At 43.5% G+C, this 144,179-nt stretch overlaps 1 non-coding gene across 1 annotated transcript; it reads right to left on the bottom strand.

Annotated features, from left to right (window-relative positions):
• Positions 1–99,438: 99,438 nt before the first annotated feature.
• Positions 99,439–99,587, bottom strand: LOC124032494. Its single transcript, XR_006838306.1, has one exon. It is a non-coding gene; the product is annotated as a 5.8S ribosomal RNA (ribosomal RNA).
• Positions 99,588–144,179: the final 44,592 nt, after the last annotated feature.

The raw sequence follows: 144,179 nt of genomic DNA, 5'->3' as shown, positions 1-144,179 counted from the left end.
TCCCCAGTCCACCTGGCCGTGCTGCTGCTCCTGTTTCAACTGTTCTGCCTTGTTATTATTGGACCATGCTGGTCATTTATGAACATTTGAACATCTTGGCCATGTTCTGTTATAATCTCCACCCTGCACAGCCAGAAGAGGACTGGCCACCCCACATAGCCTAGTTCCTCTCTAGGTTTCTTCCTAGGTTTGGCCTTTCTAGGGAGTTTTTCCGAGACACCGTGCTTCAACACCTGCATTGCTTGCTGTTTGGGGTTTTAGGCTAGGTTTCTGTATAGCACTTTGAGATATCAGCTGATGTACGAAGGGCTATGTAAATAAATTTGATTTTGATTTGATTATTTGAATCATCAAGAAGCGGGTGTACAAACAAAAACCTACAAATTCATACAAACTCCAAGCATTGATTATGCAAGAATGGGCTGCCATCAGTCAGGATGTGGCTAATAATTGACAGCATGCCGGGGCGATTGCAGAGGTCTTGAAAAAGAAGGGTCAACACTGCAAATATTGACTCTTTGTACCCTTTGACACTTATGAAATGCTTGTTATTATACTTCAGTATTCCATAGTAACATCTGACAAAAATATCTAAAGACACTGAAGCAGCAAACTTTGTGGAAATTAATATTTGAGTCATTCTCAAAACTTTTGGCCACAAAACTTTTTTCAACTGTATATACAGTTGAAGTTGGAAGTTTACATACACTTAGGTTGGAGTCATTAAAACTAATTTTTCATCCACTCCACACATTTCTTGTTAACAAACTATAGTTTTGGCAAGTCGGTTCGGACATCTACTTTGTGCATGATACAAGTAATTTTTCCAACAACTGTTTACAGACATATTTTTTTCACTTATAATTCACTGTGTCACAATTCCAGCTGGTCAGAAAGTCTGGTCCATCCGTGTGAACAATTTCCAAATAACTGAAGGTACCACGTTAATATGTACAAATAACAGTATGCAAGTATAAACACCATGGGACCACGCAGCCGTCATACCGCTCAGGAAGGAGACACGTTCTGTCCCCTGGAGATGAACGTACTTTGGTGCGAAAAGTGCAAATCAATCCCATAACAGCAGCAAAGGACCATGTGAATATGCTGTTGTTGTTTTCCCCAGTGTATTTATCCCAGTGTTTCCTGTCTCTCTGTGCCAGTTCGTCTGGAATGTTTCCATGTCAAGCAGCGTTTTCCCGTTCTTCTGCTTTTTGCATTCTCCTTTTTCTAGTCCTCCTGGTTTTGACCCTTGCCTGTTTCTGGACTTTTTACCCACCTTCCTGACCATTCTGCCTGCGTTGACCATGAGCCTGTCTGCCACTCTGTACCTCCTGGACTCTGATCTGGTTTTGACCTTTTGCCTGTCCATGACCATTCTCTTGCCTACCCCTTTGGATTAATAAACATTGTAAGACTCCAAACATCTGCCTCCTGTGTCTGCATTTGGGTCTCTTGTGCCTTGATAGTATCTATATGCACAGTAAAATGAGTCCTATATCGACATAACCTGAAAGGCCGCTCAGCAAGGAAGAAGAAGCCACTGCTCCACTGCTCCAAAAAAAGGCTACGGTATTCAACTGCACATGGGGAAGATCGTACTTTTTGGAGAAATGTCCTCAAATGCCTCAAGTTGCTGCTATTAAACTTTTCTTTCCTTGTCAATAGTGCTTTTTGTCTGTGCTTTTAGCTGGGGCATTTTGTCGAGTGCACTGTGACAATGGCATTGTGAGAAACGTTCAGCTCCATCTCCTCTCCGCCACCCCTTTCCTTAGTCACTCTTTGTCAGCCTGTATACATTGACTAATTTTCAGAGAGGACTGGCTGAGATCACGGCATTGGGGCTCTGTACTGAAAATACCCTGGTGTCTGGTGACGTCCCTCCAGTAACAACCGATTGTTGTTTCACAGAGTCTGTCTGGCCTTGACAAGGCTGTGTTCACCACTCCTGCGCTGTGAGCGGGCTCAGGTTTGAGCACAGTCTCACATACAGTGCCGTGAAAAAGTATTTGCCCCCTTTCTCATTTTCTCTATTTTTTCATATTTTGGACACTGAATATTATCAAATCAAATGTTATTTGTCACATGCGCAGAATACAACAGGTGGAGTGAAATAAGAGTCAAGAAAGAAATGTAAATAAATCAATAAAGTAAATAAATAACACTAACGAAGCTATATACAGGGGTTACCAGTACCGAGTCAATGTGTGGGGGTACAGGTTAGTCAAGTTAATTGAGGTAATATATACATGTAGGTAGGGGTAAAGTGACTATGCATAGATAATAAACAGCGAGTAGCAGCAGAGTAAAAAATAAAAATGCAAATAGTCTGGGTCACCATTTGATTAGCTGTTAAGCAGTCTTGTGGCTTGGTTAAGAAGTCTTTTGGACCTAGACTTGGCGCTCCTGTACCGCTTCTCGTGCGGTAGCAGAGAGAACAGTCTATGACTAGGGTAGCTGAAGTCTTTAGCAATTTTTCGGGTCTTCCTCTGACACTGCCTGGTATAGAGGTCCTGGATGGCAAGAAGCTTTGCCCCAATAATGTACTGGGACATATGCACTACCCCCTGTAGCACCTTGTGGTCGGAGGCCGAGCAGTTGCCATACCAAGCGGGGATGCAACCAGTTAGGATGCTCTCGATGATGCAGCTATATAACATTTTAAGGATCTGAGGACCCATTCCAAATATTTTCAGTCTCCTGAGGGTAATAGGCATTGTCATATCCTCCTCACGACTGTCTTGGTGTGTTTGGACCATGATAATATGTTGGTGATGTGGACACCAAGGAACTTGAAGCTTTCAACCTGCTCCACTCCAGCCCCATTGATGAGAATGGGGGCATGCTCGGCCCTCATTTTCCTGTAGTCCACGATCATCTCCTTTGTCTTGATCACACTGCCAGGTCTCTGACCTCCTCCCTATAGGCTGTCTCACCGTTGTCGGTGATCAGGCCTACTACCACCGTTGTGTTGTCAGCAAACTTAATGATGGTGTTGGAGTCGTGCTTAGTCATGCAGTCATGGGTGAACAGGGAGTACAGGAGGGGACTTAGCACATGCCCCTGAGGGGTCCCCGTGTTGAGAATCCTCGTGGCAGATGTGTTGTTGCCTACCCTTACCACCTGGGGCGGCCCATCAGGAAGTCCAGGATCCAGTTGCAGAGTGAGGTGTTTAGTCCGAGGTTCCTTCGCTTAGTTATGAGCTTGGAGGGCACTATGGTGTTAAATGCTGAGCTATAGTCAATGAACAGCATTCTCAGATAGGTGTTCATTTTGTCCAGGTGGGAAAGGGCAGTGTGAATCTGTTGGGGCGGTAATGCAAACTGGAGTTGGTCTAGGGTTTCAGGTATGATGGTGTTGTGAGCCATGACCCCACCTTTCAAAGCAATTCATGGCTACAGACATGAGTAGTACGGGTCGGTACTCATTTATGCAGATTATCTTGGTGTTCCTGGGCACAAGAACTATGGTGTTCTGCTTGAAACATGGCGGTATTAAAGACTCGGCCAGGGACAGGTTGAAGACACATTTGGTTAGCGCATGCTCGGTGTGCACGTTATGGTAATCCGTCTGGCCCTGCAGCCTTGTCAATGCTGACCTATTTAAAGGTCCTACTCACATCGGCTAGGGTGAGCATGATCACACAGTCATCTGGAACAGCTGGTGCTCTCATGCATGCTTCAGTATTGGTTGCCTCGAAGCGCGCATAGACACAATTTATCTCATCTGGGAGGCTTGTGCCACTGGGCAGGTCGCGGCTAGGCTTCCCTTTGTAGTCCGTAAGAGTTTGCAAGCCCTGCCACACCCGACGAGTGTCAGAGCCGATGTAGTAGGAAATCAGATTTTCAACCAAAATATAATATTAGATAAAGGGTACCTGAGTGAACAAATATACAACATTTTGATACTTATTTCATTTATTTAATAAACAAAGTTATGCAACACCCAATGTCACTGTGTAGAAAAAGTAATTGTACCCTTACACTCAGTAACTGGTTGTGCCACCTTTATCAGCAATGACTGCAACCAAATGCTTCCTGTAGCCATTGTTGATCAGTATTGCTCGTTTCAGGTCTTGTCACAACATCTCAATAGGGTTTAGATATGGACCTCGACTCGGCCATTCCAAAACTAGAAACAACTAGAAAGTATTTGGTTGCAGTCATTGAAGCTAAAGATGGCACAACCAGTTATTGAGTGTAAGGGGGCAATAACTTTTTCACATGAGGATTGGGTGTTGAATAACTTTGATGCATTATTTATTTATTAAATAAGTGAAAGTATCAGATGTTTGTGTTTATTTGTTCACTCATGTTCCCTTTATCTAATATTAGGTTTTGGTTGAAGATCCGATAACATTCAGTGTGAAAAATATGTAAAACTAAAGAAAATCAGAAAAGGGTCAAATACTTTTTCACCACACAGTAGCAACACACTGTCATCCAACTGAAACCAAAATAGGCCGTCCACGGGGATAATGTCACTGTTTATAATCTCCCCTAAAGAAAGAAAAGCCCCATGCCCTGCCACGTGCATGTAACTAGCAATAACAAGCAGTGACACTCACTCAGACCCAGCGTGAAACTAGATTATAGCAGCTTTTAATCTGCTCGATTGCTGGGGAGAGAATGTCACAATCCAGCACACCAATGCAAATTTGGCATGTAATTAAAGCACAGGTAGGGCAATGCTGTGAGGAACATGTTCAGTTAAACAAAGTTCAACAGCAAGCGTTGTTCGAACTTCTTTGCTGTCACACTATATATAGAGATTTTGCAAATTTGGTATGAAATTAAAGAGCAGGTGATGATGTGGGAAACATGTTCAGTTAAACAGAGTCTTATAGTTGAAGATGTTTTCTGTCACACACAGTGTTTTACAACACCAGCTTTTTTCTTTTAGCAGTAAAGACTTTTACTAGTAAGATTTTCCAAGGTTGGTTAGTCAAGGTGATGGGTTGAACAAACAGTTCAAAGAAAACACACATCTGTAAAAATTCTGCACAATGTACAGAAGTTACCAATTAATTTTGGTTCAATTTAACAAACAACAGCTCAAACAACAACTGGGTTGTTGAATAAAATAAGCACTTTGGGAGTTATTGTGTGCTGAGTAGTGTGTGTCTGTGTTTGCTACTGTGCGTGGGTGGGTGCGTGCGTGTCTCAGCCTTCAGATCATTATTAGTCAAGGAGAATGTGTCCACGGAGTTGGAGGAAATGCACGCTGAGAATCTTGTCCAGAACACCCTATGCTGAGCTCCTGCTGAACTCCACCGTGCGCTGACAGGTCATCACCGTCGTCGTCACCATGGCCTGCTACCAGCTGTGTGACATGAATGCCATAAGTGCCAGCTCTCTCTTCTCTGAGACAGACACACACACACACAGACAGACAGACAGACAGACAGACAGACAGACAGACAGACAGACAGACAGACAGACAGACAGACAGACAGACAGACAGACAGACAGACAGACAGACAGACAGACAGACAGACAGACAGACAGACAGACAGACAGACAGACAGACAGACAGACAGACAGACAGACAGACAGACAGACAGACAGACAGACAGACAGACAGACAGACAGACAGACAGACAGACAGACAGACAGACAGACAGACAGACAGACAGACAGACAGACAGACAGGACAGACAGACAGGACAGACAGTGGGATACCGGTTAGTCAAGGTAATTGAGGTATTACGTACATGTAGGTAGTGTTAAAGTGACTATGCATAGATAATAAACAGAGAGTAGCAGCAGCGTGGAAATAGGGGTCTGGGTAGCCCTATGATTAGTTGTTCAGGAGTCTTATGGCTTAGTGGAAGAAGCTGTTAAGAAGCCTTTTGGACCAAGACTTGGCGCTCCGGTACCGCGTGCCGTATAGTAGCAGAGAGAACAGTCTATGACTAGGGTGGCTGGAGTCTTTGACCATTTTTAGGGCCTCCCTCTGACACAGTCTGGTATAGAGGTCCTGGATGGCAGGAAGCTTGGCTCCAGTGATCTACTGGGCCGTACGCACTACCCTCAGTAGTGCCTTGCGGTCGGAGGCCAAGAAGTTTCCAGGCAGTGACGATGCTCTCGATGGTGCAGCTGTAGAACCTTTTGAGGATCTGAGGACCCATGCCGAATCTTTTCAGTCTCCCGAGGGGGAATATATGTTTTGTCGTGCCCTCTTCACGACTGTCTTAGTGTGTTTGGACAATGATAGTTTGTTAGTGATGTGGACACCAAGGAACTTGATGCTCTCAATCTGCTCCACTACAGCCCCATCAATGAGAATGGGAGCGTGCTCGGTCCTCCTTTTCCTGTAGTCCACAATCATCTCCTTTTTCTTGATCATGTTGAGGGAGAGGTTGTCGTCCTGGTACCACACTTCCAGGTCTCTGACCTCCTCCCTATAGTGATCAGACCTACCACTGTTGTGTCATCGACAAATGTGATGATGGTGTTGGAGTCGTGCCTGGCCATGCAGACATGAGTGAACAGGAAGTACGGAAGGGGACTGAGCACGCACCCTTGAGGGGCCCCCGTGTTGAGGATCAGCATGGCGGATGTGTTGTTACCTTCCCTTACCACCTGGGGGCAGCCTGTCAGGAAGTCCAGGATCCAGTTGCAGAGGGAGGTGTTTAGTCCCAGGGTCCTTTGGCTTAGTGATTAGCTTTGAGGGCACTATTATGTTGAACGGTGAGCTGTAGTCAATGAATAGCATTCTCACATAGGTGTTCCTTTTGTCCAGGGGGGAAAGGGCAGTGTGGAGTGCAATGGAGATTGGCATTATCTGTGGATCTGTTTTGGCGGTATGCAAATTGGGGTGGGTCTAGGGTTTCTGAGATAATGGTGTTGATGTGAGCCATGACCATTCTTTCAAAGCACTTCATGGCTACAGACGTGAGTGCTATGGGTTGGTAGTCATTTAGGCAGGTTACCTTAGTGTTCTTGGTCACAGGGACTATGGTGGTCTGACTAAAACTGGTTGGTATTTCAGACTCAGACCTCCTCCCTATATGCTGTCTCATTGTTGTCAGTGTTCATTAGCAAACTTAATGATGGCGTTGGACTCGCAGATGCTTGGCCACGCAGATATGGGTGAACAGGTAGTACAGGAGGGAACTAAGCATGCAACCCTGAGGAGCCCCTGTGTTGCGAATCAGCGTGGCAGATGTGTTGTTGCCTACCATTAATACGTTGCATGGACTCACCAGTGTGTGCGATAATAGTGTTTAACATGATTTTTGATTGACTACCTCATCTCTGTACCCCACACATAATTATCTGTAAGGTCCCCCAGTAGAGCAGTGAATTTCAAACATGGATTCAACTGCAAAGACCAAGAAGGGTTTCCAATGACTCACAAAGAAGGGCACCTATTGGTAGATGTAAAAACTAAAAAATAGACATTGAATATTCATTTGAGTATGGTTAAGTTATTAATTACACTTTAGATGGTGTGTCAATACACCTAGTCACTACAAAGATATAGGCATACTTCCTAATTCAGTTGCCGGAGAGGAAGGAAACAGCTCAGGGATATCACTATCAGGCCAATGGTGACTGTGACGTAGAAGTCCGTCACTGGCCGCGGGCAGCATTTGGTTCTTTAACGCACACACATATTCATCACTCCTCCCTGCGCCATTATAAGATAAGTTAACAATGTGGGTCGACACACAAATTAACTTCTGTCTTGGTGCATGCATTTCACACTTGTCAATGTTCATATTTGAGAGATACAATAATTATTATACTTATCAATGGTGTGGATGAGCGCATTGTTTGTTTGTTCTGTTCCTCTCATCCCATCTCTGTAGCTTCCAGGTATGCTGGAAAAGGACCAGAGCTAAGGGAATTGGGTTGGCTTTAAAGTGCCTGTCCCAAATGGCTCATTAATGCATATGGGCATATTGAAAGATATTGTCAGTAGTGATGTAATGTTGTAAATGTTATGTTGTGATATTGTTTAAAACCGTGTTGCAATGTATATCCTTTAGTATGTTTAGTTCATGGAAAATGTAGGTTTGTATTGTTAATTGATTAATTAATTAGGGTTAATTGTTCTAAGGAGAGGGGCTAGCCCTACAAAAGGAGCCTCTCTTTCAGTCATGGAGGGGCATTTTTGGATTGAACTGTGGATGGGGCAGCATTGTTTTTAAGCTGTCCCATAAGGTAGATGTTGATGGCAGTACTGTTGTTTTTTGTTCCGGAATCACTTGTAAATAAACACCTTTGCACAGAAGAACTTTTGCGGCTCCGCCATCTTTTTATTTTGATAGAGGTTAGGTTATCGAGTTTAGCCTTCTGGCCTACTCTACGTGACATATGGTGGCAGTGGTGGGATGGCGTACCGCAAATCAGTGAATTCCAACAAGAGAGGTAAAGGAATGCGTACAGGATTGCGTTCTCAGCAACAGCATCAACTGTCAGAAAAGGTACCTGAAGTTGAACCGGGGTGGAATACCATGGAATCGTCTGGTGAAGAAGAGGTCAAGTATGAGAAACTAGGAGCCCGACCGCGGGGCCAAAGACAATCAGAACTGGGTGAGCTGCTGACTGAAGGAGCAGTTGGGGGACCAGAACCACACCCAACCATGGCAACCCTTTTTCAGCAACTTTTCACCTGCCTTGAGAGGAGGGACGAAGACCTCAAGCAGGAGTTATGTGGCCTACGCCAATCTATCCTCACAGCTCCCCACCAGGGGGAACTCGTCAGTGAGAGCCCAAGATTGGGTCTTCCAACACCAGGACGACAAAGGCTCGATGCAGCAGGGACTTCAACTCCACAGCAGGCACCCCAAGCAGTAATGAGGCCAGCACCAGGAGACCAGTCCAGCAGTGTTAACGTCCATCTTCCAGCATTCCTGAGGAAGGAGCCAAAGATGCCCTCATACCAGCAGGGGGAGGACATTGAAAACTACCTGCTGAGGTTTGAGCGCATGGCTAAGACGTGGCAGTGGCCAGAGGGAGAGTGGGCCTGCAGGCTTGTCCCATTGCTCATGGGCAAGGCCTTAGAGGCTTACACAGCAATGGATGAGGGGCTGTCCAATGTCTACAAGGGCTTGAAGGAAGCGCTGCTGGTGAAGTTTGACATCTCACCGGAAACCTACCGTCAAAGCTTCAGGGCTGCATCAACGCCATCGGGTGAGTCGCCGACAGAGACGTACCACCGCCTCAAGGGTCTCTACCGACGATGGGTTCGACCGGGGGAGAATACACAGGACGAAATCGGGGAGGTCATCATCCTCGAGCAACTTCTACAAGCTCTACCACACGACATTCGAACCTGGGTCCGAGAGCACGAGCCCAAGGACGGGCTTATGGCGGCCAAGCTTGCACTGCAGTATCTTAATGCACGTAAAGGGGGCCCACCACAACCTGCAGCACCCGCTCCAAGGAGTCTCAGAGACACAAGGGACATCAGAAACACCAGAGATGGTGGAGGTAACTCTGGGGGTTATGTGTCTGGGAGGGAGGTAAGGGATCATGCAGTTCGCTCTGATGGGAGGGGTCTGACCTGTTTACTGCCGGCAGCAGGGGCACAAAGCTTCAATGTGTCCGCTACGTAAATCCAAGCTCTCAGGTTACTGTTATGTACCCAGAGAGGGGGATGGTGTTCAGAATAGACAGACTCGGGAAGGGTCATGCTTGGTACCTGTAAAAGTGAATGGTAAAAGTCTTACTGCAATGATTGACACCGGCAGTTCCCTGTCATTGATCAGAAAAGGTAATGTACCTGTTAATGACATTGATTATGGTCATCAGACACTGATCCAATGTGTCCATGGTGACCAGTCACAGCAGCCCACAGCTGAGCTCACAGTTGAGATTCAGGGTCAGAAATACCTCCTCAAAGTTGGGGTAATGGAGGAGCTACCTTTTGAGATGATTTTGGGGAGGGATGTGCCTGTACTCTCTGATCTGTTGGGAAGTGTGGGGGGTCAGCTATATGAGCAGTCAGTTTGCCAGTCTGATGTTCAGATGGCATGTTCAGTAGTCACTCGTGCCCAGGCCAAAGCTGGTTTACAACCTCTGCCTGACTTGTGTGATAGTCTGTGTGAGGGGGGAACCAAAGGGCCCAGAAAGTCACGCCGCCAGCGGCGTCTTGAGAAGTATGTGGGAACCCTTGTACCTGTTGCTGATGTGTCTGGGTTAGAGGTGCAATGGGATATTCCACAAAATTTTGCTACACTGCAGAAGTCTGACGCAACCTTGAAATGTCTGTTTGACAAGGCCTTAGCTGGGGACGGTCAATCTTCATGTGGGGGGATTTACACAGTAGACAACCACATACTCTACCTTGGGTCAGAGGCAGATAGCAGGAAGTTGGTGGTGCCATCTACTTGTAGACCACTTGTTCTCAACCTTTCACATACAGTTCCATGGGCAGGCCATCTAGGGCAACATAAGACCTATCTTAGGCTAGGCTCCCGTTTCTTTTGGCCCTCCATGTATACTGATGTACAAAAATACTGCAAATCATGCCCCACGTGCCAGAAAACCAGTGCTGTTCGTAGGTCTGAACGGGCTCCTCTATGTTCACTGCCAGTTATCTCTACCCCATTCAAGAGAATTGCAATGGACATTGTTGGACCCTTGGAGAAGTGTAGTGCAGGTTACAAGTATATATTGGTGATCTGTGACTATGCCACCCGGTTCCCAGAAGCCTTCCCACTCCGTTCCATAACCACTCCAAAAATAATCAGTGCTGTTGTTCAGCTCTTCTCTCGTGTAGGAATCCCAGATGAAATCCTGACGGACCAAGGGACAAACTTCACCTCGCGACTGATGGTTCAACTCCACCGACAGCTGGCATTAAAGGCTTGAGGACTACTCCCTACCATCCCCAAACGGATGGGCTCGTAGAGAGATTCAATCAAACGCTCAAGAACATGCTGAGGAAGTTTGTGGCTGACACTGGTAAAGACTGGGATAAGTGGTTACCCTTTCTGCGTTTTGCTTACAGGGAGGTGCCTCAGGCATCGACAGGTTTCTCGCCATTCGAACTCCTCTATGGATGGCCAGTGCAAGGACCACTGGACCTGCTGAAGAAGTGCTGGGAAGGTTCCCCAGTAGCTACCTCAGGACAGGGGATTGTCCAGTGTGTCCTCCAGATGCGAGACAGGTTGGAACAGTACCGAGAGGAAGCTAGAGCAAACCTTCAGCAAGCCCAGAAGGCCCAGAAGAGAGGCTATGACCAGCACGTTCGCCACAGAGAGTTTGAGCCAGGACAGAAAGTCCTACTCCTCCTTCCCTCGTCTACCAGCAAACTCCTTGCGCAATGGCAAGGACCGTACCTAATCGGGAGGAAGATGGGCCCAGTGACCTACGAGGTGCTGCACCCGGACAAGGGTAAGAAGAAGCAAACCTACCATGTGAACCTTCTCAAGGCCTGGGAGGAGAGAGAGGAACTCTCCAAAGGAAAGTCCTTTTTGGTCCGCAGAGTAGAAGAGGATGAGTCGGATGGGGTCACAGAGGCATGGAAAGAACGAGCAGAAGTCATACTGGCTCACCTGGAAGAAGACAAGCAAGATGAGCTGAAGCAGCTGTTTGGCAAGTATCCGGCCCTCTTCAGTCAGAGACCAGGAAGAACCAAAGTCCTAGAACACGCCAGCATCCTTACCGTGTGCCTGAGAGGCTGGTGGTAGCCCTCAAGGAAGAGGTCCACACCATGATAGAGATGGATGTTGTCGAGCCATCTTCAAGTGAATGGAGCAGCCCTATTGTCATTGTCCCAAAGAAGGATGGCTCTTTGCGCGTCTGCATGGACTTCCGTAAGGTGAATGCCATCTCCCAGTTTGATGCCTATCCCATGCCCCACATTGACGACTTACTGTAGAGAATAGGTAGAGCTCATTACATCACCACATTGGATCTCTGCAAAGGGTACTGGCAGGTGCCCCTGGATGAACAATCCAAGGCCTACACTGCATTCCGGACGCCAATGGGCCAGTTCCAGTTCAAGGTCATGCCGTTTGGCCTTCATGGGGCCCCTGCGACTTTCCAGAGGCTGATGGACAAGGTCCTCCAGGACTGTGACGATTACTGTGCTGCTTACTTGGACGACGTGGTGATCTACAGCCACTCCTGGGAGGAGCACATACAGCATCTTAGCAGAATCCTGGGGAAGATCCATGAAGCAGGCCTCACGCTTAACCTCCTGAAGTGTGAGTGGGCGAAACAGGAGACAAAGTACCTGGGTTACCAGCTGGGTAAGGGTGAAGTTCGGCCTCAGGTGGAGAAAGTGGAGTCCATCAGGAATAGCCCTCAACCCAGAAACAAGACACAGGTGAAGTCCTTCCTAGGTCTGGCAGGGTGGTACCGGAGATTCATTCCACAGTTTTCGACCATCGCTGTCCCTCTGACCAACCTCACTTCGAAGGGGGCCAGCAACCCTGTGAAGTGGACTGAGAAGTGTGAGGAAGCCTTCATGACACTGAAAAACCGACTGTGCTCATTCCCTGTTTTCCAGACCCCTGATTTTCAGAAGAGATTTCTCGTGCAGGTGGACGCATCGGCTGTAGGAATTGGAGCTGTACTGGCCCAAGGGGAGCCAAGAGAAGAGCTTCCTGTGCTGTACCTGAGTCGGAAGCTGTTGCCCAGGGAAACCAGGTATTCTACAATCGAAAAGGAGTGCCTGGCTATAAAGTGGGCCCTGGATAGCCTCCGTTACTACCTTCTTGGGAGGGAATTTGACCTGCACACGGACCACAGAGCACTGACCTGGATCCAGACCATGAAGGACCGGAATTGTCGTGTGACCAGGTGGTATCTGGAGCTCCAGCCCTTCAGGTTCTGTGTCGGTCACAAGGCAGGAAAAGAGAACGTTACTGCGGACTACCTATCAAGGCTCCCGAACATGGTCGCTTCAGGAGAGGAGGAAGGTAATGTGACGTAGAAGTCAGTCACTGGCCGCGGGCAGCATTTGGTTCTTTAATGCACACACATATTCATCACTCCTCCCTGCGCCATTATAAGATAAGTTAACAATGTGGGTCGACACACAAATTAACTTCTGTCTTGGTGCATGCATTTCACACTTGTCAATGTTCATATTTGAGAGATACAGTAATTATTATACTTATCAATGTTGTGGATGAGCGCATTGTTTGTTTGTTCTGTTCCTCTCATCCCATCTCTGTAGCTTCCGGGTATGCTGGAAAAGGACCCGAGCTAAGGGAATTGGGTTGGCTTTATAGTGCCTGTCCCAAATGGCTCATTAATGCATATGGGCATATTGAAAGATATTGTCAGTAGTGATGTAATGTTGTAAATGTTATGTTGTGATATTGTTTAAAACCGTGTTGCAATGTATATCCTTTAGTATGTTTAGTTCATGGAAAATGTAGGTTTGTATTGTTAATTGATTAATTAATTAGGGTTAATTGTTCTAAGGAGAGGGGCTAGCCCTACAAAAGGAGCCTCTCTTTCAGTCATGGAGGGGCATTTTTGGATTGAACTGTGGATGGGGCAGCATAGTTTTTAAGCTGTCCCATAAGGTAGATGTTGATGGCAGTACTGTTGTTTTTTGTTCCGGAATCACTTGTAAATAAACACCTTTGCACAGAAGAACTTTTGCGGCTCCGCCATCTTTTTATTTTGATAGAGGTTAGGTTATCGAGTTTAGCCTTCTGGCCTACTCTGCGTGACAGTGACTTTTAAACAGTTACAGAGTTTAATGTCTGTGATAGGAGAAAACTGAGGATGGATGAACGACATTGTAGTTTCTCCACAATACTAACCTAATTAACAGAGTGAAAAGAATAAAGCCTTTACTTATTACAAATATTCAAAGAACTGAAGTAATACTGCAAACAATGTGGCAAAGCAATTAACTTTTTGTCCTGAAGACAAACTTATGTTTGGCGCAAATCCAATACAACACATTACTGAGTATCCCTATCCATATTTTTAAGCATAGTGGTGGCTGCATCATGTTATGAGTATGCTTGTACTTGATATGGACTGGTGAGTTTTTCAGGATAAAAAAAGAGATGGAATGGAGCTAAGCACAGGCAAAATCCTAGAGGAAAACCTGTTTCATTCTGCTTTCCACTAGACACTGGGAGATGAATTCACCTTTCAGCAGGACTATTGCTTACCAAGTAGAAAGTGAATGTTCCTGAGTGGCCGAGTTACAATTTTGATTTAAATCGACATAAAAATATATTGTTTTGTAAGTATTGACTCAGGGGTGTGACTGCTTATGTAAATGTTATGTATCTGTATTCAATGTCACGACTTCCACCGAAGGTGGCTCCTGTTCGGGCGGTACTCGGCGGTCGTCGTCGCCGGCCTACTAGCTGCCACCGATCCATTTTTTTCCTTTTTGTTTGTGTCTGTTTGTATTGTTTACACCTGTGTCTTATTAGTTGATTTCAGTGGGTATATTTACCTCCGCTGCCTGCTAGTCTTTGTGGGGATTGTTCTCTGTGGTTATGTAATTAGGGGTGCGTGTCTGCATCACATGGTTTCTTTTCTCACGGTAGTTGTGCCGTTTGGTATTGAGTTTAGGAGTAGCTGTTTCTCCTCCATGTGTAGTGCTTTATTCCCTGTGTATGTGGCGACCTCGTTTGGGCGTGTTTCAGTCCCATGTTGTAGTTGAGTTGGGACTGCTCAATAAACTATTTTGCCACTGGGATTTCCTTGCTCTCCTGCTCCTGATTCCTGCACCTCCCTCCGTTAGGAGGCACGTAACATTGCATTTTCAAGAAATATATTTTCAGAATTTTCATTCTGCCCCTGAACAAGGCAGTTAGCCCACTGTTCCTAGGCCGTCATTGAAAATAAGAATTTGTTCTTAACTGACTGGCCTAGTTAAATAAAGGTATAATAACATTTTTTTTTAAATCAAAAAACATTTGGTCATTATAGGGAATTGTGTGAAGGTGGGTAAAAATATATATTTAATCCATTTTGAATTCAGGCTGTAACACAACAAAATGTGGAATAAGTCAAGAGGTAGGAATACTTTCTGAAGGTAGTGCGTATTCCATGTGTTCTGCACATTCATTTACCACTCCTCGGGAAACGTCTTATCTCCCAAAAATGTACTTTTCAGGAATTGAAATACATTTTTATTCATATCTATTGCCATACAGTAATGGATCCTTTTCCCAAGGAACTTCCAGCATTATGAATGTGCTACCAGTGGCTTTGCTGGGTGATAGAAATACGACAGAGAATAAATTATATGCTAATGATAGTGTATGAGGGCTCACAATGAAAAGGCTAGATTAGGATCAATCCAAGGACACAGTTGACCAAGAACCAAAAGGACCTTAGTGCTTCATTAAATCACTAATCGACCTTTACACTGTAATTGGCATTAAATTGGCCTTTCTTTCCGGCCCGTTAAACAGACAGGAGATTGGGCTTGCCATTTAAAGGACAGGGATGTATCCTTAGAGATACAATATTTAAGTGTTCTATTTAATTCTGTGGATGTATACTGTGACTCTGGACCTTGTTTAAACAGCAGCAGCTAGTGTCAAAAGTAATTTTATTCACTTTAAAATATAAATATGCCATTGCCACCAGTCACTTTTGTCGGAATGTGGTGAACATAGCTGGAAATAACTGTTCTTCCAAAAAAAGAGGATAGCACCATGCCTAAAAATTTGATTTGGATTTACGTTATTGGGGGTGCTGCTCAGTCCTTTTTGTATGGCAAATATTATTTGTCCGACAAATGATTGTTTTGTAGAATAAATAATAATTTCCATCCTGCATTTGAGCAAGATTTAAAAACAGAATGGTGCATATCTGGGTTGATTCCCCTTGCTCCTGACCTTGGTGGTTGGATTGGTATGAATTCCAGTCTTTTTGTAACTAGGCAAGTCAGTTAAGAAGATATTCTTATTTACAATGACGGCCTACATCATCTAAACCCGGACGACGCTGGGCCAATTGTGAAACACCCTATGAGACTCCCAATCATGGCTGGTTTAACGAGTGCGCTGAGAGTCGGGAAGCGTGTTGATAAATAAACATACCATAATTGCTGGACTATTAAGCGCACCTGAATATAAACCGCGCCCACTGAATAAAAAAAAAAATTTTTTACATAAATAAGCCGCACATGTCTATAAGCCGCAGGTGCCTACCTGTACATTGAAACAAAAAGAACTTTACACAGCCTTTAAACGAAACACGGCTTGTAACAAAAATAAAATAGCCTTTAACGAAACACGGCTTGTAACAAAAATTAAAACAGTAGCCTACCAAGAAAGTCATTGGTCACTATCTTCCTCCTCCTGTGCACTGAAACCACTGAAGTCATCTCCTTCGGTGTCGGAGTTGAATAGCCTCAGAATTGCTTCATCCGATGTTGGATCGTTTTCATTGTCGCTTTCATCACTTTCATCCGGAGGCAAATACCCCGCTGAGCTCATGCTGCCCTTTCAACACGCAGCAGTCCAGCCTTTCGAAACCCGTTGATGATAGTGGATTTTTTGACAATGCTCCACGCTGTCAGGACCCACTGGCCTGTGGCCCGTTTTAGTGAAGGATTTCTCCCCACTTGTCATCCAAGCCTCCCACTGAACAAGGAGCGCCACCTTAAATGCACGATTTACACTGATGTTGAGTGGCTGCAAATACTTTGCTTTTCTTCCCTCTGAAAGCTTTTGTTGTCTTTCTGCACTGAATCTGTTCCTCACGCTGCTGTTTCCAACATCTTATCATTGACTCATTAAGGACAAGCTCCCATGCAGCAGCTCTATTTCCTTTTCCAACAGCTAGATTTATCGCCTTCAACTTGAAAGCTGCATCATATGCAATTCTCCGTGTCTTTACCATGATGAGGGTGACAAAATTACTACTGTAATCAGAATGATGGGAAGTTTGAGCGCGCTCGATTTACGTCACATTATGTGACAGTGCTCAGTTTTTTGGCGGCATGAATCTTGTGAAAGCGGGAAAAATCCATAAATTAGCCACGTCATTAGCCACGTCATTGTATAAACCGCGAGGTTCAAAGTGTGGGAATAAAGTAGCGGCTTATAGTCCGGAAATTACGGTAATACAAAACAAGAAACCACGAACAACGCACAAACATAACACAGAAACAATGACGCCTCGGGAAGTAACCAAAGGGAGTGACATATAGGGCAGGTAATCAAGGAAGTGATTGAATCCAGGTGAGTCTGATGACGCGCAGGTGTGAGTAATGATGGTGACAGGTGTGCACCACAACGAGCAGCCTGGTAACCTAGAGGCCGGAGAGGGAGCACACGTGACAGTACCAGCCCCAGGACGCCGACCAAAATGACGATCCCGGGGTACAATTGCGGACCGGTCAACTCTTATAGAGGCGCAGGAAACCCGTAAATCTGTCTGAGATCAAATCAAATCAAATTTATTTATATAGCCCTTCGTACATCAGCTGATATCTCAAAGTGCTGTACAGAAACCCAGCCTAAAACCCCAAACAGCAAACAATGCAGGTGTAAAAGCACGGTGGCTAGGAAAAACTCCCTAGAAAGGCCAAAACCTAGGAAGAAACCTAGAGAGGAACCGGGCTATGTGGGGTGGCCAGTCCTCTTCTGGCTGTGCCGGGTAGAGATTATAACAGAACATGACCAAGATGTTCAAATGTTCATAAATGACCAGCATGGTCAAATAATAATAAGGCAGAACAGTTGAAACTGGAGCAGCAGCACAGTCAGGTGGACTGGGGACAGCAAGGAGCCATCATGTCAGGTAGTCCTGGGGCACGGTCCTAGGGCTCAGGTCCTCCGAGAGAGAGAAAGAAAGAGAGAATTAGAGCATATGTGGGGTGGCCAGTCCTCTTCTGGCTGTGCCGGGTGGAGATTATAACAGAACGTAGCCAAGATGTTCAAATGTTCATAAATGACCAGCATGGTTGAATAATAGTAAGGCAGAACAGTTGAAACTGGAGCAGGAGCATGGCCAGGTGGACTGGGGACAGCAAGGAGTCCTCATGTCAGGTAGTCCTGGGACATGGTCCTAGGGCCCAGGCCAGTTGAAACTGGAGCAGCAGCATGGCCAGGTGGACTGGGGACAGCAAGGAGTCATCATGTCAGGAACATGGCAACCTAGTGTGTATAACTGGCGGTACCCCCTACCCGGCACGTTCGGCTCCAGCCGCAGGACGCCAACCCAAGGGACGATCCGTGGGATCAGGAGCGGACCGGTCAGGAGCGAACCTGTCGCTGGCTAGGAGGCGTGGACCTGATAGACCGGCTGAGGCAGGGGAGTCTGGCGATCCGGTTGAGGCATGTGAGACTGACGTGCCAGTGGAAGCAGGGAAGCCTGGCGATCCAGCTGAGTCAGGGGAGCCTGTCGATCCAGCTGAGGCAGGGAAGCCTGTATCGGCTCCCGGACACAACGTCATTCCCACCTAACCAAAAAAAAACACTCCCTGATGCTTCCCTTAGGTGAGGCGTCATTCTTTAACGAGTGCACTGGGAGTTGGGAAGCAAGTTCAGGGAGTGAGTGTTTTAATAAATAAACGTAACATAATACAAAACAAGGAACAACGCACAGACATGACACAGAAACAATGATGCCTGGGGAAGCAACCAAAGGGAGTGACATACAGTGGCTGGGTCTTTTAATTAAATAAATTCATAAAAAATCCTACAATGTGATTTTCTGGATTTTGTCTGTCATAGTTGAAGTGTACCTATGATGAAAATTACAGGCCTCTCATCTTTTTAAGTGGGAGAACTTGCACAATTGGTGGCTGACGAAATACTTTTTTGCCCCACAGTATATAGGGCAGGTAATCAATGAAGGGATGGAGTCCAGGTTAGGTTGTGATACAGCCGGTTGTCTTCTCTGCCTATTCCAACTACTTGCTACTGAACTGCTTTAATTCTGAAATTCAGAAAGGCATTCATCCGTATATCCATTTCAATTTGATATCCGGTTTGTTCTCAATGGGTTGCTTCAATTGGTGGACAATTGAGATGGACAATTTTTTAGGGTATCATTTATTCATAAGTATTTATTGATATGGGTGGTGCACAGAAAGAGATATGAGCACATGCAGGCCAAAGCATTGATGTGGCCAAAAAAGTCCACACTTTTCATTTGTGTTATCTGTTGACAGATCTGGTACTCTACCAATGGGATCAGTCGGGACTCAGGTTTGCAGAGATCGTGATCCCATACATTGTCCAGAGCACAGGAGGTATTATAACTCTAGCTGCCATTGTCGGTGAGCACAACCTCTCAGACAATCTTAAAAACAACTAAAAGCTAACTTTAACACTCACCACCTTGTTTAGCAAAATTCTGAGAGTTGCCAGCTTCATTGCAGGTGAGTGAATAGGCTACACCTGTGAAGAACCAGTAATTATAACAGGTATTGAGCTCAGAGTCATATCGTGCCACTCTCTGAAGTCACTGGAAAGCAAACCACTTATTCTTCTCATCTAAAAACATGCATTTTCCTCTTTCTGGGTACTGAGACTAGGCTGTAGATATACCATTCAAGCTTTCACAAACTTCAAAAGCATCTCCACAATATGTTATCAGCTTAGAGAAGTCTTTTGTGGAAATTGATTACTAATCTCTTGTCACGACTCCGACCGAAGGTGGCTCCCCTTCCCGTTCGGGGGGGGGGGGGGCACTCGGCGACGCCTACTAGCTGCCACTGATTCTTTTCTCCCCCGGCTTATGTGTTTATTGATTACACCTGTTTTGAGTTTGTAATTAGTTGGGCTTTATTAGTCAGCCGGCCCGTCAATTTCTTTATGTGGGATTGATTATGGCAACCCTGGTGTTTGATACAGACGAACGTGTTGTATAGTGCTGGACTGTTTCCGTTCCCCGTGTCTGGGGCATTTTGTTTTGAGCACCCAGTGTTTAGTGGGGTGGCCGTGGTTCACCGTGCGTGCATTAAAAGAGCACTATATTGAACTCTGTTTTCCTGCGCCTGACTTCACACTCACGACACCCAGTACCTTACATCTCCTCTATAAACATTTTCCTGGTGAATTCTCCATGTAAAGAAAATTTACCAGGAATTCGAAACGAGGTGTGCAAGTTAAAACCACTCTGCCGCATCGGTTGCCCTGTGGGAGTGAACACTTATGTAGTCCTCAACACTGTGGCAAGTGTGATTACTGCTGGGATAACAATCACCTGAGGATACCTCTTTTTGCGTCACTCTCTTGGGGTTTTATGTGTGAGCCCAGAAGCTGAGTGTAACACTGCAAACCATGAGCGCGTCTTTGATGCATGATGCTGAAGTAATGGAAAACACAAAAGTGATAAAATAGTGTCTCTAAGGAAGCAATTTAAACCATCCTAGATGTCATAATAACTAGTTTTGCAAACAGCAAGCTGGTGGAGAAAGCCATTCTCCTTTTCCTGTTGCTTCTTCTTGTAGCCTGATTGGTGCACTAAGTGTCAGGACCCGGTTACAAACCCAGGTCTCCGGAGTGAGAAACAGTCACTTAACCAACTGAGCCACGAATAGTCGGCAGAACCCAGAAGATGAGGCAGACACAGCAGTACTTGAGACGGTGTATTTAATGAAGTAAAAAGCGAAGTTCTTCAGGAAAACATGAAACTCCACAACCGCAAAAGGAATTCCACAAGAACAAAGGTAATCCTCCAAGACAAAAAGGTAAATCCACAAGGTGGAAGGTAAAGCACAAAAAGCCTCAAAAGATACTCAAAAACAAACAAACAAGAACAAAAAACAGAATTCCACAAGAGCGTCCACCGGGATCAACAAGAGTTCACAGAGTACTAGGGCTGGGTGCTAACATGCAAAGAACTGAGGAAAACAAAGGGTTTAAATACAATCAGGGGAAACGAGGCACAGGTGCAAATAATAATGGGGATCAAGGGAAAAAAGGTCAAAAGGCACAATGGGGGCATCTAGTGACCAAAACCCGGAACAACCCTGGCCAAATCCTGACACTAAGGACCTACAGTGGCTGTGATTTAGCATCACTCCCCCTTTGAAGGACTGTAAAACACATCTTTTGATCTGCTCCAAATAAGCAGGATGAGAGGAAGCTACTAGCTGCCAGGTAGCTAGCTGCCTTCAAAACACAGTTGCGACCCAGGGTACTCAGCTCCTCAGAAGGGGGCCTCTCACCTAGGAGCCCCTCACCCCATCACTAGCCGTCAATCACAGCCACTGCTCCACCTACACCTCCAGCCAGCGCTGCTGACATCTGGTCACTAAATACAACGACAGCATCAGGGTGATAAAGCATATTATAAATTGGGTGGTTTGAGCCCTGAAGGCTTGGTTGGCTGACAGCCGTGGTATATCAGAAACATTTATTTTTACGGTTCTAATTATGTTGGTAACCAGTTTATAATAGCAATAAGGCACCTTGGGGGTTTGTGGTATATGACCAATCTACCACGGCTAAGGGCTGTATCCAGGCACTCCGCATTGCAAAAAAAACAGCCCTTAGCTGTGGTACATTGGCCATACACCACACCCCCTCAGGCCTTATTGCTTATACATAGCATGTTGGGGGATTGAATTTAGTTTCCATTGATTAAAGCTAGAATCCTTAATTGCTAAATCCATTTTTATACTACTTAATGTATGATATGAACACATTGATTCTTGCCTCGTGAGTTTAGTTTAACTGTCGTACCCCATTAGAATCCAAAATATAAGCTTTCTTTACTCCAATGTTTGTAAACAAAATACATGTAAACAAACACCATATAGCAAAACATGGTTAAAACTATCATTTTTATATAATGGATGGTCAGTCCTTGTACCCATAGTTCTTTCTTTAAATTTGAGAGTGGTTACATGTTTCCAGGTCCATCTTTCAGCTTTGTACCAAAACAGAGGCGGCATGACTGCTTTGTTATTGTTTCAAATGCGGACTCTAGCTTTAGGGACATAGAATGAGTCAGAGTGGGAAACCTGAACCGGAAAGATTTGTTTTAATAGAGTCCCATGTACCATCGATCTCTTTCACGTCAACAGAACAGTAGGGCAAACTGTGGGTGCACAACATGAAGAGCCCTATTACATGTAGATATCTATATCGAGACAAACAGCTGCTACAGATGTCAGATCTTATATATAAATATAAATAAATAAATCTTAATTTGAGACAGTTTGCTACAGCAGGAAAATAATCCTGCAGCAACTGGAAATGTGAATCATTATGTGGATTATAATGAATTAATTGATACATTTTTTTGCCATGGAAAATCAAGTCTGAAATTTCAAAGTGGAAATCAAAAACTTCAGAAGCCTTTTTCAACCTCAAATACACTACACGTTTTACATTTCCTGCATTGCAGGAACCATATATACCTTATACAGCAGTATCAGGAAACAGCCATGGGACAGTTTTTCCAAACCGTCAATTTCATTGAAAATTCACCTTGGAAGTTGTTCAATACATTCTAACATTTGTAGCTTCTTTAAGAAAATACCTGCAGTTCATTAGGAGATACATTTGAGTAAATAAAAAATAAAAAGTCTGTTACATTTATTTTACATTATGAAGCTTAACATATTTACCCAGAACAGTTGAGCCAGTCATGTTGTTTTTTGTAAATAGCACAATGGGATAAAGCAGGAGCAGGTTAATCTTGCATTTTAACTGGGGAAAAGTAGACTGGCTACACCAAGAAAGTACCAGAGAAAAGTAGCTACACATCAGTCAGAGCACAATATGCTGATTGAACGCGTGGTTGTGAATTCTCATCCAGTGGAGAAGTGCAACTGAAACACAAAATTAGTCTGATGTTGAACATTTTAGATCTGTGTTTACAAAAACGTAGAAAGATATTTCATATGCCTTTTATATTTTTTTCCTGTGTGAAAAATGCTGAATTCTACAATAACGCGACCCCTAGGTTTAATTTGCTAGTTATTTAAATAAGTGTCTGAATTAATAAGGTGACGGGGCATCATACTGTGTTTGCTTTCTGTTGGGTTTTATCATTCTGGTAATAGACGCCCAATTGTATTTTGCCCCCTTCTGTACTAAACCGGTAATATCGTAAATCCCGAAATGAGAAAAGGATGGTATGAAGATCTGGATAACGGTCAACCTTAATTGAAGGAAAGTTCCCCGGCAGTAGGGTGATCAAATTAAGATCCTACATCTGGAATGGGTTCAGGTGGTGTATGTCTATTTGTCAATAACAGCTGGTGTGCGATGTCTAATATTATGGAAGTCTTGAGGTATTGCTCACCTGAGGTAGAGTACCTCATGATAAGCTGTAGAACACACTATCTACCAAGAGTTTTAATCAATATTTTTCATAGCCATCTATTTCCCACCACAAACTGATGCTGGCACTAAGACCACACTCAACGAGCTGCATAAGCAAACAAGAAAATACTCACCCAGAAGTGGCACTCCTAGTAGCAAGGAATTTTAATGCAGGCAAACTTAAATCTGTTTTATCTTATTTCTACCAGCATGTCAAATGTGCAACTACAGGAAAAAAACTCTAGACCACCTTTACTCCACACACAGAGACGCAGACAAAGCTTTCCCTAGCCCTCCATTTGAAAAATCTGACCATAATTCTATCCACCTGATTCTTGCTTACAAGCAAAAACTAAAGCAGGAAATACCAGTGACTCGCTCAATACGAAGTGGGCAGAGGATGCGGATGCTACGCTACAGGAAAGTTTTGTTACAACAGACCGGAATATGTTCCGGGATTCATCCAATGGCATTGAGGAGTATACCATCTCAGTCACCGGTTTCATCAATAACTGCATCGACGATGTCATCTCCACAGTGACCGTACGCACATATCCCAACCAGAAGCCATGGATTACAGGCAACATCCGCACCGAGCGGGACACAATCCAGACTCTTATAAGAAATTCCACTATGCCTTCAGACAAACCATCAAATATATGACTAAGATTGAATCCTGCTACACTGGCTCTGACGCTCGTCGGATGTGTCAGATGTGTCAGGCCTGCAAACTTTTACAGATTACAAAAGGAATCCCAGACGCGAGCTGTCCAGTGACACGAGCCAACCAGACAAGCTACATTTATTTTATGCTCGTTTCGAGGCAAGCGTGAAAGCACCAGCTGTTCTGGACTTCTGTGTGATCACGCTCTCCGTAGCCGATGTGAGCAAGACCTTTAAACAAGTCCACCTTCACAAGGCAGAGGGGCCAGATGGATTAGCAAGACATGTACTCAGAGCATGCGCGGACCAACTGGCAAGTGTCTTTACTGACATTTTCAACATCCCCCCAACCGAGTCTGTAATACCTACATGTTTCAAGCAGACCACCATAGTCTCAGTGCCCAAGAAAGCAAAGGTAACTGGACTAAATGACTACTGCCCAGTAGCATTCACGTCGGTAACCATGAAATGCTTTGTAAGGCTAGTCATGGCTCACATCAACACCATCATCCCGGAAACCCTAGACCCACTCCAAATAGCATACCGCCGCAACACTTCCACAGATAATGCAATCTCAATTGCACTCCACACTGCCCTTTCCCACCTGGACAAAAGGAACACCTACGTGAGAATGCTGTTCATTGACTATAGCTCATTGACTTTAGTTCTAGGACCCTGGGAAAAATACCTCCCTCTGCAACTGGATCCTAGAATTTCTGACAGGCCGCCCCAGGTGGTAAGGGTAGGCAACAACACATCTGCCACACTGATCCTCAACACCGTCAGTAGAGGATGAATGGTTGCTCTTTAAAAGTGCTTTCTTACCATCTTAAATAAGCATGTCCCATTAAAAAATGTAGAACTAAGAACAGATATAGCCCTTGGTTATCCACAGACTTGACTACCCTTGACCAGCACAAAAACATCCTATCGCATTAGCATTGAATAGCCCCCGTGAAAGACAACTTTTAAGGGAAGTCAGGAACGCTAAGGCTAGCTTTTTCAAACAGAAACTTGCATCCTGTAGCACTAATTCCAACTCATTTTGGGACACTGTAAAGTCCACGGAGAATAGGAGCACCTCCTCCCAGCTGCCCACTGCACCGAGGCTAGGATACACTGTCACCAAAGATAAATCTACGATAATCGATCATTTCAGTAAACATTTTCTTCGGCTGGCCATGCTTTCCACCTGGCTACCCCTGCCAACAGCTCAGCACCCCCTTTTACACCACATTACAACATGCAGATGAGACTGTTTTCTCTGTGCTGGTTTCTGTTAATTAGTTTGGGGGAGGAGAGTATACCTAGGCCTGCACACACTCACGCATAACGGTTTTCTAGGTGTGGTGAAGGAGAGTCGGACCAAAACGCAGCGTGTAGATTATGATTCATGTTTAATGAAAAAACACGCGTAAACACGAATCAATACAAAAAAAACAATGTAACGAAAACCGAAACAGCCTAAACTGGTGCAAACTAACAGCAGATAGTTACAAGGACACTAAGGACAATCACCCATGTCAAACTCAAAGAATATGGCTGCCTAAATATGGTTCCCAATCAGAGACAACGATAAATACCTGCCTCTGATTGAGAACCACTCCAGACAGCCATAGACTTTGCTTGATCACCCCACTAGCTACAATCCCAATATATACACACCACAATACAAAAACCCCATGCCACACCCTGGCCTGACCCAATCCATAAAGATAAACACAAAATACTTTGACCAGGGCGTGACAGAACCCCCCCCCCCCTAAGGTGCGGACTCCCGAACGCACCTCAAAACAATAGGGAGGGTCTGGGTGGGCGTCTGTCCATGGTGGCGGCTCCGGCGCGGGACGTGGACCCCACTCAGTCAATGTCTCAGTCCCTTCTCCTCGCGTCCCCGGATAGTCCACCCTCGCAGTCCTCACCCAGAACCCCACTGGACTGAGGAGCAGATCGGGACTGAAGGACAGCTCGGGACTGAGGCAGCTCGGGGTGAGGGGAAGCTCGGGAGTGAGGGAAAGCTCGGGAGTGAGGGAAAGCTCGGGAGTGAGGGAAAGCTCGGGAGTGAGAGAAAGCTCGGGAGTGAGAGAAAGCTCGGGAGTGAGAGAAAGCTCGGGAGTGAGAGGAAGCTCGGGAGTGAGAGGAAGCTCAGGAGTGAGAGGAAGCTCAGGCAGGTTGATGGATCTAACAGATCCTGGCTGGCTGGTGGTTCCGGAAGATCCTGGCTGACTGGCGGATCCTGGCCGACTGGCGGATCCTGGCCGACTGGCAAATCCTGGCCGACTGGCAAATCCTGGCCGATTGGCACCTCTGGCAGACTGGCAGCTCCTTGCAGACTGGCAAATCCTTGCAGACTGGCAGCTCCTTGCAGACTGGCAGCTCTGGCTGCTTCATGCAGACTGACAGCTCTGACTGCTCCATGCAGGCTGGCAGCACCTTGCAGACTGGCAGCTCCTTGCAGACTGACAGCTCTGGCTGCTCCATGCAGACTGGCAGCTCTGGCTGCTCCATGTAGACTGGCAGCTCTGGCTGCTCCATGTAGACTGGCAGCTCTGGCTGCTCCATGTAGACTGGCAGCTCTGGCTGCTCCATGTAGACTGCCAGCTCTGGCTGCTCCATGCAGGCTGACAGCTCTGGCTGCGCTGAACAGACAGGAGACTCCAGCAGCGCTGTAGAGGAAGAAGGCTCTAGCTGCTCTGAACAGGCGGGAGACTCCGGTAGCGCAGGAGAGGAGAAAGGCTCTGGCTGCGCTGAACAGGCAGGAGACTCCGGCAGCGCTGGAGAGGAGGAAGGCTCTGATAGCGCTAGACAGGCGGGAGACTCCGACAGCGCTGGAGAGGCGAGGCGCACTGTAGGCACAGGATGGGCTAGACCGTGAAGGCGTACTGGAGATCTTGAGAGCAGTGCTGGCACAGGACGTGCATGGCTAGGGATGTGCACAGGAGGCCTGGTGCATGAGGCTTGGCACCAACTTCACCAGCCGACTAACACGCACCTCAGGACGATTATGGAGTACTAACTCAGGTGCCATCAAATCCCCGACACGTTCCGTCGGGCGAATTCCATGCAAAAAGCACCAACACAGCAACTCCCTCATTTCTCTCTCCTCCAATTTCCCCATTAACTCCTTCACAGTCTCTGCTTCGCTCACCTCCAACACCGGCTCTGGTTCTGGTCTCCTCCTTGGCTCCTCACGATAAACAGGGAGAGTTGGCTCAGGTCTGACTCCTGACTCTGCCACACTCTCCCTGAGCCTCCCCCCCCCCAAGACATTTTTGGGGCTGACTCTCAGGCTTCCTTCCGAGTCGCCGTGCTGCCTCCTCATACCGGCACCTCTCCGCTCTTTCCGCCTCCAGTTCTTCCTTGGGGCGGCGATATTCTCCAGACTGAGCCCAGGGTCCTTTACCATCCAGGATTTCCTCCCATGTCCAGAAATCCTTATTGCGCATCTCCTCTTTGGGCTGCTCCTGCCTGTTGACACGCTGCTTGGTCCGTTTACGGTGGGTGATTCCGTAACGGTTTTCTAGGTGTGGTGAAGGAGAGTCGGACCAAACCGCAGAGTGTAGATTACGATTCATGTTTAATGAAAAAACACACGTAAACACGAATCAATACAAAAAAACAAACGTAACAAAAACCAAAACAGCTTAAACTGGTGCAAACTAACAGCAGCTAGTTACAAGGACACTAAGGACAATCACCCACGACAAACTCAAAGAATATGGATGTTTAAATATGGTTCCTAATCAGAGACAATGATAAACACCTGCCTCTGATTGAGAACCACTCCAGACAGCCATAGACTTTGCTATACAATGTATAGGAAATGCTTCAGTCTGGTTTTAGACCCCATCATAGCACTGAGACGGCACTTGTGAAGGTGGTAAATGACATTTTGATGGCATCGGACCGAGGCTCTGCATCTGTCCTCGTGCTCCTAGACCTTAGTGCTGCTTTTGATACCATCGATCACCACATTCTTTTGGAGAGATTGGAAACCCAAATTGGTCTACACGGACATGTTCTGGCCTGGTTTAGGTCTTATCTGTCGGAAAGATATCAGTTTGTCTCTGTGAATGGTTTGTCCTCTGACAAATCAACTGTACATTTCGGTGTTCCTCAAGGTTCTGTTTTAGGACCACTATTGTTTTCACTATATATTTTACCTCTTGGGGATGTTATTCGAAAACATAATGTAAACTTTCACTGCTATGCGGATGACACACAGCTGTACATTTCAATGAAACACGGTGAAGCACCAAAATTGCCCTCGCTAGAAGCATGTGTTTCAGACATAAGGAAGTGGATGGCTGCAAACTTTCTACTATTAAACTCGGACAAAACAGAGATGCTTGTTCTAGGTCCCAAGAAACAAAGAGATCTTCTGTTGAATCTGACAATTAATCTTAATGGTTGTACAGTCGTCTCAAATAAAACTGTGAAGGACCTCGGCGTTACTCTGGACCCTGATCTCTCTTTTGAAGAACATATCAAGACCATTTCGAGGACAGCTTTTTTCCATCTACGTAACATTGCAAAAATCAGAAACTTTCTGTCCAAAAATGATGCAGAAAAATTAATCCATGCTTTTGTCACTTCTAGGTTAGACTACTGCAATGCTCTATTTTCCGGCTACCCGGATAAAGCACTAAATAAACTTCAGTTAGTGCTAAATACGGCTGCTAGAATCCTGACTAGAACCAAAAAATTTGATCATATTACTCCAGTGCTAGCCTCTCTACACTGGCTTCCTGTCAAAGCAAGGGCTGATTTCAAGGTTTTACTGCTAACCTACAAAGCATTACATGGGCTTGCTCCTACCTACCTCTCTGATTTGGTCCTGCCGTACATACCTATACGTACGCTACGGTCACAAGACGCAGGCCTCCTAATTGTCCCTAGAATTTCTAAGCAAACAGCTGGAGGCAGGGCTTTCTCCTATAGAGCTCCATTTTTATGGAACGGTCTGCCTACCCATGTCAGAGACGCAAACTCGGTCTCAACCTTTAAGTCTTTACTGAAGACTCATCTCTTCAGTGGGTCATATGATTGAGTGTAGTCTGGCCCAGGAGTGGGAAGGTGAACGGAAAGGCTCTGGAGCAACGAACCGCCCTTGCTGTCTCTGCCTGGCCGGTTCCCCTTTTTCCACTGGGATTCTCTGCCTCTAACCCTGTTACGGGGCTGAGTCACTGGCTTGCTGGGGCTCTCTCGTGCCGTCCCTGGGGGGGTGCGTCACCTGGGTGGGTTGATTCACTGTTGTGGTCGGCCTGTCTGGGTTTCCCCCCCCCCTTTGGGTTGTACCGTGTCGGAGATCTTTGTGGGCTATACTCGGCCTTGTCTCAGGATGGTAAGTTGGTGGTTGTAGATTTCCCTCTAGTGGTGTGGGGGCTGTGCTTTGGCAAAGTGGGTGGGGTTATATCCTTCCTGTTTGGCCCTGTCCGGGGTGTCCTCGGATGGGGCCACAGTGTCTCCTGACCCCTCCTGTCTCAGCCTCCAGTATTTATGCTGCAGTAGTTTATGTGTCGGGGGGCTAGGGTCAGTTTGTTTATCTGGAGTACTTCTCCTGTCCTATTCGGTGTCCTGTGTAAATCTAAGTGTGCGTTCTCTAATTCTCTCCTTCTCTCCTTCTTTCTCTCTCTCGGAGGACCTGAGCCCTAGAACCATGCCCCAGGACTACCTGACATGATGACTCCTTGCTGTCCCCAGTCCACCTGGCCATGCTGCTGCTCCAGTTTCAACTGGCCTGGGCCCTAGGACCATGTCCCAGGACTACCTGACATGAGGACTCCTTGCTGTCCCCAGTCCACCTGGCCATGCTCCTGCTCCAGTTTCAACTGTTCTGCCTTACTATTATTCAACCATGCTGGTCATTTATGAACATTTGAACATCTTGGCCACGTTCTGTTATAATCTCCACCCGGCACAGCCAGAAGAGGACTGGCCACCCCACATATGCTCTCTCTAATTCTCTCTTTCTTTCTCTCTCTCGGAGGACCTGAGCCCTAGGACCGTGCCCCAGGACTACCTGACATGATGGCTCCTTGCTGTCCCCAGTCCACCTGACTGTGCTGCTGCTCCAGTTTCAACTGTTCTGCCTTATTATTATTTGACCATGCTGGTCATTTATGAACATTTGAACATCTTGGTCATTTTCTGTTATAATCTCTACCCGGCACAGCCAGAAGAGGACTGGCCACCCCACATAGCCCGGTTCCTCTCTAGGTTTCTTCCTAGGTTTTGGCCTTTCTAGGGAGTTTTTTCCTAGCCACCGTGCTTTTACACCTGCATTGTTTGCTGTTTGGGGTTTTAGGCTGGGTTTCTGTACAGCACTTTGAGATATCAGCTGATGTACGAAGGGCTATATAAATAAATTTGATTTGATTTGATTTGATTTAGATCACCCCACTAGCTACAATCCCAATATATACACACCAAAACCCCAAGACAGAACACACCACAATACAAAAACCCAATACATAAAGATAAACACAAAATACTTTGACTAGGGCGTGACACATACACAGTGACTGGGGACGGGATCTCACTTCTCAGCCTTTCTGCTCAAGGGAAATTAAGATATGATTGTGGATGGGAAAGGCAGGGAGGAGGGCATGACACAAGGGGTGTTGTTGTGCTGTAAACAGTGACTATTATGTGATTTGCACTAGTGATGCGCAAGGGGTGATTCATAACACAGAGTCCCCGAGGTTAAATCCGTGGGGCAGGCTGGTTTTGTGTTTTTAAAAATTGTGTGGACAAAAGGCAGGTGGATGGTAGATGGGCGGGTTGAATTAAGAGAAAACAATACCTAAAAAAATCTATACATTTATATTTCTTGTGCAATTCATAACTATAGGCTACATTGAGGTTTTTCTTTCATAATTTTTATCTGGCAGTGTGTAAGACTACGCTTTAGGGCCTAACTGTATGTCCGCCGACTGAAACCTAAGATGGTGGATAAATTATGAAAGTTCACTCAGGCGTGTACCATTTTTAAAAATGTGTCAGTTCTGGTCGACTTAAAGCGTTGGGTCTCCCATATAATCCACGTTTCCATCCACAGTTTTTTTGCTGAGTATAATCATACCCTATAAAAAAATAACGAAAACTGTGATGGAAAGAGGACGTTTCGGTACAATTTTATAAATGTCAAATTAACAATACAAAAAGATAATGGTGCGATATTTTTGTGTTGCGCAAATATTGATATAATAACTATCACTATACTACCAAGTCAATTTAGAGTCACACGATATGTGTGTGTGGTCCTCCCACTACAATTTGGGAAACCATGCCGATTTAGGCGGATTAAATAAATTATGATGAACTTCATATGGTGGTGAAAGTGCACAGTGATGAGCTTGAGGCTGCTTTCCAATAAATATTGCTGACATTTGTTTTGTTTTGTCTTAGTATGGTCAGGGCGTGAGTTGGGGTTGGCAGTCTATGTTGGTTTCTTAATCAGAGGCAGGTGTCGTTAGTTGTCTCTGATTGAGAATCATCCTTTGGTAGCCTTTTTCCACCTGTGTTGCGTGAGTGTTTATTTTCTGTCTTTGTGTATGTCGCCAGACAGGACTGTTTTGGTTTTCGTTCGTTCACTTTATTGTTTTTTGTATTTCAGTGTTCAGTTGGATTCATTAAATATTACATCATGAACACTTACCACACTGCAAATTGGTCCTCCGATCCTTATCGCTACTCCTCCTCGAAGAGGAGGACGAGATCTGTTACAGTGATAATATCTGCAAAATACTAAATGTATATGGAACCAATAAAATTTGCTAGCTAGCTGGCTACAACAGTGTAGTCACTAGTAGCAACAATCTCAAACCAACCTATGGCCATAGCAAAACATGTAACAGTTTGTCATGTAACTCGTCACCGGCCTGAATCTAATCCAATCTGGAGCCTTTCAGTCTACATCTGTTAAGCATAGAATCAGCTTCCAAACGAGATTACGTTATTTCTCGAGCTATAAATAAATGAGGGATGATGACAATCGTTGATCCTGTTTTTCTGTTAGGCAAAGTGCACAGTTTGGTGCCAGACTAATCCCCAAGGTCATGAATGGATACCTACCAGAAGGAGCAAAGGTGGGTCCAGCAATGTGATTGCAATGGTTTTAGCGACCTCCACAAATCTTTTCATTCACTGTTGACTTGCTATTTCCACAACTTGTCAGGCAAGACCTGACAAGTACTCTAGTGACACCTCCTCAGTTGTTTCAAAGGCTCCCTTGACTCCTGTGAAAAGGACTCACCATCATGAGGCCTCTGATAGTTAGTCATTACTCCTTTAAAAGTTAATTCACACCTGGCAGGCTGCTGCAACATTCTGTGGCATGTTATGTATTTGTAAGCCATTTTTTAATGTTTCTGCGAGATAGCACTAGTTTGACCGCAAGAGGGAATCTTTGAGAAGCATTTAATAGTCTTCCAGATTGGCATTACTAGAGAATTTAAAACCTTTTTTGTAATACATAATATATGGGATTGATCTTAAAACCTCTCTGGGATAGGGGGCAGTATTTTCACGTCCGGATGAAAACCGTGCCCAAAGTAAACTGCCTGCTACCCAGGCCCAGAAACTAGGATATGCATATTATTAGATGTAGAAAAAACTCTGAAGTCTCTAAAACTGTTTGAATAATGTCTGTGAGTATAACAGAACTGATTTGGCAGGCGAGCACAATCCATCCAGGGATTTTTTTTTAGTTCAATCTGTTTTCCATTAGATTTCTATGGCAAGCCCGTTTTAATATAAATATGCTTGCAGTTCCTATGGCTTCCACTAGATGTCAACAGTCGTTAAAAATTGGTTGATGTTTTTCCTTTGAGGAATGAAGAAGTAGCCCTTTCTATTTCTGGGTGTATAGCCAAGTGGACTGTTTTGTTTGGGGCGTGTGACCTGGAGCTCGCTCCACTTTCATTTTATCCGCTATTGAACACAGTTTAAACCGTCTTAAATTTTATTGATTATATACGTTTTAAAATACCTAAAGTTGGATTAGGAAAGTTGTTTGAAATGTTTGGACCAAGATTACAGGTCATTTATTAGATTATGTTATGTTATGGTGTTCTTCGGCTTTTACCTCCAAACATAACGATGGTCTTTATGGACAAACAGTTCTATTTTTGTTTCATCAGACCAGAGGACATTTCTCCAAAAAGTACGATCTTTGTCCCCATGTGTAGTTGCAAATTGTTTAATTATTACTCAATTTAATGAATCATGTAACAATTAACTCATTAGGAATTTGGGGCACCATGGGAAAAGTTTGTTTAATGAGTTACCGTTTCCAAAATTAACTCAAGAATATATAGATATCATACCAGTCATCAAATATGAATTTCCTCATATCAGTCTCATTCTGAATTTCATAGACGTAATCTTCACAATCTCGGGTCTCACACAAATATATTTTATTATTTATTTACTAACAAGCAAAGCGATAACACAAGATACACACGGTATAGGTTTTTGATTATAAACTTAATACAATGACAAATCCCTAGCAGACTACTACAATATGACACTGGTCAAACAAGATGCAGATCTAAACAGAGAGAGAGCAAGAGAGAAAGAGAATCAACACTTGGATACATTTGTAAACTATGTTTAGTTTAGCCCTAATAGCTTGCCCCGAACTGCTGCTCTTATGGGTAAGAAGCAATGTATGTATTTACGTGTTGAAGGTCTTCATCGGGTGGCCTTCTTGGGCCGGGTTCCGCTTGGTGATAAGGGTTCGATGGAGGTCTCGTTCTTTGGATGTCCTTCTCCTTCTTTCTCGGGTGTAAGTCTCTGATTGTCCACATGATGTCACATTGCCCTTATTAGTTGTCAGTTTACTTGCACTCATCCTGAGGATGGCTAATCAGCTGTGTCGACGATTCCAATGTGGTGATGAAAGCCATGTAGACAAACAATGATTTGAAGAGAATAACCGGATGGTCTTGCTTAAATTCACCTTCTTAGATACAGCTACTCAACTGTTGCATTGGTTCCTTTGCCTTCTTCCACCTCGTGTTTTGCATTTCGGGGTTGTGACTAATCATAGACCTCCGCTGCAGCTCGTAGGCATCCTAGTCTATGTTCATTCTTAACTCAAATGTTTTATATCCTCGGGTAGAAAGGGGGCATTTACCTTCAAGTTTCAATGGTTTCATTATAACGTCTTCATTGAACTTTTAATGACATCTCAAAATAGACAATCTTTCACATTCCATTTCTCATCATTACCAACATTCGGAGTATGAAATATATATATATTGTCCCGGTAAACTCTTCATAAGGCACAAAGACATTCCGATCACCCAAACTAGGCCCCATAGGGACTCGTCTGCTGCTTATGGTTTACGATCGAGTGAGGTGTCATAAAAGCCCCACATCCTTCCCTCTTCCCCCTCTGCAGGAGAGAGAGAGAGAGCATTGTAGAGCTGATCCACTGTAATACGATCCTTTGGATCCTCACAGGAGAGTCATGACAACACTTCCACTCAACACATCCACAATGAGGTGATTACTCTTTAATACAGTACAGCACAAATGTCCAGTAATAGCAACACCTTTTTTTTGTGTGTCAGATATCACTAACTTCCATTGGTCATAAAACAGTGACTGTGTATGTGTTCACATAAACATGTATGGAGCCAGCACATGGAGACTTGCAAGATGATGTGATGAAGTTCAAACTGACTGACAGGCTTGAAACTAATGTCTCTAAATGTAGAGAGACCTGGCACTCGGCATTAAAATGTTACTGTACACAATTTGGACTTTTTAAAATTATTGAATTGAATGGTATCAGTCAGTATGGGGAGGGAGAACCTCTGATTTTCTGAACCAGGATCAGGGAACTCTTATTGTATACCGGACACCACACAGAAAGGTATGACCACTGTGACATGTTTGCCAAGGTGGCACCATATCTGTATCGGCTGGGAATGACAATGAAAGTGCACATTGTTATATTAGCAGAATATAAAGGGTTGTTTATTCTACATGGACCTGTTACTACATTTTAGAATTTTGAAAGTTATCAAAAAACTTTTTAGAATATCTAAATAAATTCAGCAATTGCGTACTCATATTGCTGTGTACTCTACTGACCTATTCAAAATTATCTGTTTCTCTGGTTTGACTATTTATAGGTATGTGTTTGGGTAAAATGATCAGTTTCTCTGGTTTGACTATTTATAGGTATGTGTTTGGGTAAAATGATCAGTTTCTCTGGTTTGACTATTTATAGGTATGTGTTTGGGTAAAATGAACATTTTGTTTTATTAAGCACCCCCAGATTATCACCGATCCTCCACAACATTTCATAATGGTTGCGAGACCTGGAGAGGCCTACAAGCCACAGTGTCTCGTACACACATTGACATTTCTGTGATGATTTGGGGGTGCTTCAGCAAGGCTGGAATTGGGCAGATTTGTCTTTGTGAAGTACGCATGAATCAAGCCACGTACAAGGTTGCTCTGACAATGTTCCCCGACTCTGAGGATTGTTTTTTTCCAGCAGAACAATGCTCCATGCCACACAGCCAAGTCAATCAAGGTGTGGATGGAGGACCACCAGATCAAGACCCTGTCATGGCCAGCCTAATCTCCAGGCATGAACCCCATTGAAACCTCTGGAATGTGATCAAGATGGATGGTCACAAGCCATCAAACAAAGCCAAGCTGCTTGAATTTTTGCGACAGGAGTGGTATCAAGTCACCCAACATCAATGTGAAAGACGGAGAGCATGCCAAGATGCATGAAAGCTGGGATTGAAAATCAGGGTTATTCCACCAAATATTGATTTCTGAACTCTTCCTAAGTTAAAACATTAGTATTGTGTTGTTTAAAATGAATATGAATTTGTTTTCTTTGAATTATTCGACGTCTGACAACACAGAATATTTTTTGTTATTCTGACCAGTTGTCATTTTCTGCAAATAAATTCTCTAAATTACAATAATGTTATTTGGAATTTGGGAGAAATGTTGTCAGTAGTTTAAAGAATAAAACAAAATGTTCATTTTATCCAAACACATACCTATAAATAGTAAAACCAGAGAAACTGATCATTTTGCAGTGGTCTCTTAATGTTTCCCATAGCTGTATATATAGATCTGTTGTGACATATATTGCATTATTTTATGGCTGGTTATGACACCTACATCAGAGTGTCAAAACCCACAATGCCTACCACTGTAGTTATTTTATGACACCTACACAAGCTACCACACAAGTCAAAACATTCCATTACACCATAACTTACTTGTCAACAGTCTGTTTGTGTCACAGTTCATGAATCCTCTCTCTCTCTCTCTCTCTCTCTCTCTCTCTCTCTCTCTCTCTCTCTCTCTCTCTCTCTCTCTCTCTCTCTCTCTCTCTCTCTTCATTTCCCGCAGTATCACGAGAATGGATCAACAAGAGGAGAACATCTCCAGCACAGGTCGGGCAGTACAAGCCATTGCGACGCAGGTATCCCAGCTGACCCAACAATTACAACATCTGAGGGGTTCCGCTGCGCCACCTACACCGGCAGTTCAACCCGCCCCGCCAGAGCCGGATTCCCAGCTAGAGCCACGGCTACCGACACCAGAGGGTTATTCAGGTGATCCTGACTATTGCAGAGCTTTTCTTACGAGATGTTCCATGCATTTCTCGTTGCAGCCACGGACCTTCAACCGTGAACAGTCTAAGGTAGCATTCGTACTCACACTGCTATCAGGCAAAGCGGCTCTTTGGGGAACGGCGGTGTGGGCGAACCAGGACCCATGCTGCACCTCTTTCCAGACACTCTCCGAGGAGATGAGAAGGGTCTTCGATCGGGCCGTGGCGGGTAGGGAGGCGGCCAGACTACTCGCTGACCTTCGCCAAGGAGACCGTTCCGTATCGGAATACTCCATCCAATTCCGCACTCTGGCCGCAGAGTGTCAGTGGAACGAGGAGGCGCAGTGGGACATGTTCCTGCATGGGCTGGAGGACCGGATCCAGAAGGAGATTTATGTTCTGGACCTTCCCAGTAGTTTAAATGGACTAGTGGAACTAGCCTTGAGGGTCGACGCTCGTCTGAGTCGTATTGGCCGCTGAGCATGCCCTAACAGACCGTATAACGACACGGAGGGCTGGCATGCCAGCGGCGGGAACACGGCCAGTTCAGCCTCCGCTCACGAACCCATGCAGCTGGGGAGAGCTCGCCTCTCCCGGGAAGAGAGGGAGAGGCGGAGATCCCAAGGACTCTGTCTCTACTGTGATAGAGCGGGCCACTTTATCCACTCCTGCCCGGTAAAAGATCAGGCCCGGTAGTAAGCATGAGGCTACTATCGGGTGGTGTCACCACAGAGAAGACCTCATCATCTACTCTCCTCCCGGTAAGACTAAGATGGGCCACCCACACGCACGACACCCAAACCCGAGCAGAGGGTAATTTCATGGACATCAAGCTCGCTCACAAACTCCAGATTCCTATCAACTCACTCACGCACAAGATATCCGTCAACGCTCTCAATGGTCAAGAACTCCCCAACATTTCTCACACCACTGAACCTATCACACTCATCACTTCTGGCAATCACACTGAGACACTATCATTTCTACTCATGGACTCACCCCTTGCACCATTAGTTCTCGGCCACCCTTGGCTCACCCAACACAACCCCAGAGTTGACTGGATTCATAACTCTATATCCATGTGGAGTAACAAGTGTCTTGAGTCCTGTTTAGTGTCTGCTTGTTCGTCTGTGTCTGATTCTGTGTTTCTAGAGGAGGCAGTGGATTTGTCTAACGTGCCCGTTGAATACCTTGACCTGAAGGAGGTGTTCAGTAAGTCCCGTGCTGCTTCTCTTCCTCCGCATCGTCCCTATGACTGTGCAATAGAATTATTGCCAGGTGAGTCTCCGCCTAAAGGCAAGTTATATTCACTCTCTGTTCCGGAGAGGGAGGCTATGGAGAGATACATCTCTGATTCTCTGGCATCTGGATTCATTCGTCCTTCCTCTTCTCCAGCGGGGGCGGGGTTCTTCTTTGTGGGGAAGAAGGACGGATCTCTGCGTCCTTGCGTTGATTACCGTGGGTTGAATAACATCACAGTGAAGAATACCTATCCCTTACCGTTGATGTCCTCAGCCTTTGAAAGGTTACAGGGAGCATCCGTGTTCACTAAGTTGGATTTACGTAATGCATATCATTTGGTTCGCATAAGGGGGGGGGGGGGGTGAATGGAAGACAGCGTTTAACACCCCCAGAGGGCACTTCAAATATTTGGTCATGCCTTTTGGGCTATCCAACTCCCCAGCGGTTTTCCAGGCACTCGTCAATGACGTGCTGAGAGATATGATTGATCAGTTCATATATGTTTACCTGGATGACATACTGATTTTTTTTCTTCTTCTCTCCAGGAACACGTTCAGCACGTCAGACGAGTGCTTCAGAGGTTGTTGGAGAATGGACTTTTTGTCAAGGCGGAGAAATGCATTTTTCATGCACAATCCGTTCCATTCCTAGGTTACATCGTCTCGACTGAAGGTATTCGCATGGATCCTGACAAGGTTAAGGCTGTGGTGGATTGGCCAAGCCCAGATTCCCGTAAGGCCCTACAGAGGTTTCTGGGATTCGCCAATTTCTACCGGCATTTCGTTCGCAACTTTAGTCAGATAGTCTTAACCTCCCCCAGAGTGACGTTCAGGTGGTCCGATACAGCCGAGGCTGCATTCGCCAAACTCAAGAGCCGCTTTGTTTCGGCTCCCATCCTCATAGCTCCCGATCCCTCGTGTCAGTTCGTGGTGGAGGTGGACGCTTCAGAGGTGGGAGTAGGTGCGGTACTTTCCCAACGTTCCTCTTCTGATGACAAGATGCACCCTTGCGCGTTCCTTTCCCATCGGTTATCACCTGCGGAACGCAACTACGACATTGGCAACAGAGAGTTGTTGGCAGTGAAGTTAGCACTGGAGGAGTGGCGCCATTGGTTAGAGGGGTCGGGGGTACCTTTTATAGTTTGGACCGATCACAAAAATTTGGAATATATCAGAACCGCCAAGCGACTCAACTCCAGGCAGGCGCGGTGGGCACTCTTTTTCGGATGTTTTGACTTCTCTCTCTCGTATCGCCCGGGTTCCAAAAATGTCAAACCCGATTCCCTTTCTCGGATTTTTGACCATTCCGAACGCCCATCCACTCCAGAGTGCATCCTACCCGGGACCCTAGTGGTCTCCACACTCACATGGGAGGTTGAATCGAGGTTCAAAATGGCCTTAGAAGGGGTAACGCCTCCGCCCGGTTGCCCGCCTAATCGGTTGTTTGTGCCGGAGGGGTGTCGGTCCGATGTTATTCGGTGGGGGCATTGCTCCAACGTAGCGTGTCATCCAGGAGTCAGCCGCACTAGCTTTTCAGTTAAGCAACGCTTTTGGTGGCCACTAATGGCTCGTGACATTCACAGTTTCGTCTTGGCTTGCTCGGTTTGTGCCACTGGGAAGACTTCTAATCGACCCCCAGATGGGTTACTCCAACCGCTGTCAGTCCCTTCGAGACCCTGGTCCCACATTGCGCTAGATTTTGTTACCGGCCTTCCACCCTCCCAGGGCAAGACGGTTGTTTTGACCGTGGTGGACCGGTTCTCGAAGGCAGCTCATTTTATTCCATTGCCTAAATTACCATCTGCCAAGGAGACAGCGGTAACTGTCGTGGATCACGTCTTTCGCTTACATGGCCTGCCGATGGACGTAGTTTTTGACAGGGGGCCCCAATTTGTGTCCAAGTTTTGGCAAGAGTTTTGTAGGTTACTGGGAGCGAGTGTCAGCCTGTCTTCAGGGTTTCATCCCCAGAGCAACGGTCAAACGGAGAGGGCCAACCAAGATTTGGAGAGAGTGTTGTGATGTTTGGTTTCTAAGAATCCCTCTTCCTGGAGTCAACAACTCTCTATGGTTGAGTACGCTCACAATTCGTTGCCAGTGGCAGCCACGGGTCTCTCTCCGTTTGAGTGTAGTTTAGGTTACCAGCCACCTATCTTTCCCAGTACGGAGTCCGAGGTCACTGTTCCCTCCGCTCACGCTTTCATCCAGAGGTGCCGTCACGCATGGAGCAGAGCCCGTGAGACTCTTCTCCGGGTGGGGGCGCGCACCAAGGCTAAGGCCGATCGCCACCGGTTGAAGCCTCCGGTATACGTCGTTGGCCAAAGAGTGTGGCTTTCTACTAAGAACATTCCACTCCGATCCGTTTCGAACAAGCTTCCCCCAAAATTTATCGGCCCGTTCAAAGTCACCAGGATCATTAGTCCGGTGGCGGTCCGGCTCAAGCTTCCTCCGGCATATAGGAGAATTCATCCTACCTTTCATGTGTCTAAAATAAAACCTGTGTTTTAGGCACGCATTAACCCACCGGTCCCGGTTCCCCCGCCGCCACGACTTGTTGATGGGGAACCCACCTTTTCTGTCAATTGTATTTTGGACTCTAGAAGGGGACGCGGATTCCAGTACCTGGTGGACTGGGAGGGTTACGGCCCGGAGGAGAGAAGTTGGGTACCTGCTAGGGACATTCTGGATCACTCCCTTATCGATGATTTCAATCGACAGGTAAATTCGCCTGGGAACGCCAAGAGGCGTTCCTGGGGGGGGTATTGTCACGGTTCATGAATCCACTGCCTCTCTCTCTCTCTCTCTCTCTCTCTCTCTCTCTCTCTCTCTCTCTCTCTCTCTCTCTCTCTCTCTCTCTCTCTCTCTCTCTCTCTCTCTCTCTCTCTCTCTCTCTCCCGTGTTTGTGTTTCTTGTTGTCCGATCGTTCTTACTTCCCTGAGGTTGTGTTTTTACTTCCCTGAGGTTGTGTCGTGTGTCCGTGCTCATCTCTCGCCGCCCTTGTGTGGATTATCTGCTGTGCTCCTTCCTACCCATCCGGACACACTCCCCTGGATTTCTCAGCACGCTATCACCGGAAGATGCGCCCTAGTCCCTGGGTCGGATTCCGTCTGAGTACAGTCTGTCTGTCCTGTTGCTGCTGTAAATTGTATTCATTAAACCATCGTTGCTTGCATCTTGCATCCGCCTCTGTATTGTCACAGTTTGCGTTATATAACATTTTCTGATTAATTGTGCACACATGGACGCCAGACAAGCACCTACCACGATGGTCTGTTTCTGATGACTGGGATGAATGCAGGAGCAGGACACCCTATTTTTGACTGATGACTAATATACGGGCATGTACGTGATAGGCCTATCTGACTTATATGATTATGATGGTCATAAAGGGTATTTTCTACAAGTTATTTAAAATATGATGAAAACAACTACAAAGGGAAAAAACACATTTGAATAAATGTGGGTTTTGCCACTATGCAATATATGTCACAACAGGTGTAAATGGGTCATGACAGTCATGACAGTGTTATGGCCCTATTATGAGAGGTTATGAAATTATAACATGGTTCTGAGGGTGTCAAGTAAAGTGTTATGCAATTTCACAAGTCGTTATGTGTAAAGTTTTCTCCCCCACAAAAATAATTTACATTGGGATAATACAGTAGATACAAATCTAATTCTATTTTCCTCCATAGAAGATTTGTATTTGTATTTGTACATCTGGTTGAATATTTGGTACATTTGGTGGATACATTAGATACGAATAAAAATGAAAGCGCTGGGTTTATGTAAATCTCTCTTGGTATAAATTTACAGATTATCTCATTGCTCGTCCATTAAATTTAAAAAAACACTTACACTTGACTTTATCTCCATTCTGCCGTATGATGAATAGTTGTGGCAAGGAGTTACACTACATGATGCAACATTAAACACTCACAAGGAGATTTGTAAATGGTTTCTGTCTTTCTATCACAGTGGATGAGATAGCGAATGACGGTAACGACTGTATGTTGTTTTCCCAGTCATGATGATCATAAAATATGCCAGTTGTTAGCTAGTTCCATATGTCATCCAATCAGCATAAAGCTCAACCCCTTCATGATTTACTCTTCAAAGTGTAAGGACCATTTCTAAATTCAAATTCAAATCAAATGTTATTTGTCACAAGCTTCGTAAACAACAGGTGTAGACTAACAGTGAAATGCTTCCCTACAGGCTTATCCTAACAATGCAAAGAGAAAGAAAATAGAGAAATAATAGAAAAGTAAAACATGTAATAATAAAAGTAGTAATAAATACACAATGAGTAACGATAACTTGGCTGTATACACGGGTACCAGTACCGAGTCAATGTGCAAAAGTACGAGGTAATTGAGGTAGATACTCTAGGCTCTGTAGCCACTTCTAGCTCACTAGCAATTCTCCTAAAAATGTACGGGAAACCAGTCTACTAAAGTGCTGACTGAGATACATTTGAGTGCAAACAATTCCAAGTTGAACAACTACACAGTGAAAACAGTTTGATGAAGCTTCTGTGTTGTGTAAGAGGTCCACTGCAAAATGGCTTTAAGGAGAAGAAAATAATTGACAGCTGAGTGTGTTTTTCTTATGCAAAAATAACACTGGGAACCCTTTCATCTTGGCCTGTCAATCCACTGTGAGGTTTGTGAAGCATCAGCCACTCTCTTTTAATATGAGATCAACGCATTGTTCATTTTAATAATATTTTTTCTAGTTTAAATTTTAATTTCACACTCATACATTAATACTGTGGAAAATGTCCATCTCCGTGTCCTCCAGTAGATTGGGTTAAGATTTATTCTCAAGCCTCGCTTATTTCATTATCTATACTTTATATCCTACTGTATCAGGCTATTACTATGCGTGATATCTCTTCTATACTGTGTATGTGACAAATAAAATGATTTGATATGAGCGAGAGGATAGAGGAACCAACTCATTATTTACTGTACTCTCTAAAAGAGCAGTAACTGGACTTGGCGTGGAAGTTGATGTGATGATATTTGTCTTCACACGCTCCATGCCCACTTCTGCATCACTGCTTTGATGTACTGGGCTTTAGAAAACCCCGCTGACTTTTTTGCTTCTAATTGTACTTGCAGGGTATGTTTGTGTGTGTGTTTGTGTGTGTGTGTTTGTGTCTTATCCACTGATTTATTTATATCCTGATGCCACTGTCATATCCCAGCAGGCCACAACAGCGAGTCATTGTCACTGTTAAATAAGGCTGGAATACAGTCTTAAAGGGGCAATCTGCAGTTACTACATCACTTTTCGGACTTGTGAATGAGTTATATGTACCCCTTGATTCTTGAAGAATAGAACTTATAATTGACTCATGAGCTCAGTTCAACTGTCGTACCCCATCAGAACTCAAAATATAAGTGTTTGCATCCAAAGTTCTGTCTTTGAATTTGAGAGGTTTGAATTTTGAAAGAGTTTCTTTAGCCCCATCCCTCAGCTTTTTACCAGAACAGGGGAGACGCTTTATTGTTTTGATTGTCGCTTAATTTTTAAAAACTTTATTTAACTAAGCAAGTCAGTTAAGAACAAATTGTAATTTACAATGACGGCCTATCCTTTCCAAATCCTAACCCCAACAACGCTGGGCCAATTGTGCATTGCATTATGGGACTCCCAATCACAGCCGGTTGTGATACAGCCTGGAATCGAACCAGGGTCTGTAGTGACACCTCTAGCACTGAGATGCAATGCCGCTGCGCCACTGTTTTTCCTGTGTTTTGTATCAGCTGATGACAGTGATAAAGTGTACTGTAAACATTCTGTCAGTGTTATTTCTTGACAGTTGCTGGTTGAAAATATAATCTACACAGGACTTTCCAATCAATAGGTTGGTTTTCATGGGTGGGAGTTTCGGCTTTCCATGGTGACATCTCCACACTGTAAATTGATTAATGGACCCATAGCAAAGAGACTTCCAAGCTTCTCTGCCTATAACAGCTAGTTTCCATTCTCCCTAGACTAAAGGATGATAAATTTGAATTTATTCAAACGTCAATTTCCATTAATACACAGCTAAGCATAATTAACACCCCGTCTAGGTTGCTGTTGTTGCAACTATATTGGACATTCATCAAATGTAAAGCATAAAGTTGAGGGTTTTCATTGTTAACTGCATTTCACACACACACACACACACACACACACACACACACACACACACACACACACACACACACACACACACACACACACACACACACACACACACACACACACACACACACACACACACACACACACACACACACACACACACACACACACACACACACACACACACACACACACACACACACACACACACACACACACACACAGATGTACGGACAGATCCATTGTCATGCAGTGTGCCATTGTCTTTTTGCTGTTTGTCTCTGTTGTTGGGGAAACACCTGAAGATTGCCATGTCAGAGCGGTGATTTCACGTAGAGTGTGCGCTGGCACATCACATAAGGGTTAATATTGCTCCACATGGCCTGCTGAGCCTGAAAAGCAAAACAAATGAGTCATTGCTCAGATATGTGTTAATAATAACTGACCGTCTATGAGGGCCTGGGCAGTTTGAATGGATACTGGTTTATTTAAAAAAATATTCTGCTAGGACTAGAAGGTTATGCCAGTTGACGCTGAGAGAAAACTGATCAGGTCCATGAAGCTGTTATGTATATAAATGTACTGTGCATGTCTTCCAAAGGATTTGTTATTGGGAAATGCCTATATGGCAAAATGGTAAAGAGATTAAATTATTAGAGGCCAGTAATTCTGTGTCCTCACATTACTCTAGTGTAGATGACTATTGCCCTGAAGTGTCTAAAATCAGACAGTGGGCCTTAGAGACGGTGTCAGCCACCCTTTTCCACACAAGCACACACGTCCCCTTGAATGTCCAAAGGCCCATGTCTGAGTGCTGTGACACAACCATCAGTGGTGTGCGCACACACACACACACACACACACACACACACACACACACACACACACACACACACACACACACACACACACACACACACACACACACACACACACACACACACACACACACACACACACACACACACACACACACACACACACACACACACACACACACACACACACACACACACACACACACACACACAATTTGGGGAGCTGGACAACGGTGGCCCTCTCCCGGCGGCTGGTGTCTCCGGGGGAGTTGGGATATGCAAGAAACACATTTCCATTACACTCTTGTACAAGTGTGTGACAGGACAAATATAATAACCCCCAAATGATTAATTAGCATCACACACAAAGACACATGGTCCACGTGCAGAGACTGAAAGGATTTGTATAATATCTGTATATTACATTTCTACCTGTGATTACAAAAGTACAATGATTCATGTTTTGCTTCAGCTTGAGATTAAGAATCAGTGGTAGACTTTGTAAGTGCATGAAGAGGTCAACTGCACAAAGTCATATGCCTGTTTGTTGAAACTATACTTTCAGTTTCTGTTGATGCTATGTTCCAGTCTTACGTCTGCTAGCACATGATAGCAATAGCAGGAAGAAGTATTGGGAAACTAACTGAAAATAGCAATAAGCTGAACTCTGCCTAGCAGAGACATCTTTGTATTAGCAACTATTAATTATGAGTTTATATATATTAAAGTTAAGGGACATCACCCTGGGTGGGGTGATCCTCAGTAGGGATAAAAAGGGAAAACACCATCTTTTGTACTGAGTGTGTCACTTGCAAATTACTGTAAGTGTATACTCTGGGTTGCAATCCGGCTTGCAATCCTTATTAAACAAACTAACCTCTGCTCAAAGAAGTTTCCTGTGGTAACTTGTATAAAACATAGGGCAGAATTCCCTTACAATTCTTGGTGATGAGGATGGGATAGATAACAGCAGTCTTCAACTGATTCCAGAGGGACGAGAGGTCAAACATGCACAGGGGTGACCCAGGGAATTCTCACTCCACATAAGAGGTTGGAGCAGATGAAACCTGCCTGAAATCACTGGAGCAAGGGAGACTGTCTACTCTATCCCAAACAAATGTAGGTAAGACCTGGATTCTTTGATCATGGGTTAATGAGCTTAGTTTTAAGAAAATAGAATTGTTCGAGTTTCTAAGAACTAGTCGAGCCTAGTAAAATAGAATTAGTCTAGCCTAATTCTGAGCGTCTTGAAGATGAACATTTATTAAAAGATGGTGTCGTTAATGTTAAATTGGAAACTGTAACGTTGAGTGTTACCCGATAAGAAAACTTATTGTGAGATAGTGGTTTGAAAGTGTAAAAGGCTGTTATAGTACTCATCAGACATATACTGGGAAAGTGATAAAAGTGCATTTGGGAGAAGATATACTTTGCAGTTCTTTCCCTTTTGGGGGAAAACGAGCTCGAGATTATTATTACAACGATCAGGTTGAATTAAGATCAGGTTTTTCTTTCCATTTGTGAGCATATGTAAATCGATTGCTTGTTTGTACTGTAAATAATTATCTGTTATACTGATCAATATTGTTTTTCTCTATTTTACAGAGGGGAAAAAAAGAAAACCGGTGGTTCCTGAGGACACCGGACCGAACCGATCCATGATGAGACTATAGGGAGAGTGGGCAACAAGTGAGATCCCACTGTGGCACAAGGAAGATGGTTTTCCACTAGGAGGGACATTGAGCATGAAGAAAGTGGAAGAAATACAACGGAGACTTGAGAACTATAAAAGACAAAATTAAAAGGGAAAGCCAAAAGTGAACTGGGGGTATTTAGAAAATGGGAAGTGCACGGAGCTGTGTGTATGAACTGTGCGGGATGGGAGTACAAAGAGCCAGATGAGGTCTGGGAACACATAAATCTTGCCGAAAGACAATTCTCAGATATAAAAGAAAAGGAGAAGACAAAGAAAGACACCAAACTACAGATGGCCCAGCTGGTTTTCTAATCCCCACATCCACAACATATGCAACCAGAGGGCCGCCAAGAGCGAAAGGATCAGGTCACCCGCGGAGTGGTGGTGGAGAACGAGCCCGGGGAAGAGGCCATGGAAGAGGAAACTCAAAGACTTTCATCTGCTATACCTACAATCAACCTGGCCATACTTCCCGCTTCTGTCCCCAGAAAGGCTCCTTTGTATTCGGCCAACCTGGTCATTCTCAGAGAGCCCAAACGCCCAGAACCAACAGATCGTGGACCCTGGCTGACTGCCCCTCCACACACAGCGCCGCACAACCCAGGGTTCTGACGAGGTGAAGGAGAAGAGGAAGTTGAGACAAAGACAGAAGATAGTGCTAATCTAGTGCCACAGTTGGTGAAACTGTTCTCCTCTTTCATCAGTCGCCCATGGTGCAAGTTCAGATAGAAGGTAAGTTGATTGAATTTCTATGCGATACGGGGGCAAAAATATAGTTTATTAATGCAAAATCATACCTAGACCCTCTGTCTGAAGCTCCTGTCATTTCGGTTGGGGCATCGGGAGTGCCCATGACTGACCACATAACTAAACCACTTATGACGAAGTTGGGAGACATGACTTTACCGCACACTTTCCTGGCCTCTCCACATTGTCCTAAATATTTGTTGGCCAGAAACCTACTATGCACATTTGGGATTGAGGTTCACTGTGATACTAGTGGAGTGAACATTTCTACTCCTCTGAGTTGTGAACAATTGGTACAGGTCCATTTGGATTCTTTAGATTTGTTATACTCTGACAACTTAGTTGACGGGAGATGACCAAAGATATTGTGAATTTGGCTAAACATTGGTGGGTAACTCGGGGGGGAAGTTAAAGAACCCGATGATTTGCATTGTACCGCATATTATTCAAAACACTGCTGAGATGAGGGGTTTGAAATAGACGGGGGTATTGATAAGCCTGATGATTTACAACTCCTTAATATGTATTTAGAGTACATAAAGATTTTGTGGGGATTACTGTGACACTTAGGGTGACTCAGAAAGGATTTTTCAGAGGAAATGGGGCTGTTCCGCATTTATCTGTAGCTAAACTTGACACTTTGGAATGGAAGGACTTAGGACTAGCTTTAGCCGCTGTTGAGCAGGATGATGATTGGGTAATGGATCATGATGGGAATAGAGTGTCGCCATCATTACAAATTGTTGTCATGACGTTGCCCTCTTTGGGTATAGCAAGCCCCATCCCCTTCTCCCTGCCTCCTTCAACTAGGCTGCTGTGTTCAGAGAGAGGTCGTAAATTCCTGAGAAGACCCTGCCACATGGCCACATAGTATAAGAGGCAGAGTAAATTTTCAATGAGCACAAAGGAATTTCTTCCACCTCACAGAACTTGAGGTACGAACAACTTTCATGTTCTGGAGAAAGTATAAAAGATCGGTGAAGAATCCAGCTAAGAACTGGTCCCTTTGTCACAACTTGGGGAATCTCATGGGAGACGGTGTGGCCACATTACCATAACACTGTTTATATAATAGCCTCAGATATGAGGTTTACCTCAGATATGAGGTTTACATCTAATTGTTGTATAAGATGAATGAATGAGTATGATACTGTTTGTAAAATTGTTTAATGAAGGAAAATACAATTCCCGTTTGATTTGAACTAAATCAGAGGACTGCCCCTGAGCCCAGTTAGGGTCAGGCCTCCTGGGACAGCCCCTTTTCTGCAATTCCGAATAAAACCCAACTTTGAGAAATTATCACCAGACCATGTTTTTCTCCATTAGGAGAGGACAAAGGTTGTAGACCATTGCTGAATCTTTTAACCATACCACATGGTTAAATTTTTGACTATTGATGCTGACAGAATAAGAACAAGTCGTTGATATTAATTACTAGTCTGCATCTAGGAATTCGGTATCATTGAATGCAAAGAACGACAACCGCTGAAACATCCATTCTATAACAAATGTCACTCTGAACTCTCCCCTCTAACCGAGAGAGAGAGAGAAACTCTCCAACAGAAACAAACTTTTCACCAGCGATCAAGACGACACACTGAGCATAAATATATATATTGATTGCAATTGTACCCAAATAAGTGAGCGTACATGTGCAAAGGATTAGCATTTAAATTGTTATAATTATCACTCTGTAGTGACTTCTTAGTCGACCCCCGCTTCCCTTTTGTCTAACAAGCCGCCATGCCGGTTTAGCCCACTAGGGCACATTCTCCTATCATTTCTTGTAACCACATTTACCTTGTTTGTTTATGCATTTCTGTGAATTACGTAGTTAGAAATAAATGAATGATTGAAGACAATTGATGTATGGATGACGTTTGGAATAAGACTAACGTGAGGTAAAGTAAATAATTCATTAATCAGAAGACTATGGATCAGATATGAAAATATCTGAAATGTTATATTAGGAAATTATAACCTTGTAATCTGAATAATTTTCTTTGGTGCCCCAACTTCCTAGTTAATTACAGTTACACGATTAATCAGTTGATCGCGTAATACTAATTACAGAGAATCTTTGATAAAAAACTATAAGTCTTCAATTTAATGATAGTAAAGACACAATATTTTTGAAATAATGTGTTTATTTTATGTAACCCCTGTAGTGAGAACCACAACTCCAATAGAGCCAGTATTGGAAATAGAGGACGTTTTTTCTCTTAGGTACTACTTTTAGACCATTGCGAGCACAGTATCCCTTGAGCAAACAAGCCCAAGAGGGTATTGCTCTAGTACATGCGGCTTTGGTTAAGAGGGGAGCAATTGTTCCATGTCCTGATACACCCTGTAACCCACCCATTCTTCCTGTAAGAAAAGGGAATGAAGATTGGAGATTTGTACAAGACCTGCGGGGTGGTAATCCCCCAAGGTTTTGTTTTGCCACCCGCCTCATTTTCGGCAGCTTTATCTGAAGATTTAGAGGGTTTTGTGATGCCCCAGGGTATCACTCTGATTCAGTATGTGGATGATCTGTTGCTCTGCTCTCCATCGAAGGCTGCATGTGAGGTTGATATTGTCGCATTATTGAACTTCCTGGCTGAAAATGGTCACAAGGTGTCTAAATCAAAATTGTGGTGTATTAGACAATCCGTAAAGTATTTGGGTCACAATGTCACTCCTGAAGGGAGAAAATTGGGTACTGAGAGAGTAGAACCTGTATTGGCCAGTGCCTAAACCTCTTACCAAACAACACATTATGTTATTACTGGGGATGGCTGGCTACTGCAGAGCCTGGATGCCTGACTATGGTGAAACAGTCGCTCCCCTTCAAGCATCACCAAATGACCACACAGGATCCTATTATTTGGAGTGAGGATGATGAATCAGCCATAGTTGCTCTAAACCAAAGGATGACTATTTAACCATGTCTGGATTTGCCATACCATTCCAAACTTTTTAATTTGATTGTGGGTGAGAAATGAAAAGAAAAATGAATTAATGAAAGAAATGAACCTGTCCTTGGTGCAATGCTTGCCTCTGAAGTACGTGAGAGGAAGGACCTCTGACGGCACTGGCCCCACATGAGGTAAGCACATGAGGTATTGTGGTCCTTCTGTAGCTCAGTTGGTAGAGCATGGCGCTTGTAATGCCAGGGTAGTGGGTTCGATTCCTGGGACCACCCATACGTAGAATGTATGCACACATGACTGTAAGTTGCTTTGGATAAAAGCGTCTGCTAAATGTCATATATATATATATAGGTTGACAACAGAATAACGATGATGGGCTGTGAGGAGAAATGGTAAGGTATTGTCAAGCACTTAACAGGGTTTTGAAGACTATATTCCCTCAGGTAAAGGTGCCCTAACTTTCCCGAAGGAGGGACCTCTGCATGACGTGCAACCAGGTAACTGGGTGGTGATAAAGGACATGAAAAGAAAGAACTGGCACCAACCACGGTGGAACGGACCATTCCAGGTGTTTCTGGTGACATCCACCGCTCTCAAAGTAGCTGAAAGAGGAACCTGGACACACGCATCTCACTGCAGGAAGATCGCTGACCCAACATAAACATGAACTGGGATACACTGACCTTGCTGGTATTTTGAACTTTCACCATAGCTAAGAAATATAATAAAAGAATAAAGGTTTCATAGACTCTGTTAAAGTACCTGATGAATTACACAGTGGCTGTGTGATACGGGGCAGCTTTGTTCCAAAGGGGAAGGGGGGAGACTGTTGGGTAACGGTCAACCTATTCCAGATGAAAATAGCCCTACAGAACATCCTGGGGAAGCTCATCAGATCTAAAAAGGCACAACGAACTCTGACTTTAGTGTTGTCTGACATACAGGAAATACGAATGAAAATGCCATCAACATTGTTGGAAGGATATATGACTATGGTTGAGTGCCATGCTATTCAGCGACAATGGACCTCTAATGAACTCTTTACATATATGAGAGAAATATTGCTTTAAGCTGTTGATCCTACCCCCTACTTTTTCGAACATTCTGTTAAAAATCGCGCAATATTTGAGCGCCCTGCTACTCATGCCAGGAATATAGTATATGCATATGATTAGTATGTGTGGATAGAAAACACTCAGACGTTTCTAAAACTGGTTAAATAACGTCTGTGACTATAACAGAACGTGAGTTTCATCGAAAAGCGCAGGAAAATCTGATCACTGAAAACTGGAAAATATATCAATGCGCCACTTGAATGTATTGTTGAATGGAAACCACATTACCTGGAGCCGAGGTTGCAATACCTACAGCTTGCACATGATGTCAACAGTCTTGTCATTTGCCTAGGATTTGTTTCTTGGTCAAACGAACAAGAGACAGCCCATTTATTCCGGTCTCCAACAGGGTATTTTGGTTGAGATTTATCCGGACATTATTTCAAGACGTAGAGCTATAGAATATACATCGCCCAGTGATCAATTTGATCGATTATTAACGTTTACTAATACCTAAATTTGCATTATGAAAGTATTTCGAAGTGTTTTGTGAAAGTTTATCGTCAACTTTTTTTATTTAAAAAAATGACGTTGCGTTATAAAATGCTGTTTTTTTCCTTGATCACACAGTCTTCATATGGACCGATTTAATCGAAAAAAGACCCAATAGTGATGTTTATGGGACATCTAGGAGTGCCAACAAAGAAGATTGTCAAAGGTAATGAATGTTTTATATTTTATTTCTGCGTTTTCTGTAGCGCCGATGTTACGAATCCCTTTTGGCCCGACAGTCTAGGGGGGATGGTAATGAGATCCGTAACATAGCTCATGCAAATTATTATTGTGACAAAGTAAAAGTGTGAATGAAATAACCACGACAACAGAAATCTACCGTCAAACTCTAGGTTTATTTATAAACACGCGGTAATGGGGAGAACAGGAAAAGGGGCTGAGCTGGACCCAAGGAAAGAAACAATAAGTATTCAAAAACACCCCTAAGCTAGACTAGCCTACTTTAACAACAGCTAACTAACTAACCAAAAATACAGTGGGTGGTCCGCCCAGTTCTATTTATTTAACAAAGTTCACCTACGGGTAGTGTATGCCCATGGGCGACTTGTCTTGGTTTCCCCCTTTTCCCACCAGCAATCAAACACAAACACCATAAACAAAAACAATTCTCACAGGTGATGACAAAGTGCTATGAGGTGCTTAAACAAAAGAGAGGTTAAGACATAAAGCGAGAGTGAAACACAGAGACCTACAGACATGGCATTTACAGAGAGATTGAGCTGAGCTGAGCTGATGAACAAACAAATGATGGGGTTTTTAAACCATGGGGAAGGAACTGTGATAGGTCAGGAAATAGGAGGAGGTGTGTCTTCTGATTGATGATTGATTGTTGACTGATTGGGGAGTGATGATTTTCACCTGTGAGGGGAGAAGGAGAGAAAAGAAACACACACACAGGATACACACACACACAGGATAACTGTATCCGTAACAGCTGACTATGCTAATTATTTTGTTTACGTCCCCTGCGGGTCTTTAGGGGTGTTGCATGCTATCAGATAATAGCTTCTCATGCTTTCGCCGAAAAGCATTTAAAAAATCTGACTTGTTGGCTGGATTCACAACGAGTGTAGCTTTAATTCAGTACCCTGCATGTGTGTTTTAATGAACGTTTGAGTTTTAACGAGTGCTATTAGCATTTAGCGTAGCGCATTTGCATTTCCAGATGTCTAGATGGGATGCCTGCGTGTCGGGTGGAGGTAAGAGGTTAATAATGCTGTGTGTTATGATTAAACTAACGTGTAAAATTTGTTTTTCTACCATTACCACAACCATCATCGTTTGAGTACAGGAAGATTTAGGAAGACTGAGTACAGGAAGTACAGGAAGACTTTTCTGCACCTTTGGACAGTACATTAAATAATTTCAAACTGATATAACAACCATCAACATCAAAGCCTCCTCTCTGTGTGTACTTAAAGACACCCCCATTGGGATGCTACACCTTTTGCCATTTGGGGAAAGGTTTAGATCAGGAAATTACCCTTTAGAATAATGACGAATGGATTCAGTTTACGGTACAGGACAAGAAGGAAAGATCGGTTATAAGCTATTTAGTCATTGTTAGCCACTGCTAGCGGCCTTTACCTTCTGCACAGATACCAGCCTTATTTTTTTTGCCAGCCTACCAGTAATGGACTGTCTCTCCACTACAACGCCGGATTCCTGCCGTAATCCCTGGACCATTACTCCTGATCTTCACAGCTAGCTAGAACCCACCGAGTTACCCAGTACCGAAGCTATCCCTGAGGCCCACCTCCCGGCCTACTCAGTTGTTCACCCGGACTCTGCCCAAACACGGCTAGAACACACTACTCCACCGGATCCTTGATGTAAGCTCTGGACCTTGGCACCGGATCACCACTACTACCGAGTGGCTATTACGCCCCTGCCCCAAACCAAGCACCAGTTAGCCGTGAGCCAGGCGCATATCCCGGCTCTATGTGTAATTAATCGACCCTCTCCACCCCGTCATCGCCATTTTACCTGTTGTTCATTTAGCTGATTAGCTGTTGTTGTCTCACCCGTTATAGTCTTAGTTAGCTCTCCCAATCAACACCTATGATTACTTTATGCCTCGCTGTATGTCTCTCTCATATGTCAATATGCCTTGTATACTGTTGTTTAGGTTAGTTATCATTGTTTTAGTTAACAATGGAGCCCCTAGTTCCACTCATCATACCTCTAATACCTTCTTTGTCCCAACTCCCACACATGCGGTGACCTCACCCATTATAACCAGCTTATCCAGAGATACAAGTTCTCTTATCATCACTCAGTACCTGGGTTTACCTCCACTGTACCCACACCCCACCATACCCGTCTGCACATTATGCCCTGAATCTATTCTACCACGCCCAGAAATCTGCTCCTTTTATTCTTTGTCACCAACGCTCTAGGAGACCAGTTTTGATAGCCTTTAGCCGTACACTCATCCTACTCCTCCTCTGTTTCTCGGGTGATGTGGAGGTAAACCCAGGCCCTGCGTGTCCCCAGGCACCCTCATTTGTTGACTTTTGTGATCGAAAAAAGCCTTGGTTTCATGCATGTCAACATCAGAAGCCACCTCCCTAAGTTTGTTTTACTCACTGCTTTAGCACACTCCGCCAACACTGATGTCCTTACCATGTCTGAATCCTGGCTTAGTAAGGCCACCAACAATTCTGAGATTTCCATACCCAACTACAACATTTTCCGTGAAGATAGAACTGCCAAAAAGGGAGGAGTTGCAATCTACAGCAGTTCTGTCATACTTTCCAGGTCTATACCCAAACAGTTTGAACTACTGATTTTAAAAATGAACCTCTCCAGAAATAAGTCTCTCACTGTTGCCGCCTGCTATCGACTCCCCTCCGCTCCCAGCTGTGCCCTGGACACCATTTGTGAATTGATCACCCCCCATCTAGCTTCAGAGTTCATTCTGTTAGGTGACCTAAACTGGGATATGCTTAAAATCCCGGCAGTCCTACAATCTAAGCTAGATGCCCTCAATCTCACACAAATCATCAAGGAACCCACCAGGTACAACCCTAAATCCGTAAACATGGGAACCCTCATAAACATTATCCTGACCAATTTGCCCTCCAAATACACCTCCCCTGTTTTCAATCAGGATCTCAGCGATCACTGCTTCATTGCCTGTATCCGCTATGGGTCCACGGTCAAACGACCACCCCTCATCACTGTCAAACGCTCCCTAATACACTTTTGCGAGTGTCGTGGTGAATCTTAACAAAATGTAACACTTACAAGAAGTTGTGAATTCAATATAGACTTTTAATACAAACATATCAGAAGCCTAGATGGTCCGCGGAACACACCCTTGTCCAGAGCACTGGCTCTGATTTATACACATACAACATATGAGTCCATCCCACATGCAAATGAAGTTTACTTCCCTCAGCCCATCTGCCACCATTATATCCCAATCTGTGTATCCTGCTTGTTCAGCTTGCTAACGCCCATATCCGCTTTCAGTTAAGTTATAATGGTGACAGGACCTCTTGATGTCCCAAAAATAATACATGCCTATCTTATGCTATGTGCCCCCTTACGTTCAGCCTGGTGTGTTCTTTGGTATGTCTGTCCTTATTAGGATTCGTAGACTATGTGTCTCTTCTGACATTCCTTCAGAATCTTCATGGCCTATGTCTATAGTCCATCAGTTGGTCATTTGGCTGACCCCCTCCTTTGTATGTCCCTCTGACCTTGGTTTGTCCAGCTGTCCTATGCTCTCATGGCCTTACTCTGGCCTCCTGTCCTATACAATAGACAATTCATTTTACCAGAATGGCAAATGCACTCTAAGTGTATCTTTCTCTTGTGTTACAGTATTATGTTCCTCCCTATATGTACATCTTTCTCCCACACGAGCAGGCCTCTAATGGACCTGGCCCGGGTATCCTGGAAGGATATTGACCTCATCCCGTCAGTTGAGGATGCCTGGTCATTCTTTAAAAGTAATTTCCTCACCATCTTAGATAAGCATGACCGTTCAAAAATTGCAGAACTAAGAACAGATAAAGCTCTTGCTTCACTCCAGACCTGACTGCCCTTGACCAGCACAAAAACATCCTGTGGCGGACTGCAATAGCATCGAGTAATCCCCACGATATGCAACTGTTCAGGGAAGTCAGGAACCAATACACACAGTCAGTTAGGAACGCAAAGGCTAGCTTTTTCAAGCAGAAATTTGCATCCTGTAGCTCTAACTCCAAAAGTTTTGGGACACTGTAAAGTCCATGGAGAACAAGAGCAGCTGCCCCCTGCACTGAGGCTAGGTAACACGGTCACCACTGATAAATCCATGATAATCAAACATTTCAATTAGCATTTCTCAACGGCTGGCCATGCCTTCCTCCTGGCAACTCCAACCCCGGCCAACAGCTCCCACCCCCACCCCCGCAGCTAAGCCAAGCCTCCCCAGCTTCTCCTTCACCCAAATCCAGACAGCAGATGTTCTGAAAGAGCTGCAAAACCTGGATCCGTACAAATCAGCTGGGCTAGACAATCTGGACCCTCTCTTTCTAAAACTATCCGACATTGCAACCCCTATTACCAGTCTGTTCAACCTCTTTCGTATCGTCAGAGATCCCTAAAGATTTGAAAGCTGCCACGGTCTGCTCCAGCCGCGAACTCAGACTCTCTTCAAAGGGGGTGAAGCCCTAGACCCAAACTGTTACAGACCTATATCCATCCTGCCCTGCCTATCTAAAGTCTTCGTAAGCCAAGTTAATAAACAGATTACTGACCATTTCGAATCCCACCGTACCTTCTCTGCTGTGCAATCCGGTTTCTGAGCCGGTCACGGGTGCACCTCAGCCTCGCTCAAGGTACTAAACAATATCATAACCGCCATCAATAAAAGACAGTACTGTGCAGCGTCTTCATTGACCTGGCCAAGGCTTTCGACTCTGTCAATCACCGTATTATTATTGGCAGACTCAATAGCCTTGGTTTTTCTAATGACTGCCTCGCCTGGTTAACCAACAACTTTGCAGACAGAGTTCAGTGTGTCAAATCGGAGGGCCTGTTGTCCGGACCTCTGTCAGTCTCCATGGGGGTACCACAGGGTTCAATTCTCGGGCCGACAGTTTTCTCTGTGTCTATCAATGATGTCGCTCTTGTTGCGGGCGATTCCCTGATCCACCTCTACGCAGGCGACACCATTCTGTATTCTTCTGGCCCTTCCTTGGACACTGTGCTAAATAACTTCCAAACGACCTTCAATGCCATACAACACTCCTTCCGTGGCCTCCAGCGGCTCTTAAACGCTAGTAAATGCATGCTTTTCAACCGTTTGCTGCCCGCTCCCGCCCGCCCGACTAGCATCACCACCCTGGACGGTTCCGACCTAGAATATGTGGACAACTATAAATACTTAGGTGTCTGGTTAGACTGTAAACTCTCCTTCCAGACTCATATTAAACATATTTGAATCCAAAATCAAATCTAGAATCGGCTTTCTATTTCGCATTAACCTCTTAGCGTCCCCTGAAACGTCTGCGTCCCACCCAGCCATCAGGAAATGCAAATGCGCTACGCCAAATGCTAATAGCACTCGTTAAAACTCAAACGTTAATTAAAACACACATGCAGGGTACTGAATTAAAGCTACACTCCTTGTGAATCTAGCCAACAAGTCAGATTTTTAAAATGCTTTTTGGCGAAAGCATGAGAAGCTATTATCTGATAGCATGCAACACCCCAAAATACCTGAAGGGGACCTAAAACAAAAGAATTAGCATAGCCGGCGCTACACAAAACGCAGAAATAAAATATAAAAAATTCATTACCTTTGACGAGCTTCTTTGTTGGCACTCCTATATGTCCCATAAACATCACTATTGGGTCTTTTTTTTCTGATTAAATCTGTCCATATATACCCAAAATATCCATCTATGAAAACTGTGTGATCCAGAAAAAAACAGTTTCAAAACACGTCATTTTTTTAAATTAAAAAGTTGCCTACAAACTTTCACAAAACACTTCAAAATGCTTTTGTAATCCAACTTTAGGTATTAGTAAACGTTAATAATCTATCAAATTTATCACGGGGCGATGTGTATTCAATAGCTCAACTTCTTCAAATCATGGTCTGAAATCCCTCTTCCAAAACATCCTGTTGTACACCGGATGGTATGGGGTCTATCTTCTTCGTTTGACCAAGAAACAACCTCCAGGCAATTGCCAAGACTGGCGACATCGTGTGGAAGCTGTAGGACTTGTAATCTCGGAGCCATCTATTTTGCTGTGCCATAGACAATACATGCAAGTGGCGCATTGATGTTTTTTCCACTTTTTTGGTGATCAGTTTTCCTTGGGCTTTTTGACGAAACACACGTTCTTTTATAGTCACAGCCGTGATTTAACCAGTTTTAGAAACGTGAGAGTGTTTTCTATCCACACATACTAATCATATGCATATACTATATTCCTGGCATGAGTAGCAGGGAAATGTTGAAATGTTGCGCGATTTTTAACAGAATTTTCGAAAAAGTTGGCCTAACCACACACGCAAGAATACATACAAAATCTGCTTTTTAACAAATATACGTCCGCTCACACAAATATATGTACACATACAAAGACACACCACCATACACACAAACAGTTTAAAGCACATTTCCTATGGGTGGTAAAGTGCTACCAGATGGATTATCTTAAAATATATAACTTGAAAAAGAACAATACAAACAAAATAAAAAGATGACAAAATCATTTTCCAAAAAGCCTGGACTTGATCTGCCCACGTGGGCTTTCATTAGTTGCCTTAGTATTGTCAATGCTGAACTATCTCATCCACAAAACAAAACCACAAGAAAGGCATGGGTAAAGCTCCTCTCTCTCCTTCCACCCCTGAAGTGGGGCTTTAAAATACCCAGTGACCGTTGAACAACCTTGCAGAATCCCACTGCATGGGATAGGCTACATGGTGGTGCTATGAATACTTTCAGGCTCAGATGCTCGCCCCTGCTGTGGATGGGAAAACGCTGGGCTTTGGCTAAGCTTTTGGCAGAGGGTTTCAATATCCGGTCGCACACTCTGATCTCGACCCCTAGAGCAGAACACCTGGATGGAGAGAGGGAGAATACGTTTTTCTTCATAATTTATGAAGTGTGTGTGGGTGTGCTATGCATAATGTAATGTAGGTCTATTTTGGAATAAATTATTTTGGGACTTCCGGGTTGACTAAAGGTAATTAAAAAATGTATGGACCTACAGTCAATGCACATAAACTGTATGCTGTTACTCACCACAACAGACCTGTTTGGAATGAATCATGAATGAATGTATAGCCTTTAAGAGATAATTGAAAACTCTGCACAGCTCTATGAAGACATGCAAGTGGTGTGATACAGCCTCCAAGGTTTCTAGCTGAAAATAAACCAGGATAGTCATATATTCCTTGAACAGTACAACGTTTATTATCCACTTTTCCACAGCTATTGCCATAGAACACAATATTAACGCACTCATTAACCAGGAAAAATGTATTCATCGGGAAAAAAACCTGTTGTCTATACCTTGTTCTAATTCTAGAATGCCAATGGTATGCCTGATTTTCTAAAATGACTTACAAGAAATCAAAACTGAAATACAACTTTAATAATAATAAAAACACCACCAATCTGAATGGACACTTTTCTCATAGGAGGGCAAAAGGGCAGGTGCAGAGACACCTCTCAGCATTAGCCCAAGATGTAACCGAGAGACGGAAAAACAGCTTCTATCTCAAAGCCATCAGACTGTTAAATACCCATCACTAGCACAGAGGCTGCTGCCTACATACAGACTTGAAATCATTGGTCACTTTAATAAATGGAACACTCGTCACTCTAATAATGTCACTTTAATAATGTTTACATATCTTGCATTACTCATCTCTGTATTCTATTCTATACTATCTATTGCATCTTAGCATATGCCGCTCTGAAATTGCTCTTCCATATATTTATATACTCTTATTCCATTCCTTTACTTAGATGTGTGTGTATTAAGTATTTCTTGTGAAATGGTTATATATGACTTTTTAGATATTTCTGCACTGACGGAACTATAAGCACAAGCATTTCACTACACTCGCAATACCATCCGCTAAACACGTGTATGTGACCAATAACATTTGATTTGATGTACTCTTAAGGACACTAACGACACAGTTACTCCTTAAGGTCCATATGTTATTTTCAGAGGTAGACTGGATCTGGCAGCCATAACAGCCAAATACTCAATCTAAATGTGAATAGTTTCTAAGTTGCGGTATTGTTCTAGAAACATAAATCACTTTACTTTCATATCACAAATGCAAAATACACACTTACTGTACCACTCTTTTAAAACCGGCTTTGTCACAGTTGCAGCCGACAATATTTTTCAAGGACAACACATTTCTGGCAGCCTTCCTCCATTACACACAGGTGTTCGGAGCATGCCCGCTAGCCAATTAGCACAGATGGTCGCTCCTTCTTCCGTCTGTCATCTGTAGACATGCGCTGTAAAGTTGAGATATGGCCGTGTGGGAACACTAAACCTAACCCTATAAAGGTGTATATCCATTTAACGTTTTGTTTTTTGATAATTGTTTCTTATGAAAAAGAGTACAGAGTGTGATGTGTGCTTAGTTCTGTCCTATACTCCCTGTTCACCCATGACTGCACACGACTCCAACACCATCAGTAAGTTTGCCGACCACACAACGGTGATGAGACAGCCTATAGGGAGGAGGACAGAGACCTGGCAGTGTGGTGCCATGACACCAACCTCTTTCTCAACGTCAGCAAGACAAAGGAGTTGATGGTGGACTACAGGAAATGGAGGGCCGAGCACACCCCCATCCACATCAATGGGGCTGTAGTGGAGCGGGTCAAGAGCTTCATGTTCTTAGGTGTCCACATCAATAAGGAATCACAATTGTCCACACACCAACACAGTTGTGAAGAGGGCACAACAACGCCTCTTCCCCCTCAACAACGCCTTTCCCCCCGTTGCAAGGCTGCTGGGGAGGCAGGTAGCCTAGTGGTTAGAGCATTGGGCCAGTAACCGAAAGGTTGCTAGATTGAATCCCGAGCTGACAAGGTAACAATATGTCATTCTGCCCCTGAACAAGGCAGTTAACTCACTGTTCCTAGACCATCATGGTCAATAAGAATTTGTTCTAATTAAATACAAAAATGTAAAGGACCCTGAAAAGATTCAGGGTGGGCCCTCAGTCTCAGAAAGTTTTACTGCTGCAACATTGACAGCATCTTGACTGGCTGCATTACCTCTTGGTATGGCAAATGTTTAGCTACAGAGGGCGTACAGCCCAGTATATCGCTGCCTGCTATCCAGGACCTCTATACCAGGCTGTGTCATAGGAAGGCCCTAAAAATTGTCGAAGTCTCCCAAGTCATAGACTGTTCTCTCTGCTACCACACGGCAAGCGGTACTAATTCAACAAGTCTAGAACCAACATGACTGCTTATTATCTAGCCTGTTGCCTAGTCACTTTATCCCTATATGTACTATACATATCTACCTCAACTACCACGCAACCCTGCACATTGTCTCAGTACTGGAACCATGTGTATATAGTAAAGTTATTGTTACTCATTGTGTTATTATTTATATATTTTTTGTCTTTGCATTGTTGGGAAGGGTCCATAAGTAAGCATTTCTCTGTTAGTCTAAACCTGTTGTTTACAAAACATACGACAAATAGAAATTGTACTTTATTTTGAGCATTGTGGCTCTTAAAACACCCTGTACAGAAGACTCCTTCATCTGATACACATGAAACTGAGAGTCCTGAACTGTGCACGTGCCTGGCACTATATAAAAATACAAAATATTAATGCTCTCCAACAGATACATGTTGAGAAATAATAGCAACAAAGGCACTGGAAAACCATTTAAGTTGGCTTTAGGCGCACTAGAGGGCATTAGATAGCATGCTCCCAAGTGGCACAGCGGTCTAATGTACTGCATGTACTGTTAGAGGCGTCACTATAGAGCCTAGTTCGATCACAACTGTCCGTGATTGGGAGTCTCATAGGGCGACGCACAATAAGCCCAGTGTCATCCAGGTTAGGGTTTGGCTGGGGTAGGCTGTCATTGTAAATAACAATTTGTTCTTAATAACTGACTTGCCTGGTTAAATAAAATATACATTTGTACGGAAGAGATGGTTTTAACTAATGTCAACTTTGCTTATGGAAAACCGTATCAAGTGAGTTGAAGGTTTTACGCATAGTCTGGGATCCTTGGGACGTTCCTACCCCATTGAAGTTGAAATGTAAAATGGTTAAGGTAAGGGGTCAGGTAAGGGTTATGGTTAAGGATAGGGTAAGGGTAGAGGTTAAGGTTAGGATTGAAGATTGGGACACACCAAGGAGTCCGGATAGCACTAACCTTTTAAGCATTCTCAGTTGATGGGTCTCGAGCACTGCGCGAGTGGAAATTTAAAATGTAATTTATGCAACTCCCTCGCATGCTTCAGTTATGTGGAAAGTCGGCAATGAAATTGACATTAAATGTGGAGAATGTTACATTTGCATCTGTTGGCCATCAATTAATCAATTATTAATGAATGTGCTATTGTGGGCTACTGTAGCCTACCATTTGATATAATACATATGTTGAAATTACGATGACCCTGGAATCATTGCAAATCAATTTGTTTCGCTTGTATAGCCTATCTGGAGTTGCCAAATGTATTCAAATCAATTCAAATTGTATTTGTCACATGCGCCAAATACAACAAGTGTAGACCTTACAGTGAAATGGATCTGGATAAGAGCGTCTGCTAAATGACTTAAATGTAAATGATGTAATGTAAATGCTTACATACAAGCCCTTTACCAACACTGCAGGTTTAAGAAAAATACCTAAAAAATAAAAATAGTGAAAAGTAACAATTAATTAAAGAGCAGCAGTAAAATAACAATAACAAGGTTATATAGAGGCATGGATGGTTGGAGGTTTTGCATTTTGTACTGTAGTTCATTCAATGTAATTGGAGAATCCAGTGGGTTCTGATGGTCTTTAGTAGTAGATTCTAAGATTTGTATTTGATCATGTATATGTTTTTGCTGTTTGTTCTTTGTTATAGGGCCAAAAAGATTGGAGAAGTGGTTTACCCATACATCTCTGTTTTGGATAGATAATTATTTATGTTTGTCACGCCCTGATCTTAGAGATCCTTTACATTCTCTATTTGGTCGGTCAGGGTGTGACTAGGGTGGGAAATCTATGTTTATATTTCTTTGTTGGCCGAGTAAGGTTCCCAATCATAGGCAGCTCTCTATCGTTGTCTCTGATTGTGGATCATAGGCAGCCCTTTTCCCCACCTTCTGTTGTGGGATCTTGTCTTTGTGTGTTGTATGTATTACACTCCTAGCTTTACATTCATTGAGTTGTTTATTGTTTTTGGTGGAACATTTTAAATGAAAGAAAATGTCTACCACGCTGCACCTTGGTCTTCATTTAACGATGGACGTTACAGTGTTGTTGGTTGTTTAGTGTTTTCCAATTTTCCCAGAAGTGGTTAGAGTCTATGGATTCTTCAATTACTTTCAGCTGATTTCTGATGTGTTTGTCCTTCTTTTTTCGTAGTGTATTTCTGGATTGTTTTAGTGACTCACCGTAGTGAAAGCGTATGCTCAGGTTTTCTGGGTCTCTAGGTTTTGGTTGGATAGATTTCTCAATTTCTTTCTTAGGTTTCTGCGTTCTTCATTGTTGTTCATTTTCTTTGGTTTTCTGTTTGAATTTGTTTTATTTGATAGGGAAGCTGAGAGGTAGAAATATAGTGTTTAGGTTTTCTACTGTCAAGTTTACACCTTCACTATTACAGTGGAGCGTTTTGTCCAGGCAGTTGTCTTAAAGGGATTGAATTTGTTTTTTGTAGGTTTCCACTACTTTCCTCCCGTCTATAACATTTCTTAATATTATTTAGTTCCTTTGGCTTTGATGCCTCATGATTGAGTATTGCTCTGTTCAAGTAGACTGTGATATTGCTGTGATCTGGTTTGACTGTGAATTTTGCTGTGTCAGTGGGCTGACTGTGAACGCTCAGAGAGAATCTACGTTGTTGTTGAGTGATAAAGTAGTCTACAGTACTACTGCCAAGAGATGAGTTATAGGTGTACCTACAATAGGAGTCCCCTTGAAGCCTACCATTGACTATGTACATACCCAGCGTGCAACAGAGCTGCAGGAGTTGTTTTTTTGTTGGTTATGTTGTCATAGTTGTGCCTAAGGGGGCATATGGGGGATGGAATGCTGCCACCTCCAGATAGGTCTTTCTCCCCCTGTGTGCTGAGGGTGTCAGGTTCTTCTCCAGTTCTGGCATTTAGGTCACCACAGACAAGTACATGTCCCTGGGCCTGGAAATGATTGATTTCCCCCTCCAGGATGGAGAAGCTGTCTTCATTAAAGTATGGGATTTCTAGTGGGGGGATATAGGTAGCACACAGGAGGACATTGTTCTCTGTTAAAAGATTATTTCCTTTAGAATTTCTAGCCAAATGTTCCAGTTTTGATTAATTTAATAGAGTGAGTTAGGTCTGCTCTATACCAAATTAGCATTCTCCTTGAATCCCTCCCTCTCTCTCTCTAGGTCCCTCTCTCGGCCGGTCTCTCTGTCTTTCTCTCTAGGTCACATTCTCTCTCTCTTGGTCTCGGTCTCTCTTGGTCTCAGCTTCAGTCTCTCTCCCTTTCTCTCTCTCATTGGAGTGCATGCTGGGAGTGAGTCGGGAAGCAGGAATGATTGTGGGAGCGACTGGAATTCTTTTCACTCTATTGGGTTTCAATGTCTATAAATATATATACACTACCGGTCAAAAGTTTTAGAACACCAACTCATTCAAGGGTTTTTCTTTATCTTTACTATGTTCTACATTGTAGAATAATAGTGAAGACATCGAGCCTATGACATAACACATATGGAATCATGAAGTAACCAAAAAAAAGTGTTAAACAAATCAAAATATATTTGAGATTCTTCAAATAGCCACCGTTTGCCTTGATGACAGCTTTGAACACTCTTGGAATTCTTTCAACCAGCTTCACTTTTCCAACAGTCTTGGAGTTCCCACATATGCTGAGCACATGTTGGCTGCTTTTCCTTCACTCTGCGGTCAGACCCATGCCAAACCATCTCAATTGGTTGAGGTCGGGGGATTGTCGAGTCCAGGTCATCTGATGCAGCAATCCAGCACTCTCCTTCTTGGTCAAATAGCCCTTACACAGCCTGGAGGTTGGTTGAGGCCACAGGAGATGGAGGTCATACTCATACTTCTGTCCCTTCTTTGGACACCGTGTTAACAACCCTCCAGGCGAGCTGCAATGCCATACAACTCTCCTTCCGTGGCCTCCAATTGCTCTTAAATACAAGTAAAACTAAATGCATGCTCTTCAACCGATCGCTGCCTACACCCGCCTGTCCAACATCACTACTCTGGACAGTTCTGACTTAGACAACTACAAATACCTAGGTGTCTGGTTAGACTGTAAACTCTCCTTCCAGACTCACATCAAACATCTCCAATCCAAAGTTAAATCTAGAATTGGCTTCCTATTTCGCAACAAAGCATCCTTCACTCATGCTGCCAAACATACCCTTGTAAAACTGACCATCCTACCGATCCTCGACTTTGGCGATGTCATTTACAAGATAGCCTCCAATACCCCACTCAATAAATTGGATGCAGTCTATCACAGTGCCATCCGTTTTGTCACCAAAGCCCCATATACTACCCACCACAACGACCTGTATGCTCTCGTTGGCTGGCCCTCGCTTCATACTCGTCGCCAAACCCACTGGCTCCAGGTCATCTACAAGACCCTGCTAGGTAAAGTCCACCCTTATCTCAGCTCGCTGGTCACCATAGCAGAACCAACCTGTAGGCTGATATATCTCTCTGGTCACCCCCAAAAACAATTCTTCCTTTGGCCGCCTCTCCTTCCAGTTCTCTGCTGCCAATGACTGGAATGAAATACAAAGATCTCTGAAACTGGAAACACTTATCTCCTTCTCTAGCTTTAAGCACCAGCCGTCAGAGCAGCTCACATATTACTGCACCTGTACATAGCCCATCTATAATTTAGCCCAAACAACTACCTTTCCCCCTGCTGTATTTATTTATTTTGCTTCTTTGCACTCCATTATATCCATCTCTACCTTGTACATTATTCCACTGCAAATCTACCATTCCAGTGTTTTACTTGCTACATTCTATTTACTTCACCACCATGGCCTTTTTTTGCCTTTACCTCCCTTATCTCACCTCATTTTCTCACATTGTATATAGACTTATTTTTTCTAATGTATTATTGACTGTATGTTTGTTTTACTCCATGTGTAACTCTGTGTTGTTGTCTGTGTTGAACTGCTTTGCTTTATCTTGGCCAGGTCGCAATTGTAAATGAGAACTTGTTCTCAACTTGCCTACCTGGTTAAATAAAAAAAATCCACATTTTTCTTTGAGAAAAAGAAAAAGAATGGACAAAGAAGAAGTATTCATTGCCTCAAATTAGCTGCTGGAGAGAAGCTCACTAGCCCTAGTGAAATTAGAAAGAGGGCAGCAGAGTTCTATGCTGACCTCTACAAGTGTTTTATTTTTTACCTTTATTTAACTAGGCAAGTCAGTTAAGAACAAATTCTTATTTTCAATGACAGCCTAGGAACAGTGGGTTAACTGCCTGTTCAGGGGCAGAACGACCCCTTGTCAGCTCAGGGGTTTGAACTTGCAACCTTCCGGTTACTAGTCCAATGCTCTAACCACTAGGCTACCCTGCCACCCCAGGGTGAGTGTGAGTACAAAGAGGATAAAACAGTAACACAACAGTTCTTTAATGGGCTCCCACAGGAGGCAGCAGAAGCTCAGGTTGAGCTAGAACAACCATTGTCTTTGCAGGAGCTATACACTGCATTGAAAGGCATGGGAAATGGAAGGGCACCGGGCATTGATGGGCTTCCATGTTTACTTTTAAAAGTATTTTGGGGCTATGTTGGGAGAGGATTTGCTAGCAGTAGTTAATGATAGTTTGACTGGAGGTATTACTACCGATAAGCTGCAGGAGGGCTGTCCTCACCCTACTGCCAAAAAAGGGTCACCCTAGGGAGGTGAAGAACTGGAGGCCGGTGGCCTTATTGTGCATTGATTGTAAGATCCTGTTCAAGGCATTGTCCAACAGGCTGAGGGAGGTGATGGGGCAAATCATACACACAGACCAGTGCTACTGTGTTCCCTGCAGGCAGATAGGGGATAACATTTCCCTGATTCTGGATTTTTTTTGGATGTCTCTAGGGCGATTGGGTTGGATGCTGGTCTAATTTCAATTGATCAGGAAAAGGCATTTGACCGAGTTGAACATCAATACTTATAGTGCACTTTGAGGCATTTGGTTTCAGCTCTGGTTTTATATCCATGATATAAGCACCCCTTTTAAAGTGTGTAGAGGTATTAGGCAGGGGTGTACGTTGTCGGGAATGTTATATGCCATCGCTATAGAGCCACTACTAAATAATATTAGACGTCGCATTGAAGGGGTGTACCTTTCAGAGGATATTCTTCTGCAAAGGTAAATTGGGAAAAAGTTGTGCTTTACATATTGGGGAATGGTCTGGAGGGATCATGGCTTTGCCAGGGTGGCTGGAATGGTGTAAGGAACGTTTTAAGTATATTGGAGGGAACCAAGAGGATGAGGGGACTATGGAAAAAAATTGGAATGAGGTGGATGAAATGACGTTGGTTGTTATCTCGTATGTCATATAGGGGGCACACTATTATTGTTAACAATGTGGTTGCTTCTGCACCGTGGCATCGGTTGGCATGTTTAGAGCCACTGTCTGGCCTTATGGCTAAAATACAGGAAATTATTGTAGATTTATTTTGGGATAAATATCATTGGGTTCCACAAAGTGCTCTGTATTTGTCAAAAGAGGAGGGGAGGGGAGACAAGGTCTTGTACATCTGGCTAGCAGTGGTGCTGCTTTCCGGTTCCAGTTTATTCAATAGTTGCTTTATGGACCAGAAAATGTGGTTTGGAGATTGGTGGCAGGTCTTGTATTACAGCAGGTAGGGGGATTATGTTTAAAGAAGGTTTTATTTTTGGTTGATAGTAGCTGGATTTCCAGGGAGGGAGCACCTCCATTTTACAGAGGCCATCTTAGGGTTTGGAGTATAATGAAGGTGTCAAGAAACACTACAACGGAGTCAGTGCATTGACTGCTGGAGGAACCTCTGGTGTATGGGGCAAGTCTGGATTGTACAACTGCAGCTGTTCCACATTTCGCCAAGATTCTGGTGAATGGCAAAATCATCACCCTAAAACAGCTAATGGACATGGCTGGGTCCACCTTAATGGATGGAGGACAGGTGGCTGAACATCTGGGGGTGAGATCGGAAAGGATTGTCAGACAACTGTTGGGAAGCTGCAGGAAGACTATCAGCAGAAGAGTGGATTATGCTCAACAGTCACAAGAAAAAGGTACAAGATGAAAATGTCCAATTTCAAAGACTAGGGATTACACCCAATATCTCAGAGTAATAAAGAAAGACATTATTACTGGATTTGAGAGGATTGGAAGAGGTGGGTTTGGATGAGGTGAATGTAAAGGACCTATATGTGTGTCAAGGTTTTGAATAAAGATTAATTGAAAAATAGAAAAGACACTCCTTGGAGTGTGGATCTGGGCCTTGATGATAAAGTAAAGCCAGCATGGAGAGCACTGAACAAGCCACCGTTACAAAAGAGTACTGGTGATATGCAATGGAGGGTTTTGCATGGCATCAATGCAGTTAATGCTTTTATATCTGTCATTAGCTCAGATGTTGAAGATGGATGTATAAAAATAAAGTTTTATATAAAAACTCCAAAAACTCTCTCGGTCTCTGTCTCTTGGTCTCTCTCGTTCTCAATGCAATTTCAATTTCAATTTAAGGGTTTTATTGGCATGGCAAACGTATGTTAACATTTTTAAAGTCTCTCTCTCTCTGTTTCTCTTGGACTCTGTCTCAGTGTCTCTCCTCTCTCTGTCTCTCTCCTTCTGTCTCTCTCTCTAGGGGAGCCTTTCGACAAGCATCATCCCATTGGAATAGCAACACCAGCTGGGATGCTTAATCCATGTGTCTTCTCCCTTCCATCCGTCTCAGAAAGGCGAGTAGACTCGGAGCAGTGGGAATGGATGTGGGATCTGGGAATCACCTTACCATCCACCTACAGTGACTGCCACATGATTGGTCCTGATATAATCCATGGCATAGCACATCAAATGAGCGCTTTTGTCACTTAAGAGATGGCAAAGGGTGGCGAAGAAAACATCCATAAGGTATGACCTCGAGACTGCTTTGTGTGAAAACGAGGAGTCACAATTTCCGTGAAGAATCCACTTCACCATAGAAACCATAGATGCCATGGCCCAGATATTTCAAAGTTGGACAAAAATAAAAAAAAGTATGACATGGGTTGCTGTCAGAGGCACACTAATATATATTTTTTACCATGATGCATTGCAATGGAAGTTAATTCCTTTTAAGGGACTTAATTCTCACCAGAACTAGAACATTCCATTAATTTGACGAATGTCTTGCTTTCAGCTAAGCCAGTCAGGTGCAGGCTATCGCTCAATACATAGTTCCTAACTTTGGTAAGAATAAAAGTAACCTTTTTTTTGTTTGTATTTCTTTCTAGTTGTCCTGCAGAAAATAATAATTCCACAGGTGGTAACCCCCCATTAATTTGATTTGTAGTGTTAGATTGTAACGCCAGAAAAGTGGGTTCTATTCCCGGGACCACCGGTACGTGAAATGTATGCACGCATGACTGTGAGTTGCTTTGGATAAAAGCATCTGCTAAATGGAATATATTATTGTCTTCCCAATCCTCATTTCAATTTCATAATGGCAGTACAGTGACAATGAGTGAAAGTGAAAATTAATGGGCTTCTCTCATCTTACATTCGGAAACAAGCGTTATCACATACATTAAAAACAACCTGGGCAATTTCTGCAGTGTCATGTTCGGAACAATTGTGTCTGGTCAGGTCTGATTTTGACTGAATCCCTAATGTCTGTCTAGGAAATTATGATTAAGGAACATTCCAGCAAAATTGGCAATGTCAGAACACCCAGCAGATGTTTTGCATCACATTCTGGGTGACTGGCAAACCTCATTATGCACAGACTCCCCTTGGAACGACCACATTTGAATATTCATAATGGACCACACACAAACACTTTGAATGAGTAATTGCATGTGTGCTAGTTTATTTCTGCCCAGTGTTTTATGGCAATGATATTCTCACCCAGTTATGCATCTTGCAACACACCAGTTGAACTCTGTTGACATGTTTAACCCCAGAGAGTTGGAGAATCTCATTAAGAACAAAAGCAAAACATATTCAATTTGCTTTGTAGTACCTTGATACAACTCTTCATTGACAACAGAGAGCGGAATAGAGAATGTGAGGTTGAATACAGATGAAGTGAAGACATTCAGAAGTGTGTTTTGTCCTCATGAGTTTTACCATAGCACTAGAATCATACAGGATGTCTTGAAGGGTTGTTAATTGTGTAATCATGGTAATATAGTCCAATGTCAACATACAGTACACAGCAATAATAGCATAAACTTAATGCACAGATGCAAGCAATTGCTATGTTGCAAGCACAAAGTGACAATGATAATAATTGCTTTCACATGTATTGATGGTTGCGATGTATAGCTAGACCCACTGGCTCCAGGTCATCTACAGGTCCATGCTAGGTAAAGCTCTGCCTTATCTCAGTTCACTGGTCACGATGGCAACACCCATCCGTAGCACGCGCTCCAGCAGGTGTATCTCACTGATCATCCCTAAAGCCAACACCTCATTTGGCCGCCTTTCGTTCCAGTTCTCTGCTGCCTGTGACTGGAACGAATTGCAAAAATCACTGAAGTTGGAGACTTTTATCTCCCTCACCAACTTCAAACATCTGCTATCTGAGCAGCTAACCGATCGCTGCAGCTGTACATAGTCTATCGGCAAATAGCCCACCCATTATTACCTACCTCATCCCCATACTGTTTTTATTTATTTACTTTTCTGCTCTTTTGCACACCAATATCTCTACCTGTACATGACCATCTGATCATTTATCACTCCAGTGTTAATCTGCAAAATTGTAATTATTCGCCTACCTCATGCCTTTTGCACACAATGTATATAGACTCCCCTTTTTTTCCTACTGTATTATTGACTTGTTAATTGTTTACTCCATGTGTAACTCTGTGTTGTCTGTTCACACTGCTATGCTTTATTTTGGCCAGGTCGCAGTTGCAAATGAGAACTTGTTCTCAACTAGCCTACCTGGTTGAATAAAGGTGAAATAAAAAAATAAAAAAATAAAAAATACTGGCTGTCATAGTAAGGAATGATGATGATGCCCCAGATAATGCAATGAAGTCAGTTATTTGCCATTCAAGATCTGAGAGTTTACAGAGTTATTCAGTGGTTATTTAAAGTTTTACCGACAAGGGAAATTAGGGGATATGGAAGAGATGAAAGGAAGAGTGGAGTAGGAGAGGGATGAGTGGATAGAGAGAGAGAGAGTTTATGATTGTGCAAGTTGACATATACAGAGCACATTCCATCAGGTGCTTCAGTGAGGTGCTGTTGGATGTTCATAAGAACTGCAAAACAATTTATTGCTTTAACCAGTTGAAGCTAGGGGGGCGCTATCTCATTATTGGATTAAAAAACGTGCCCGTTTAAGCGCAATATTTTGTCACAAAAAGATGCTCGACTATGCATATAATTGCCAGCTTTGGAAAGAAAACACTGTGACGTTTTCAAAGCTGCAAAGATATTATCTTTGGGTGCCCCAGAACTGACCTTACAGGCGAAACCAAGATTCAAATCAAACCCAAATCAAATCAAATCTAATTTTATTTGTCACATACACATGGTTAGCAGATGTTAATGCGAGTTTAGCGAAATGCTTGTGCTTCTAGTTCCGACAATGCAGTGATAACCAACAAGTAATCTAACTAACAATTCCAAAACTACTGTCTTATACACAGTGTAAGGGGATAAAGAATATGTACATAAGGATATATGAATGAGTGATGGTACAGGGCAGCATACAGTAGATGGTATCGAGTACAGTATATACATATGAGATGAGTATGTAGACAAAGTAAACAAAGTGGCATAGTTAAAGTGGCTAGTGATACATGTATTACATAAGGATGCAGGCGATGATATAGAGTACAGTATATACGTATGCATATGAGATGAATAATGTAGGGTAAGTAACATTATATAAGGTAGCATTGTTTAAAGTGGCTAGTGATATATTTACATCATTTCCCATCAATTCCCATTATTAAAGTGGCTGGAGTTTGGTCAGTGTCAATGACAGTGTGTTGGCAGCAGCCACTCAATGTTAGTGGTGGCTGTTTAACAGTCTGATGGCCTTGAGATAGAAGCTGTTTTTCAGTCTCTCGGTCCCAGCTTTGATGCACCTGTACTGACCTCGCCTTCTGGATGATAGCGGGGTGAACAGGCAGTTCAACTTCAAAGCTGCAACTTTATCCAGGAAATGAGCAGGATTTTTGAGGCTCTGTTTCCCATTCACTTCTTATATGGCTGTGAATATGTTGTGAACGAGCTTATGTGCTCTGCCTTTCCTCCAAGATGTCTGCAGCATTGTGACGTATTTGTAGGCATATCATTGGAAGATTGGCCATAGGAGACTACATTTGCCAGGGTCCCGTCCGGTGTCCTTTGTCCACGTTGGTGCGTAACTCTCAGCGGCAAAACTTTTACCATGCGATACAGACAGCGAGGTATCCTTCCTACCAGATTCGACATGGCTCAGCGCAAGAAGTTAAGTAAATCAATAAACTCAACAAGAAATACAAATAGACAGTTCTGTAACACAATGTAAGAGCAAGCAGGGTATAATACATTATGACTTTATTCATTATTGCATGTGCCTTCACTGCTTTTATACTTTGTTATATACCTTTTGTTGGCAATGACAGAGGTCAAACGTTTTCTGTAAGTCTTCACAAGGTTTTCACACACTGTTGCTGGTATTTTGGCCCATTCCTCCATGCAGATCTCCTTTAGAGCAGTGATGTTTTGGAGCTGTTGCTGGGCAACACGGACTTTCAACTCTCTCCAAAGATTTTCTATGGGGATGAGATCTGGAGACTGGCTAGGCCACTCCAGGACCTTGAAATGCTTCTTACGAAGCCACTCCTTTGTTGCCCGGGCGGTGTGTTTGGGATCATTGTCATGCTGAAAGACCCAGCCACGTTTCATCTTCAATGCCCTTGCTGATGGTAGGTTTTGTTACTTTGGTCCCAGCTCTCTGCAGGTCATTCACTAGCTCCCCCCGCATGGTTCTGGGATTTTTTCTCACCGTTCTTGTGATCATTTTGACCCCACGGGGTGAGATCTTGCGTAGAGCCCCAGATCGAGGGAGATTATCAGTGGTCTTGTATGTCTTCCATTTCCTAATAATTGCTCCCACAGTTGATTTCTTCAAACCAAGCTGCTTACCTATTGCAGATTGTCTTCCCAGCCTGGTGCAGGTCTACAATTTTGTTTCTGGTGTCCTTTGACAGGTCTTTGGTCTTGGCCATAGTGGAGTTTGGAGTGTGACTGTTTGAGGTTGTGGACAGGTGTCTTTTATACTGATAACAAGTTCAAACAGGTGCCATTAATACAGGTAACGAGTGGAGGACAGAGGAGCCTCTTAAAGAAGAAGTTACAGGTCTGTGAGAGCCAGAAATCTTGTTTGTTTGTAGGTGACCAAATACTTATTTTCCACCATAATTTGCAAATAAATTCATTAAAAATCCTACAATGTGTTTTTCTGGATTCTTTTTCTAATTTTGTCTTTCGAAGTGTACCTATGATGAAAATTACAGGCCTATCTCATCTTTTTAAGTGGGAAAACTTGCACAATTGGTGGCTGACTAAATACTTTTTTGCCCCACTGTATTTCTCTGAATTCAGAAGGAGCTGTTATTGAAGCCATAGTTGGAGTGACTCATACATTGTCCCCGTCACCATACAGTAATAATAAGAGAAAAGATGAAGACACATCACAGGCTGACTTTAGAAGAATCCACGTCACAGTCTGACTTTAGAAGAATCCACGTCACAGGCTGACTTTAGAAGAATCCACGTCACAGGCTGACTTTAGAAGAATCCACGTCACAGGCTGACTTTAGAAGAATCCACGTCACAGGCTGACTTTAGAAGAATCCACGTCACAGGCTGACTTTAAAAGAATCCACGTCACAGGCTGACTTTAGAAGAATCCACGTCACAGGCTGACATTAGAAGAATGAATGTCACAGGCTCACTTTTGTCACTTTGAAGCTTTGTGTGTCTGCATAATTCTGTGTGCGGAGACGGGAGTAGCTTGTGTTTCAGTGGGTGGAAAAACTGTATGTTTGTGAAAGAAAGGTGTTATCAAATTTGTTTGGCCACTGCTTGCACTCACAATAATAATTAGGCTACTTGAGTGAAGAGATTGCATTTAGAGAGCTCCCAGCTCCTTGTTCACATGTGGTTGAACTCTTGGTAATGACTAGCCTATGTGGTTAATGAACTGGCGGGACAGTCAGTTAGTGGATTGACTGCCTTATCGATTACACTTTGTACAAAGAAAACGAAATGTCTCTCTCTCTCTCTCTCTCTCTGTGCATGCTGGGAATTGTTTGAGTGAAGGAGTGCGTGTGTTGTGGAGAGTTAGATATTCACAACTTTCTTTCGGTTTGCTATTTCTTGGTCGCATTTTTTTGGTTTTCTTCTGTGCATGATTAAGGTTATTATTTTTGTTGTGGTAGAATTAAGTATTTGGTTTTTAGTATCGAAATTACCCAGATTTTTGCGGGGATGCCGTCCCTGTCACTTCAGGCACGGCTTTAGGTGTGTTACTGAAGCTGCTGTCACGGTGGAGGAATTTCTGGTTGCCGTAGGAGAGAAGGTAGGCTATGAGAATATTGCTTATGCATCCCGGATGAATAAAGCTGTGGTGGTATTTCTTCAAGAAGAGTGTCTGGTTGATCGTATGGTTGAGCATGGCGTACTTCTTAAAGGAATGTTTATTCAAGTTACGGCACTTTTTTCCCCGTCAACAAGGGTAACGATTTCAAATGTACCACCGTTTATTCCAAATGAGCTATTGGAGCGCGAGTTATTGCGTTTTGGGAAGTTCGCCAGTTCAATTAAGGTTGTCCCGTTGGGTTGAAAACACCTGGCGTTGAAACAGGTAATGTCATTTCGGCGACAGGTGTTTATGTTTTTGGACTCACCGGAGCAGACTTTAGAGTTATCGTTTAAAATCAAGTATGACAATAGAATGTATATGGCTTATGCTAGTACGGGTAGTCAACAGTGTTTTGAGTGTGGGGATGTTGGTCATAAGCGACATGCTTGCCTGAAAAGGGAGAAAGCAGAGGGAGGGGCACAGGTGGTCATCATAACGCCTGGGCCCGCTGATGTAGGGAGAGGTGAGCCGACAGCGGTAGAGCAGCCAAAAGCATCTGTTGCTGAGGAACAAGTTATCCGTGTTGAGGGCACGGAGTTGCAACTTGTATTAGAGGGAAATGTTATGCCACAGAAAAGTATTGTTGTAGAAGGTAAGGATGTATCTGAAGAGCCAGTTCCTCAGACTGGTGAGCAGGTGCCCAGTATGAGTGCTGGGGTAAAGGAGGGGGTTCATGTGGAGCTAGGCTCCCAGGGAGTGGAGGAGATGCCCACTACGAGTGCTGGGGTTCATGTAGAGCTAGGCTTCCAGGTAGTGGAGGAGATGCCCACTACTAGTAATGAGGTACAGGAGGGTTTTCATGTGGAGCTAAGCTCCCAGGTAGTGGAGGAGATGCCCACTACGAGTGCTGGGGTTCATGTGGAGCTAGGCTCCCAGTTAGTGGAGGAGATGCCCACTATGAGTAGTGATGTTCAGGTGGGGCTAGTCTCCCAGGTAGTGGATGAGATGCAAGTGGGGAGTGTTGAAAGGGATGTGGTAGAGGGGAGTCAGTTATCTGTGGTCTCAGCTGAGGATCAGGAGAATGATATGGATATCTCTTTAGATATGACAGCTGTTGGTGATGACTCAGTTTATGATCAAGAGGAGGTAAATTTGTTTCTGGATCAGACTTTTGAGAAATCTGTCAAATTGGCAGATTATTTTGATGTTGATAAGTTTGTGAGGTCAGCTGTGATGTTACAGAAGACGGTGGGGTTAGACCAATTGAGTGAGAAGAAGCGGTTTTGCTTGAGGAAATGTATTACTGCTGTTGATAATGATGATGATCATGCTTCATAGGGTGTCTTTTTTCTCATTGGTTTCTCTGTGGTTTCTTCTGCTTTTCTTTTCCCTTTTCTATATGGAAGTACTAAGGGTAGGTTCTCTTAATATTAATGGGGGAAGGGACAGGAATAAGAAGGCTTGGGTATTAGAAGTAATAAAACAGAAAAGGCTTAATGTAGTTTTCCTACAGGAGACACATAGTGATGAGGAAAATGAGGTTGACTGGGGTATGTGGTGGGAGGGGCAGCATGTACTCAGTCATGGTACTCATTTCAGTGCTGGGGTGGCAATCTTGTTTTCCTCAGGCTTAGGGGTGACTGTGGTATCTACAACAGAGATTGTCAAGGGTCGGGTTTTATGTTAGTTTTTTTTGTTTTTTGAATGTTTATGCTCCTAATGAGGGTACAGAGTGTATTGCTGTTTTTGATCAAATAAAGGAAACCTTAAGACAGTGTGACCAAGAGGGGTGTATGGTTTTAGGGGTGACTGGAATTGTACAGTGGATTTTACTGTTGATCGCACCGCTGAAGAACCGCACCTGCGGTCAGCCACTTGCCTGTCTGGCCTATTCACTGAGTTTGAGCTTTCTGATGTGTGGAGAGTAAGGAATGCAAAAGTTAGGCAGTACACATGGCTAAAAATTTATGAAGGTCGTGTCAGTACAGCAAGGTTAGACAGGTTGTATGTATCTGAGCAATACTGTAGTAGGGTTGGAAAGTGTGCCATTACTCCTGTGGGATTCTCTGATCATCATATTGTTACTGTTGACATTCACTTGTCCTGTCCACGAAGGTCATCACCTTACTGGTATTTTAATGTTAAATTGTTCCATGATGTCATGTTTTGTGAACGGTTTTTGTTGCTTTGGGGAAAATGGAGGGTTATAAAGGGGAATTTTGAGTCCTTGAGACAATGGTGGGAGGTTGGGAAGGCCCAAATACAGTATACTGCTCTGTCTCAAATTGAAGTTAAAGAGACTATCAAGGCCCTTGAACAGGACATGAAGTCTATTGAATTGAAGCTGCTCACTCAGAACGACCCTGGACTAGTCATGAACTTACAGGACAAGAGACATCAACTGAGGTCGTTTCTACATGAAAGAGTGAAGGGTGCCTTGATTAGGTCTCGTTTCGCTTCCCTCAAGGATATGGATGCTCCTAGTGCTTATTTTTTTAACCTCGGACAGTCGTCATTTCAACGTAAACAGATGGTCTGCCTTCGTCTTCCTGATGGGAAGGTGACCACGAATGATATTGAAATGCGTCAACATGCCATGGATTTCTACTCATCCCTTGATAAGGCGGAGGATTGTGACTCTCTGTGTACTGAACAGTTGTTACATGGTCTTCCTCAATTGGGACCTGAGCAGAGTCGCATTGGACGCTGACATTACACTGCAGGAGCTGTCCACAGCAGTTTGCAGCTCTCAACAGGCCGAGCCCCTGGCATTGATGGTTTACCATCTGAGTTTTATAAGCACCTTTGGGGGTCTATTGGGGAGGATTTTATTAAGTGCTGTGTGAATCTTTTCATGAGGGTTCTCTTCCTGTATCCTGTCAATGTGCGGTGCTTTCACTGTTGCCAAAAAAGGGGGATTTGGCTCTCATATAAAAAATTGGAGACCTGTTGCTTTGCTGTGCGCAGAATACAAAATTGTTAAATGTCTCTCAAACAGGTTGAAAGAGTGTCTGGGATTGTTGATCCACAAGGACCAGTCCTACTGTGTACCTGACCGCTATATTGTTGACAACTTGTTTCTGATAAGAGATGTTTTAGACATTTGTAAACTGTCTGATGTAAATGTGGGTTTACTTTGGTTTGATCAGGAGAAGGCTTTTGATTTTGTGGACCACCCGCACTTGTTTAAAACAATGAAAGCCTTTGGGTTTGGGGATGTTTTTCTGTCTTGGGTGAATTTACTGTATGCTGGAGCCTCGTGTATGGTGAAGGTGGGGGGTGGTTTGAGTTGCCCCATCCCTGTCCAAAGGGGCATCAGGGAGGGATGCCCAATATCAGGGCAGTTATATAGTCTGGCGATTGAACCAATGCTTTGTTTTTTAAGAGCGAAGCTTACTGGTTTCTCTGTGCCAGGTGTAATGAAGGGTCCCACGATAGCACTGTCTGCGTATGCAGATGACGTGATAGTTTTTATTACAGGGGGTGAGGATGTTAAGATTCTCTCAAACACTTTAAAGGTGTATGAGGGGGCCTCCTCAGCTAGAGTCAATTGGGGAAAGAGTGAAGCGCTGTGGGCAGGTCAGCTTCAGATGGGGTCCACTCCAAGGTTACCAGGGGAGCTTCAGTGGGGCAGAGATGGGATGAAGACTTTGGTTTTTTTTCTAGGCTCCGATGTCTTTCAGAAAAAGAACTGGGAGGGTGTAGCGGAGAAAGTGTGTGCCAGACTGTCAAGATGGAAATGGTGTTGCCCCAGCTGTCTTATAAGGGACGGGTCCTGGTAACTAATAATCTTGCTGCTTCTACCCTGTGGCACAGACTAATGATTTTACAGCCACCAAAGGGTCTGATAAAAGAGCTTCAGAGGACCCTTGTCAATTTATTCTGGTCTGGACAACACTGGAATAAAGCTGCAGCCCTGTACCTGCCACTGCACGAGGGTGGGCAAGGCCTGGTGGACATTTCCTCTAGGATCACGGCTTTCCGGCTCCAAGCAGACCAGAGATTGTTGTACAGAGACTGTTCTAGCTGGGTTGAAACAGCCTACATATTGATGAGGAGAGTGGGTGGTTTGGGCTTAGACAGGCATCTTTTCCTCTTAAAGCTGGAGGGGGGTGATTTGACTGGCCTGACTCCATTTTATGAGTCTGTTATGCAGGCTTGGAGAGTCTTCGTCAAGTCCCGTAAGGCCTGCACGCCACCAGGGATGTGGCTTCTTGAAGAGCCTCTTTTTCACAACACTGCCATCCAGTCCCGTGTTCTGGGTTCAGCTAGCCTACGTTCCTGCCTGTTAGGCGTGGGGTGTACCAAGCTGGGTCATCTGATGCGGAACAGGAGCAGATCGTTGGAGGAGCTGGGAGAAAGAGCGGGGATCCGATCATCTCGCCTACTGAGGAAGGTCATCGATGAGGTCTGCGACTCCTTGCCATTCCTTAATCTGCAGTATGTAACTAACACTTCCAATTCTGATCGGTGGAAGGAGGGTCTGGATTATCTGTTCCCTGCACTGATTGTTAGTGCTGCGATGGGGGCATTTGAAGAGGACGTGGGGATGCTGCTTTCCTTCGATACCCCGGAGCTGGGGGAGTTCAAGGAGGTGGGAAAGAAGGCCATGTACAGAATATGTGTAAAGGTGTCCCATGCCTCTTCCCTGGAAGGGGTAAAATCGACGAGGTGGGCGGATGTTCTTGGTCCAGGTGCCTCTCCAAAAGGCTGTTGGCGATCATTATACAAACTGCCTATTGATAAGAGGACAGCTGACCTCCAATGGAGGATAATACATGGAGCTTTAGCCACCAACATGCATCTGATACACCTGGATCCTACTGTTGGGGAGGGGTGTCCATTCTGTGCTGAGTCTGAATCTCTGGCACATCTGTTTTTACTGTGTCCCAGATTGGTTGGGATGATTGAACTGATCACTGATTGGTTCTCAACGTTGGGAGAGGTTTTCACTTCCCAACTGTATATATTTGGGCCAAAGTACAGGTTCAGTCAAAAGGGTGTAGTTGTGTTGCTTAATTTTGTTTTAGGGGCAGCAAAATTAGCGATATGGAAGACCCGAAAGAACAGCATTCGGGGACAGAGGTCTGTGGATGTGTTGGGAATGTTGGCAGCGAGACTAAGGGTTGAGTTGGCCTATTATAAACTTGTCAACAATATCGATCTGTTTTTGAGTATATGGGGTATTCAGAGGCAGGCTGTTGTGTTTAGTTACTGTGGAGGAGGAATTGGAGTTGTGTTTTTAATTGATGTGTAACTGTGGTTTTGTATAAGTATTTATTGTGTGGTGGGCCCCCAGACCCAATAAAGAGTATTTAAATCTCTCTCTCTCGTCGGAGTGCATGCTGGGAGTGAGTTGTCAAGCAGGAGTGATTGTGAGAGTGAATGGAATTTATTTTCACTCTATTGGGTTTTGGTATGTATATATATATATATATATATATTGATTAGTTTAGTTGTTTTAAGGGTATCTTGTTTAACTATCACTAAGCACGTATAGGGGTGGTGGGATCTTTGAGGTTGGTTTTTCACGAGGGCACAACCAGCGGGTGGGGCTGGTTGCAATGGCCACTCGCGGAAGTGTAGAGTTTGAAAAACTTAGTCGGAGGCATGGAGTAAAGATTCCTGCTGAGGCCGGGTGTTCAGTGGAATAATGTAGCTTGGCTGTGGGTGCTATCATTGGGTATGATAGCATCAAATCAGCCTCAAGGATGAATAGCGCTGTAGTGATATTCTTAGATTCAATTGAAAAGGTGAATAAGATAGTTGCGAGGGGTGTTGTGTTGCGGGAGACACAGACGCCGGTATTTCCGCTTATGAATCCGGCAAAGAAAGTTATACTTTCTAACGTGCCACCATTTGTTAGAGATGAAGTGTTGGAGCGAGAGTTATCTCGCTATGGTCAAATCGTATCTACAATAAAGAAGGTTCTTTTTGGATGCAAATCTCTGTTGTTGAAACATGTCGTGTCTCATAGGAGACAAGTGCATATGATTTTAAAAAAGGACGGAGATGAACTGAATTTAGCGTTCAGTTTTAAGATTGAAGGATTTGATTATGTCTTCTATGCATCTACTGAATCAATGGAATGCTTTGGCTGTGGAAGAGAGGGGCATTTGGTGCGTAGTTGTCCCGAGAATGAGCGCGCTGAGCCTGGTAGTAGCTCTAGTGCTGGTGCAACTAACGTACCACCGCGAAGGGATGAACATGCTAAGGGTGCAGGGGAAGGGAGAAGGTGGACAGATGTGATTGGAAAAGTAGGAGAGGAAGGCATTGTGGATACGGGGGCAATTGTGGTAGACCAGAACAAAGAGGGAGGGGAAACAGTAGGAGAGATTGCAACTGCCGTCGCTGAGGTGGTGCTGGAAAATGAAATCTGAGGTCAAGAGGAGATTGAAATAACGGAAAAGGAAGTGGATGTTTTCAAAATACCTAGGAGTAAAAGGAAGAATTTAAGGGGTGGTGAAGGGTCTAATGCTGAGAAAGGTAGAGATTGATGAATCAGTTGAAGATGAACAAGTTGTAGAGATGGTGGAGTATTCTTCTGGGGAGGATAGCGAGAGTGATTCATCTGACGCGTCACAACAATATAGTGAGATAAATGGGGTGGAATGGGGGTATGGGATCGAGAAGATACGTCAATTTCTGAAGTTGACAAAAGGGAAGAAATATATGCAGGATTACAATGTAACTGATTTTTTCCCTGAACGTGAATTGTTTATTTAATCAGCAAAGTTTCTGATGTCAAAAATTACAGGGGGAAGTTTGAAAAGCCCTGAAATTGCTAGACTCAAGAAAGTGGTCACGAGAGTGATAAGTGATGTAAATTCTAAAGAAAATGAAAGAGTTCAGTTGCAGTTTTAACTCTGTAAAGAGATGTGGTGGCTGTATCTTCCTCTGTATATTTTTTTCATCCATGAGCAGTTTTAAGATTTCTTCTTTAAACGTAAATGGGGCAAGAGATGGTAAAAAAAGAGGCATGGTGTATGAGTTAATTAGGGGAAAGGGAAGTGACATACATTTTCTACAAGAAACGCATAGTAATTTGGAAAATGAAGTTGTGGCAACAGGAGTTGGGGGGACAGTGGTGTGTAGTCATAAAAACTCAAAACGTGGGGGTGTGGTTATCTTGTTCTCAAAAGGGTTTTTGCCTTTGTCATATGAGGTTGAAGAGGTAGTTATTAAAAGTTAAAGCAAGGTATGAAAACATCACTATGTGTCTGATAAATGTATATGCCCCAGTGGTGACAGTTGAGAGGGTATGTTTTTTAGAGACATTATCAAATACCATTGAGAAATGTAACAAAGAAGATTATTTATTTATTGCTGGGGATTTTAACTGCACAGTTAGCGATTTAGATAGAAATCACCAAGAACCTCATATAGCCTCAAGGACTTTTTAAAAACGCCTCATTATAACACATGAACTGTGTGATATTTGGCGGAGTCAACATGGCGGAACAAGGCAGTACACCTGGGCGCATGTGAGAGAGAACATCATCTCTATGGCCAGGTTAGATAGGTTTTATGTTTTTGATCATCAATCTCAGGTCTGTAAATCAAGTGTGATAACCCCAGTGGGATTTTCTGATCATTGTTTAATAACAGAGGCGCATTAAAAGCGCATACTGGCGCATACTGGCAAAAAAAAGCGCATAAAAGCGCATACTGGCATTTTAATATAACTTTATTGAGTGATGCTCACTTCAGGAACTGTTTCAGTTTTTCTGGGAGAGGTGGAGGTCTCAAAAGGCAAGTTTTGTATCCCTTCAACAGTGGTGGGATATAGGTAAAATCCAGATTCAACAATTTTGTAATCAATACACAAGGAATGTCCCCAAGGATATCACCAGATCAATGAAAGCCCTAGAGTTTGAAATAGTGGAACTCATGACGTTGGTTGAGACCACAGGAGATCGAGGCCATACTCAGGCCCTCAAGAGGAGAAAAGCTGCATTGGTAGACCTGCTGGGTATCAGAGCACAGGGGGCATTGGTGAGAAGTAAGTTTCAGGGAATATATGAAATGGATGCCTCATCCAAATTTTTCTTTGGTTTAGAGAAAAAGAATGGACAAAGAAAAATTATTAATTGTCTCAAATCAGCTGTTGGACAAGAGCTCACTAGCCCTAGTGAAATTAGAAAGAGGGCAGTAGAGTTCTGTGCTGAGCTCTACAAGTGTGAGTACAAAGAGGATAAAACAGTGACACAGCAGTTCTTTGATGGGCTCCCAAAGGTGGCTGCAGAAGCTCAGGTTGAGCTTGAGCAACCATTGTCTTTGCAGGATTTATACACTGCATTAAAAGGCATGGAGAATGGAAGGGCACCAGGCATTGATGGGCTTCCCGTTGACTTTTTAAAGTCTTTTTGGGCTATCTTGGGAGAGGATTGGTTAGAAGTAGTTAATGATAGTTTAACCAGAGGGTTACTACCAATAAGCTGCAGAAGGGCTGTCCTCACCCTACTGCCCAAAAAGGGTAACCCGAGGGAGGTGAAGAACTGGAGGCCGGTGGTTTTATTGTGCACTGATTATAAGATATTGTCAAAGGCTTTGTCCAACAGGCTGAGGGAGGTGATGGGGCAAATCATACATACGGATCAGTCCTACTGTGTTCCTGGCAGGCAGATAGGGGATAACATTTTTCTGATTCGTGATTTGTTGGACGTCTCTAGGGCTATTGGGTTGGATGCTGGTCTAATTTCAATTGATCAGGAAAAGGCATTTGACCGAGTTGAACATCAATATTTATGGCATACGTTTGAGGCGTTTGGGTTCAGCTCTGGTTTTATTGCCATGATAAAGGTGATATATGGTGACATTGAAAGTGTATTGAAAGTTAACGGTGGTTTGAGTGCTCCTTTTAAAGTGTGTAGAGGTATTAGGCGGGGATGTTCTTTGTCAGGAATGTTATATGCCATTGCTATAGAGCCACTACTAAATAGCATTAGAAGTCGCATTGCAGGGGTGCACTTTTCAGAGGATATTCCTCCTATTCGTCTCTCAGCCTATGCTGATGATGTAGTTGTGCTAGTGAAAAATCAAGCGGAGGTGGATAGCTTGAGTCTAATGGTTGATCGTTTTAGGAGAATATCCTCTGCAAAGGTAAATTGGGAAAATAGTTGTGCTTTACAGATTGGAGAATGGTCTGGAGGGATCATGGCTTTGCCAGGGGGGCTAGAATGGTGTAAGGGAGGTTTTAAGTATCTTGAAGTGTACCTAGGAGATGAGGGGACTATGGAAAAAAATTGGAGTGGGGTGGTTGAAATGGTGGAAGGGAGGATGAGGAGATGGCGTTGGTTACTATCTCGTATGTCATATAGGGGGCGCACTATTATAGTTAACAATGTGATTGCCTCTGCACTGTGGCATCGGTTGTCAGTTTTAGAACCACCATCTGGCCTTCTGGCTAAGATACAGGCAATTATTGTGGATTTATTTTGGGATAAATATCACTGGGTTCCACAAAGTGTTTTGTATTTGTCAAAAGAGGAGGGGGGAGTAGGGCTGTTGCTTTCCGGTTTCAGTTTTTTCAAAGGTTGCTTTATGGACCGGAAAATGTGTTGTGGAGAGGGGTGGCAGGTCTTGTATTACAGCGGGTTGGAGGATTAGGTTTAAAGAAGGCTTTATTTCCGGTTGATAGTAGCCAGATTTCTAGGGAGGGAGTACCTCCGTTTTACAGAGGCCTTCTCAGAGTGTGGAGCATAATGAAGGTGCCCAGACGAACTTCAGCGGAGTCAGTGCATTGGCTGTTGGAGGAACCTCTGGTGTATGGGGCAAGACTGGATTGTACAACTGCAGCTGTTCCACATTTCTCCAAGAGTCTGGTGAAGGGGAAATCATCACCTTAAAACAGTTAATGGCCATGGCTTGGCCCACGTTAATGGATGGAAGACGGGTGGCAGAACATTTGGGGATGAGGTCGGAAAGGATTGTCAGACACATGCTGGGGAGCTGCAGGAAGGCTCTGTCAGCGGAAGAATGGGGTATGCTTAGTAGCCACAAGAAGAAGGTACAAGATGAAGACGTCTCATTTCCAAGACTAGGGATTACACCAAATATCCCAGAGTCAGAAAGAAAGGCGTTATTGCTGGATTTGAGAGGGTTGGAGGAGGTGGGTTTGGATGATGTGAATGGGAAGGACTTGTATAGGGGGTGTGTCAAGATGTTGAATAAAGATAAATTGAAAAATAGAAAAGACACTCCATGGAGGGTAAAATTGGGCATTGATGACAAGGTAAAGCCAGCATGGAGAGCACTGTACAAGCCACCGTTACAAAAGGGTACTGGTGATATGCAATGGAGGATTTTACATGGCATCATTGCAGTTAATGCATTTGTATCTGTTATTAACTCAGATGTTAGAGATGGATGTCCTTTTTGTAATATAAGAGAAACCATTTTTTACTTTTTTATGGAGTGTGAGAGGATAAAACCTCTATTGGAAATGCTGGAATCTTTGTTTAAAGCTATAGGGGAGTTTTTAAATACCACTGTTTTTATTTTGGGGTTTCAATATAGTAAACAACAGAAAAGAAAATGTTAAATTTTATTTTGGGACAAGCAAAGATGTCAATTTTTCTGAGTAGGAAACATAAGATAGAAACGGGATATGGGCAGGATGTAAGACGTGTTTTTAAAGGATTAATGAAAGCAAGAATAAAAGTAGATTTTGAGTTATTTTCAGCTGTAAAAGATCTCCTATTATTTGAGGAGAAGTGGGCCTACGAAGGAGCGCTTTGTTTTGTAGAGGGGAAATTATTTTTTGCTGATGAAATAAGTTGAATGTATATGTTATGTATTTATTTTTGTTGTTTCATTTCTGAAAAGGCAGTGAGTGTGTCATTATTTATGTTAACATAAAGGTTTTATAAAAACTCTCTCTCTCTCTCTCTCATACACTCTGTCTACACTCTCACACACTGTCACCTGCTAAGTGTTATATCACACCTTGAATATATAAAGTACCAGTCAAAAGTTTGGACACACTTACTCATTCAAGGGTTTTTCTTTATACTATTTTCAACATTGTAGAAAACATTGAGACGAAATCAAAACGATGAAATAACACATATGGAATCATGTAGTTATATTTGAGATTTTTCAAAGTAGCCACCCTTTGCCTTGATGACAGCTTTGCACACTCTGGGCATTCTCTCAACCAGCTTCACCTGGAATGCTCTCCCAACAGTCTTGAAGGAGTTCCCACATATGCTGAGCACTTGTTGGCTGTTTTCTCTGGAGCTTGATCTCTCTGTGTCTCAATCTCTCTCTAGGTGTCTCTGTGTCTCTCTCGCTCTCTTTTGTTTTTTGTTCCTACATATCACATTTGTCTGGAATTATGTGAGTATGTATTGTTGTGCTTCATGACTGTTTGTTTGTTTGTGGGAGTAGGTAAACTTTGTCTAAATACCCTAGTTAGAACTGGGCGGTCCCCACTGTATTTTTGGTTTGTTAGATAGCTGTTCTTAAAGCAGGCTAGTCTAGCTAGGGGTGTTTTTGGATATTTCTTATTTCCTTCCTTGGGTCCAGCTCAGCCCTTCTTCCCGCCCCCCTTTACCGTGTGTTTAAAAATAAACCCTGAGTGTTTGACGGTAGATTTAAGTTGCCTGTGGGTTTTTTTCTCACTGTTATTTGCATGTTATGTTACGGGTCTCGTTGCCATCCCCGCTAGACTGTAGAGCCGAAGGGATTCGTGACAAAATCTGTGCACACATTTGGCATTCTCTAAACCAGCTTTATGAGGTAGTCACCTGGAATGCAATTAATTTACAGGTGTGGCTTGTTAAAAGTTAAATTTGTGGAATTTCTTTCCTTGTTAAGCCAATCGGTAGGGGTGGTATACATAAGATAGAGTGTGCAATGCCAAGAGTGTGCAATGCTGTACTCAATGCAACGGATGGCTACTTTGAAGAATGTAACATTTGTTCAACACTTTTTTGGTTAGTACATGATTCCATTTGTGTTTTTAATCGTTTTGATCTATTCACTATTATTCTACAATGTAGAAAATAGTAAAAATATAGAAAAACTTTGGTGTGTCCAAACTTTTGACTCTGTACTGTGTGTATATATACACACTTAGGCCAGTTTATTAGGTGCACCCATCTAGTACCGGGTTGGGCCCCCATTTGCTTTAAGAACACCCTGAATTATTTGGGGTGTTGATTCTTCAAGGTTTTGGTCAATGGGTATCAAGGGACCTTTTTTAAAATTTTATTTTATATTTCACCTTTATTTAACCAGGTAGGCTAGTTGAGAACAAGTTCTCATTTGCAACTGCGACCTGGCCAAGATAAAGCATAGCAGTGTGAACAGACAACACAGAGTTACACATGGAGTAAACAATTAACAAGTTAAAAACACAGTAGAAAAAAGGGGTCTATATACATTGTGTGCAAAAGGCATGAGTAGGTAGGCGAATAATTACAATTTTGCAGATTAACACTGGAGTGATAAATGATCAGATGGTCATGTACAGGTAGAGATATTGGTGTGCAAAAGAGCAGACAAGTAAATAAATAAAAACAGTATGGGGATGAGGTAGGTGAAAATGTGTCTATTTACCAATAGACTATGTACAGCTGCAGCGATCGGTTAGCTGCTCAGATAGCAGATGTTTGAAGTTGGTGAGGGAGATAAAAGTCTCCAACTTCAGCGATTTTTGCACCTAACGTGTGCCAGGAAAACATTCCCTACACCATTACACCACTGCCCCCAGCCTGTAACATTGATGCCATGCATGGTGGATTAATGGACTCAAGCTGCTTATGCCAAAGTATGACTCTGTCATCAGCATGACTCAATAGGAACTGGGATTCTTCAGACCAGGTGATGTTTTTCCACTCCTCAATTGTCCAGTGTTGGTGATCGCATTCCCACTGGAGCTATTTCCTCTTGTTTTTAGTTGATAGGAGTGGAACCCGGTGGGGTCATCTGCTGCAATAGCTCATGTGTGACAAGGACCGACGAGCTGTGCGCTCCGAGATGCCGTTCTACACACCACCGCACAGTTATTTTCCTGTTTGTGGACCGCCTGTTAACTTGCACGATTCTTGCAATTCTCCTCAGACTTCTCTCATCAACAAGCTGTTTTCGCCCACAGGACAGCCGCTGACTAGATGTTTCTTGTTTGTCTAAACAGGAACTGTGATACCTCGGCCCAGGTGATGTTTTCCACTCATCAATTGTCCAATGTTGGTGATCGCGTTCCCACTGGAGCTGCTTCTTCTTGTTTTTAGCTGATAGGAGTGGAATCCGGTGTTGTCATCTACTGCAATAGCTCATCTGTGACTAGGACCAACGAGTTGTGCATTCCGAGAAGCCATTCTGCACACCAATGCAGTCAATACAGGACTAAGATTGAATTGTACTACACCGTCTCCGACAATCGTCGGATGTGGCAGAGCTTGCAAACTATTACAGACTACAAGGAAAGCACAGCCACGAGCTGCTCAGTGACACAAACCTACCAGACGAGCTAAATTACATGAAACATGCATGAGAGCACCAGCTGTTCCGGATGACTGTGTGATCACTCTCTTCATAGACGATGTGAGCAAGACCTTTAAATGGGTCAACATTCACAAGGCCTCAGTGCCAGACGGATTACCAGGACATGTAGCTGGAGGCAGGGCTTTTCATATAGAGCTTAATTTTTATGGAATGGTCTGTCTATCCATGTGAGAGACGCAGACTCGGTCTCAACCTTTAAGTCTTTATTGAAGACTCATCTCTTCAGTAGGTCCTATGATTGAGTGTAGTCTGGCCCAGGGGTGTGAAGGTGAACGGAAATGCACTGGAGCGACAAACCGCACTTGCTGTCTCTGCCTGGCCGGTTCCCCTCCACTGGAATTCTCTGGCTCTAATATCCTGTCTGTTTGGCCCTGTCTTGGGGTATCGTCGGATAGGGCCACAGTGTCTCCCGACCCCTCCTGTCTCAGCCTCCAGTATTTACACTGCAATAGTTTGTGTCGGGGGGCTAGGGTCTGTCTATTATATCTGGAGTATTTCTCCTGTCTCATCTGGTGTCCTGTGTGAATTTAAGTATGCTCCCTCTAATTCTCTCTTTCTCTCTCTCTTCGCACAGAAGACCTGAGCCCTAGGACCATGCCTCAAGACTACCTGGCCTGATGACTCCTTGATGTCCCCAGTCCACCTGGTCATGCTGCTGCTCCAGTTTCAACTGTTCTGCCTGCGGCTATGGAACCGTGACATGTTCACTGGACGTGTTACCTTGTCCTGGACCTGCTGTTTTGGACCCTCTCTCTACCGCACCTGCTGTCTCTAACTCTGAATGATCGGCTATGAAAAGCCAACTGACATTTACTCCAAAGGTGCTGACATGTTTCACCCTCTACAACCACTGTGGTTATTATTATCTGACCCTGTAGCCATGTTCTGTTATAATCTCCACCCGGCACAGCCAGAATAGGACTGGCCACCCTTCATAGCCTGGTTCCTCTCTAGGTTCTGGCCTTTCTATGCAGTTTTTCCTAGCCGCCGTCCCGCTACATCTGCATTACTTGCCGTTTGGGGTTTTAGGCTGGGTTTCGGCTGATGTAAAAAGGGCTTCATAAATAAGCTCAGCTTTTTCAGGACCCTGTCTTTCAAAGATAATTAGTAAAATCCAAATAATTTCACAGATCTTTATTGTGAAGGGTTTAAACACTGTTTCCCATGCTTGTTCAATGAACCATAAACAATTAATGAACATGCACCCGTGGAACGGTCGGCATGCTGCAAGGAGGCATGAGGACTGCAGATGTGGCAAGGGCAATAAATTGCAATGTCCGTACTGTGAGACGCCTAAGACAGCGCTACAGGGAGACAGAACGGACCACGTGTAACAACACCTGCACAGGATCGGTACATCCAAACATCACACCTGCATCACACCTGCGGGACAGGTACAGGATGGCAACAACAACTGCCCGAATTACAGCAGGAACGCACAATCCCTCCATCAGTGATCAGACTGTCCCCAATAGGCTAAGAGAGGCTGGACTAAGGGATTGTAGGCCTGCAACAACGTCGCCTTTGGGCATAAACCCACCGTCACTGGACCAGACAAGACTGGCAAGAAGTGCTCTTCACTGATGAGTCATAGTTTTGTCTCACCAGGGGTAAATAGTTGGATTTGTGTTTATCGTCGAAGGAATGAGCGTTACACCGAGGCCTGTACTCTGGAGCAGGATTGATTTGGAGGTGGAGGGTCAGGGCCACAATGAAAATATGTACTGTTGGGGGTACTCGAGGATCGGAGTTGGGAAACACTGCTGCAGGCATTGTCATTTTTTTGGTTGCATTCAAGATTGAGAATCTATCATCATAACGTTTTTTTAAGGCTTCTATAATAACTATACAAAGACCCCATGGATGTTGTTACTCATTTCAATGGTCTCTGCTCATTAGTAATCATGCCATAAAAAGTATCATTATGTGCCATCTTGTCAAGTTCCGTTATACAGGCCGACTGGAATAAAGCCCTAAGATTCCCCCTAAATTAAATTCAGTGTACAGTGTTAGGAGTCTGCATCATACCGCAGTTCAAATAGTATTAAAGATATGATTCTACTTTTCAAAACACTTATTAGATGTTTCTTATTTTATGTATTTGTATACTGACCCAGTAAACATGTTTGTTAGTGCAGTTAGAGTGGTGATTTAAGAACAGGTGGCGGAATTAACGATAATCGAACCAAGATTAAATAGGAAGATCACTGTATAGGAGGATGTTCATTCTTCCCTCCCCACACTGGAAGATAACCAAGACAGGGATGAGCTGACAGTATAATGAGATGACTCGTGAGCATTATCATTTCAATACTTGTGGAATATTATTTTTTTCTTTGATGGAGCAAACATAAGTGAAAAATGTAATGAAATGCAACAACAATTGGATGGCTTAAAAATAGATGGGACATGTGGGGCATGCTTATTGAGCCTCAATTTGGTCTGTGTGACAGCAGACACAGAAAAACAGACCTAGGCTAAATTGGAATGCAGACAGATATAGCCAATAAATAGTGTAGATAGATATGGCAAGCATGAGAAAAGGATTAACCACTGAATACAACCACATCCCTCACATGCAGGCATGGGTCTGCACTCTGCAGACCAGTGGCAACAGTCATAGCAACATTTCTAAAGGGAGATATAATCCACTCCACTGTCCCTCCCCCTTAACCAACGTAGAATGCCCTTGACACAGAGCGAGAGAGGCACGGTCAAGGTTAATCGATGTTGTGCTGCCGGATACTATAATTGAGACCAATGGCCATGTTAGCCTCAAGCCTGGTGTTAACCATTTTGTTCAGGACACCTGTGGAGATAAAAGCCAATTTGCATTGAGAGCTTAGCACACTGAACAGGTTGGGTTTTATTTTGCTGTCATCATAGAGTTTTTTTTTGTAAAAGCGTTGTTTCAACATGATACTGTAAAGGTGCCCCATAAGGTTGTGGAGACGGGTGATAATGAGATCTGTGTGATGTATGTAAGAGATTTGTCATTGCTCAGGGAATCTGATCACACAAAGGGGGTGAACCCATTGGGATTCCAAGTTGGTGACTTGTGGCTGCAGGCCATTCAATTTTTGTAAAGGTTAAAATACTATTTTACTTGACTTTTTTTCAATCACTGCCCAAGGTGAGGTAAAGCATTTCCAAAGGGATTCTAATGTTGAAATTTGTGACTCCATTGAGACTACTACCATCTATGTCATGCTCAGTAGGAAAGTTACATATAACAGCTAGCATACTGAGAAAGCATACTGAAACGGTGGTAACACATGGGAAGGAATTTATTAGAGGAATTTGTGCTCACACTGAAAAAGAAAGACACAAATCACAACTAACGTGAATAAATAGTGCACACGTGGCCACGCACCTTTGTTTTAAATGTAGTGCTGGGTTGTAGGCTGTCCGATGTGATCAACACTATCTATTTCTCATTTTGCATCTTGGAAACATTGGTTAATGGACCTTTTTTACATTACTGGTCTTGTGCAGAAAATTGTCCCTTTTCCAAGCTTTGAGCAGTAAAGGTAACAGAGCCTTGGGATTGCTTCTCTATTTGCAATCAATTTATCATTAAAATAAAACAATGGCCCTCATGCACAAATGCCAGGCTCAGTTTGTATCTTCTGACATAGTATGCAATTTAGTCCTCACACACACCCGCAAACATTCATGCTCACAGATGAACAACGCATTCGGAAAGTATTCAGACCCCTTGACTTGTTCAACATTTTGTTACTTTACAGCCTTATTCTAAAATGTATTCATTTGTTTTTTCTTCTTCACCAATCTACACCTAATACTCCATAATGGCAAAGCAAAAACAGGTTTTGAGATGTTTTTGCAAACGCAGAAAAAAATGAAATAACACATTTACATGCTGTAGGTATTCAGACCCTTTACTCACCACTTTGTGGATGCACCTTTGACAGCGTTTACAGCCTCAAGTCCTCTTGGGTAGGACGCCACAATACCAGTCAAAAGTTTGGACAGATCTACTCATTCAATGGTTTCCCTTAAATTTGACTATTTTCTACATTGTAGAATAATAGTGAAGACATCAACACTATGAAATAAAAAATATGGAATCATGTAGTAACCAAAAAAGTCTTAAACAAAACAACATATATTTTATATTTGAGATTATTCGAAGTAGCAACCCTTTGCCTTGATGACAGCTCTGCACAACCAGCTTCACCTGGAATGCTTTTCCAAGTCTTGAAGGAGTTCCCACATATGCTGAGCACTTGTTGGCTGCTTTTCCTTCACTCTGCAGTTCAACTCATCCCAAACCATCTCAATTGTGTTGAGGTTGGGTGATTGTGGAGGCCAAGTCATTTGATGTAGTACTCCATCACTCTCCTTCTTGGTCAAACAGCCCTGACACAGCCTGGAGGTCTGTTGGGTAATTGTCCTGTTGAAAAGCAAATGATAGTCCCACTAAGTGCAAAGCAGATGGGATGGCGTGTTGCTGCAGAATGTTGTGTTAGCCATGCTGGTTAAGTGTGCCTTGAATTCTAAATAAATCACAGACAGTTTCACCAGCAAAGCACCCTCATACCATCACACCTCCATGCTTCAAGGTGGGAACCACACATGCGGAGATCATCCATTCACCTACTCTGTGTCTCCCAAAGACACGGCGGTTGGAACCAAAAATCTTACATTTGGACTCATTGGGAAAAAAGTACAGATTTCCAGCGGTCTAATGTCCATTGCTTGTGTTTCTTGGCCGAAGCAAGTCTCTTCTTCTTATTGGTGGCCTTTAGTAGTGGTTGCTTTGCAGCAATTTTACCATGATTCACGCAGTCTCCTCTGAAGAGTGGATGGTGAGGTGTGTCTTACATGAACTCAGTGAAGTATATATTTGGGCTGCAATTTCTGAGGCTGGTAACTCTAATGAACTTACACTCTGCAGCAGAGGTAACTCTGGGTCTTCCTTTCCTGTGGCGGTCCTCATGAGAGACAGTTTCATCATAGAGCATGATGGTTTTTGCGACTGTACTGACATTTTCCGGATTGACTGACCTTCATGTCTTAAACTAATGATGGACTGTCATTTCTCTTTGCTTATTTGAGCTGTTCTTGTCATTTTATCGACATGGTCTTTTACCAAATAGGGCTCCCTTCTATATACCGCCCATACCTTATCACAACACAACTGATTGTCTCAAATGTATTAAGAGGGAAAGACATTCCACAAATGAACTTTTTACAAGGCTCACCTGTTAATTGAAATGCATTCCAGGTGACTACCTCATGACGCTGCTTGAGAGAATGCCAAGAGTATGCAAAGCTGTCTTTAAGGAAAAGGGTGTTTAACACTTTTTTGGTTAATACATGATTCCATACATGATTCCATATTACTATTTTCTACATATGAAATTACACATTTTTTTTAAACATGAATGAATGAGGAGGAGTGTCCAAAAGTTTGACTGGTACTGTATATTTGGGGAGTTTATCCCTTTCTTCTCTGTTGATCCTTTCAAGCTCTGTCAGGTTGATGGGGAGCATCGCTGCACAGCTATTTTCAGGTCTCTCCAGAGATGTTCGATCGGGTTCAAGTCTGGGCACTGGTTGGGCCACTCAAGGACATTCTGGTTGAGCCACTCAAGGCCACTCCTGCGTTGTCTTGGCTGTGTGCTTAGGATCGTGGTCCTGTTAAACTTGAGCGAATGTTCTCCTTCCGAGGTCCTGAGCTCTCTGGAGCAGGTTTTCATCAAGGATCTCTCTGCCCCGTTCACCTTTGCCACGATTCTGACAAGTCTCCCAGTCCCTGCCGCTGAAAAACATCCCAGCAGCATGATGCTGCCACCACAATGCTTCACCGTAGGGATGGTGCCAGGATACCTTCAGATGTGACGCTTGACATTCAGGCCAAAGCGTTCAATCTCGGTGTCATCAGACCAGAGAATCTTGTTTCTCAGGGTCTGACAGTCCATTAGGTAAATTTTGGCAAATTCCAAGCAGGCTGTCATGTGCTTTTTACTGAGGAGTGGCTTCCATCTGGCCAGTTGACTATAAAGTCCTGATTGGTGGAGTGCTGCAGAGATAGTTCCTAATCTCCACAGAGGAAATCTAGAGCTATGTCAGAGTAACCATCGGGTTCTTGGTAATTTCCCTGACCTTGGCCTTTCTCCCCCAATTTCTCAATTTGGCCAGGTGGCAATCGCTAGGAAGAGTCTTGGTGGTTCCAAACTTCTTCCATTTAATAATTATGGAGGCCACTGTGTTCTTGGGGACCTTCAATGCTGCAGACAATTTTTGGTACCCTTCCACAGATCTATGCCTTGACACAATCCTGTCTCGTATGTCACAAATATTACCGAAGGTGACCCCCCTTCTTGTTCGGGTGGCGCTCGGCGGTCGTCGTCGCCGGTCTACTAGCAATCGCCGATCCGTTGTTCTGTGTTCCTTTAGTTCTGTCTAATTGGTAGCACCTGTTTCTTGTTTGGTTGTTAGGGTAGGGTTATATATAGTTTGTTTAGCCTGCTTCTGTTTCGTGCAGGCTTGTTTGTCTGTTTTGTTGTTTGAGTGTATTTTTGTTTGCATTTGGGTTTCACGCTGTCCGTTTATATTTCTGTTAATTTGTTTTCCTACTTTTGTTCATGTTATGTTTCCGGGACATTAAAGCGTGTTTTTTCCCACATCTTTTGCTCTCTGCGCCCGACTCCACACCTCATCACTCATTTATCGTAACATCGTAGCTCTACGGACAATTCCTTCAACATCATGGCTAGGTTTTAGCTCTGACATTCACTGTCAGCTGTGGGAAATTGTATAGACAGGTATGGGCCTTTACAAATAATTTCCAATCAGTTGAATTTATTACAGTTGGACTCCAATCAAGTTGTAGAAACATCTCAAGGATGATCAATTCAAACAGGATGCACCTGAGGTCAATTTCAAGTCTCATAGCAAAGGGGCTAAATACTTTTGTAAATAAGGTATTTAGTTGTTTTTTAAATAAATGTACACACATTTTTAAAAGCCTGTTTTTGCTTTGTCATTATGGGGTAGATTGATTAGGGAAAAAATTATTTAATCCATTTTAGAATAAGGCTGTAAAGTAACAAAATGTGGAAAAATGGAAGGGATCTGAATATTTTACGAAAGCACTATGTGCCACATGTGCATCCGAACAGTTGAAATTGATGGCTTTTCCTCATCTCATGTGCCACGTACACATTATATGACATGGGACACATTACAAAATATTACACTGTCCGGCAATGGGTTATTCTGTTCATGTACTGCAGTAGATTTTCCCCTTGCATTATGCATCAATTTAATCTAACTGTGTTATTAGGTCACTTGATATATTTGATATGCAGATATGCCATTTATATGTTCAAAATCATCAAGCATATTAATTAATATTGGGGGTTTCATTTTGATCTGATACGGCTGTATATACATATAATAGTAAAAACATCATGGGTAAACACTTCAGAGGCTGTATTTTAATGTTACGAAGATACCAATTACTTCACACTGGAAGAAGTTAAACTTCAATACTTTAAAGCTTTAAGCTACCCTTTAGTTTACATTAAAACTTTTAAAAAACATATCTAAATCTGAATTGTCAGACTACAAATTGCAAGACATCACTCTGGAGTCAGATGTTAACAGGATGTTTCATTTAGCCTATTGAACACAAAAAGTGAGAATTAGGTAGGTTTGATACTGAAAAAGAAAGGAAATTCTTACCTACTTCACCCACATTTATTTTATTTTTGCCAGAAAAGTAGCTTGTAGTTCCAGTAGATAGCTAAACCACTACACAAAGTAATTAAGCACTACCAAGATTTTTATTTAGTTCAACTACCACCAAGCTACTGCAAAATGTAATTACTGCTGCAATATGTAACTTTTTGTACGACAGAAATATGTCACACCCTGATCTGTTTCAACTGTCTTGTGCTTGTTTCCACACCCCACCAGGTGTCTCCTATTATTCCCCATTATCCCCTGTATCCCCTGTCTGTTTATACTTGCGTTTTCTGTTTGTATGTTGCCATTTCATGTTGTTTTGTCAGGTCTTACCAGCGTGTTTCCTGTTCTCAAGTTTTTGTTTCCTAGTCTTCCCGGTTCTCACCTTTCTGTCTGTCCTGACCCTGATTCTGCCTGAGGTTCTGTCCCTGATTTAATCTGCCTTGGATTATGAACCTCTGCCTGCAGTCGACCTGCCCTTGCCTGCCCCTTTGTTATAATCAAACTATCCGCCTCCTGTGTCTGCATCTGGGTCAAATCCTGAGTCGTGATAGTAATTCTCATTGAAAGCAAGTCTAAGAAGCTGTAGATCTAGTTGCACAATTTCTATGGTTCCTGTTTTAAAGTTTTGTTTTTGCATTTGAAAATACAATATTTTTGGTTATGGAAAATATATTTCACAGCCGGTTTAGATGGTACAATGATTCTCTACACTATACTTGCTTGTTAAAGCTTTCACATAAACTGAAATTAGGTTAATTAAGTATTAGAATTTTAACAACCAGGAAATGGCGGAGCGATTTCTGCAATAGTGAATCTATAAAATTATCATTTGAACGACATGTATTTCACTACCCTCCAACACGGATTTGCCATTGCATTGCATCACCCCTTTATCATATTTGTTTTTCAAAAAGCTAATCAAAGAAAGTGCCAGCTTTCAGGTGCGTAACAAAAGTGCTCCCCTCCAGCAATATACTACCATATGCATTTTATGTTAGTTGCTAAGACATTTATTAGCTTGAAATGCAAAATTATACAGCTTTTTGTTGGCGATATGCACACAATGGAGGTAGCAGACATAATGGTTAGTGCTACCTGGGATCCTTTGGTTGTCCATACCCTAAACCCTAACCCTAATCCCTACCTTAACTCTAACATTGACCATAACTCTAACCTTAACCCTTAACCTTTTAAATGCCAATTTCAAATGGGGAGGTCAGAGTTGGGATGTCCTAAGGATTCCGTTTAGACTTTTGCCAGACTGAAGTAGACAGCCGTGCTCACCCTGTTGTGATGAGGTTTGCTCGCTGCCACTGAAGGCGATAAAACTATGGTAGTCATTCATATCTGATGGAAAAGAAGCTAAGTGGGTGAGCGGGCTGTTGGGCAACCTGAGCATGCGCAAGGGACTGGAAATGGATGGAAATAAATTGGCAGAAAACTGAATTTTATGCAAATGACACTATGTTTTGACCATATCAATAATCTTGCATTAAATCCACGCGGCAGAACGGCTTTTTTAAATTAAACGTGTCCTGGAACAGTAGGGTGGTTATGGCTGTTGTTTAATGGCTTCATTAGTAGAAGGTCTGCACTCAGTAACAAGATTTATCTAAGTTATTTTATGCTTTTTTTATACATTGAGGCAACAAGACCAAAAGAAAGGTTTAGGTTGTCAGACAATAACAGTGTCTACAACACATTAATACAAGGGTTTGACCATTGGAGAATTTGGAGACTTTGCAGTTTACAATATTAGAACTTAACATAGTCCTAAAGGTTTTGTCTCATATTGAAATACTTTGAATATGAATGGATGGATGAGATACCTACACTTTGCTGGTAAAATAAATTAAAACATGGTCCCAAATGGGAAATAGCTATTAAAAACCAAAGGATTAAAAACATAATTTTGTTGTAGTACGCCATGTGTGTCGTCTATGCAATGTGTTATTGACAACATTGTGACGGATTCTTTCTCTCCACTTCCCATCATCTCATGCGATTGTACTGATCTATTGTGCTATTATTTAGTGGCAGCTGGTCTCTTCGATTTTATTGGAAAGTTGCTGGATGGCTTCTTCTCTGCTGTCAGTACGGATACAGTAAGTGGTCTGGTGGCAGCAGACCTTCCATAACCACAATACACACCTGATCTCATTTGATCAGTCATTGATGTGTCACTCTCAGAACAAAATAGAATATGAGGAGAGAGCTTTTGGGCTCCATAGTTTATAATGCATCACTTCTAATGGGCGTATTGGATTAGTGGCAACGGACTGGAGACTGAGAGAAAGGGCCTTTTCATAATATAAATGCCTGTTGCTGTGTACAGGGAGTTAAAGAGCATGATAGCTCAACCTGATGGGGCAGAAAGTAAAATCCCTTTGAAAGTGAGTTGACCATCCACAATGCTAGGCTACATCCTCTGAGAGAGTTACTTTTTAATGCATCAAAGGGGTCATTCAGGTTAGTGTCTCTTGGCTTTTAGCCTTGGGGAATGTCCTTCTGTAGCTCAGTTGGTAGAGCATGGCGCTTGTAACGCCAGGGTAGTGGGTTCGATCCCCGGGACCACCCATACGTAGAATGTATGCACACATGACTGTAAGTCGCTTTGGATAAAAGCATCTGCTAAATGGCATATATTTTTATTATTATTAAATGGGACTTTAATTGAAGCGGTGACTGCTGTGGCCTTCAGAACTAGTCCTGTGTCAAAGGCTTGAGACCCCCTTGGCTAGGGTTCAAAGATATGAGTGTGGAGGTCAAATCCATTCTGTACAATTGTCCTTTTATCATTACAAAGGGTTAAATAGGTGAGCAGTACCACACACTAGGCAGAAAGACTAAAGATCCTTCATTGAAAAGAGTCTTTGAAGAACCACTTTTTGTCCTGGATAGTCATGGAAAATGGAAACATGATTTAAGTTGAAACACTGACCTGTGCCTCTGTCCTGAGTGTCTGTGTTGTTGCCAACCAGTCTAACCCTCTTAGATAGGGTGAGTAAAATGGTCAGAGTGAGGTGTTCTCTCATTTGTTCCGGCTAGTAGCTAGCTAGCTTCTGTGCTTGAAGTCACTTTTCAGCCGGAGCATCCAGCATCCAGAAAGATAATTTACTAGCCCTGTGTTACTGTGCATTACCTAGTGAAACCCAATATATATGCAGAGTTATAGAGTAAATTACTGGGGGAGTTAGGTGAGAAAGAAAGAGAGAGTGAGAGAGAGAGATGAAAAGTAGAATAGAGGCTCAGTTAGTTTTATTATCAGTTTATGGTCCCATTTGTTTCACAGGTTTTGGTCGAGCCTCCGACCTTGGGAGTACAACAGTAATTACAACAGCAACAACCCAATGCACTTAATCTTTCTGTACCCTCACTGACTATGAAGGAATACATTTTTAAGAGATGTGAGATCTTTGGTTATTTATTTGTGGTAAACATACATGTTTCTACTGTTGCACATCAAATGTACTAATGTAGGACATTACCAGGTAATCTTTGGCAATCTATGGTAACTTTGGTAATTTAGAGTTGAATAACTTTTTAAAAAGTATCCATATATGGTATTCATTTTTATGTCTGTATTATATACAAAGCAACCCTCAGACAGGTGTAGCTCCAGTAGGAACCTTTGGCCGCAAGGTGCGTTCAAAGTGTCGATGATCAATGCGTCCTGCAATTCAGTTCTCGCAGCTAGCTGCGTTCTTCATCAACGCACGAGCCGAGTGATCCACCGCTAAGAATTGTACTCTTTTATTTTTTTGTTTTATGCAGAGGCTAGTGGCTAGGCGGGGTTGGGTTGGGTTGGGGAGGTTGCCTTCCTTTCCCCTGCCCGTCCTTCACCAGAGTGAGAGCAAAAAGGATTACGGTTGAACGAAAAGTGTCCAGGTGCTCCACCTTCTCCAAATCGACGGAAGGGGAGACATTAAAGCCCCACCTGCACCAGGGCACATAGTGGTTGGCTAGGTTCCCGGAGCCGTGTGAGGGTGCTGGGCGACACCTAAGCAGCTTAATGTTGGAGATGGGAGACCCCATTCACCGGTAGCCCTCAATCCCTTTTGGGACGCGGGCGACGCACCTGCCCACAAGTGTGCCATGCGGCCGTGCCTTACGGGGAAAGGGGGGGGGGGGTGGAGCCAGTCGGGCGCAACCCAGATGACATGGAGGTCTGGGGCCGAAGCCACCCTCCCGGCCAAGAACCCTGCGCAGAGGGAAGGGAGAGGTGGGGGGCGTGAGCCCCCTACCCAGCCCACAGCAGAGTTTTGTTTTTGGAGCACTTCCGCAGGTTCACCTTCGGAATCCTTGTTACAACTTTTACTTCCTCTAGATAGTCAAGTTTGGTCGTCCTCTCGGTGCTCTGCCAGGGCTGTGACCGACTTCGGCAGGGCTGATCCAAGGACCTCACTAAACCATCCAATCGGTCGTAGTGACTGGCGGTGTCTACAAAGGGCAGGGATTTAATCAACGCAAGCGTATTACCCACGCTTACTGGGAGTTCCTTCTTTATGGGAAATAGTTGCAATCCCTATCACGAGTGGGGTTCAACAGGTTACCCACGACTCTCAGCGAAGGGTAGACACGCTGATCCGCTCAGTTTGACGTGCGTGCAGCCCCAGATATCTAAGGACATCACAGACCTGTTATTGCTCATGTGGCTGAACGCCACTTGTCCCTCTAAGAAGTTGGATCACTCCACCAACTATTCAGTTGCTCGTCGGTTGCTCGTCTCGTGGCGACCGACAGCTGGCTACAGAGATCCAACTATGAGCTTTTTAACTGCAGCAACTTTACAATACGCTATTGGAGCTGGAATTACCGCGGCTGCTGGCACCAGACTTGCCCTCCAATGGATCCTCATTAATGGATTTCAACTGTACTCATTCCAATTACAGGACCTCGAAAGTGTCCTGTATCATTATTGTGGGTGTGGGCAATTTGGGTGTGGGTCATTTGTACACCTGCTACCTTCCTTTGATGTTGTAGCCATTTCTCAGACTCCCTCTCTGGAATTGAACCCTGATTCCCTGTTACCCATGGCACAGAAAGTTGATAGGGCAGACATTCAAATGAGTTGTCACCGCCACAAAGGTAGGGCAATCGGCTGAAGGTTATCCGGAGTCACCAAAGCACCTGAGAGCACCCCGCATGGGTTTTGGGTCTGATAAATGCCCGCATCCCCAATGGTTAGTGCTCGTTGACATGTATTAGCTCTAGAATTGCCACAGTTGTCACAGTGACATCATAAACATTCTATTGAAATAGTTACTTGCATAGTGGAGTCTGTAGTTTAGAGTTGTAGCTAGCTAGTGAAACAATGAACAATAATCCCAACTCATAACGTTACTACACTGCATAAATCTGCTGGTAGCTAACCAACCAGGTTCAATGTTAGCTAGCTAACATTAGGCTATAATTAGCAATGCAAATGGCTCTGAGATACGAATATTACTACACAGATCATACACATGACGTTAGCTGTCTAGCCAGCCAATTACGTTAGCTAGCTAGTCAAAGGTACATTTGAACTTGAAATTAAAATGACTTTGACTACATTTGAAATGTTTAATATCTGAAAATGTAGTTAGGTAGACTCTCTTACCCGTATACATGGATGTATGCTCTCTGTCAGGGATGCCATGGTTGCCCTTAGTTTGAAGATGTAATCCAGAGACAAGTGTTTTATACAACTTCTCTTTTCGACGCCCCTCCGCCAGAATTTTCTCCATCTCCTTAGCTATCGTACTCTAATTCCACTGATTTCAACACTCGGTCCTCCAGAAGGTGGAGAGCAACACTTATGCAGTGCTATTACGTGATATCTTTTAAAAAAACTATGTTAGAAAGGATTACCTACACACACTGACCAGTTCATAACAGAAGCGTGCTACATGGCAGACCAATCTGATCTCCTCTTTCAGAATGTCCAGCCCACTCATTATCTCCAAGTTGATGATGTGGTTGTTAGTGACAAAAAGCACATGGCTGAGCTCTTTAATCACCACTTCATTAACCTTTCTGGGATATGTGGGACACTACCAGAGAAAATGCAGAGTGCCAAATTCAAATAAATTACTATAAATATCAAACTTCCATGAAATCACACATGTAAGATACCAAATTAAAGCTACACGTGTTGTGAATCCAGCCAACATGTCAGATTTCAAAAAGGCTTTTCGGCGAAAGCAAATAATGCTATTATCTGAGGATAGCCCCTCCGTAAACAAAGAGAGAGAAGCATATTTCAACCCTGCAGGCGTGACACAAAACGCAGAAATAAAAATATAAATTGTGTCTTACCTTTGACGAGCTTATTCTAGATGTGATGGAAGACAAGACAAAACCAAAGGGAAATGAAAAGAGGATCAGCGATGGCTAGAAGGTCGGTGACTTCGACCGCCGCCCGAACAAGGAGAGGGACCAACTTCGGCGGAAGTCGTGACACATTGGAACAACAGTAAATATGTCGTTCCCCACGAATGATGCAGCATCCCCCCTTGGGGCAATTGAGATATAGTGTGTGATTAATACATTTCTATTAATTACTATAACTCCTTGGGCCAATCAGTGTAATTTTGTAAATGCCGGGTCTCTATGGCAAGACGCATCTTTCACTCAAGTTTCATAAAAATCAGGTCCGTGCTGTAATATTGCGTGTGACTAATGTACTAACAAACGTACGGAGACAGATCCATAGTCCCCTCTCCCATTTCCTCTCCCATTTCATCATGGGAGACAATAATCCAAGTATCCGTTGTGGTCCTTCTGTAGCTCAGTTGGTAGAGCATGGCGTTTGTAATGCCAGGGTAGTGGGTTCGATCCCCGGGACCAACCATATGTAGAATGTATGCACACATGACTGTAAGTCGCTTTGGATAAAAGCGTCTGCTAAATGGCATATATTATTATTATTATATATTAAGGTGTGCATGGTGTAATATGCATGTGTGTGCGTGTGCACATGTGGAGTGTGTTAATAATGTGGAGTGTGTTGCTCTCTCCACTGGCTTCCAGTTGAAGCTCGCATCCGCTACAAGACCATGGTGCTTGCCTACGGAGCTGTGAGGGGAACGGCACCTCAGTACCTCCAGGCTCTGATCAGGCCCTACACCCAAACAAGGGCACTGCGTTCATCCACCTCTGGCCTGCTCGCCTCCCTACCACTGAGGAAGTACAGCTCCCGCTCAGCCCAGTCAAAACTGTTCGCTGCTCTGGCCCCCCCAATGGTGGAACAAACTCCCTCACGACGCCAGGACAGCGGAGTCAATCACCACCTTCCGGAGACACCTGAAACCCCACCTCTTTAAGGAATACCTAGGATAGGATAAGTAATCCCTCTCACCCCCCCCCCCCTTTAAGATTTAGATGCACTATTGTAAAGTGACTGTTCCACTCGATTTCATAAGGTGAATGCACCAATTTGTAAGTCGCTCTGGATAAGAGCGTCTGCTAAATGACTTAAATGTAAATGTAAATGGGTGTGTTGTTAAATGTGGAGTGTGTTAATAATGTGGAGTGTGTTAATGTGGGGTGTGTTTCTCCCCATGGAGTTAGATCTCTCTACATTAGAATTCTCAGTATTCTCTCTGGTTGGTCAGACACAATTGATCATAAATTATAAATGCTTTTTTCGAAAGATGATAAATGTTCAATATGTTGTTCATGAATATTCTCTTTGGTTTCATCTCTTGCATATAACATGCCTCCTTCCTCATATTACATGTACTGTAGATCATGCGTTCTGTGGTCCTCTGTGAATCAGTTGGTATAGATTTTTTTAAAATCTTTATTTAACCAGGTAGGCAAGTTGAGAACCTGGCCAAGATAAAGCAAAGCAGTTTGACACATACAACAACACAGAGTTACACATGGAGTAAAACAAACATACAGTCAATAATACAATAGAAAATAAGTATATATACAATGTGAACAACTGAGGTGAGATGTACAGGTGCAGTAATCTGTTGGTGAATGGTGCTTGCAATTTCAGGATCGTGGGTTTGATTCCCGCTGGGGCCACCCACACGTAATGTATAATGCAAAAATAACTGTCACTAGATAAACGTTTCTGCTAAATGGCATATTTATATTATCATGCCTGTATCTTATCACTGGTGTTGGAATATATTATTACGCAACATGAAAGTGTTATCAAACGTCTATATAGTCCAAATTCCCCAACATCCACCTCAACAAATCTTTTGTTGATACCAACACATCCCTGAGGTTAATCAGGACAAAACTCAACTTTGTGTTTGCCAAATGTGCCAAGATATCTGTAAACTGTGATAAAAGCCTATTCCAAGAGAGCAAAGCTAAAGAGATCCCTCTGGGATCACTAGAAAAGGTAGGCAAGTTCTGTAGGTGAAAGTATTATTAATGAATTCGGTTCTACCGGTTAATAAGGTCCAAAGACTGCTTTGTGATAGTGCACTGTACCAAGGAGGAGATTTGTACCAAGGAGGATATTTGTAACACACAAAGCAGCCTTTAGCTAATGGAGGTGTATCTGTGCACTGCTTTGTGAATAGCGATCAAAGATAATGAGAGAGCGATCAAGGCCAATCTATAGAGTAAAGGCACACAGATAATGAAGGGGTTGAGATGTAGAGAGGACAGATGAGTGAGAAAGTGATTAGTGACAAAGGATAGAGAGAGATGGGATAAAGAGGTAGGTAGATAGGACACAGAGAGATCAATGGGCACATTTACATGCACATAGTACAATTGTTATCATTATAAAAGTTTGATTAAAATGTTTACATGCTTTGCAAGAAGTCAAATGTCCATAATAATCCTGTTTATATAGACACATATGAAATCAGTCTACCTGATTGGATAAATGCATAATAAACGTTCTACCGCTGCGACCATGTTATTTGTGGGAAACCTATTTGATTCTGAGTATGGACATAAACTGTGAAGTTTGTATGTGAAAACTATTTCTAAAATGTGTACTTTCAGTTTTTTGCTCATAAAAGGTATGTTGCGCAGCTGATGCTGGCACATGTGCAGATCAAATACAATGCTAAAACTCGGATTAAGGTGTTTATATGTTCTAATTATTCAAAAGATTGCTCAGGAATCCAGGTGTTTTAATTGGCGTATGCTTATTTCAATTAAGATAAGAGCAATTCCACACCAGCCTAGCCTGAAAACATTTGGGTATCTCAGATTTAGAGACTTAATTGGGAGGAAGCATGTTTGACATGCTTTGTATCACAAACCATTTTGAAAACATCATGATGGAAGTGGATATTTTAGGGCCTTTGTAGACCTATACAGTGCATTTGGAAAGTATTCAGACCCTATATATTTTTTTCACATTTTGTTACGTTAAAGCCTTATTCTAAAATTGATTACATTTTTTAAATCCTCATCAATCTACACACAATACCCCATAATAATAACAAAGCAAAAACAGGTTTTAGACCTTATTTACATAAGTATTCAGAACTTTTGCTATGAGACTCGAAATTGAGTTCAGATGCATCATGTTTCCATTGATGTTTCTACAACTTGATAAGAGTCCACCTGTGGTAAATTCAATTGATTGAACATGATTTGAAAAGGCAGACACTTGTCTGTATAAGGTCCCACTGTTGGCAGCGCATGTCAGAGCAAAAACCAAGCTATGAGGTCAAAGGAATTGTCCATAGAGCTCAGAGACAGGAATGTGGGGAAAGGTACCAAAAAAGGTACCAAAAGTTGTGAAAGTCCCCCAAAACACAGTGGCCTCCATCATTCTTAATTGGAAGAAGTTTGGAACCACCAAATCAAATCAAATGTATTTATATAGCCCTTCGTACATCAGCTGATATCTCAAAGTGCTGTACAGAAACCCAGCCTAAAACCCCAAACAGCAAGCAATGCAGGTGTAGAAGCACGGTGGCTAGGAAAAACTCCCTAGAAAGGCCTAAGCCTAGGAAGAAACCTAGAGAGGAACCAGGCTATGAGGGGTGGCCAGTCCTCTTCTGGCTGTGCCAGGTGGTGATTATAACAGAACATGGCCAAGATGTTCAAATGTTCATAAATGACCAGCTTGACCAGCAAGACTCATTTTAGAGCTGTCTGCTCGGCCAAACTGAGCAATTGCGGAGAAGGGCCTTGGTCAGCGGGGTGACCAAGAACCCAATGGTCACTCTGACAGAGCTCCAGAGTTCCTCTGTGGAGATAGATGGTTGTCCTTCTGGAAGGTTCTCCTATGCAGCACTCCACCATTAAGGTCTTTATTGTAGAGTTGCCAGGCGGAAGCCAGTCCTCAGTAAAAGGAACATGACAACCCGCTTGGAGTTCGCCAAAAGAACTCTCAGACCATGAGAAACAAGATTCTCTGGTCTGATGAAACCAATATTGAAGTCTTTGACCTGAATGCCAAGTGTCACGTCTGGAGAAAACCAGGCACCAGTCGTCACTTGGCCAATACCATCCCTACGTTGAATAATGATGGTGGCAGCATCATGCTGCTGGGATGTTTTTAAGCGGCAGGAAGACTAGGCAGGATCAAGGGAAAGATGAACAGAGCAAAGTACAGAGAGATCCTTGATGAAAACTTGCTCCAGAGCGCTCAGGACCTCAGAATGGGATGAAGGTTCACCTTCCAACAGGACAACGACACAGACAAAACCCATCGCGGAACCCATTGTCTTCCTCCCAGTCAAACTAAACAACTTCTTTGCCCGATTTGAGGACAATACAGTACCACCGACACGGCCCGCTACCAAAACCTGCAGGCTCTCCTTTATCACAGTCAACACGAGTATAACATTTAAACGTGTTAACCCAGATGGCATCCCTAGCCGTGTCCTCAGAGCATGAACAGACCAGCTGGCTGATGTGTTTACGGACATATTCAATCAATCTCTATCCCAGTATGCTGTTCTCACATGCTTCAAGAGGTCCGCTATTGTTCCTGTTTCCAAGAAAGCTAAGGTAACTGAGCTAAATGACTATCGCCCCATAGCACTCACCTCCGTCATCATGAAGTGCTTTGAGAGACTAGTCAAGGATCACATCACCTCCACCCTACCTGACAACCTAGACCCACTCCAATTTGCTTACCGCCCCAATAGGTCCACAGACGACGCAATCGCAATCACACTGCACACTGCCCTAACCCATCTGGACAAGAGGAATACCTATGTAAGAATGCTGTTCATCAACTACAGCTCAGCATTTAACACCATAGTACCCTCCAAACCCCCCCTGTGCAGCTAGGTCCTGGACTTTCTGGCGGGACGCCCCAAGGTGGTGAGAATAGGAAACAACATCTCCACCCCGCTGATCCTCAACACCCCAGAAGGGTGCGTTCACAGCCCTCTCCTGTAATCCCTGTTCACCCATGACTGCGTGGCCATGCACTCCCAACTCAATTATCAAGTTTGCAGACGACACTACAGTGGAAGGCTTGCTTACCAACAACGACGAGATGGCCTACAGGGAAGAGGTGAGGGCCCTCGGAGTGTGGTGTCAGGAAAATAACCTCACACACAACATCGACAAAACAAAGGAGATGATCGTGGACTTCAGTAAATGGCAGAGGGAGCACCCCCCTATCCACATCGTAGGGACAGCAGTAGAGAGTGGCTGCTGCCAACATAATGCCACTTTATGTAATGTTTACATACCCTACATTACTCATCTCAGATGTATATACTGTACTCTATACTATATCTACTGCATCTTGCCTATGCTGTTCGGCCATCGCTCTTCCATATATTTATATGTACCGTAATTTCTGGACTATAAAGCGCACCTGAATATGAGCAGCACCCACTGAATTTAAAAAATATATGTTTTTTTGTACATAAATAAGCCGCACATGTCTATAAGCCACAGGTGCCTACCGGTACATTGAAACAAATGAACTTTACACAGCTTTTAAATGAAATACGGCTTGTGACAAAAAAAATAGGCTTTTAAACGAAACACGGCTTGTTACAAAAATGAATAGGCCTATAAACGAAACATGGCTGGTAACAAAAATAAATAGGCTTTTAAACAAAAATAAATAGGCTTTAACGAAACACGGCTTGTAACAATAATAGGCTTTTAAACGAAACACTGCTTGTAAAAAAATAGGCTTTAACGAAACACAGCTTGTAACAAAAAATAAAAAAATAGCAGTAAACAGTAGCCTAACAAGAACGTCATTGGTCACTATCTTCCTCCTCCTGTGCACTGAAACAACTGAAGTCATTTCCTTCGGTGTCGGAGTTGAATAGCTTCAGAATTGCTTCATCCGATGTTGGATCGTTTTCATTGTCGCTCTCATCACTTTCAGCCGGAGGCAAATTCCCCGCTGAGCTCATGCTGCCCTCTTCAACACGCAGCAGTCCAGCCTTTCAAAACCCATTGATGATAGTGGATTTTCAGTGAATTTGCGGAAGTTTTAAACACTTTCCTCGTAGTCGGGAGGGAGCTGCTGACACAGACTGGTCCATAACCTGATGGACAGGCCTTTACGTATCATAAATCTTAGACACCACGATGATCCACCTCTAAAATCCTCCAACTTCATTGTGGTGGCGATTGTTTTGGCTTTCAGTCGGATCTGCACAGTTGAAACACCTCGGCCGTCTGCTCTCTGTGTGTTGACCCAGTCTTCAAGCTCATTTTCTAGTTCGGGCCATCTGCTTTTCTTCCCTCTGAAAGCTTTTGTCGTCTTTTTGCACTGAGTCAGTTCCTCACGCTGCTGTTTCCAACGTCTTATCATCGACTCATTAAGGCCAAGCTCCCGTGCAACAGCTCTATTTCCTTTTCCAACAGCCAGATCGATCGCCTTCAACTTGAAAGCTGCATCATATGCATTTCTCCGTGTCTTTGCCATGATGAGGGTGACAAAATGACTACTGTAATCACAATGATGGGAAGTTTGAGCGCGCTCGATTTACGTCACATTATGTGACGGTGCTCAGTTGTTTGGCGGCATGAATCTTGTGAAAGCAGATTCCATAAATTAGCTGCGTCATTGTATAAGCCGCAAGGTTCAAAGCGTGGGAAAGGGAAATCCCTTTGAGAATAAGGCTGTAATGTAACAAAATGTGGAAAAGGTGAAGGGGTCTGAATACTTTCTGAATGCACTGTACAAACGACTGTGTATAATATTGACAAGATAGTCAAGTGACTCTTTTTGCTCAAATATTTTTTATTGAATGCGCACACAAGAATGGTGTATAGGTACTTCGTAGAAAATACAAGTATGCAATTCTTATATAAACATAAAAGAGCAGAGACATACAAAAAGATCCAAGAGTTATAGGTAAAAAAAAAAATAATACCTAATAAGATATATACAGAACAAGGACAGGTAAACAGAGAAAAAAGGGCATATCCATCCTTCCATCAACCCTCCCTTCATCATCCATCAACTGCTCGTGTGACGGGGTAAGCACATGCCGCCCAAGGGTAGATTGAAAGTTGATTGAGAGTGCATTGAGGTGTACAAATGCACAGTGACCGAATGGTCCAAATAAGATAGGAGAGGTTGAGTGTTTGCCAAATCTCTGAGACAAAATTTGATATCAGGAACTTCCTTCCTTTTCCAAAACACTAAGATTATGTATTTTTTTTTGCCGAAATGAGACTAAGCGATTAACCAACCCCCCAAAACAACTAATCTGTTTAGGTTTTCTGACACTCCCAGGATAATCAGAAGCAGGTCTGGGTCAATTAAACTCTCCATAACTTCAGAGAGGATCCTAAAAGTTCCACACAGGTATCCATGCAAGTTAGATCATAGGGCAAAACAATGGAGCAGTGTACCCTCCGCAGCATGACATTCATCACACATATGGGATGAATCTGGAAATATCATATGCAGCTTAGTTTTGGAATAGTGTAATCTGTATTATATGTTTAGTTGTATGAGACGATGTCTGGAGTTAATGGAGCAGGTGTGGATATACTCCAAGCTATCTTCCCAGTCTGCTATGGAAATGTCAGTGCCTAGCTTATCCTCCCATGTTGCCTTAATGGCACCTGTAGAATGTGTGCAAAAATATTAAAAAGCGTCATATAGATAAGATATCAGTTTGCATGAGGTGGAACCAATTTTGATGCATCCGTCAAACATGGAAGGTTTAGCATTTCCAACTGCAGGAGGATGTTTTCTAACAGTCTGTAATATGTAGGTATCTGTAAATGTTACTTCTGGAAAGATTATAGGTTTCCCTCAGCAAATCAAAGGAGGCAAAGGTCCCTTCTACATATATTGTAGATCCCCTATGGCATTGATCCCTAGCTCTCCCCATCGCTCAATAGGTGATATCAAGGTTAGAGGAGGCAAAGGAGGGATTCCTTGCAAAAGGGTGCAGGAATGATATTGGTCTAAGGTCAAAATTCAACTTAAATTGCTTTTAGAAATGGACTGTGCTATGAAGTGTCATCTCCAAATTGACAGGGGACAAAATCACAGTGCCAATCGAGAGGGGGTGGCAATCCTCACACTCCATACTAAGCCAGCTGGATGATGGATTTGCATCATCCAGCCAAAACGTAATAGCATGGAGGTTAGCGGCCCAATAGTAAAATATACAATTTGGGAGAGACAATCCTCCTTGCATTTTACAGAGGTGTTTTTTAACCTCTCCTGTGTGTTTTATGATCCCAGATGAATGGATTGATAATTGAGTCCAGTTGATTAGGAAAGAACTTAGATTAAAATGTAAGAAGTTCTAATCTAGAGGGTTTTTGCATCTTTATGGGCCTTAATTCGCGCTTATTCCAATTTATTCTATATCCCAAGAAGATACCAAACAGGTTAATCAAATCAAATATAGCTGGAATAGATTGGGGTTCTATTACATAGAAGATCATTTAATCTGCATATAGAGTATCTTGAGTATTATTGCCGTGTACTTTGCGAGAAATCTGATCGCTTGAGAGATAGGTTCAATGGCTCGAGCAAAAGGCAAAGGCAACAGCGTACAACCTTGCGTTTTTATTCATTTATTTTTATTTCACCTTTATTTAACCAGGTAGGTTAGTTGAACAAGTTCTCATTTACAACTGCGACCTGGCCAAGATAAAGCAAAGCAGTGCTACACAAACAACAACAACACAGAGTTACACATGGAATAAACAAGTGTACAGTCAATAACACAATAGAAAAAAAGAAAGTCTTTATATAGTGTGTGCAAATGGCGTGAGGAGGTAAGGCAATAAATAGGCCATAGTAGTGGAGTAATTACAATTTAGCAAATTAACACTGGACTGATAGATGAGCAGATGATGATGTGCAAATAGAAATACTGGTGTGCGAAGAGCAGAAAAGTAAATAAAGACAATATGGGGATGAGGTAGGTAGATTGGTTGGGCTATTGACAGATGGGCTATGTACAGCTGCAGCAATCGGTTAGCTGCTCAGATAGCTGATGTTTAAAGTTAGTGAAGGGAAATATAATTCTCCAGTTTCAGTGATTTTTGCAAATCGTTCCAGTCATTGGCAGCAGAGAACTGGCAAGAAAGGCAGCCAAACGAGGAGTTGGCTTTGGGGATGACGAGCGAGATATACCTGCTGGAGCGTGTGCTACGGGTGTGTGTTATCGTGACCAGTGAGCTGAGAAAAGGCGGAGCTTTACCTAGCATAGACTTATAGATGACCTGGAGCCAGTGGGTCTGGCGACGAATAAGTAGCGAGGGCCAGCCAACTAGAGCACACAGGTCGCAGTGGTGGGTGGTATAAGGGCATTGGTGAAAAAACAGATGGCACTGTGATAGACTGCATCCAATTTGCTGAGTAGAGTATTGGAAGCTATTTTGTAAATGACATCGCCGAAGTCGAGGATCGGTAGGATAGTCAGTTTTACTAGCGTAAGCTTGGCAGCGTGAGTGAAGGAGGCTTTGTTGCGGAACAGAAAGCCGACTCTTGATTTTATTTTCGATTGGAGATGTTTGATATGGGTCTGGAAGGAGAGTTTGCAGTCTAGCCAGACACCTAGGTACTTATAGGTGTCCACATATTCAAGGTCGGAACCATCCAGTGTGGTGATGCTAGTCGGGCAAGCGGGTGCAGGCAGCGATCGGTTGAAAAGCATGCATTTGGTTTTACTAGCGTTTAAGAGCAGTTGGAGTGTTGTATGGCATTGAAGCTCGATTGGAGGTTAGATAGCACAGTGTCCAATGACGGGCCGAAAGTGTACAGAATGGTGTCGTCTGCGTAGAGGTGTATCAGGGAATCGCCCGCAGCAAGAGCAACATCATTGATATACACAGAGAAAAGAGTCGGCCCGAGAATTGAACCCTGTGGCACCCCCATAGAGACTGCCAGAGGACCGGACAACGTGCCCTCCGATTTGACACACTGAACTCTGTCTGCAAAGTAATTGGTGAACCAGGCAAGGCAGTCATCCGAAAAACCGAGGCTACTGAGTCTGCCGATAAGAATATGGTGATTGACAGAGTCGAAAGCCTTGGCAAGGTCGATGAAGACGGCTGCACAGTACTGTCTTTTATCGATGGCGGTTATGATGTCGTTTAGGACCTTGAGTGTGGCTGAGGTGCACCCGTGACCGGCTCGGAAACCAGATTGCATAGCGGAGAAGATACGGTGGGATTCGAGATGGTCAGTGACCTCTTTGTTGACTTGGCTTTCGAAGACCTTAGATAGGCAGGGCAGAATGGATATAGGTCTGTAACAGTTTGGGTCCAGGGTGTCTCAGATGGCTGTGGCAGATTTCCAATCCTTGGGGATCTCAGACAATATGAAAGAGAGGTTGAACAGGCTGGTAATAGGGGTTGCGACAATGGCGGCGGATAGTTTCAGAAATAGAGGGTCCAGATTGTCAAGCCCAGCTGATTTATACGGGTCCAGGTTTTGCAGCTCTTTCAGAACATCTGCTATCTGGATTTGGGTAAAGGAGAACCTGGAGAGGCTTGGGCGAGGAGCTGCGGGGGGGCCGGAGCTGTTGGCCGAGGTAGGAGTAGCCAGGCGGAAGGCATGGCCAGCCGTTGAGAAATGCTTGTTGAAGTTTTCGATAATCATGGATTTGTCGGTGTTGACCGTGTTCCCTAGCCTCAGTGCAGTGGGCAGCTGGGAGGTGGTGCTCTTGTTCTCCATGGACTTCACAGTGTCCCAGAACTTTTTGGAGTTGGAGCTACAGGATGCAAACTTCTGCCTGAAGAAGCTGGCCTTAGCTTTCCTGACTGACTGCGTGTATTGGTTCCTGAGTCCGCCACAGGATGTTTTTGTGCTGGTCGAGGGCAGTCAGGTCTGGAGTGAACCCAGGGCTGTATCTGTTCTTAGTTCTGCATTTTTTGAACGGAGCATGCTTATCTAATATGGTGAGGAAGTTACTCTTAAAGAATGACCAGGCATCCTCAACTGACGGGATGAGGTCAATATCCTTCCAGGATACCCGGGCCAGGTCGATTAGAAAGGCCTGCTCACAGAAGTGTTTTAGGGAGCGTTTGACAGTGATGAGGGGTGGTCGTTTGACTGCGGCACCGTAGCGGATACAGGCAATGAGGCAGTGGTCGCTGAGATCCTGGTTGAAGACAGCGGAGGTGTATTTGGAGGGCCAGTTGGTCAGGATGACGTCTATGAGGGTGCCCTTGCTTACAGAGTTAGGGTTGTACCTGGTGGGTTCCTTGATGATTTGTGTGAGATTGAGGGCATCTAGCTTAGATTGTAGTACTGCCGGGGTGTTAAGCATATCCCAGTTTAGGTCACCTAACAGAACAAACTCAGAAGCTAGATGGGGGCAATCAATTCACAAATGGTGTCCAGTGCACAGCTGGGAGCTGAGGGGGGTCGGTAGCAGGCGGCAACAGTGAGAGACTTATTTCTGGAGAGAGTAATTTTCAGAAGTAGTAGTTCGAACTGTTTGGGTATGGACCTGGAAAGTATGACATTACTTTGCAGGCTATCTCTGCAGTAGACTGCGACTCCTCCCCCTTTGGCAGTTCTATCTTGACGGAAGATGTTATAGTTGGGTATGGAAATCTCTGAATTTTTGGTGGCCTTCCTGAGCCAGGATTCAGACACGGAAAGGACATCAGGGTTAGCAGATTGTGCTAAAGCAGTGAGTAAAACAAACTTAGGGAGGAGGCTTCTAATGTTGACATGCATGAAACCAAGGCTTTTTCGATCACAGAAGTCAACAAATGAGGGTGCCTGGGGACATGCACGGCCTGGGTTTACCTCCACATCACCCGCGGAACAGAGAAGGAGTAGTATGAGGGTGCGGCTAAGGACTATCAAAACTGGTCGCCTAGAGCGTTGGGGACAGAGAATAAGAGGAGCAGGTTTCTGGGAATGGTAGAATATATTCAGGGCATAATGCACAGACAGGGGTATGGTGGGGTGCGGGTACGGTGGAGGTAAGCCCAGGCACTGGGTGATGATGAGAGAGGTTTTATCTCTGGACATGCTGGTTGTAATGGGTGAGGCACCGCATATGTGGGAGGTGGGACAAAGGAGGTATCAGTGGTATGAGGAATAGGACTAGGGGCTCCATTGTGAACTAAAACAATGATAACTAACCTGAGCAACAGTATACAAGGCATATTGACATTTGAGAGTGACATACAGCGAGGCATACAGTAAACACAGGTGTTGAATTGGGAAAGCTAGCTAAAACAGTGGGTGAGACAACAGCTAATCAGCTAGCATAACAACAGCAGGTGAGATGGCATTGACTAGGCAACTCGGCAGATAAAACAAACAAGCAGAATGGAGTACCGTGATTAATGGATAGTCCAGCGTGCATCAGCTATGTAGCCAAGTGATCAGAGTCCAGGGGGCAGCGGTGGATGGGGCAGGGAAGCTGGACTGGCGAGTGTTATCCAGGTTAAGAAAACTAACAATGACTAAATAGCTTGTAGCTAGCTAGCTGGTTAGCTTCTGGAGGTTCTTGAGTGTGTTCTAAAAATAAAGATAATAGCGATTCCGTATCACATTGGCTGAGGCAGGTTTCCGGAAGGTATAAACAAATGTAAAAAAAAAATCAGGAAGAGATAGAGTACATATGGGGCACTGCGTTTTTGGGACGCGGCGATGCAGACGGTTAGCAGGCCTGTGCTAACAAGCTAACAGATTAGCAGGCCGGGGTAAACAAGGTAGTAGTTAGCGGACCTGGGCTAAACAAGCTAGCAGTTAGCATGCCAAACTAACAAGCAAGGAGATAGCGAGTTAGCCTTTGGAGGACGTCGCGATGGGGTGAGTCTGTTTATTCCTCTTCATGCAGTGATATCGATAGACCGGTCGTAGTCAAGGTATTGTAGCCCAGGAGTATGCTAGGAGCTCTGGCCGGGCTAGCTTCAAGCTACGTGGGTGGAAACGCTAGCCAGGAGTAATCAACCAGGGTTGCTGTTTAGCTCGATAGCTAGTTAAGAAGATCCAGCAGAAGAATGTTCCATTTGTGGTAGCAATCCGGGGGTAAGTTTTTATTTTATTTTTTAAATAGGACCGTTATGCTCTGGTTAGCGTCGCGTTGTTCGAACTGGCGAGAGCTTTCCGAGCTAAAGGTTAGTTGATGACCGGTTAGCTGAAGACCGCTAGCATAGCTGGTAGTTGGCTGGCTAGCTTCAGTTGATGGGGTCCAGTTCCGAAGTAAATATAACTACTTTAGGAAAAGTAGCTACATTGGCGGGTTGCAGAAGAGTATTTGGAAGCTTAGGTTTAGCAAAATGTTTTTAAAGATATGCGAAGAAAAAAAATATCTAAAACGAAAAAGAGACGATATTTACAGAGAGACGATACGAGAGGACAACTTACTGCTACGCCATGTTGGGTGGAGCTTGTTCATGAACCCAGCTGCAGTATATTACTTGTCATACTAATGATCATGTGATATGAAAGACAAAAATGGAAGTCATATTGTTATGTTGGTCAATATACAGTACCTGTCAAAATTTTGAACACACCTACTCATCCAAGGGATTTTCTTTATTTTTACTATTTTCTACATTGTAGAATAATAGTGAAGACATAAAAATGATGAAATAACACATATGAAAACATGTAGTAAGCAGAAAAAGTGTTAAAGGTCTTACTCACATTGGCTACAGAGAGTGTGATCACACAGTAGTCCGGAACAGCTGATGATCTCATGCATGCTTCATTGTTGCTTGCCTAGAAGCGAGCATAGAAGTGATTTAGCTCGTCTGGTAGGCTTGTATCACTGGGCAGCTTGCGGCTGTGATTCCTTTTGTAGTCTGTAATAGTTTGCAAGCCCTGCCACATAGGATGAGCGTCAGAGACAATGTAGTACGATTCAATCTTAACCCTGCATTGTCGCTTTGCCTGTTTGATGGTTCGTTGGAGGGCAGAGCAGGATTTATTTTAAGCTTCTGGGTTAGAGTTCCGCACCTTGAAAGCGGCAGCTCTAATCTTTAGCTCAGTGTGAATGTTGCCTGTAATCCATAGCTTCTGGTTGGGGTATGTACGTACAGTCACTGTGGGGAAGACATCCTCAATGCACCTATTGATAAAGCCAGTGACTGATATGGTTTACTCCACAATGCAATCGTAAGAATTCCGGAACATGTTCCAGTCTGTGATTGCAAACAGTCCTGTAGTTTAGCATCTGCTTCATCTGACCACTTTTTTATAGGCCGAGTCACTGGTGATTCCTGCTTTAATTTTAGCTTGTAAGCAGGAATCAGGAGGATAGAATTGTGGTCAGATTTACCAAATGGAGGGCGAGGGAGAGCTTTGTATCCGTCTCTGTGTGTGGAGTACAGGTGATCTAGAATGTTTTTCACTCTGGTTGCGCATTTAACATGTTGATAGAAATGAGGTAAAACTAATTTTAAAAAATTCCCTGCATTAATGTTCCCGGACACTAGGAGCGCCGCCTCTGGGTGAGCAATTTCCTGTTTGCGTATTTCCTTATACAGCTGACTGAGTACGATCTTAGTGCCAGCGTCCGTCTGTGGTGGTAAATAAACAGCCACGAAAGTATAGATGAAAATTATCTTGAAAAATAGTGTGGTCTACAGTTTATCATGCAATACTCTAATTCAGGCGAGCAAAATCTAGAGACTTCCTTAGATTTCGTGCACCAGCTGTTGTTTACAAAAATGTACAGATCATCCCCCCTAGTCTTACTGGAGTGTGCTGTTCTATCTAGCCGGTGCAACATATCCTGCTAGCTGAATATCCATGTAATCACTCAGCCATGATTCCATGAAACACGATGTTACAGTTTTTATGTCCTGTTGGTAGGATATTCGTGATCATACCTCGTCTAATTTATTGTCCAATGATTGTACGTTGGCGAGTAATATGGCGTATATAAGTTGCCAGTCCAACAACAGGACAAAAAAGTCCGGAGAATAAATACACGAATAACTCACACCATCAAACACAGAGTAACACAAACAAGCCCGCACAAATACCCAGCGGGCCTAGTGCCCTTAAATACCCTACAAACAAACCCTAATACAAAACAGGTGTACCCAATTACCCAATAACCCAAAACAAACGGAAAGGGAATCGATGGTAGCTAACAGGCCGGCGACAACGACCGCCGAGCTCCGCCCGAACAGGAATAGGCACCATCTTCGGCAAGGTTCGCGCTGCCTCGAGGACGACCCGGAGGACGAGGCGCAGGGCGATCCGGGTGGAGGCGATGGAAATCCCTCAAGAGGGAAGGATCTAAAATGTCCCTCCCCGGTACCCAGCACCTCACCTCCGGACCGTACCCCTCCCAGTCCACGAGGTACTGCAGGCCCCTCACCCGGCGTCTCGAGTCCAGAATAGCTCGTACTGTGTATGCCGGGGACCCCTCGATGTCCAGAGGGGGTGGAGGGACCTCCGGTACCTCACTGTCTTGTAGGGGACCAGCTACCACCGGCTTGAGGAGAGACACATGAAATGAGGGGTTAATACGATAATAAGAGGGAAGTTGCAATCTATAACACACCTCGTTTATCCTCCCCGGGACTTTAAATGGCCCCACACACTGCGGCCCCAGCTTCCGGCAGGGCAGGCGGAGGGGCAGGTTTCCCCAGCCTCGAGAGCCAGACCCTGTCCCCTGGTGCGAACACCGGGGCCTCGCTGCGGTGGCGGTCAGCGTCTCTCTTCTGCCGTTCACTGGCCTGCCTGAGAGAATCCTGGACTGCCTGCCAGGTCTCTCTAGAGCGCTGTACCCACTCCTCCACTGCAGGAGCCTCGGTCTGACTCTGATGCCACGGAGCCAGGACCGGCTGGTAGCCCAGTACGCATTCTTCGGCTTTCATGGACGAAAGTTCCGGGCTAACTCTGCCCACGGGACGTACCTCGCCCATTCTCCTGGCCGGTCCTGGCAATACAACCTCAGAAACCTGCCCACTTCCTGGTTTACTCTCTCCACCTGCCCATTACTTTCGGGGTGATAACCAGAGGTAAGGCTGACCGAGATCCCCAGACGCTCCATAAACGCCTTCCAAACCCGAGACGTGAACTGGGGTCCCCGATCAGAGACAATATCCTCTGGAACCCCATAGTGCTGGAAGACGTGGGTAAATAGAGCCTCTGCAGTCTGTAGGGCCGTAGGGAGACCAGGCAATGGGAGGCAGGACAGCAGGACTTAGAGAACCAATCCACAACGACCAGAACGGTAGTGTTCCCCTGAGATGGTGGAAGATCAGTAAGGAAATCTACCGAGAGATGGGACCATGGCCGTTGTGGAACCGGGAGGGGCTGTAACTTCCCTCTAGGAAGGTGCCTAGGAGCCTTACTCTGGGCGCATACCGAACAGGAAGAGACATAGAGCCTCACATTCCTAGCTAAGGTGGGCCACCAGTATTTCCCCCTAAGAACCCGCAGTGTCCTATCAATTCCCGGATGACCCGCAGACGGTAGTGTGTGGGCCCACCGAATCAACTTATCACAGACACCAAGTGGTACGTAACATCTACCAGTCGGACACTGTGTAGGCGCAGGTTCAACCCTCAACGCCCGCTCGATGTCCGTGTCCACCTCCCATACCACTGGGGCCACCAGCCGAGAGGCTGGAAGGATGGGAGTGGGTTCGATGGACCGGTCCTCGGTGTCATAGAGACGGGACAGCGCGTCGGCCTTAGTGTTGAGGGAACCTGGTCTGTAAGAGATCGTAAATCTAAAACGTGTAAAGAACATGGCCCACCTAGCCTGACGCGGATTCAGTCTCCTCGCTGCTCGAATATACTCCAGATTACGGTGGTCAGTCCAGATGAGAAAAGGGTGTTTAGCACCCTCTAGCCAGTGTCTCCACACCTTCAGGGCTTTTACCATAGGCTAGTAACTCCCGGTCCCCCACATCATAGTTCCGCTCCGCCGGACCCAGCTTCTTAGAAAAGAAAGCGCAGGGACGGAGCTTCGGTGGCATGCCAGAGCGCTGAGACAGCACGGCTCCAACCCCAGCCTCGGACGTATCCACCTCCACTATGAATGCTAACGAAGGGTCTGGATGCGCCAACATGGGAGCCCCAGTGAACAGTGCCTTCAACTGGTTGAAGGCTCCATCAGCCTCTGCTGACCACCGCAAACGCACCGGTCCCGCCTTCAGCAGTGAGGTAATGGGCGCCGCTACTTGGCCAAAACCCTGGATAAACCTCCGGTAGTAATCGGCAAACCCTAAAAACCGCTGCACCTCCTTTACCGTGGTCGGACTCGGCCAATTACGCACAGCATTAACACGGTCACACTCCATCATCATCCCCGAGCTGGAAATGCGATAACCCAGGAAGGAAACGGCTGGTTTGGAGATTGACGTATAGGTCATGCTCCAGCAGTCGCCCAAGAACCCTGCGCACCAGGGAAACATGCGTGGCGCGTGTGGTAGAATAAATCAAGATGTCCTCAATATAGACTACCACACCCTGCCCGTGCAAGTCCCTGACAATCTCATCTACAAAGGATTGGAAGACGGCTGGAGCATTCTTCAACCCATACAGCATGACGAGGTACTCATAGTGGCCTGATGTGGTACTAAACACTGTTTTCCACTCGTCTCCTCCCCGAATAGGCACCAGATTATACGCGCTCCTGAGGTCCAGTTTTGTGAAGAAACGCACTCCGTGGAATGATTCCACTGCCTTCTTTGCGAGGCATTGGAAAACCTCCCTAGTTTTTGTGGTTGAATCGGTGTTTGAAATTCACCGCTCGATTGTGGGACCTTACAGATAATTGTATGTGTGGGGTACAGAGATGAGGTAGTCATTCAAAAATCATCTTAAACAATATTATTGCACACAGAGTGAGTCCATGCAACGTATTATGTTCTTTTGTTAAGCAAATTTGTAGTCCTAAACTTATTTAGGCTTGTCATAACAAAGAGGTTGAATACTTATTGACTCAAGACATTTCAGCTTTTCATTTTCAGTCATTTGTAAAAAATTAAAAAACATAATTCCACAAAACATAATTTTAATATATTTTAAATTCAGGCTGTAACAAAACAAAATGTGGAAAAAGGGGTGTGAATACTTTCAGAATGCACTGTGAATGACATCTCCTCAGGAACCACTGGGCCGATCTTGATAAAACTTGATATGTAGCATAATGCCTCTCAACGCAATATTTTCCAGGCCAGTATCTCAAACATGGCTGCTATGGACCAATAAACATTCAAGTGGGTGTGTTCGGATTTGTAAATGCATATTCATCAGACACACATTTCGTATTGTAACAAAACTTGACACACGTGTTCACATGGTGGTGCTATAACAGACACATCTTGATCTGTTTGACTCAGAGTGATGAAATTGATGAAATTTCTCATGAAAGAATGGTGTTGCATCCCTCCAATAGAGTACCAGTATAACGACACAGGATGAGACCCACATGCAGAAACAGGAGGCAGATGGTTCGACTGGCAGGCAAGAGGTAGGTCGAGGACACGCATAAATTAATAAACTGTGTCAGTCAGATACTGTAGGTACAGGATGGCAGGCGGCAATTTTCAGTATTGGGAGAAGTAGAAAACAGGGACTAGAACAACAGGCATACGGGAAAAACAAGCTGGCAGTCTTGACGAAACAAGACGAACTGGCAACAGACAAACAGAAAACACCGGTGTAAATACACAGGAGATAATGAGAACAAATGGGAGACACCTGGTTGTGGGTGGAGACAAGCACAAGACAGGTGAAACAGATCAGGGTGTGACAACCAGACACTTGTAGAATCTGTACCAAGGCGCATTAAAGCTGGTTGGGTGGCTTGTGATGCTCCAATGCCCTATTAAGATATGCAGGCGTTTCATTTATTTTAGAAGTTACTTGTACATACTGTATAGGCTAGTCCGAACAGGCAGCCACGAAACGGCGCGTGTCACGCTCCTGAGTCGGCCACCAAAAGCGCTGGCGAAGAGAGTGCCTCGAACACCGGGATGACCCAGAGTGGGTTTAGTCCAAAAATGGTCCCAGAAGGTATGTTCTCCATGCTGTGTCATAAAGTGTCCTGCTTAATAGCTATTCATTAGCCACGCACACTTAATTTGTATTGGAATTGGATTTAATTTGTGATTATTATGCATGCAGAAATGTGTATGTTTAGAGTCTGAGCTGGAATTGGTAGGGAGTGAAACTAATATGCCATTCTTGAATGAGTCCAAGACAAATGTAATTGCTCATTTCCATACTCAGGTGTGTGCCTGCAGAATCCATAATCAGTAACTACAAACTAGAGTGGGATATTTTCGAGTCGGTCCTGGCTGAGATAAGGAGAGCCGTGATATTAGACATCCAGGTGTGGTTGAGTTAGGCATGCATGGACACACACATTACACTTACTTTTTTATGCCACATTAAGGCATATTGAGTATTAACACATGCCACATTTTTCACAAGCAATTAAACAGGTCAACATTCACAAGGCCGTGGGGCCAGATGGATTTCCAGGACGTGTGCTCCGGGCATGTGCTGACCAACTGGCAAGTGTCTTCACTGACATTTTCAACATGTCTCGGAGTCTGTAATCCCAACATGTTTCATTTCAAGCAGACCACCATAGTTCTTGTGCCCAAGAACACGAAGGTAACCTGCCTAAATGACTACAGACCCATAGCACTCACATCCGTAGCCAGTGCTTTGAAAGGCTGGTAATGGCTCACATCAATACCATTGTCCCAGAAACCCTAGACCCATTCCAATTTGCATACCGCTCAAACAGATCCATAGATGATACAATTTCTACTGTACTCCACACTGCCCTTTCCCATCTGGACAAAAGGAACACCTACAGTTGAAGTCGGAAGTTCACATACACTTTAGCCAAATACATTTAAACTCAGTTTTTCACAATTCCTGACATTTAATCCTAGTAAAAAGTCCCTGTCTTAGGTCAGTTAGGATCACCACTTTTTTGGGGGAAATGTCAGAATAATAGTGGAGAGATCTAACTCTCTGATAGTCATGTTTCCGAACCCATGCTTCGTCCATGAAACAACCCTCAGCCCCAGAGTCTATTTATTTCAGCTTTTATTTTTTTACTTAAAAATTGCACTGTTGATTAGGGCCTGTAAGTAAGCATTTCACTTTACACCTGTTGTTTTCGACACACATGACAAATAAACTTTGATTTGATTGAATCATTAAACTCCTCAGTCCTTTTCAGGATAAAAAATAAACGGAATGGAGCTAATCAGAGGGCAAAATCCTAGAGGAAAAACCTGTTCAGTTTGCTTTCCACCAGTCACTGGGAGATGAATTTACTTTGCAACAGGACAATAACCTCCAACATAAGGCCAAATCTATGCTTTGTTTACCAAGAGGACAATGAATGTTCCTGAGCAGCCTAGTTACAGTTTTGACTTAAATATACTTGAAAATCTATGGCAAGTCCTGAAAATGGTTGTCTAGCAATGATCAACAACCAATTTGACATACCTTGAAGAATTTTGAGAAGAAGAATGGGAAAATGTTGCACAATCCAGGTGTGGAAAGCTCTTAGAGACTTACCCAGAAAGACTCACAGCTTTAATCACTGCCAAGGGTCTTTCTACAAACTATTGACTCAGGGGTTTGAATGCTTATGTAAATGAGCTATTTCTGTATTTCATATTCAATACATTTGCAAAAATTTCTTAACAGGTTTTTACTTTGTTATTATGGGGTATTGTGTGTACATGGGTGAGAAAAATATATATAAATCAATTTTAAATTTAGGCTGTAACACATCAAAATGTGGAATAAATATGATGGTATGAATGCCTTCCGATGTCATTAAGTGTTTTTCACAAAATTCGAAATAGCAGAACATTTGACATTTTTAATCGCTTGTTACAGCATCACCATCTGGCCAATTGGCATGGCAATGCATGAGAGGGTGTGGACTATGGGCCTTTAACATGTTAAGTTCCACCCTTCTAGACCGTAACATCAACATAATTTGCATATTAATAGATGCATATTAATAATGAATGCCAACAAATACAGTACCTTCAGAAAGTATTCACATTACAAAAACTTTTCCACATTTTGTTCTGTTACAATTTATAATGGATTAAATTCAGATTTTGTGTCACGGTTTTCTTCCTGGGAAGGAGAAGCGGACCAAAATGCAGCGTGGTTATAGTTCATGGTTCTTTAATAAGAAAACTCAAACATGACCAAACTACAAAACAATAAACGTGAAAACCAAAACAGCCCTATCTGGTGCAGTAAACACAAAGACAGGAAACAATCATCCATAAAATACCCAAAGAATATGGCTGCCTAAATATGGTTCCCAATCAGAGACAACAATAATCACCTGCCTCTGATTGAGAACCAATCTAGGCAACCATAGACTTACCTAGACACCTAAACTGAACACAACCCCATAAATCTACAAAAAACCCTAGACAAGACAAATACATAAATCACCCATATCACACCCTGGCCTAACCAAAATAATGAAGAAAACAAAGATAACTAAGGCCAGGGCGTGACATTTTGTGTCAACGGCTTTAACACAATACCCCATAATGTCAAAGTGGAATTATGTTTTTAGACAAATTAAATAAATATGAAAAATTAAATGTCTTGAGTCAATTAGTAATCAACCCCATTTTTATGGCAAGCCTAAATAAGTTCAGGATAAAAAATGTGCTTCATAAGTGTCACGGACCGGCTCAAAGCCGGTAACAAAGGGAGACAACGTGGAGATAAGGAGTAACAAAACATATATTTATTAAATAAGTAACTAAGTATAATATACAATGGTGTGTGTAATCAGTAATCAGTAGTGTAAGTGAGTGTTTTGCATGCATGAATGTGATAATGCAGGGTGTTGAAAAGTGCCAAAGCAAACAACCAAAAAGCCACCAAGAAACACAACAAAATCTAGAAAGGTGTCTGCATGGAGAGAGTCTCCTCCATGAATGTGGAAGAGGTCTATTTATCCTGGGAGACACCGGGCCCAGGTGTTTCCCCGTGTAGCTGACGACCCTCCCAACTCCGCCCACCGGCATCCTAATAAGGAAACAAGAACAAAGAGAGAATACGGCAGACAGAGTGGGAGGGTCGTCATATTCCCCCCCATAAAACCTGGGACCAACACGTGCCCCGGAACAACAACCCAACCCTCTGGGTCCCAAATTGACACAGCCTCTGCGTCCCAAATTGACACAGCCTCTGCATCCCAAATTGATGAGGGGTTACGTGTTCACACTTACAATTTGCCCCAGCCAACCTCCTCCCCAGATCTCAGCAACCTTCGCACAGGAAGCAACATTTAAGAGGAAAGAAGAAAAGACCAGGAGGGAGCAGACAGGACAGAGAGAACATGACAATACGAAACAATGGTCAGTCACGTAAACATTTAGGAACAGGGCGCACGAGAGAGCGCATCACCAATCGCGTTTTCAGTCCCCCGGATGTGCCGCACATCGAGATGGAATGATTGTAAAAATAAACACCATCGCATTATCCTCTGGTTTGGACACATCATGGACCTCAAAAAAGTGAGGGGGTTATGGTCGGTGTAGACCACAATAGGTACTACCCTCGACCCGACATACACTTCGAAGTGTTGTCGTGCCCAAATGAGTGCTAGCGCTTCCTTTTCAATAACCGAATAGTTCAACTGATAATCGTTAAACTTTTTAGAAAAGAAACTAACAGGCCTCTCAACCCGACACATCTGCTTGCAGCAAAACTGCACCTGCCCCCACATGACTAGCATCCACCTGCAAGGTAAATGACAAATCCACGCAAGGAGCGGCCAGCACCGGAGTTGAGGTAAGCAACATCTTTGCGTCTTCAAAAGCGTGTTGACAACGAGTAGACCAAACGCAAACAGCCTTAGCTTTCAGCATATCTGTCAAGGGAGCGACCACAGTAGAGAAGTTATTACAAAAGCTACGGTAATAACCAATCATGCCCAAGAAACGCATCAGTTCCTTTTTAGTAGTTGGTGGTGGAAAAGCATCAATAGCCACCACTTTAGCCCGAACAGGACGCACTTCACCCAGCCCCACCACTTTTCCAAGGTATGCAACGGTCGCCTGAGCAAACTCACATTTAGCCAGATTGATTGTGAGGCGACCCGCAGCCAGACGTTCGAACAAGGCTTGAATATGGGACAGATGTTCTTCCCAAGTATCTGCATATATCACTACATCATCCAAATAAACAGCGCACCCAGTCAGACCGGCGACATCCCTGTTCATAAGTCGCTGAAAAGTGTCAGATGCATTGCGCAGACCGAAACTCATAACCGGATACGAGTACAGACCAAAGGGTGTAATAAAGGCAGAGATTTCACGTGCCCTAGTCGTCAGTGGCACCTGCCAATAGCCTTTTAACAGGTCAAATTTGCTCACAAACTAAGCTGCACCGACTTGATCAATTACAGTCCTCCATCCGAGGATGAGGAAAATAATCTGGCTCTGTGACACTGTTTACCTTACGGTAGTCCATACAAAATCGGTTTGTTCCATCCGGTTTACTGATCAAGATACAGGGAGAAGCCCAACTGGAGAAAGAAGGCTCTGCTATCTTACTCTCCAGCATGTACTTGACCTCAGCATCCAGACAACGTAGTTTCTCTGAAGAAACTCTATAGAACCGCTGACAAATGGGGTCAGCATCTCCAATGTCAATATCATGTTCTATTAAGTTTGTACGTGTAGGTGTATCAGAAAACAAACCTGGAAATCTCTGAATCAGACCAACCATCTCTTTCCGCCCATCAACAGGTAGGTGAGTGAGAAGACTGAAAAATTCAGAAACACTGGATATTTTAGACAATCTACCCTGCAATATACAATCGTCAGGACCAGGAACATCTTCCTCCTCATGCACAGATCTAGCACGACAAGAACCCAAGGAAACAACGGTATCAGGCAAAATAACAGGTTTTACCGTCCTCTGTTGACTCCCACTGTTCAGTCTCAGAGGAACGTGCATAATAGGGTTTTAACAGATTTACATGGCACAGCTGGTGTGCTTTCCTCCGTTCTGGAGTGGCAACTAGATAATTTTGCTCAGTGTACTGGCGCACCACTGTATATGGACCTTGAAACTTGGCTTGAAAAGGAGTACCAACAATTGGCAGCAGAGCAAGAACCTGGTTACCCGGACTAAAGTGATGAGGCTCAGTTCGGCGATCAAATATGCCCTTCATCCTCTGCTGTGAAGATGATAACTTCTCTTTAGCCATTTCACCAGCGGCGTACAGGCGTTGCCGGAAATCACACACATACGATAACAGGGACTGAGGAGGCTCGGGAGACTTCCAGTCATCCTGGAGAACAGATAAAAGTCCACGCACCCTATCTCCAAACACAAGGTCATTTGGACTGAAACCTATGCTCTCCTTTGAAACCTCCGTAGAGGCTAACAGTAACCAAGGGAACCCCTCCTCCCAATCCTTATCCATCTCAGTACCATAAGCTCTCAACAAAGACTTAAGTGTTTGATGGAAACGTTCCAGTGCTCCTTGACTTTGCGCAGAGGGGAAAAGTGAGAATTTTTTTGTGTGTGACTATGGCGTCTTATGTATATGAGTTCATTCGCTTTCCATCAGAGGAATTGTTAGATTTAGGTACTAAAGAACAGCTGTTGAAGGTCGCTGAACACTACAAGGTTGAAATGAGTGATAAACGTTTAAAGAATTCTATTAGGTTGATATTGAAATTCAATTTGATGGAGAGTGGTATTCTTGAAGTTACCACTGGGCCAGCCTCTGCTGAGGACTTGTCGTCTCCCCTCATTGTAGCCTTCTTTTTGAACAGCAGAAAGAACTGCTTCTGTTACAGCTAGAGCATGATCGGCAGCATGAACGTGAGAAAAGAGAGCATGATCGGCAGCATGATCGTGAGAAGCTAGAGCATGATCGTGTAAAGTTTGAAAAGGAATTGGCATTTAAACAAGATATGGAGCGTGCTAAAATCAAGTTGCAACAAGAACGTATAGAGTTGGTTAGGGAAGGAAAGATCTCAGGGGAGCGTTTGTTCTGGGAAGGTGACCCAGATTTACCTAGGGGTAGTTCCTCTTTTGATCGTGTCCCAGAGACATTTGATATTGTTGGGAACTTACGGTTATTGCCTCAGTTTACTGAAAAGGACCCCGAGACATTATTTTCGTTGTTTGAGCTTGTTGCTGACGCTAGGAGTTGGCCTGATTCTGACCGCACTTTAATGTTGCAGTGTGTGGTGACTGGTAAAGCGCAGGAAGCATATTCAGCTCTTAGTGTACACGACAGTGCCAGTTATGATAAAGTTAAAACAGCTGTGTTACAGATTTATGAATTGGTCCCTGAGTCTTACTGCCAATGATTTAGAACTTTAAAAAGGGATGATAAGCAGCCTCATGTTGAGTTTGCGTGACAATTATCTTTACAATTTAATCGCTGGTGTTCCGCCTCTGCAGTTGTGACTTTCCAAGGGCTGTGTGATCTGATTATGTTAGAGCAATTTAAGGACACAATTCCTGATCGTATTGCCACGTATATTAACGAACAGAAAGTAAAGAATGTCGCTGAAGCTGCGGTTTTGGCGGACGAGTATGTGTTGACTCACAAAAGTGTCTGCAGAGCCCCGTATTCGGAAAGAGTGGGGGCGTTCGGATAGATTTGGGCTTCGCTCACAGAGATACTTTGGTTCACGGGGAGAGTTCTATTCAACTAGGGTAGAGCCTGACTCCCATGGTAAAGCTGACTTTGGGCAGGAGTGTCACTACTGTCAAGGTTCAGGTCATTGGAAAATCGAATGTCCACTTCTCAGGTCAAAGGGTGCTTACGCTAAATCTAAGCCTACCGCGTTAGCTGCACCTGTTCCACATCAGTTCACTCATGACTCATTTCCTCAGGCCCAGGAGAATGTGAAAGTCCATATTGATGCAGACTATTTACCTTTCATTACGGAAGGTTTTGTGTCTATGTTAGGAAGTAAAGACCTAGTGCCAGTGAAGATCCTGAGAGACACAGGTGCCTCTGAATCATTTGTGTTGGAGTCTGTGTTACCCTTTTCTGCTGAGCCTGTTTCGGGGAATAGTGTTCTAATTAGGGGAATAGGTTTGAACACTGTCAGTTCCATTGCATAAACTGATGTTGGATTGTGGGCTGGTGAAGGGTGAAGTTGTCGTGGGTGTGCGTCCTTCGTTGCCTATTGAGGGTATCGACGTTATCCTTGGGAATAACTTGGCTGGTGAGCGTGTATGGCCTGTCGTGTTTCCAGCTCTAGTGGTTTCCACCAAGCCGTCATTTGTTGGGATTCCTGATGAGTGTACAGAGTTTCCCAGAGGTGTTCTCTGCGTGTGCAGTGACTCGTTCTATGAGCCGTGGCGAACTGGTCACTGCGCCGACTAATGATAATAATACAAAGAAGTATGCCACTGTTTTCCCTGTTATTCCGTTATCTGTAACCCGCTCAGATCTAATCAATGCGCAACGGGATGACCCCACGTTAGAAGAGTTGCGTGACCAAATTGTGCCTGTAGAACAGTTGGGAGATGTCGCCCATGGCTATTTTCTCCAAGAGGATGTCCTGATGAGAAAGTGGATGTCTCATGATAGTTGTTTTTTGGGGGAGGCAATTAGTCAGGTTGTTGTACGAGTTAAGCTTCGTGAGTTGGTGTTGGAAACTCTCCCTTTGTTACGGGCTTTGAGCCGGTTCGTGACAAGTCATCTGGGGGCAGGTGCAGTTTTGCTGCAAGCAGATGTGTCTGGGGTTGAAAGGCCTGTTGGTTTATTTTCTAAAAAGTTTAACGATTATCAGTTGAACTATTCGGTTATTGAAAAGGAAGCGCTAGCACTCATTTGGGCGCTACACTTCAAAGTGTTGCAGCGATGAGGATCTGAGGACCCATGCCAAATCTTTTCAGTCTCGTGAGGTTTTGTCTTTTGTCTTGCCCTCTTCACGACTGTCTTGATGTGCTTGGACCATGTTAGTTTGTTGGGGATGTGGATGCCAAGCAACTAGAAGCTCTCAACCTGCTCCACTACAGCCCTGTCAATGAGAATGGGAGCGTGCTTGGTCCACCTTTTCCTGTAGTGCACAATCATCTCCTTTGTCTTGATTACGTTGAGGGAGAGGTTATTGTCCTTGCCCCACACGGTCAGGTCTCTGACCTCCTCCCTATACAGTGCCTTGCAAAAGTATTGACCCCCCTTGCCGTTTTTCCTATTATGTTGCATTACAACCTGTAATTTAATTTGTATTTGTATTGCATTTGATGGACATACACAAAATTGTCCAAATTGGTGAAGTGAAATGAAAAAAATGAAAACTGAAAAGTGGTACTGCATATGTATTCACCCCCTTTGCTATGAAGCCCCTAAATAAGATCTGGTGCAACCAATTACCTTCAGAAGTCACATAATTAGTTCAATAATGTGCACCTGTGAGCAATCTAAGTGTCACATGATCTCAGTAAATTTACACCAGTACTGAAAGGCCCCAGAGTCTGCGACACCACTAAGCAAGGGGCACCACCAAGCAAGCGGCACCATGAAGACCAAGGAGCTCTCCAAACAGGCCAGGGAAAAGTTGTGGAGAAGTACAGATCCATGTTTGGTTATAAAAAAATATCTGAAACAAACTCTGAACATCCCACAGAGCACCCTTAAATCAATTATTAAAAAATGGAAAGAATTTGGCACCACAACAAACCTGCCAAGAGAGGGCCGTCCACCAAAACTCATGGACCAGGCAAGGAGGGCATTAATCAGAGAGGCAACAAAGAGACCAAAGATAACCCCGAAGGAGCTGAAAAGCTCCACAGCAGAGATTGGAGTATCTGTCCATAGGACCACTTTAAGCCGCACCACAGAGCTGGGATTTATGGAAGGGTGGCCAGAAAAAAGCCATTGCTTAAAGAAGAAAATAAGTAAATACGTTTGGTGTTAGCCAAAAGGCATGTGGTAACACGAGTGCTATGGGTTTTTAGTAATTTAGGCAGCTTACCTTACTGTTCTTGGGCACAGGGACAATTGTGGTCTGCTTGAAACATGTTGGAATTAGAGAAACAGACAGGGAGAGGTTGAAAATGTCAGTGAAGACACTTGCCACCTTGTCAGCAAATGCTTGGAGTGCATGTCCTGGTAATCCGTCTGGGCCTGCAGCCTTGTGAATGTTGACCTGTTTAAAGGTCTTACTCACATCGGCTGCGAAGAACATGATCACACAGTCATCCAGACCAGCTGATGCTTTCATGCATGTTTCAGTGTTGCTTGCCTCGAAGCGAGCATAACATTTATTTAGCTTGTGTCACTGGGCAGCTCTCGGTTGTGCTTCCCTTTGTTGACTGTAATAGTTTGCAAGCCCTGCCACATCCGACGAGCGTTGGATCCGGTGTAGTACGATTCGATCTTAGTCCTGTATTGATGCTTTTCATGTTTGATGGTTCATCAGAGGGCATAGCGGGATTTCTTATAAGCTTCTGGGTTAGAGTCCCACTCCTTGAAACGGCAGCTCTACCCTTGAGCTCGGTGTGAATGTTGCCTGTAATGCATGGCTTCTAGATGGGGTATGGACGTTCAGTCACTGTAAGGACGACGTACTCGATGCAACGATGCAGCTTAGAAAAAATACAGATAAACTCTCGTAGGTAGTGTGGTCTACAGCTTATCATGATATACTCTACCTCAGGTGAGCAAAACTTTGAGACTTACTTATCGTGTACCAGCTGTTGTTTACATATATGCATAGGCCCCCGCCCCGTGTCTTACCAGAGGCTGCTGAAACATACAATATTACAGTTTTTAATGTCCCGTTGGTAGGATATACAGTGGGGCAAAAAAGTATTTAGTCAGCCACTAATTGTGCAAGTTCTCCCACTTAAAAAGATGAGAGGCCTGTAATTTTCAGCATAGGTATACTTCAACTATGACAGACAAAATGAGAAGAAAAAAATCCAGAAAATCACATTGTAGGATTTTTAATTGATTTATTTGCAAATTATGGTGGAAAATAAGTATTTGGTCACCTAAAAACAAGCAACATTTCTGGCTCTCACAGACCTGTAACTTCTTCTTTAATACTGCTCCCCCCCTACTTTGTGCAATTTCCGCCTGAAAGACATACCCAAATCTAACAGCCTGTAGCTCAGGCACAGAACCAAGGATATGCATATTATTGGTACCATTTGAAAGAAAACACTCTGAAGTTTGTGTACATGTGAATTGAATGTAGGAGAATATTACACATTAGATCTGGTTTAGATAAAACAATGAAAAAAAAAAAATATATATAAAAAAAATATAAGAGGGCAACAGTACTTGTGCAAAGTTTCAGAATGATAACTTCCAAAATGAGTGTGCTACATGACATTTATCATGAAGTAACCCAGGTGTCCCACACAAGTAGCCCAAATGTACCCAAGTGGCCAAATTGGTGAAGGTATACATTTTGAAACAAATAACTATATCTAAAATACCAAAATAGTATTCTAACACACCTCCCCAAAAATAATAGAGGGAAAAAAAAAAGTTTTTTTTTTTATTGATTAAAAAATATATGAAAAATACACTGCTCAGGGAACACTTAAACAACACAATGTAACTCCAAGTCAATCACACTCTAGTGGTAGAATGAGACGGAGTCTACAATCCACACAAGTGGCTCAGGTAGTGCAGCTCATCCAGGATGAGACATCAATGCGAGCTGTGGCAAGAAGGTTTGCTGTGTCTGTCAGCGTAGTGTCCAGAGCATGGCGGTGCTATCAGGAGACAGGCCAGTACATCGGGAGACATGGAGGAGGCCGTAGGAGGGCAACAACCCAGCAGCAGGACCGCTACCTCCGCCTTTGTGCAAGGAGGAGCAGGAGGAGCACTGCCAGAGCCCTGCAAAATGACCTCCAGCAGGCCACAAATGTGCATGTGTCTGCTCAAACGGTCAGAAACAGACTCCATGAGTGTGGTATGAGGGCCCGACGTCCACAGGTGGGGGTTGTGCTTACAGCCCAACACCGTGCAGGACGTTTGGCATTTGCCAGAGAACGCCGAGATTGGCAAATTCTCCACTGGCGCCCTGTTCTCTTTACAGATGAAAGCAGGTTCACACTGAGCACATGTGACAGACGTGACAGAGTCTGGAGATGCCGTAGAGAACGTTCTGCTGCCTGAAACATCCTCCAGCATGACCGGTTTGGCGGTGGGTCAGTGATGGTGTGGGGTGGTATTTCTTTGGGGGGCCGCACAGCCCTCCATGTGCTCGCCTGAGGTAGCCTGCCTGCCATTGGGTACCGAGATGAGATCCTCAGACCCCTTGTGAGACCATATGCTGGTGTGGTTGGCCCTGGGTTCCTCCTAATGCAGACAATGCTAGACGTCATGTGGCTGGAGTGTGTCAGCAGTTCCTGCAAGAGGAATTCATTGATGCTATGGACTGGCCCGCCCGTTCCCCAGACCTGAATCCAGTTGAGCACATCTGGGACATCATGTCTCACTCTATGGATGCTTTAGTCCAGGTCTGGGAGGAGATCCCTCAGGAGACCATCCGCCACCTCATCAGGAGCATGCCCAGGCGTGGTAGGGAGGTAATGCAGGCATGTGGAGGCCACACACACTACTGAGCCTCATTTTGACTTGTTTTAAGGACATTACATCAAAGTTGGATCAGCCTGTAGTGTAGTTTTTCACTTTAATTTTGAGTGTGACTCCAAATCCAGACCTCCATGGGTTGATAAATTTGATGTCCATTGATCATTTTTGTGTGATTTTGTTGTCAGCACATTCAACTATGTAAAGAAAAAAGTATTTAATAAGAATATTTCATTCATTCAGATCTAGGATGTGTTATTTTAGTGTTCCCTTTATTTTTTGAGCAGTATATATATATATATATATATATATACATTTACAAAATAACATGGGTAACTATTTAAACACTTTCAATATTTGGAAGACCCTCAGTCCTCTATCAAATCAATTTATATAGCCCCAGCCTAAAACCCCAAACAGCAAGCAATGCAGGTGTAGAAGCACGGTGGCTAGGAAAAACTCCCTAGAAAGGAAGAAACCTAGAGAGGAACCAGGCTGGGGGGTGGTCAGTCCTCTTCTGGCTGTGCCGGTTGGAGATCACAGTGGTTATAGAGGGTGCAACAGGACAGCACCTCAAGAGTAAAAATGAACGCAGGCAGAACAGTTGAAACTGGAACAGCGGCAAGGCCAGGTGGACCGGGGACAGCAAGGAGTCATCATGCCAGGTAGTCCTGACGCATGGTCCTAGGACTCAGGTCCTCCGAGAGAGAGAAAGAGAGAATTAGAGAGAGCATACTTAAATTCACACAGGACACCGGATAAGACTCCCATTTGGAGTCAGTGTCACTGTGAAAGAAAATGTCCAGTTAGAATAGTTTCACATATGAGCCCTGTATCAACAGGTATAATAAACAGATATACAGTGCCTTGCAAAAGTATTCGGCCCCCTTGAACTTTGCGACCTTTTGCCACATTTCAGGCTTCAAACAAAGATATAAAACTGTATTTTTTTGTGAAGAATCAATAACAAGTGGGACACAATCATGAAGTGGTACGACATTTATTGGATATTTCAAACTTTTTTAACAAATCAAAAACTGAAAAATTGGGCGTGCAAAATTACTCAGCCCCTTTAAGTTAATACTTTGTAGCGCCACCTTTTGCTGCGATTACAGCTGTAAGTCGCTTGGGGTATGTCTGTATCAGTTTTGCACATCGAAAGAGAGTTGACTTTTTTTCCCATTCCTCCTTGCAAAACCGCTCGAGCTCAGTGAGGTTGGATGGAGAGCATTTGTGAACAGCAGTTTTCAGTTCTTTCCACATATTCTCGATTGGATTCAGGTCTGGACTTTGACATGGCCATTCTAACACCTGGATATGTTTATTTTTGAACCATTCCATTGTAGATTTTGCTTTATGTTTTGGATCATTGTCTTGTTGGAAGACAAATCTCCGTCCCAGTCTCAGGTCTTTTGCAGACTCCATCAGGTTTTCTTCCAGAATTGTCCTGTATTTGGCTCCATCCATCTTCCCATCAATTTTAACCATCTTCCCTGTCCCTGCTGAAGAAAAGCAGGCCCAAACCATGATGCTGCCACCACCATGTTTGACAGTGGGGATAGGGTGTTCAGGGTGATGAGCTGTGTTGCTTTTAACCCAAACATAACGTTTTGCATTGTTGCCAAAAAGCTCAATTTTGGTTTCATCTGACCAGAGCACCTTCTTCCACATGTTTGGTGTGTCTCCCAGGTGGCTCGTGGCAAACTTTAAACGACACTTTTTATGGATATCTTTAAGAAATGGCTTTCTTCTTGCCACTCTTCCATAAAGGCCAGATTTGTGCAATATACGACTGATTGTTGTCCTATGGACAAGAGTCTCCCACCTCAGCTGTAGATCTCTGCAGTTCATCCAGAGTGATCATGGGCCTCTTGGCTGCATCTCTGATCAGTCTTCTCCTTGTATGAGCTGAAAGTTTAGAGGGATGGCCAGGTCTTGGTAGATTTGCAGTGGTCTGATACTCCTTCCATTTCAATATTATCGCTTGCACAGTGCTCCTTGGGATGTTTAAAACTTGGGAAATCTTTTTGTATCCAAATCCGGCTTTAAACTTCTTCACAACAGTATCTAGGACCTGCCTGGTATGTTCCTTGTTCTTCATGATGCTCTCTGCGCTTTTAACGGACCTCTGAGACTATGATGTCATAAGGTGAATGCACCAATTTGTAAGTCGCTCTGGATAAGAGCGTCTGCTAAATGACTTAAATGTAAATGTATGTAAATGTAGACTATCACAGTGCAGGTGCATTTATACAGAGACTTGATTACACACAGGTGGATTGTATTTATCATCATTAGTCATTTAGGTCAACATTGGATCATTCAGAGATCCTAACTGAACTTCTGGAGAGAGTTTGCTGCACTGAAAGTAAAGGGGCTGAATAATTTTGCACGCCCAATTTTTCAGTTTTTGATTTGTTAAAAAAGTTTGAAATATCCAATAAATGTTGTTCCACTTCATGATTGTGTCCCACTTGTTGTTGATTCTTCACAAAAAAATACAATTTAATATCTTTATGTTTGATGCCTGAAATGTGGCAAAAGGTCGCAAAGTTCAAGGGGGCCGAATACTTTCGCAAGGCACTGTAAGTATACAGACCCCTTTATTCAGTCACCTTGATTTTTTCCAAATTTTGTTAAAATACAGACTTATTCTAAAATGGATTTAAAAAATTCCCCTCATCAATCTACACATAATACCACATAGTGACAAAGCAAAAACAGGTTTTTAGACATTTTTGCAAATGTTTGAAAAAAAACAGAAATGTCACATTTACATAAGTATTCAGTACTTTGTTGAAGCACCTTTGGCAGCGATTACAGCATTGCATCTTCTTGGGTATGATGCTACAAGCTTAGCACATCTGTATTTAGGGAGTTTCTCCCATTCTTCTCCGCAGATCCTCTCAAGTTCTGTCAGGTTGGATGGGGAGGGTCACAGCTATTTTCAGGGCTCTCTAGAGATGTTAGATCGGGTTCAAGTCCGGGCTCTGGTTGGGCCACTCAAAGACATTCAGAGACCTATCCCGAAGCCACTCCTGCATTGTCTTGGCTGTATTCTTAGGGTCGTTGTCCTGTTGGAAGGTGAACCTTTTCCCCAGTCTGAGGTCCTGAGCACTCTGGAGCAGGTTTTCATCAAGGATCTCTGCACTTTGCTCTGTTCATCTTTCTCTCGATCCTGACTATTCTCCCAGCCGCTGAAAAACATCCCCACAGCATGATCTTGCCACCACCATGGTTCACCTTAGGGATGTTGCCTGTTTCCCTCCAGACGTGACTCTTGGCATTCAGGCCAAAGATGTGGTTTTTCATGGTCTGAGAGTCCTTTGGGTGCCTTTTGGCAAACTCTATACGTCATGTGCCTTTTACTGAGGACTGGTTTCCGTCTGGCCACTCTTCCATAAAGGCCTGATTGGTGGAGTGCTGCAGAGATGGCTGTCCTTCTGGAAGGTTATCCCATCTCCACAGAGGACCATTGGAGCTCTGTCATAGTAAAGGAAAAGGGGGATACCAAGTCAGTTGTACAAATTAATGCATTCAACTGAAAAGTGTCTTCCGCATTTAACCAAACCCCTCTGACTCAGAGACGCGGGGAGGGCTGCCTTAATCGACATCCACGTCTTTGGTGCCGGTGAACAGTGGGTTAACTGCCTTGCTCAAGGACAGAACAACAGATTTTTACCTTGTCAGCAGTGACCATCGGGTTCACCTCCCCGACAAAGGCCCTTCTCCACCGATTTCTCAGTTTGCCCGGCAGGCCAGCTCTCGGAAGAGTTTTGATGGTTCCAAACTACTTCCATTTAAGGATGATGGAGGCCGCTGTGTTCTTGGGGACCTTCAATGCTGCAAAAAAAATGTGGCACCCTTCCCCAGATCTGTGCCTCGACACAATCCTGTCTCGGAGCTCTACGGACAATTCCTTCGACCTAATGACTTGGTTTTTGCTCTGAAATGCACTGTCAGCTGTGGGACCTTTTTATAGTCCGTTGTGTGCCTTTCCAAATCATGTCCAATCAATCAAATTTACCACAGGGGAATCCAATCAAGTTGTAGAAGCATTTCAAGGATGATCAATGGAAATAGGATGTACCTGTGCTCAATTTCTAGTCTCATAGAAAAGGGTCTGAATACTTATGTAAATAAGGTATTTCTGTATTTTTATATATATATATATATATATATATACATTTACAAGCATTTCTAAAAACCTGTTTTTGCTTTGTCATTATGGGGTATTGTGTATAGGTAGATTGATGAGGAACATGTTTTATTTAATCCATTTTAGAATAATGCTGTAACAAAATTTGGAAAATGTCAAGGGATTTGAATTCGGACATGGTTTCCATAACTCTGTGGAATTTCCAGTACGTCCTACCTTCTTATCATCTAGTGAGCATCGTGTAATGCTGTACGGCAATCGCTCCAGCTTCAGTGGGTTTCAGGTGAAGGCTAGAGGTATTATCTAACCACGAACACAGACACTATAAAAAAAACGAATTACATAATAAAGATAGAGGCACAGCAGCAGAACGTAATCCCCCCATCCCATCTACAAAACAAACACGCACTCAAAACAAAAGGTATAATAGTATTGCTCTAATATGGAAAATAAAAATGAAAAACAATCTTGAACACCAGAAGAATATTTGTACAAATTTCTAATAAGTATTTTTTTTTCTTATGTCATTGGTGTAGTTTTATGTGTTGACCTATATTACTTATTGACAATTGAATACATGATTGTGGTGCATTGATAATACATTTGAGACAAAATATAATAATTATATGAGTCATATATGATTATTATAAGAAAAGCTGATGTTCTGAGAATGTAACCTCTACGAAATAAATGCTTCCATATAAGTTTCACATTGTTTTTTTATGAATCAACATGACAATTACTATCACAAAAATACAATATTTGTATATACATTTTCCTTTTCGGGTATGAGTTTCCATGGTTAAGGCTGGGCATTTGATAAATCTACAGTTATGCCTTTGGTCTCCCATTCTTGGTTTGTAACTAATCCCTACTTTGCTTTGATATTTGTCACGGATTACTACCAATGTGCTATTGTGAGAATTATTGTTGAGAGATCTCCAGTTAATAACAAAATAGACTCACTGCTGCTATCAAAGTCATTCCTCCTTCTCCTCCTCTTCCTCCTCTTACCCCTCCTCTTCTCTTCTCTCCTCCTCCCCCTCCTCATGTCCTCCCCCTTGTCCTCTGTATGTGAGACCTTAGAAGGTTTAGCTTACATGTCTTCTGTATGTTTTTTATATAATACATGCAACATTTCTGTTTTTTATATAATACATGCAACATTTCTGTTATGTCTAAATGATAACCACCCATATAAGTCAGTGTATTTGCTGACTTTGCCATTTCCATCAATTCAGACAGGAGACAACTACCTACTGGAACTAAAACATTTTCAATGGAAAGAGGCAACATGTGTCACGTCCTGACCTTAGTTCCTTTGTATCTCTATTTTTGGTTTGGTCAGGGTGTGAGTTGGGGTGGGTATTCTATGTCTTCTGTTTTATGTGTCTTCACCTTACAGAACTGTTTAGTTTCGTTCACTCTCTCTTTGTTGTTTTTTTGGTTATTGCAGTGTTCAGTTTATTTATTAAAATTAACATGGACACTTACCACGCTGCGTTTTGGTCTGATCCTTCCTATTCCTCATCAGACGAGGACGAGAATCGTTACAACACGAGGAGCCTTGAGTGATGCAAAATTGGCAATGCGAACAAGGCTTGAGGAGTGATGAGAGCCATGGTATTGAGAACTTTGCCCACCAAAGTTCAGCGTAGTGCAAATATGAAAATGATTGATGACACTGCAGGGGGGTATTCAATCTGGATAGTGAAGGTCTCTCAAGCTAGCTTTGAAACACCCATAAACTGCAACATAAGGTCAAGTGATGTGTTGCCATACTACCAAACCACTTTCAGTAAAAATGGACAGTTACCCTCAATGGACCAAACTTGTCTACCTTTAAATCAGTGCTGGTCTTTGTCCCTGAAAATCAGTCATGAGCATCAGTGCATGACAGATCATTGAAAACACATAGAGATCTCAAGCTGAAATTTGTCCTAATAAGAGCTACACAAGAACATCATGCCATGCTTGTCTGAGTATTTAATGTAAATAAACATTATTTAAATTTTGGCTTCAAAGCTAAGCAACATCAACCCGATATCCTCTGAAGAAATGAGGTACATCAAGAGCCTCAGTCCTGTTCGGAGAAAATGAAAGAGATCAAAAGTTGGCGACTATGTGAAGTAATTAAATCATGGCGGCACCACATGAACCATGCTCCCTAGTGGTGAGCAGATTCACCCGCGCCCGCCAACAATAGTTAATAACCCATCACCAACCTCCCAACTATATGTGGTGAAGTGAAAATCTGAGGCCTGCACCCAACCCACTAATATAACATGTGCTTTAGGCTACAGTCAGAGACAGTGGAATGATTTTTTGACAGGGGTGCAGTTTTTTTTAACATATTGATAGGGTATTTGTCAGTCAACTTGTCTATAATAAGATATATGCAGCTTCTCTTCTGTCATATGTTGCCCTAGAAGACTAAATACATCCTTGCTCACCAGAATAATTAAATAAATCAATATAATTAATTCTTCAATCTAACAAAATGTGACTCGTCTCTGTAATCTAGGTGTATATTGCGTGTCTCTACTTCACAGGAGCGTCATTTGAACTTACATTTTTTTGGGGGATCAAAATGCATTTTTGAGGAAAAATGCCTTCTGGAACATGTGAACTTGCATGTGCCATAATACGAAACTTGTATGCCATGTAAATACGAATAAAATTGTTAAATTACAAGCCTAGTTGGTTTAGCAATAGAAAAAGGCAGCAACATTCCCGCTAGCCATGATTGGCTGAGATATTTAAAATAATATATTTATTTTACCATTATTTATCTAGGCAAGTCAGAACCTCTTTGGGATAGGCGGCAGCATTTTCACTTTTGGATAAATAGTGTGCCCAATTTCAACTTCCTGCTACTCATGCCAAGAATATAAGATATGCATATTATATTATTATATATTAGATTCAGATAGAAAACACTCTGAAGTTTCTAAAACTGTTTGAATCATGTCTGTGAGTATAAAATAACTTATGTTGCAGGCAAAACCCTGGGGACTACCCATTCAGATTTCTTTTTTAGGTCACTGTCTATTCAATGTGTTTTCATTAGGAAACGAGATTTCTAAGGCACTTGTTTGCAGTTCCTACCGCTTCCACTGGATGTCACCAGTCTTTGGAAATTGGTTGAGGTTATTCCTTTGTGTAATGAAGAAGTACGGCCATCTTGAATTTGTGTCATTTGAAATGTACTTTTTGAGAAGGCACATGACTGGAAAATTAGCGTGAGTTTGATGTCTTCCTTTATTGAACATAGATTGTCCCGTCTTCAATTTGATTGACTATTAACGTTTAAAAAGACCTAAAATTGCATTACAAAAGTAGTTTGAAATGTTTTGGCAAAGTTTACAGATACATTTTGAGATATTTTGTAGTGACGTTGAGCAAATTGGAAGCTGTTTTTTTCTGGATCAAACGAGCCAAATAAATGGACATTTTGAATATATATCGACGGAATTAATCTAACAAAAGGACCATTTGTGATGTTTACGGGACATATTGGAGTGCCAACAAAAGAAGCTTGTCAAAGGTAAGGCATAATTTATATTTTATTTCTGCGTTTTGTGTGTTGCCTGCAGGGTTAAAATATGCTACTCTCTCTTTGTTTACTGTTGTGCTATCATCAGATAATAGCTTCTTATGCTTTCACCGAAAAGCCTTTTGAAATCTGAAATGTTGGCTGGATTCACAACGAGTGTAGCTTTAATATGGTATCTTACATGTGTGATTTAATGAAAGTTTGAATTTTATAGTATTTTACTTGAATTTGGCGCACTGCATTTTCCCTGGCAATTGGCCAGGTGGGACATTTGCGTCCCGCCTATACCAGAGAGGTTAAAAACCTCTTGAAGCTAGGGGGCACTATTTTTATTTTTGGAAAGATAACGTTCCCAAAGTAAACGGCCTATTTCTCAGGACCAGATGCTAGAATATTGCATATAATTGACAGCTTAGGATAGAACACACTCTAAAGTCTCCAAAACTGTAAAAATATTGTCTGTGAGTATAACAGAACTGATATTGCAGGCGAAAGGCTAAGAAAAATCCAATCAGGAAGTGACTCATATTTTGAGACCGTTGTGTTCCTATGCATCCCTATTGGCCATTGAAAGGGATATCAACCAGATTCCTTTTTCTACGTATTCCCTAACGTGTCTACAGCCTTTAGACGTAGTTTCACGCCTTTATGTTGAAGAATGAGTGTAAAGCACCACATTGCGTAAGTGGCCAGCTGAGGGCTCTCAGAGTGATTCTTGCGTAAAAGACAGAGGTAGCCATTTTTCCTCTCGGTCCTACTGAAAAGCCAGTTGTCCCGGTTGATATAATATCAAATAGATATTTGAAAAAGACCCTGAGGATTGATTATAAAATACGTTTGCCATGTTTCTGTCGGTATTATGGATATAATTTGGATTTTTTTCGGCGTTGTCATGACCGCTATTTCCGGTGGATTTCTCAACATAACGTGACAAACAAACAGAGGTATTTTGGGCATAAAAATCATCTTTATGGAACAAAAGGAACATTTGCTGTCTAACTGGGAGTCTCGTCAGTGAAAACATCTGAAGATCATCAAAGGTAAACAATTAATTTGATTGCTTTTCTGATTTTCGTGACCAAGCTTCCTGCTGCTAGCTGGACATAATGCTATGCTAGGCTATCGATAAACTTACACAAACGCTTGTCTTGCTTAGGCTGTAAAGCATAATTTCCAAATCTGAGACGACGGGGTGATTAACAAAAGGCTAAGCTGTGTTTCGCTATATTTCACTTGTGATTTCATGAATATTAATATTTTCTAGTAAGATTATTTGGCAGTTGCGCTATGCTAATTAGTGTAGTTGATGACAATTCTCCCAGATCCGGGATGGGTATGTAACGGATGTGAAATGGCTACCTAGTTAGCGGTGGTGCGCGCTAAATAGTGTTTCAATCGGTGACGTCACCTGCTCTGAGACCTTGAAGTAGTGGTTCCCCTTGCTCTGCAAGGTCCACGGCTTTTGTGGAGCCATGGGTAACGACTGTTGTTGATGTGTGCAGAGGGTCCCTGGTTCGCGCCTGGGTATGGGCGAGGGGACAGTCTGAAGTTATACTGTTACAGGTAGTTCCAAGCGGTTAATCAATCACCTAACCAAACTTGCATGTAGATATTACCTCAATCAATCACCCCAACTACATCGTACCCCAGTCCACTGACTCGGTACTGGTTTGAGACCTAAAATGACACCAACTGATAGGGCTGCCGTGCTTCTAGCTCTTAGGAAACTTTGCAGTATTTTGCAATTGAGCTGATTCCAGAGGCTGACCCAAAACACAGCCGGCGGAGGAGAGGTACTCGGAGTGCAAATTAATTACTTAAAAATCATACAATGTGATTTTCTGGATTTTTGTTTTAGATTCCGTCTCTCACAGGTGAAGTGTATCTATGATAAAAACTACAGACCTCTACATGCTTTGTTAGTAGGAAAACCTGCAAAATCTGAACTGTATCAAATACTTGTTCTCCCCACTGTATGTCATCATGAAGTGCTTTAAAAGACTTGTCAAGAATCATATCACCTTTACCTTACCTGACACCCTAGACCCACTTCAATTTGCTTACCACCCCAGTAGATAAACAGATGATGCAATCGCCATCGCACTGCACACTGCCCTATCCCATTGGAACGAGAGGGATACCTATGCAAGAATGCTGTTCATTGACTATAGCTCAGCATCCAACACCATAGTACCCTCCAAGCTCATCATGACAGAGAGGAGGTGAGGGCCCTAGGAGTGTGGTGCGAGGAAAATGACCTCTCACCCAACGTCAACAAAACAAAGTATCTGATCGTGGACTTCAGTAAACAGCAGAGGGGACCAAAGAAGAACAGTCAGCATGTATTATTGTTTGTGTTTCCATGTCAGACGCTTCTCTTGTTTTGTATCGGTCCATGTTCAATGTTATTAAACTCAGTGCTACTATATGATACAATATCAGTACTTGTTGCATTTGCAACTTGTCTATGTCCTATCAATTGATTTCAGTGACTGTATGGCTATGGATTTATTGCATTGTTGTATGGAATGTTGCCATATTGGCAGTTTATGAAAAAAAAATGTTACACTAAACTAGCTAACAAACATACTGTGAAGATAATCATCAAATTCATTGTTTTACACAATATCTTATCACACCCCTGGCTGTCCATGACTGACCTACTCTACCTGACCAAAATGGCTGACCTTTTATATTGTCATAATTAAATCAAATGTGATTTGTCACGTGCGCTGAATACAATTGTAGACTTTACATTTAAAATGCTTACTTACAAGCCCTTTCCCAACAATGCCGTTAAAAAGTAAGAAAAGTAGATACAAATAAAATACTAACAGAATAAAATAACACAAAATAACAATAACAAGGCTATACACAGGCTTTTTTAATTTGTCACATACACGTGTTTGGCAGATGTTATTGATTGTGTAGCGAAATTCTTGTGTTTCTATCTCCAACAGTGCAGAGCGGCATAGAATAAGATACAGTAAAATAGAATATAATACAGTATATACATGAGATGAGTAATGAAAAATATGTAAACATTTTTAAAGTGGCCAGTGATTTCATGTCTATGTAAATAGGGCAGCAGCCTCTAATGTGCTAGTGATGGCTATTTAACAGTCAGCTGGCCTTGAGATAGACAAAACCTCAGTTTCCGTCATCTTCCATCCTCAGTTCCGCTTCAATCCAAGCTCTTCTTCCTGACTGTTCATACGCTCCAGATCAATAGATGGCCGTGATCAGGAGAACTCTTCCTTGGTCAGGAGAACTCTTCCTTGAGTTTCTGCCAATTATGCAATACCTGCTGACTGAGTGCTAAATAAAGCATAGGTAATGAAGGGAGTAATGAAGTCCAGGTGTGACTGACGGTGAGATGCAGGTGTGCATAATGATGGTTGCCAGGTTTGCGTAAAGATGGGTTGCCAGGACCAGTGGTTAGTAGACCGGTGACGTCGAGCGCCGGAATGGGGGAGTGGACGTGACATCTGTTTACATGTACTTTAGAGTTTTTTATTTTTTATTTTTTTATTTCACCTTTATTTATCCAGGTAGGCCTGTTGGGAAAAGGTTCTCATTTACAACTGTGACCTGGCCAAGATAAAGCAAAGCAGTGCGACACAAACAACAACACAGAGTTACACATGGAATAAACAAACGTACAGTCAATAACACAATAGAAAATCTATATACAGTGTGTGCTAATGATGTAAGATTAGGGGGGTAATGCAATAGTGGCGAAGTAATTACA

This window comes from Oncorhynchus gorbuscha, linkage group LG03 (assembly GCF_021184085.1).
Source record: "Oncorhynchus gorbuscha isolate QuinsamMale2020 ecotype Even-year linkage group LG03, OgorEven_v1.0, whole genome shotgun sequence".
NCBI lineage: Eukaryota > Metazoa > Chordata > Actinopteri > Salmoniformes > Salmonidae > Oncorhynchus > Oncorhynchus gorbuscha.
The sequence above is the reverse complement of the archived record's forward strand: the minus strand, read 5'-3'. Positions and strand labels throughout refer to the sequence as shown.